This window comes from Chenopodium album, chromosome 14, assembly GCF_948465745.1.
Source record: "Chenopodium album chromosome 14, dcCheAlbu1.1, whole genome shotgun sequence".
Lineage (NCBI taxonomy): Eukaryota > Viridiplantae > Streptophyta > Magnoliopsida > Caryophyllales > Amaranthaceae > Chenopodium > Chenopodium album.
This window is the reverse complement of record NC_137847.1, coordinates 54,405,935-54,535,261: the sequence shown is the minus strand read 5'-3', so window position 1 is coordinate 54,535,261 and position 129,327 is coordinate 54,405,935. Positions and strand designations below refer to the sequence as shown.

Here is a 129,327-nt window from a genome sequence, read left to right as displayed (position 1 = left end):
TTTGCTACTTGTGTTTGCGGCCATGTCTTTTTCTTATGGTGGCCTTGCGACGATCTATTATCGAATTTGTCCTTAATGGTGAGCAGTCAAGTTGTTTAAACAGGTTGATCAAGTGATCGTAGCTAAAGGAGCTCAAGTGTTTCGATTAGTATGCTATAACGAGTTTGTAAAGTTGTATAAATAGCTCACTTAGATTTATTAGGTTGTATTATTGGGATATTGTAAGCCTTAACACTTGACAGGTTGTTGAGTGTGGCGGTAACACCTCTGATTTAGGTGTATGCTTCTGCAATTTTATTTAAAGGTGTCTATTTTTCCTTTATTTATTGTTTTTATTAGCTAGTAAATCAGGGGTGTTACATCAACATCAATCAATCAATCAATAACCATATATTAAAAGAAACACCAACAATGACATGTGTTATCTCCTGGTGTGTCCTTAGAATTTTTTTTTTGTAAAAAAAATAATAATAATTTAACTTATATATATATATATATTGACATTCAATTAACTAATAAAGAAAATATAATATTTGTATAATATTATTAAAAAGTTAAATGTTATACATAGCCCTTAGGGCTATATAAAGCATTTAAAATATTATTGAAAATTGTATAAAATTAGGAATTCATGACAAAAACACGCGAAGATCAGTGTAATTAGTGTATTTTTGTCATGATTTTCTAAATTTATACAATTTTCAAGAGTATTTTTAATACTTATATGTAGCCCTAAGGGCTATGTATAAGCATTACCCTATTAAAAAAATACTTCTACTATAAGTTTTTTTGTGGCAAGCATATTTGTTTCAAGGATACAATTGAGATAGACAAATGTTAATGACTTAAAACAAGATACTATAATATATGATCACTAATAAGTATATAGATATAGATTTTATCGTAATCCTCTCCCTTTTTTTTTATATTCTTCTTTCTATGGTTTTTTAGGAATTTATTTTATTTTTTTATTCCTATAATAAATTTTAATCTTTATTATCTTTATATATTTAGCTACTATAGATTTTCTTATGTGGTTGAAACATTAGAATGTCAATTAAGCATGATATTCCATGTTTCATTATGTCAAATACTTTGTTTTTGTCAATGATAAATTTAGACAATTTATATATTATATTCTATCAATTTAATATAACATTATTAGATAATAAATAATACGGAGTAATAATAAAAGTGCATGGCATGGGATGTAACTTAGTATTGATAAATTCTACAGTGCCTTGATTGGGACTACACTTGGTAGGGAGGACCCGTGTTCGAAACCCCGCAACAAAAATTGGGAGGGGACTGGAACCTAACCACCTAGAACTGATCCCCGAATCCGGATTAGCCCAAAGGGTGAATCGGGTGGAACACCAAAATAAAAAAAAAATTAAAAAAAATATATTTAAAAACCACCCCATTAGTGTTTTGGGTGTTTTTGTCCCTTGGGAGAGTTACAACTCGAAGACTGGTCTGGTGACGCCTGTACCTGCAAAATAACGGAGACTCCGGGTGGTTAGAGCTCCACCTCCGACGATCAAGTTAGAACGTGTTGGAGAATGTGAAAAGGTGCGGAAAGTAAAATGAGATCTTCTCGGATTCCGAGATCAGGTGTTTTCTCTGATGTGAAAGAATGTAGGGTAGTGTAATAAATGATTGAACGTGTCCCCAAAATGGGGGATATCTCCCTATTTATAGGGTCATTGGAAAATGTGCCCTCTCTTAGGTCACTCTGACCTAGATTTGGTGGGCTGCGCCGTTTTGCGGCTTTCTAGGGAATTGGGCCTTGAAGGCTGCAATTCCAGCTGATATCTGAGGCTGACACGTGTCAGCTGGTGAGTGGCCCATGTGAACCTGTCCAGGCTTGACACGTGTCCCTCTCTGATTTGTCCACGCGTTTAGGGTATTTTTACCCTAAACATTTGCCCCTCACAAGGGTGACGTGGCAGGCCACGTAGTGCCTGTGACACGTATCTTCCTGTGAGTGGTGAACAGTAAAAAGACTGTTCATCTTCTGGGGTGTGACGGGGATGCCCCCGTTTACCCCTCTATAAATAGGGATTTACCCCCCCTCTTTCCTCTCACTTGTTTGACTTATTTTACTTCTTAAAGAGAGAAAGAGGGATTTCTAGAGAGAGAGACTTTGCCCCCGCCTGTTGCTGATTTTTCAAGTTTTTCGTCTGCTCTTTAAGTGGATACAACCGGTTACCGTTTGAGGCAGCTTTCAGAGTTTTTAGAATTTTAAACAGAGGTAACCGTCTTTCCCCTTCTTAGCTCTTTCAAGCTTTTTCCGTTTGCATTTTTATTCTTTTCAATAAATGGATTCTCCATCAGCACACACGGCACAGCCTAGGACAGTAGTCAGCCGGTCTCCTGGTACAACTGAGTTTAGGACTGGGGGTGCCGTCTCTGGATGCTTGGACCTGATTTGCTCATCACCGAATCCCTCCGTCTCTGTGTCTTTGCAGGACACAATGGCTAGAACAAAGCAGAAAGCTACCAAGCTAAGGAGGAGGTGCGCTATGGAAGTGCCTGCTGATGAAGTAACCCCAAACGGGGATTACAGTGAGACGGATGAGGATGACTCGGATGAGGAAGTAAGGTCTCCTCCGCGTGCCCCCACTGAAGGATTTATGTCTTCGTCGTGTGCAATTACTAGATATATAAATGGATCAAATTATGGAGATAATTAAGTTTGGACATTTGGGTCGTCGTTTTATCATAGCTAGAGGTACTAACGATCTTTGGGCTAGTAAAATAGCCTAAAGCCCATTTGGACGGATCCTATAAGGTTACACAAAGGGTCTAGATCGGGCACGAGAGGACAAGGCCCATGATGGGCCTCATCCTCTAGTATGGCCGGCCACATGGAGTGGATTGAAGGGTTTTGGGCTTCCTAACCCTAGTCTAATTATAATGTGATTATAAATAGACTAGGTGCCTAGGGTTTGCAAAAAAAAAAAAAAAGTAGAGTGCAATTATCTGATCAGTGTGATCAAACCTTAATTAGCAAACACAAGACCAAGCCCTCTCAAACTCTTCTCTCTCTCACGACACTCTCTCCTCCCTCGACGCCATTGTGGTGGTTCGTGGTGGTGGTAGTTCGTGGTGGTCGGTTAGTCCATTAAAGGTGGTGATCGCGGTTTTCCTCAATTACTCGATCAATCTAGTATTGGTGGATGGCTCGTTCGAAGCTCGTGGACTAAGTAGAGGAGCAACGTTTGGGGCTCTATTCTCTCCCTGATTTGTCAATCAAATTGCTACGTGGAATTCATGCTTCAAAGGTATGATTATGTGTCTTGTGTGCTATGCATGTGATCTTGGGATTAGGTACTTGATTGAATATGATTCATGATTTTCCGCTGCGTAGTACCTCTAAACTCCTACAGTGGTATCAGTTTTCTTAGGACTAAGGGGCCATGCTATGTCATGTTTTATTGCATTAGTAGATTATGCATGTTAGATTTTATTTATGTTAATTGATGATCGCTAGAGTTCACTATATAATCACAACATAAATGAATCTAGGTCCGAGTAATATTGAGATTGCTTTTCCAATTAAAAACCCGACAAACCCTTGATATTTATGATAGGGCATGCCAAAGCTGGGTGTCATTTTATATCTTGGGAGACTTGGGGTAAATCAAGTTTTACAATTTTAATTGGTTATGCTCAACAAGGTTACCTAAAGAGTTTAGAACCTTGAAGCAAAGGGAAATAATTAAACATGTGATGGTTAATTATTCAACCAAGAGTTACAAGAGTTGTAATCAGTAAAGAGTTTACTCACCTTGAAAATGTAATGGTTGATGGTAGGGCCAAAGTCCGGTCAATTATTTCACGAATAAAGGGTCTTAGAATCACTTAAAATTCAATTGGGATCAATTAATTATTGAATAAAGTGTTTTAAAGTTACCTATATTATTCGTTTATGGTACTTTAAATTTTAAACTAAACATAATTATTAAACTTTGCCTTATTTTGACATAGATGGGTAGCCGTAATCACAATGACAACAACATTTATAATCTTCAACCATTCCTTGAGAAGGATAGGTTGACAGGAGAAAACTTTTCCACTTGGGAAAGAATGCTAAGGCTCATTATGAAATCTGAAGATAGAGAGGATGTCATTGACACCCCATTGCCAGGACCTCTGCCAGAAAATGCAACTACGTCAGAAGTCAAGAAGCACAAGGAAGCTCATGATAGAGTTGTGCCTATCAGTTGCTTGATGATTGCTACCATGGAACATAGTCTTCAAAAGCGTTTTGAGGATCAGGATGCGTACACAATCATGCAAGAACTCAAAGCCTTGTTTAAGAAACAAGCAAGAGTTGAAAGGTACGAGCTTCATCGTGAGATTCTGGATTGTAGGATGGAGAAGGGTGCCACAGTTCATGATCATGTTTTCAAAATGATCGGCCTTATTTAAAGTATGGAAAAACTGAGGCACCCATATAGTGATGAGATGGCAACAGACATCATTCTCCATTCACTTCCAGAAAGTTTTAACCAGTTTATCATGAATTTTAACATGACTGCGACTGCAAAGACTATGAATCAATTGCACGCAATGCTGGTTAGTGCTGAAAAGCAAATCCCTAAGGAACCTAAGAAGGAAGTTCTTATGATTCAAAAGGGAAAGGGTTTCAAGAAAAAGGGGCAAAAGGCTAGTGCCAAGAGCAAGGGCAAGCAAGTTGCCAAGGCTCTTGAGAAGCCTAAGGCGAATCCAAAACCCAAGGCTGCAAGTGAAAGTGAATGCTTTTACTGTAAGAAGAAGGGGCATTGGAAACGCAATTGCCAGAAATACCTTGACTTCCTTAAGAAGAATGGAGCATCAACCTCAGGTATTATGTTATAAACATTTTAACTTTCACTTAGGTATGTGATACCAAGTTGCAGTGTTTAACATTATTAATGTTGGACAGGAACTGCAAAGAAGTGAGGCTAGCAAGGAAGTGAAGCTTGAAGGTGCATTAGAAGTGTTCGAGTGGCCAGAGATAGCTTCATAGTTTTATTTTCTGATTAGTTTATCATGATTTTAGAACAATTTCCAGTTTTTGATGAGACAATATTTCGGTAATATGTTTGAATACTGATTTGGTTTTACTTGGCTTGGATAAGTGTTGATCCATGACCAAGGTAATAAATTGTTTTCATTTTGCTAGATATGAGTTATTTTGCTTTATGACATTGATATAAGTAGATCACAAAAGCAATTTTAGATGATTAAAGTAAACTTACTTATAACAAAGTAAGATTAGGTCACATAAACCATTTGCACATCCAAAGTTACATTGGATGGACTCTTATTCTAAATTGATTATGAATCACTTAAGAATTAGAAGTCATGCTTGATAAGGTAAGATGACCAAGTTACCTTTTAGTTGAAAGGGTAAAAGAGCTACTGACCTTTTGGAACTCATACATATGATGTGTGTGGACCATAAGTTCAAGAATTAGCAAAGAGATTTAACTATTTCATTGCTTTTACTAACGATTTAAGTAACTATATTGATCAACATAGGAAACTCCTAAGTGAAGCATAAGAGTGGCCATCTCTCAATAACAACATAGGAATCTAACCTAATCTCAAATTACAACCTTCAATACAAAATACATGACAATACTACTCCTCTTTGCATGTTTTTCATTGATCTCAATTTTTCCTTCTCTTTTTCCTTTCCTTATTTATTTATTTATTTTTTTTTTATTTTTATTTTTTTTTCATGAATAAACTTTCAAGACCTTATTTGAACCAAATTGCACAACTTCCTTGCTTAAAATCAAAACTCTCAAACTCGAACCTCACAAGCCGATGCTTCACTAACTATAAGGGTTAGTAGAACATAGGCCGCTAGGTTTGTAATTTGGTTTGACCAAGAAAAGGGAAATAAGGCTCAACATGGCTAGCAAGAAGGTGAATGTAAAATAAAAACCAAATTTGTAACAAAACACAAGGAAAACAAAGAAAAATGAGAAGAAATGCCCTCTTCCTCCTCTAGAGTTATATGATCACGATCTTGGGAGCTAGATACCAACACAAGGATTAAGACACGCATAGTTAAGGATCCAATATGCCGCTCAACAAAAGTGATGGAGGCTTGAACAATTGACGCTCACATGGGACATGAAAATAAGCAAATACCAACCAAGGGAATCATATTCACTACGGAGAGCAACACCATCTTACCACTTTCCCGTGAACTAGGGGTTCAAACGTCCTCAAGAGTTCTAAAACGGGCTACCTTAGCTTAAAATGTGTCTAGTTTAACCCTAAGCACTCTCAAACCGTGAAGACCCTCTTCAACTAGGAAGGTAAGCATTCAAAAATATGTCATCACGAAAGCATATAAGTCCACATGTCCAAATGAACGAGCAAATTCTCAACTTTCAAAAATTTTCACTTGTCATGGTCATGAATGTCACACAAAAGAAAGAAGAAAATCAACACACAAAGAAAAAGGAAGAAATCGAAAAGGTTCATAAAAGAGGCATGTAAATCACATAAATCCCAATCGACATACAATGATCGTTGAATACAACATCAACGATCCCAGGTTCCTTAGAACCAAATCAAACAACCTCGAACCATTCAACTCCTTCCTAATCTAACCTAAACTATGCAACCAATCAAATATTTAAAGAGTTGAGAAGGAGAATTTGTCACCCAAATACGCTTAGAAAACGCAAGTCCACTATCAATGAAGCTCCATTGCACGGAAAAATTTGGGGAATGCGCCAATAAGCCCTACAAAATGTCAAAATCCAAAACAACTCGGCAAATATTTGGTTAGTAGCAAGAGAAATATATACAATGAAATAAAAAGAAAGCAAAATAGAGAAAAGAAACTACTAAAGAAAAAGAACAAAGAAAAGAGGAAAAGGTTTGGATTAAAAGGGAATTTGGATTTCCGAAAACAACACAAGGTTTCATTAAAAACATCATCATCTTCATTTTGAGAAGAGGGGAAGGAAGCTTCCAAAAAGACACCTATTGGCCCAAAAATGCGCCCCATAAGAACAAAACCCTTGAATGAAACAATGAATAAGCACCCCCCCACACTTGAACGGAAAACCGTCCTCGGTTTGAACAAAGTGGAAAATGGGGTGGGAGGAAGGGCTAAACTCGGCCCGAGGGCCCTAGTCCTCCATGTGAGAACTAGAGCCCTCTCCATATGGACGCCACTCGTAGTCGACGTCGATAGGAGGGCCATGGGGGTCCCAACCACCGGTGTAACCCGGTGGAAAACCACGGTTCCGGTACAACTCTTGTTGATAGTTCGGAAGAGGGTCAAAGGGAGGGGGCATCTCAAGAGGCTTGGATGTATACATGGGGTAGTTGGGATCCCCTCGGTAATCACATCCCCCCGGTGCCTTGTAATCGTACCCCTCAGAGGTGGGGTGGTTCACACGGGGGGCCCCTTGAGATGAAGGCTCGGGCCAATAGGGACAAACCGGTTGACGGGGTGTGCCGTCAGCATGCGGTTCCTCGTGACAAGGAACCGGCCCCTGTTGGGGCGGAAAATACGGATAGTTAACCGGTGGGTCAAAATGCCCTTGGTTTACATGCCAATCATAAATGTTGGCATTGTAAACCGAGTACCCATCGGTGGCCTCCGTCAATCGGTTTACTTGCATAGACAAGTTTTGGAATGCACGCTCAAGATTGAAAGAAGAAGAGGAAGAGGCCATACCTCCCTCGCTAAAGGAGGGGACGTGCAAACCTTGTTGGGATCCCTCCCCATATTGGAATCCTTGTTGTTGAAACCCTTGTTGTTGTTGATGAAATTGTTGTTGATGAAATTGCTGCTGTTGTTGAAATTGTTGTTGTTGTTCTTGTTGTTGTTGTTGTTGGTGACGCTCGCGGACAATCATATTACGCTCACCTCCAAGAGCGTTAGGCAGGACACCATTGTCCATAGGGATCTTCCACACATTCCTAGAGTTCCGCTCCAAGGATGTGCGGCTAGGGAACGGTAAGATGCAATGGTGCACCCGCTCAACGCACCATTCGTGGAAGTTGTTCACATCGTTGGTCGGTTGGATGAAGACCGACTTCCTCATATAAGAAATGTCCACGAACATATCCTTGTCCTTTCCAACCCTCGTGCAAAAAGGGAAGAGACACTCACCCCCTAGATTCGAAGCAATCCTTGTAATCATCCCACCAAGGGCAATCTCTCCCGTCTTGTTCCCATTCTTGATTTCCTCACAACACAACACAAACCAGTACCCCATGTTGAGCCGCCCACTCAATTCCTCCTTTGTGGCGACCTAAAGTGTGAAAATCTCTTCATGAGAGAGCTTGCTCAAATCTTGTTTGCTAAACACCGCAAACCCCAAGATGCGGTGTAGGATGCGGAGTACTGGGTGGATAATTTGGCTTGCCATCGAGTACCGAGTACTAAACTCTTCCATGTCGGTAATTGCCCGCCACCAACGGAAGGCATCGTACTCGGGGAAGAGCTCGGTGGATGGGGCAAGGAGATCGGCGTCAGGGTTAAAATCCAAAAGTTCATTTAGACGCCTTAAGGAGATCACATGGCGGGCATTGAAGAGTTGGAAGGAGATTTGGAACTCGTTGTTTCCAACGGGTTCCTTCTCAAAGGAGGCTAGGAACTCGTAGGTGGGCTCCTTGAAAGTTGGGTATTGGTGCTGGATGAACTCACTCATCCCAAGGTTATTAAGAAGGGACCGAAGGTCCTCATCTATACCCAGATCACACATTGAGCGTTGGTAGTAGTGTCGAGTGGGGTTTAGTTTGCGTTTGATGAGGGTTTGATGGATGGGAGCGTGGTGTCGGTTTACAAATTTCAAGGTGGGTAGAGTTGTTTGTTCTTGGTTTAGATTTTGAGAGGAGGGTTGGGGTTCATCAATTGTTATCCTGGGCTCCTTCCTGCTCCTTCTCCTACTACTCACTTCACCAAGTTTAACTCAACAATCCCAAAAATACCGAGAACACCAAAAGAGTGATCCAACACTCAAGAATACCCAATTCTTCCCACAACAACAACAACAATTGAAGCTTTGACTTTGTTATATGAAAAGAGGTTAGGAGCAACAACTTTCCAAGATACAAATAGCACAAGAAGAACACAAGGATCGCCAACAATATTCAATGCCAAAATTTGCAATACTCAATCACGAAAGAGACAATTACTAAGCAAATTTCAATATCAAGTATCAAAAATTCTCAACATCACAAATTTTCAATTTCACATGCATCAACAATTCTCAATATCAAGCTAGTAATTACTTTCAACAATTCTCAATACCCACAATCAAGTAATTGCTAGGCAAATTGCATAAAAACAACAATTTTCAACAACAATACTCAACAAATCACTAAGAAATTCATATCAAATTCCACAATTACAAGCAAAAATACCCTAAATCACACAAAATTCTTACAAGCTCAATCTTGCTTAACAATTCTAAAACATGGTATTATCTAATGAATTAAAGCCACAAAGTAGCCGAGGTTTAGGATTATACCACAATTGAAGAGCATGAAGACCACCACGACCACTCACGCACCACCACTTCGTCCACCAACGAGCAATCCCGAATTTGGTGAAAAATGGGTGATTTTGAGAGGGGAAAGTGATGAATTTGTGAGAAAAGTGAGGGAATGTAGGGGATTTGATGAAATTTCAAGGTAATAGGTGAGATTAGAGGGGATTTGAGAGGTTAGGGTTTGTGTTCTTGAGGAGAGAGAGTGAGAATCGGTATGAGAGGCGTGAAAATGATGATGAAATCGGGGAAAAAGAGAAGCTATGCCCCGATAAACCCAGATCTGCGCGCCCGCACAAGTGTATTGCGCCCCCGCGCAGATGTCGCACACACGTCGCGCAAAACTTTCTGCCAGAATCCGAAATTTGGCCTTAATTCTGTGCGGGTTCTCCCAGGCCTGCGCGCCCGCACAACCTTCTCTTGTGCGCCCGCGCAGATGTCGCGCACAGGGCGCGCATAACCTTCTTCCAGATTCTGCCTTGCTGAGCTTCCCTGTGCGCGGGTTCTCCCAGGCCTGCGTGCCCGCGCACAGGGTCTTCATCAATATTTTTGCTTTAAATCCCCCTCACTCACTTCCAAGTCTCCAAACCCCAACTTAGCTCCATATATAACACCAAACGGCCTCCAAATTCCCTCCAAACACGCACCAAAGAGACAAGTGCCTACAAAGCAAGAGGAAAAACAAAAGCCATAAGACAAAAATCAAACAAGCAATCTACCAAAAATATGGAAAATAGAGAAGAAAAGGGTTTAAAAGCCGGGTTGCCTCCCGGGAGCGCTTCTTTATAAGATCATTAGCTTGACCATGATGAAAATCCGTTCAAAAGGGTGGCTTAGGACCCAAAGGGTCAAGCCTCAGATACTCAATCACACCAACTTCTTCCTTGCAGAAATAGTGCTTTAAACGAGAGCCGTTCACCATGAATTTGTTTCCGTCAGCATCCAACTCAAAAGAACCATAGGGAGTGGTCTTTGATACAACGAAAGGCCCCGACCACTTAGATTTGAGCTTGCCCGGAAACAAGCGAAGCCTTGAGTTGAAGAGCAAGACTTTGTCCCCAACCTTGAAACTCTTGTTCCGGGTATGTTGGTCGTGCCACTTTTTTGTCTTCTCCTTATAGACTCTTGAGTTTTCATAGGCATCATCTCTAAGCTCCTCGAGCTCGTTGAGCTTCAACAACCTCTTTTCACCCGCTAACGACAAATCCATGTTTAACTCTTTGATGGCCCACCAAGCTTTGTATTCTAGCTCGACCGGAAAGTGACAAGCCTTCCCATAGACCAACCTATAGGGGGTTGTACCTATGGGAGTCTTGTATGCTGTTCGAAGAGCCCAAAGTGTATCATCAAGCTTGAGAGACCAATCTTTCCTTGATTTGTTCACCATCCTCTCAAGTATATTCTTGATCTCACGATTCGAGACCTCCACTTGACCTTGAGTTTGAGGATGGTAAGGTAGACCAACCTTGCGATGAACGCCATATTTCTTGAGAAGAGCTTCCAATTGCTTCTTGGCAAAATGGGACCCTCCATCACTAATTAGAACTCTTGGCACCCCAAATCTAGGAAAAATGATTTTCTTGAGAAGCTTGAGCACCACCTTGTGATCAATTGTAGGAGAGGGTATAGCTTCGATCCATTTCATCACATAGTCAACCGCCACCAAGATGTATAGGTTCCCACATGAAGAAACGAACGGTCCCATGAAATCCACCCCCCAAACATCGAAGGGCTCCACCTCTGGAATACTTTGTTGGGGCATCTCGTCCCTTTTGGTAATGCCACCACTCCTTTGGCATCGATCACATTGCATAACGAATTTGTGAGTATCCTTGTGCATTGAAGGCCACCAAAGCAAAGATTGAGAGATTTTTGCTACCGTCTTGTCAACACCACCATGTCCCCCACATGGTAGTGAGTGACAATGCTCAAGGACACCCTCAATCTCATGATCGGGGACACACTTCTTAAAGAGACCATCACCACATTTCTTGAATAGGTACAGATCATTCCAAAAATACCTTCTCACTTCTTTGAAGAACTTTTTCTTTTGTTGAGAGGAGAATTCCGGAGGAACTACCCCACAAGTGATCCGCCACATAATTCTCCGCTCCCTTTTTGTCCCTCATTTCCATGTGAAAGTCTTGAAAAGAGAGAACCCAACGGATCAAGCGAGGCTTCGCTTCTTTCTTGGTCATGAGGTATCGCACCGCGATGTGATCCGTGTACACAATGACTTTTGAACATATGAAATAGGACCGGAATTTATCAAATGCAAACACCACCGCTAGCATCTCCTTTTCCGTTGTTGTATAGTTCTTTTGAGCTTCATCGAGAGTCCTACTTGCATAGTAGATGACACATGATTTCCCTTCTTTCTTTTGACCAAGGACGGAACCTACTGCAAAATCACTCGCATCGCACATTAGCTCAAAAGGCAAGCTCCAATCCGGAGCTTGCACAACAGGAGAAGAGATGAGAGCTTCCTTGAGCTTACGAAATGCCTCAAGGCAAGCCTCATCAAAGCTAAAAACAACATCTTTCTTAAGTAATTCGGTCAAAGGTTTGGCAATTGAGGAGAAATCTTTTATAAACCTCCGGTAGAAATCGGCATGCCCAAGAAAAGCTCGTACTCCCGTGACGGAAGTAGGAGGGGGCAACCTCTCAATCACCGAAACTTTGGCCGGATCAACCTCAATGCCATTTTTTGAAACTTTATGACCGAGGACAATGCCCTCCTCGACCATAAAATGGCATTTTTCCCAATTCAAAACCAAACTCGTTTCTTGACACCTTTGCAAAACTCTTTCAAGGTTAAAAAGACAAGTGTCAAAAGACGAGCCACCAACACTAAAATCATCCATGAAAACCTCAATTTCTTTTTCAAGCATTTCGGAGAAAATGGAAGTCATGCATCTTTGAAAAGTAGAGGGGGCATTGCATAATCCGAATGGCATTCTTCGGTATGAAAATGTTCCATATGGACATGTGAAAGTAGTTTTCTCTCGCTTGGATGGATAGGGATTTGGAAAAATCCGGAGTACCCATCCAAGAAACAAAAGAAAGCATGGTGAGAAAGCCTTTCAAGCATTTGGTCCATGAAAGGGAGAGGAAAATGATCTTTTTTTTGTGTTCTTGTTCAATCTTCTATAATCAATACACATTCTCCACCCGGTCACCGTCCGGGTGGAGATTTCCTCTCCCTTTTCATCCTTGACAATTTCTTGAAGGTTGGGGTTCAACCTCCTTTGAGGTTCAATGGAGGTGGAATGATCATCCTCAAGATGAATACGATGCATGCATAGAGAAGGACTAATGCCCTTGATATCATCAATGCTATACCCTATCACATCTTTGTATTTTCTCAAAACATCAAGCAATTTTTTCAAATTAAGTTCATCAAGGGTAGCATTGACAATAGTAGGGTATTTTTCCTCCTCATCAAGATAAGCATATTTCAAAGAAGGGGGGAGGGGCTTGAGTTCTACCTTGGGAGGAGGCTTGGAACTCTCCTCCGATTTTTCCTCCATTGATTCAAGCTCAATCTTGCTTTGTTGATCAACTTCCTCCTTTGAGGATTCCTCCATTGCCATGACAAATTCTTTGGCTTCTTGAGAGTGGAACTCCTCTTTGCATGTGAGAGCTTCCACAATTGGATCTTGAGGCTTCATCATGACCCTTCCCAAACGGTCTAACTCCTCATTCACAACATCAACTCGATAACACTTTTCAACCATAGGGGTCTTTAGCAACTTTGAAAACTCAAAGACTATCTTCTCATCGGCCACTTCACATGTGATGGTGTTGTTTTTGCAATTGATGACCGCCCCCAAAGTCTTAAGAGCTTCCCGACCCAAAATCAAGGGTGTGTCCACATCTTCTTCAATGTCCATCACTACAAAGTCACAAGGCACATAGATGTGTCCCACTTGAATTGGAACATCCTCAAGTTCTCCACAAGGTAACTTCACCGAGCGGTCGGCTAGTTGAATTGTCTTCCTTGTAGGGATCATCTCAATATTGAGTTTTTGAGCAATGGATAAGGGGATTAGACTAACACTTGCTCCAAGATCGGCCAATGCACCCCTAGCTTCCATATTTCCAATTTTCACCGGCAAAATGATACTCCCCGGGTCTTTCTCCTTCTTGGGCATTTTATGTTGAACAAGAGCACTCACTTGGTGTGGAAGGGTGATAAGCTCATCATTGAGCTTCCTTTTGTTGGTGAGGATGTCCTTGAGAAATTTGGAGTAAGATGGCATTTGTGTCACTACTTCAAGAAAAGGGAGATTGATGTGCAAGTTCTTCATCACACTTAGAAACTTTGCAAACTTGTCATTCAACTTCCTCTTCGCAAGCCTACATGGAAAAGGAATCGGTCCATCAAGGTTCCTAGTCTCACTAGGAATTGAAGTTGTCTTCTCGTTGTTGACCTTCTTCTTCTTCGAACTTCCTTCTACCTCATCAACTTTTTCCTCCTCACCTCTCTTATCTTCATTCACACTCTCTTCTCCTCCCTTATTTCCCTCACTATCCCCCTCATTTGGACCATCATAGGAAGTTCCCGACCTCAAAGTGATTGCCTTGCATGTATCGGGTTTTTGGTTATGAGAAGGGTTAGGTTGTGGTTGTCTGGGTAGAGTTGATGGTGAATTGAAAGGAGTCCTCTCGGCCAATTGAGCTAGTTGTGAATCAACCATCTTGTTGTGAGCCCTTATTTCTTGCATTTGTTTCCCAAAAGTTTGCATTTGTGAATGCATAGCTTGAAGGAGTTGTGTGGGTGTTGGCTCCGTTTGAGGTGCTTGTTCTTGGTTTCTTTGGGGTGCTTGGGTTTGATTGTTGTATTGGTGTTGGTTATTATATTGGTTTTGGTTGTTGTATTGGTTGTTCCTTGGGTAGGTTCCTCTTGGGTTTTGGTTTTGAGATGGAGGTGGATTTTGGTATTGGGGGTTCAAATTGTAAGAGGGTTGAGCTTGTTGGCCCCATTGTTGAGGTTGAGATGCAAACCCGGGTGGTGGTTGTCTCCAAGCCACTCCACCACCGCCTCCTCTAAAACCATCTTGCCTTGTGTTGTATGCCGCTACATGCTCGGGGCTCAAACCTCCACAATAAGATGTATCATGGTTCGTTCCTCCACAATTTTGACAAGATAAAGAGTTGACTTGAGAAGAGCTTGCTCCACCGCTTGAGCTTGCATTTACACTTGTGTTCAACTTTGAGAGCCCTTTTGTGAGTTGCTCAATTTGATGTTGCAATTGATCGACCTTCTCCAATTCATACATCCCACCTTTCTTCGGTGCACTCCTTCTCCTACCTCCCCAAGAGTAGTTCTTTACTACCTCCTCGATCGTTGCCTCCACTTGATTTTGGGGAATCTTGATCAATTGTCCACCCGCCCCCGCATCCAAGTTAGCTCTAGACATGGGCTCCAATCCATCGTAGAAAAACCTCATGAGCAAACTTTGATTGTATTCATGGTGAGGACACGCTTGTACCAACTCTTTGAACCTCTCCCAAGCTTCATTAAGGCTCTCATCCGCTTCTTGTTCAAATGATGAAATCTTCCTTCTCATCTCGGCGGTCTTTTCCTCGGAAATGAACCTCTTCAAGAATGCCTTAACTACCTCCCTCCAAGATGTGAGTGAGTTAGGCTTCACTTGCTTCAACCACTTCTTTGCTCTACCCGAAAGAGATTGTCGAAATAGGTGCATCCGGATGTATTCTTGAGAAACTTGGTTGGTTTGAATCATGGCACATAGCTCAAGGAATCTATCAAGGTGCTCTATGGGGTCTTCACTTGTAGAACCCGAAAATTGCTCCGATTGAACCATTCTTGTATATTGGGGATGAATTGTGAAGTTAGTTTCCGTGACGGGTAACAAAATCCCCCCCGTGAGCTCATAATCCTCCGAATTTCCAAACTCACGAAATAAAATATCATCCTCTTGTCCCGCCATTGATTCACTTTGCGAACTAGAAGAGTAAGAATCACTCCCACTATCAATTATAGCACCAAGTCCTCATCCTTCTTCTTGAAAAAGTCTACGGATTTGTCTTAAAGTTTGGTTGATTTCTTGGTCGATATGATGTGTAGGTGGTCCTTGAGATCTTCTAAGCATTCACCAAAGCTAAGCAAACAATTAGCAATGACAAGTATGATAAAACAAATCAAAACAAAAAAGAAAGCAATTAAAATTACCCTAACAAAAGCAAAATTAGACACTAAACAAGCCGCCTCCCCGGCAACGGCGCCAAAATTTGATCGGGCTAGGATAGGTCGTTAAACTATTAACCCTAATCAAATTAACTATTTATAAAACCTAGACTTCACACTAAACTAGTTAGTGGCAAGCAAGGGTCGATCCACTGAGGAAGCTTTCTCATTTAATATCAAAATCACCATACAAGAGTAAGAAATGGGTATATTTTGTTGGAATTTGGAATGTAAACACTAGAACTATAAATAAACAAGTAAAAGGGTGATTAAATCAAGGAATAACAACGCTAGGGATTAGGGGGTTTCAAACATGATTAGAATGAAGGAAAACAATGATAAGCATCATGATTAACATGCCAAAGAATATAAAATTCTACCTAAACAACTCATTTTCATGCAAAAGTTTAGGCAAACCAATGAAAGTGGTCTAAGCTGATTAGGATCATTTTCATGCATCCCATTAGGCACAAGCTAACCCAAGAATAAAGATGCACAATACATGGAACTCTATTTTAACAACTCATTCTCATGCAATCATTAAAATAGAGGTGATCTAAATCTAGTTCAAATCATTTTCATGCATTTAAACTAGAAGGCAATCAAATAAAGTACTACAATAATCTCAAGCCAATAAAAATCATATCTTTCATCAATTTAAGGCATGTAATCAATCCACTATCATCATTCATCCATCATTCAATACATATTTTACACCCCCTTCCCCTAGCTAAGAGATTAGCCTAGAAAAGGGGGACTAGACATGATAACAAAACTAGATGAAAACACAATAAACATGAAAGCAAACATGATCAAAAACAATGAAAATACCAAAATATATTAATCCACAAAATAGATAGAAATAAACAACTAGAGTGCAAATAAACAAGACTAAGAGAAAGGATTAGAGATTACTAAGTAGGCAATAATAGAAAGATTAAAACTTGCAAAGTTGCTTGATGGATTGAAATGAAACTTGAGCCAAAGTTGCATACATGGAAATAACTTGAGTAATAGTACACTTTCTCTCTCTAAGATTAGGGTTTAATTGTTTCTAAGATAATGCTAGATGATCCACTAATTCACCCTACGACCTATATATATAGGTCCACTAAAAAGATACAAGAATTCGAAATAAAAAAAAAAAAAACTGAAACCCAGCGGTGCGCGCCCGCGCATATACATTGCGCGCCTGACAGCTGCCATGCGTGCACCCTCTCCGATCTTGTGCGCCCGCAGATCTGTGGGTACGGAGGAATTAGACCCATGGATGCGCGCCTTCTCCCAGCTACTGCGCGCTCGCGCATGATGAGTGCGCGCCCGCACACATGTCGCACATGTGGCGCGCACAACTCTCTGTTTTGGCTCTGCTTCTACTGCTATCTCGTGCGGGTTCTCACAGGGCTGCCCGCCCGCACAGTTCAAAGGCGCGCGCCCGCGCATAAGCCGCGCACAAGGCGCACAAAAGCTTCTGTTTCTGTTCTGCTCTTGAGGCAATCCTGCGCGGGTTCTCACAGTGCTGCGCGCCCGCACACAGGGGATATGAGAATGAATTGCTCTTCTTCCAATGCCTTGATTCCTACAAAACGAAAACAAAGAAAACAAGGAGAAAGGCAAACAAAGAAAAGAAGAACAAAAAGGTGAGAGAAAAAAAAAGGGGGGGCAAACAAGCTACAAGTGGGAGGAAAAACCCGTAAAATGAGCACTAAATCGTGGCATAAGTGCCACTCATCAGATGGCTTAGATGGTGATCTAAATACATTTTGTTTTGAATGGAGAAGAATAGTAAGCTTGAAGAGTTCAAAGTAGAGCACTGTTGCATACCCAATATCAGAATATGTGTATTTAGCTACAGTAAGAGTAGTTAAGGAGGAAGTTTGGATCAAATTATCATGTGACTAAAAGGACACCTTTGCTAAAACAAAGGAGCCAGGGTCATATCACAAATCTAAACAAATAGATATGAGATATCACCTCATTTATGAGATCAATGACAAGCGGGATGTCATGTTCTGCAAAGTTTTATTATGAGTGAGAAATCACTAAACCCCTTCCAAAGACTAAGATATGAGAGTCATATTAAAGACTTGGATTGAAGCAAGTTATGTAATTCAAGTTGTATATGTTTTAAGAAAACATATTACATAAGGAATGCATATACTTGCAGAATTATGTTTAAACAGAAATTATCATTTCTCTTATTTAATTATGGTTTCGGAAATTAAATAAAATGTCCAAAATAATTATGAATTGATGGGCTCATCAGGTTGATTACCCGGTGAATGAAACCCCACAGGTGAACAAAATTCATTTATTATTTAAGTTCCTAGTTTGAAATCATTAAAGTGAACATAAATGATTTCAATAAATGGACTAGCATGTAAGATTGATTGGGTAGCGCGGTTTCATGGGCTATAGGGGCATAGTGATGCTCGGTCAGTCACTTGGATATGCATGAATGATGCATGATCGAACTATTGCCCTACTTTGAAGTTCAAGTATAGAGCTTCCGAATATATTAGTGGATTCCTTTGACATGAGTGGAACATTTATTTCATTCAATGATTGATTTAACTTTGGTACACTCAAACGTCTGCCCGTAACTGGAGATTATAAAGTGTGTTTCCCAGTTACTTCATGAGTTGAGTGGGAGCTTTGGTTGCCACAAGATTGGATTGAGTCTACCTATTAAATTAGGGAATGTGTCATGGCCGCTTGAAGAGGGAGAATTCAGAAAATACGTAGCCGCGTTCAAATGCATTACTCAGTAATCATTTGGTTTTGTAATTCTAACTCAGATTTCAAGAAACGATTTGTAGATTAATATGATCTCGACATGTGATGCAATCATATTATCAAATCGACACATATTGACTTAAGGAATTTGAATATTGCACACTTGTCTCAAATAAGTGGGAGATTGAAGGATTTATGTCTTCGTCATGTGCAATTACTAGATATATAAATGGATCAAATTATGGAGATAATTAAGTTCGGACATTTGGGTCGTCGTTTTATCATAGCGAGAGGTACTAACGATCTTTGGGCTAGTAAAATAGCCCAAAGCCCAATTGGACGGATCCTATAAGGTCACACAAAAGGGTCTAGATCGGACACGAGAGTACAAGGCCCATGATGGGCCTCATCCTCTAGTATGGCCGGCCACATGGAGTGGATTGAAGGGTTTTGGGCTTCCTAACCCTAGTCTAATTATAATGTGATTATAAATAGACTAGGTGCCTAGGGTTTGCAAAAAAAAAAAAAGTTGAATGCAATTATTTGATCAGTGTGATCAAACCCTAATTAGCAAACACGAGACCAAGCCCTCTCAAACTCTCCTCTCTCTCACGACACTCTCTCCTCCCTCGGCGCCAGTGTGGTGGTTCGTGGTGGTCGGTTAGTCCATTAAAGGTGGTGATCGCGGTTTTCCTCAATCCCTCGACCAATCTAGTATTGGTGGACGGCTCGTTCGAAGCTCGTGGACTAAGTAGAGGAGCAACGCTTGGGGCTCTATTCTCTCCCTGATTTGTCAATCAAATTGCTACGTGGAATTCACGCTTCAAAGGTATGATTATGTGTCTTGTGTGTTATGCATGTGATCTTGGGATTAGGTACTTGATTGAATATGATTCATGATTTTCCGCTGCGTAGTACCTCTAAACTCCTACACCCACAACTCTAAGTGATGGAATCTTGGAGGAGTCAGACGGCGAAGGATCCGCCTCGGCTCAAGATCAGAATAATGAGTCAGACGGCGAAGATGCCGCTGACAGATCCGGCTCAGAAGCTTCTTGCTCCGATCAGGAGGAAATCGCTTCTGAGTATCAGCTACCAAAAAAGGGGCCATCAATTTCAGACCCTACCCAGACGGGTATGTCCCCTAAGGACATTGAGACGTTGAAGGGTAGCTTCAAAGCGTTCCAAGACAAGCATCCGGTAGAGAACGAATAGGTTATTGAAGTGCCACCTGAAGAGGCAACGGTCGCCTGGGACGACGATATAGATAATGCCGACAATTACTTCGGTTGCTACAAGGTGGCATTCACAGCCGACTTACGTTTTCCCCTCCACAGAGGGATTAGGGCAATTTTGAGGGGGTATGAGCTTGGCGTTTGACAGCTCACTCCAAACTCGTGGGTGAACATTCTAAGCTATATTGCCGCCTGCGAGTTTCAGAATGTGACGCCTAGTTTTGAGGCGTTTACTCATATGCATTATACGAGCCGCTCCCCAGGAGGTTTTGGAGCATGGTATACTCTAACTACTGTAGGGAATATTTCAAGCATTACGATAACCCCAAACTTGAACCCCACTGTGATCATACACTAAAGTACGGTGGCGTTCCAAAGGGAAAGAAAAAGAGCAAAAAGAGTCGCCAACAAGTTTTAGGAACTTGTAAACCCAAAAGACAATCCAAAAGGACCATCAACTACTCCATAAGGTCTTGAACCAAACAGGGTCCGGGGATGAGGGTACGAATCCAATCTACAAAAGAAAGGACCCGCCCTATAAAATAGGCCTCTACTTTGTTCTACTCGTATTCATGTGCGCTTTTCAAATAACATACAAACATTATATTAAACCTACCCTGTTTATCTATGTTGGTTGAAATTAATGCACAAATAAAACTATTATTGGCTATCACTTGACTTAAAATCACATTAGCCTAAATCAAATTATTAATAATCTTATTAAGCGTGATTTCAAGTACAAATTCCCTTTAACAATCATAAAAGGTGTGATCAAGCAATAACAATAAAATATAAAATAAATATCAAGCAACATAACAATAAATCAATAATAATAATAACGATGATAATAACATGATAAGGCATAATAAAGCTCAAATATAATAGCAAGATCCTAGGCATGATACTAACAAGATTAATAACAAACCCTAGCATGTCACTAAACAATAAAGATCAAAGCTTTAAACCTAACATGGTACTAACATGATACTAGAAAGGATTAAAGGCACCCTAAACATGATACTAGAAAGCATAAAATAATATCCTAACATGATACTAGGAATATTAAACAATAATAAGCATGTTTTCTACATTGAAAGAGAGTAATAAGATTACATACTTTGAAGCCTCGTACCTCTTTCTAATAACAAAATACACAAGTTAGTAAACTTCAATGAAAATAATAAAGAATTATTAAAGAATTAAATTAAAATCAAATTAAAAAAGTTTTGACTAGTTTTGGACCAAACCCTCATAAATTATCAACCTTGCACATCTAGGGCGAAGGCAACTTCGAACTTGGATAAGTGTTTCAAGATCTTGTGAATGCGGAATATTGTATGTAAAAAGGTAGTTTAGAAATAGAGAGAAAAATAAGAATTAAGTAATTCTTGATGAGAGTTGATAGAGAGAATTGATGATGAGAGTTGATGAGAGATCATGAATAAAAACGGAGGTTTGAGACCCTATTTATAAGGAAAAAGTCCGGAAAATCATAGAATTTGATAAGAAATAAAACTATACGCTGTCGCTAACAAACCGACCTTGTCGCCAGAAATTTATCCTGTCGCCAGGCGACAGAGTCTGTCGCGAGGCGACAAGTCTGTCGTTTGGCGACAGAGACAGTTTTTTGCGGATTTTGTTTTTATCATATCTTTTGATCTAGAAGTCCAAATAAGTCGTATAAAATGTCGTTGGAAAGCTCTTGAAGTCTAATTTCTAATGAAATTGGAATCAGATTAAAATATTTTGTAGATAAAAAGATATGGACGAAATAGTAAAAGGGTGTCAGTTTTGGATAGAGTTTCGTATATCTTTCATATCTTTTTCGTTATAGCTCGGATTTAATATTATAATATATCATTGGAAAGGTAATTTCAAGATCTATCCAACCATATAAAATTTGGATAAAATATATGAGGCACGAAAATAATATCTGACTATCTTTGAACATCTTTAAATCCGAATAGAATTAGGAAAGTTTTTAAAGAAGGAAAGTTTTATTTAAATTCAAATTCCATGATCTTATCTTTTCAAAAAAGGATAATTAAGATATTTTAGAAACTTATAGCAGATTCTAATCAATCCTAATTAGTTTAGGAATAGGATTAAACCTTTGGACCCTCCTCATGATCATTGGGTCGTAGGTAAAATCCGGTTTGGGCCCAGTTTAGTATTTTGGCCATAACTTCCTCATTATTCATCGGAATTGGGCTTATAATATATCGTTGGAAAGGTCTTTTAAAGCCCCATCCAACTACACAATTATTGGACCCTTATCATGGACCAAAATAAACTGAATTGGACGTTTTCATAAAATAGAGTGGGTTTTTGAAAACAGAAAGAAGGATTTTAATAAAAACTAACCGCAACACTTGACTTTTCACACTTTCACCTCATTCGATTATGGTTCGATGTGAAAGGTATTCATCACTGGGTTTGGTTTTGGGGAGACACAATTTGGTGTCTACAACTACACTCCCGGAATACGTGATGACACTTGACAGGATGTCCAAATGGAGCGGCTGGAAGGGAAAGTTTTACTTAGTCTCCTCTCCAACACTCAAACACAACCGGTTCCCCCGCCGGTATAATAAGGACGCGGCTTTGCTGGGAAGGAATTGTGCCCAGCCGCATAGCCTAGAAACGGCTTGGAATGAAATAATGGAGAACCGGGTCTCTTCAGAACGACTACAATGCCGCTTGATGATGAAAGCGAAATAATTGTCCCTCAGTCCTAGATACCCCTTCCGGAGTGGCTCCAGGATGAGGAGTTTCTCTCCGCCTGTGGTCTTAGTACCATGCTTGAGAGATGTACGTCACCCCTCAGCCGGAGTTTTTATGTGTTTGCTTTTTATTACTTGTGATAATTTGTCTAATCGGTTGACTTTCCTTTTTGTAGCGGTTGCTTTGGAAATGTTGGATCCAAACAAAACGCCTGCTAAACCTGCTGCCCTTGTCCGGAAGGAACTTCTGGAGCAGAAGAAGGCTCAGGCGGCCAAGATGAGTGGGGTAAGCTCCGCCTGACCTACTAGCTTGTAAGATTTCTAATTTTTGTCTGCTGAACTAATTTAGGCCGGTTGTCCTATCTCAGGGTAGGAACAAAGTTGTGCCCTATTCAATTACCAAATTTCTCAAACGGAATCGATCGGATGACCCCAAGAAGACCCCTGCCAAGGCAGCGAAGACTCAGACTACCCAGACGACATCTGAGCAGAGGCCAACAACTGCGGGTAAAAGCCCGTCTGCGTTGAAGGCTCTTAGTGAAAGTGCTGAAATTGTCAGCAAAAAGCCGGACGTCTTTAAGACGCCGAAGGGTAGCAAGCTACCCGGTGCTGCATCCGGTTCTGCAGCGGCTGAAGGCCTTGGGAACCTTCAGTCTGGATCCCAAGGTATGAATAATCCTGAACTCCCATGGCCGTATGACTACTTAGTGCGTGTAAAATCCCAAGCTTCTCAATCTGGAGATTCGCCAGGCAGCAGGCACGATGTTGGTGCCGCCTATGCTTCTTCCTCACAAAATCGTTCTTATGGTGCAGATACGTCCCAGAAATGGCTAGACATACAGCAGTATGCCAGGCGGATGTTGAGGACTCACACCCGGTCTCATAAGGACCGGGTCCTTGGGTTGGAGCAGGTTAACTTTGACCAGATTCTTGCCCTGCTGACTGAGGTAATTAGTACACTTTTTATTTGCGTCTAACTTTACAAAGATTTTTTCTAACTCCTTTTTTCCGTCTGTGCTTTCTTAGGCGATGTTGAGAGTGGATGGCCTAAAGGCCCCTTTTAGGAGGAAGTCAGATGAGGTAAGAGACGCAAAAAACCGGGCGGCTTCTGCCTTAAATTCTGCTGAATATCGCTCTATCATGGGTGTAGTTGAGACTAAAGCCATGGAGATGCAACAGGAGGAGCTGGTGACTCAACTTACGACTGTAGTGGAGACGGCCAACAACAAAATTAACACTTTGGAGCTTGAGCTTAAAAATGCCAAGTCTGACCTCAAGCCTTTGAAGCGACTGATACAGAGAATACTAAGCTGAGGGCAGACGTCAAGTAGCTCCAAGTGGATATGGCCAACTTGCAGTCGGTGCACAGTGCTGGGCTCAAGAAGGAGCAAGACCGGCTGGTAGCTGAGAATGAGAAGGATGCTGAGGAGCGCATGAAGCTTGCTTGGAAACTCGTTGACCCTAATACTAACTTTGAGTACTTCAACTTAACGTATCAGTACGCCTCTGAGGTCTATGATAATCAGCAGCTGAATCTGCTGGCTCCTCCCTCTTTCAAAGAATGGGCCGCTGAGCAAGGCGTCAAGATTGTCTCGGACGGCGAAGATAAGGAAGGGGAGCCTCAAGAGCAAGACGCAGCCGACCTTCCGCCTAACCAGTCTGAGCCGGTGCCTCCTCCTCAGCAGTTTTAGTTTTCAGCGGCAGTATGCCAATTTATGCTTTTTTCCGACCTGTGAGCCGTGTATGCTTGTACTTTACCGACTAAGGAGTCGGGTTTACTCAACAATTTTTTCTTGTTTTCTTGCTTTTCTCCGGATATCAATCCAACTTAACAATATCTCCCGGCCTTTTGGCCGATTTGAATTAATGGAAATATGCTGACTGAGTCGGCTTTGTTCAATTTTGTTTTAATTTTTGCACTTAATTTTTTGCATACATATATACTTGAATTTTTGCCATTTTTGCCTAACTCTTTAATAGTATGCGACATTCGATAAACCGGATGCACTTGCCCCTGGGCGGCTGTGTGGTTGGTTTCAGTACTTTTCTGATTGATTGGCTTGGGAACTTTTGATACTTTAGAGAGTATGAGATGTTTTTAAGTCAATCAATCACAATAGTGATTGCCCCAAACCAAGTACCACTAGTAGAAAATACTAAATGGCAAGTGGTTCAAACCCCCTAATGGGAAGCGATTTTGAATCGCATGCCCTTAGGGGCTTGGCATTTGTAGTGAAAGGGCAGCGGTTTTGGCGCCAAACCACCGCCCATTATAGCTGTAAAAATTAAAAAAAAAAATTTGTTTTTTTCACTTAAATTGATACACAACCAAAGTATATGTAAAAACATTAATATTTTCATTAATTAATTGTTGTAATATTACATTTACATCAAAAATAACATATTAAAAAAAATTTATACAAGTACTAAAATCAGCCTTCTTTTTTTTTTAAAAAAAAAAAGAAAACAAAAAATTAAATCAGCCTTCACTTTTATCTGCACCACACACTGCCACCACCGCCACGACAATCGATGCCGCCAGCCCACCACCGTAACCGACCCTAATAACAAATTTAAAAAAAAACATAAATATTTTCATTAATAAATTATTCTAATATTACATTTTCTGATTTTCATAAAAAAAACGAAAAATACAGTAAATTAATTGATATAATGTTTGTCGCTCTCGTTCGAGTTCCACCACCAGCCGGTGCCAATTATATCACCACCACCAACAACAACCTTAACTCGTATATGTCACCACCACCACCAGCACCTTATCCCGATTCACCCCCACTACCAACCACCTTAAACCCACCTTCAAAAACAAAAATAAACCCACCTCACCCACCACGACCCCCACCCAAACCACGACCCCCACCCACCAAAACCAGATCCCCACCCACCACGACCCTCACCCAAACCACCACCCCCACCCACCAAAACTAGATCCCCACCTACCACGACTCCTACCAAAAATCAAAATCAAAAATAAAATTGAAAGGAAACCCACGAAAATCGAAATGAAACCCACAAAATCGAAATTAAAATCAAAATTATAATTATAATTTGTCACCCAAAAATCCGAAATCAAACCCACGAAAATCGAAATCAAAATTAAAATTGAAATTTTTCAAGCATAAGCCCCCTTATCCCGTATCATCACCACCACCACCACGTACCTTAGACCCACCTTAAAAAAAAACCATCTAACCTACCACGACCTCCACCCAAACCAGATCCGCGGCCATGAAAACGCCGACACACATGCATCACCGCCTCCTAGAATTGGGGTTTTTGGTTCGAATTTGCTCGAAATTTTAATTTACTGGGGGGTTTTGGTCGAGTTTGCTCCAGTTTACCTGAGATCGAGAGAGGAGAGGAGGGAGACAGAGAGTGAGAAAGAGATCGAGGATAGTGAGACTGAGAAACTAAGAAATGGAGAGACTGAGAAAGAGATCGAGGAGAGTGAGAAACTAAGACAGAGAGGAGAGGAGAGGAGATGAGAGAGAAAGGATAATAAGAGGAGAGAGAAGGAGGCATGAAAGGAGAATATAAGAGGAGGATTGAGGCCCGTATTTAGTTTTAGGGTTTTTTAGGAATGGCAAGCGGTTTTGGGTTGAACCGCTTGCCATTACATATCTGAGGTCTTTTTTTTAGTGGGTTTTTCGAAGCGGATTTTAAAAACCGCTTGCCATTTGGGGCTTCCCATTTAGTATTTTCTACTAGTGTACACAACCGTCCAAACATTCAAGCAGGTAGCCGTTGGGTGGACTTGTACAATCTCGAAAAATAATCTAAGTTAGAACTTCGCCAATCACCGGCTGATGTCCTTACACATCCGACTTTCATAGACTTGGTCGTTCTTTAGATTATCCTGGTCAGACGGCTATGAGTTGACCAATTAGGTCGTTCAATCTTTGCCGTCTGTATGAGTTGGTAGAGCACTTTGTTACCCGGATGGGAGATACTCTCTGCGATGATTCCACCCGGATGGGCGTCGCCGGACGCCTTACTCATGTTGGAGCAGACGAATTTATAAAATATGTATTATCCAGCCATTGGCCTCGTTTTTTTAACATTAATTTAGCCACTAAGTTTTTAACTTAGTTTAATTCTAATCATTGACAGTCGACCGTCTGTGCATTGAACAGACGATATTCTAACACTGCGCATGTATATATTAGAATTAAATAACAGGTTTGGAAACAAAAAGCAACTTTTTCATTGATAAGATTTTCATTTACAAAAGTTTACAAATCTCAAAAGTAGTACTTTTTCAAGTTATCTACATTCCAAGTTCTAAGCAGCCGCCTGCCGTCTGGAGTTTCCAGGCGGTAGGTGCCGTCTCTTACTTCTTCATAGATCCGGTAGGGGCCTTCCCAATTAGGAGTTAGCTTTCCATTCTCATTGGCCCTACCGCTTGCCTTCATTTTCCATAACACAAAGTCCCCAACTTTCAAAGGCCGTTTGTATACTCGTTTGTTATAGGCACGGGCCATTCTTAGACGGTAAATCTCATGATGCACGGCGGCATTGCCCCTGCGTTCCCGGAGTGAATCCAATGCAAGCCGCATGGCCTTCCAATTTGCCTCTTCATTGTATAGCATGAATCGTAGAGTCGGCTCATAATGCTCGATGGGCAAGACGGCTTCAATACCGTAAACCATGAGAAATGGGGTCTCACCGGTTGCCCCTTTTTCAGTTGTCCGTATGGCCCATAGGACATGAATTATTTCTTCAGCCCATAAACCACCGGCTCTTTCAATTTTCTTTTTGATGCCGTCTGAAATGAGGTTGTTGAAGGCTTCAACTTGGTCGTTTGCTTGGGGTCTGTAATACCCCGTATTTTCATACGTATTTTCTAATTAATTAATTAGGAATTATTTTATAAAAAGGGTATTTTAGTAAATTTATTATTTGGAGCCAAAATAATATTTGAATTTTGGCACCAAAAGTATTTTGAAAATTAATCATTATTTTGGATAAGATTTATTATCCACTTATCCTATTTAAAAAACCGGATTATTTACATATTTCGGATATTTTAATTAAAGTAAAATAATATTTTATTAATTATTATGGCCGAAATTTTCCAATAATTAGCTAGGATTTTCGGATTTTTCATGTGTGGAAAATCTGATTTTTCTTGATTATTTATTGGTAAATAATTGGTATTTAATTAATTAATTATTTATTTTTATTATTTATACAATTATTGTATTCCTTAAAAACCGAGCAAAATCTTCCTAAATATATTTATAGGAGTCTGAAAATTTGAGCTATGGTAAGCTCAATATTTTCAGCCCTATTGAATTATTTTGGGGGAATTTAATTGGTAAAATTACATTTTAATTATCTCCCAAAATCTCTTATTTTCCTTAATTCTAATTCTCCATCTTTTTAATATCTAATCATCATATTTTCTTGCCATTCATTCTTCTTAATTATTCCCCAGGTAATTCTAGATTCCTTATTATTTTTCATGACATATATACCTTCCATATTCAAGTATACACAATCACCTTGATATCCAAACTTTCCTTAATTCTTTTACTCACTTCTCCAAGTAATCCCTTAAACCCTATTTACCATAATTCTTCCCAAATTCTCTTGCCATAATTCTTGCATGAGCTAGCCTATAAATACCCCTCCATACCTCTCACATTCTTCACACCAATTCTCTACTTTTCTTCTCCACTTTTTACACAAATCATCTCGTTTATCTTTGAAACCAATTTTCGGGCACTTCTGGTCAGTTTTTTAGGATATTGACGTTTCACAGAAGATTGTTCCTCTCAAAAAATCCTTGAGGTTAGGCTCAAAAATCACCCAATTCGGAGTTATATCGAAGTAGTTATAGCCTCTGCAAGTTCTGCCTATTCTTTCCAACGCAAATCCAATTCTTCTCTTTTCCTTGGTTTCTTATTTTTTCTTCTTCTCTTCTCTTATTCAATTATTATTATTATTATTATTATTATTATTATTATTATTATTATTATTATTATTATTATTATTATTATTATTATTATTATTATTATTATTATTATTATTATTATTATTATTATTATGGGGGATTTATAAAAATTATTATGAGTAGTTTTAATTATATAAAATCAGATTTTTAATGATGTTTATGAAAATTAATTTAAAAGGTTCATGTACATATAGTTGGGGGTTTTTAATTTAATTATTGTGATTATTTGTTAACCTTATATTGATTAAGGTTATATTTATTTGTAGGGTGTGTTCGATCAAGATTCTTGAGGTTCTTTGTGTGTGATTTTGCTAAGCAAGGATCAAGGTATGTTAGGTGGCTAGATACCTTGGAAGTGATTAGTTTGAATAAGCATGTTTGAATGATTTTATGATGATTGAATTGAATTGAATTATGATTTATGAAATAAAAGCATGTTTAAATAAATTGATTTTGATAAATAAATTGGAGTATTGATTTTATATCATGTTTTAAATAATTAAAATTATTATTCATGTTTAAAAGGTTTGATTTTGAAAGCATGTGGATTTAAATAAAAAGGGAGTTTGAATTATTATTATTAAAAGTTGGAATCATTGGATTTAAAGAGGATTTATTGAATTATTATTATTAATGCTTTACAAGCATGTTGGTAATCCCACTATGCGGATTTGGTTTATTGATAAGGCCTTGGACTTTGTATGACCGGGTCTTTCCTCAAGAATAGCCTTGTAATATAAGGAGACTAGCTTGGGGGGTGTGCACACTTGGGTGAGGAATTGGATTAAAAGCAATTGGTTTTAAAGGAATTGGTTTTAAAGAGGAATTGGTTTATTGAATTGACTATTGATATTGATTATTGAAATTGGTTTTGGAATTTTGAGTTGGAATTATTGGTTAAATTATTGGAAAGGATGGAATTGATTTCAAAGGCATGTTTGCTAATAAATTGAGTTTAATTATCTTGCACTTATCGTACTTAGCATATTTTGCTAATCCGTATTTCTTGTTTTATTTTGGTTCGCCCTGTTTACCTTAATGGTAAGCAGTGTTGACTAATTTCAGGTGGAGTCAATAATTGAGCATATGGAGTCCTGGGAATGGTTTCACCTAGATTAGGAAATGTTGGTCTTGTGTTTATTTTTGAGTACTCATGACAATGGTTACTATTTTTAGTCTATTATTAAATAAAGAAGAGTTTTGAAGTTTCCATTGCAAAGTATTTGTTTGTTTTGGTAAGTTTGAGTAGCCTTGCGTAATCACGCGGCGGTAATACGCCTAAGTCTATCTCAACGGTATAATTATATGTATTATACTGGTATTTCCGTAGAGGGAGATTTGGGGGTGTTACAGGGTCGGCCGAATGATGCAAAACAATGTGAGATCCCTTGATCTCCCAACCAAGTCTTGAGCTGAGGCGTTTCAAACTGAGGGCCATTATCAAACACCATAGACATAGGTACCCCATACCGGGTGATGATGTTCTTCCAAATGAAAGAGATGACATCCTTTGTCTTGATGCTCTTGACCGCCTCTACCTCCACCCACTTAGTGAAATAATCCACAGCCACCAGAATATAGCGCTTTCCGCCTGGTGCAGGCGTATAAGGACCTAAAATGTCCATGCCCCATTTAGCAAACGGGACTGGGCTTTGGATTGCCGTTAGGTTAGTAGCCGGACGATGGATTAGCTTGCCAAATTTTTGACACTTGTCACATTTTTTGACCATCCTCCTAGCGTCTGCCCCAAGGGTAGGCCAAAAGTAACCATGCCGCCTGGCTCTTACAGCCAAAGATTTGCGGCCTATATAAGAGGCGCAACACCCGGCATGCAATTCTTCAAGAACTTCTTGCCCCTTTTCTAGGGTAACACACTTCAGCAGGGGTTTCAGAAAACCTGCTTTGAAGAGTTCTCCATTTCTCATCTCAAAGTTTGCAGCTCATTTCTTTAATACGGCTGCCTCCTGGGGTGAATCAGGAAGTGTGTCGTTTGTGAAATACGCCCGGATGTCATCCATCCAGGTAGAGCTTCGGTCAAGTACTCCAATGGGCTCTTCTTCAGGTATACTTCGTTTTTCCATAACCTCCTAGAAGACTGACCGAGGCGTATCACAGGAGGCGGAGGATGCCAATTTTGACATAGCATCCGCCTGATTGTTTTCAGACCTGGACACTTGACTTAGATGGAATTTTTCAAGTGTCCCAGCCTCAGCTTTGACCGCCTGAAGGTATTTGATCATTGCCGGATGGGTGGCTTCATATTCACCATGGTATTGGCTAACGACCAACTAAGAGTCAGAGCAGGCGTCCATTTTTGTTGCCCCTGCCGCCTTGCACATGCGGATGCCGGTTAGCAGGGCTTCATATTCTGCCTCATTGTTTGAGGCCTAGAACTTAAACCGTAGTGCATACTCATACTTTTCCCCCTTAGGAGACTAACATATTACGCCTGCACCACAGCCGTTCATGGTAGAGCTCCCGTCTACATACACTTTCTAAACCTGATCAAGATTGTCCGGAGCAATCGGTCTTGTCATTTCGACAATGAAGTCGGCAAACGCCTGACCCTTCACTACCTTTCTTGGTTAGTAGGTGATTTCAAGACTTTGCATTTCAATAGCCCATTTGAGCATTCTACCGGATGACTCTAAGGTTGTCATTGGCCGCTTGAGAGGTTGGTCTGTGTAGATCACAACCGGATGTGCCAAGAAGTAAGGTTTCAACTTCTTGACAGCCATGTAAAGGGCAAGGCCAAAAATTTTCAACCATGGGATACCGTAGTTCAGCATTTTTGAGAATCATGGCTAATGAAATAGATCGGGAGCTGAATGCCATCTCTCTCAGCAAGGAGAACGGCACTGAGGGCATGATCTGAGACGGCTAAATACATGTAAAGCGTCTCTTTGGGCAGAGGGCTAACAAGCCTTGGAAAAGAGTGTACATGTTCTTTCAATTGTTGAAAGGCCACCTCAGCATCATCCCCCTATTCAAATCTAGTCTTCTTCTTGATTGTTTGGAAGAAGTAAAGGCATTTGTCACCTGACCGGCTGAGGAATCTCCCTAACGTCGCCAGGCAGCCGGTGAGCTTCTGAACTTCCTTGACAGTGTGGGGTGACTTCATGTCAATTATCGCCTGTATCTTCTCGGGGTTAGCCTCTATCCCCCTTTGATCAATCAAAAATCCGAGAAAATTCCTAGACTCAACACCAAAAACACACTTTTTGGGATTTAACATGACCTTATGCAGCCTGAGTGTGGTGAAGGTTTATCTGAGATCAGCAAGGTGATTCGTCTGTAGCTCGGATTTGACTATCATGTCATCAATGTACGCCTCTACATTCCTCCCAATCTGATTAATGAAGATTGTATTAATCATCTGTTGAAAAGTAGTCGGCGCATTCTTCAAGCCAAACGGCATCACCGTATAACAAAATAACCCCTGATCAGTGACGAAGGCTGTCTTCTCTTAATCTTTTTTCCACAGGGGTATCTGGTGGAAGCCTAAGTAGGCATCCATAAAACTCATCAAGGCGTGCCCGGCTGTACAGTCGACCAAGCTGTCGATCTTTAGAAGCGGGTAACTGTGCTTTGGACATGCCTTATTCAAGTCAGTGTAATCTACACACATGCGCCAAGTACCATTTGACTTCTTCACAAGCACCACATTCACAACCCAAATAGAGAAGTTACATGGCCGAATGAACCCAGCGTCTAACAGCTTTTTGACCTCGGCAGCTGCCGCCTGACTTCTCTCCTTATCGTGATTTCTTTTCTTTTGCCGAATGGTCTTATTTTTAGGATCCACGACGAGTTTGTGGACAACAAAATTCGGGCTGATGCCTGGCATCTCTTCCACTTCAAAGGAAAAAATGTCTTTGAATTCTTTCAGCAGGAGGTGCAAGTCTGCACCCAACCTTTCAAAGGCAGCCGTCCCCACCTTAACAGTTCGCTCTGGACGGCCGTCGTCTAGAGGAATATCAATGTGCTCACCAGCCAGCTGGGGACGGAGCTCATCTGACCGTTCCCCGGTCAGTGATTGCTAGTTCTTCTCTTTCTTTACCTCCACCAGTTGATCAGCTTTTTTTTTTCTTTCTGCCTGCTAGTGGGGCTGGGTCAGAGTCCTTGACATCGTCAAGGTCTATTGGCTCCTTCGGCTGACCAGGTACATCAACCGTTAGTTTGAAGTCTGAGAGGTAACACTCCCTTGCCGTCTTCTGATCCCCGTTGAGGGAGCCAACAGAGCCATCATCCTTTTCATACTTGAACAGCATGAGAGTTGGGATGATGACGGCCTTGCACTCGTTCAGAGTGGGTCGGCCCAGAATGATGTTATAGGCGGTCAGCTCTTCAGCCACCAAAAACCGAACGATCATATGCCGCCCTTTCCCCTTCTGCCCCAACCGGATGGGTAGATCAATTTATCCGACTGGGTGCACGACCCCTCCCCCAAAGCCAACAAGGGGATGGGAGACGTCGCACAGGCTGTCCAGCTTATAATTCAGCTAAGACAGACACTTGTAGCTGATGAGACCAAGGGAGCTACCAGTGTCTATAAGGATCCGTCCAACCAGCTGGTAGCGACCTTACATTCAATGACGACCAGGTCATCATGCGGTCGGCGGACTTTGCCCCGATCCTTCTCAGTGATGAGGACGTCTGGGAATGTACCACTGGTAGACGCCTGTCCATCATCCACTGAGTGGATCATCTTCTTCAGATGATCCTTGGTGCCCCGGATGGTCGGGCCACCACTTTCGAATCCGCCTGCTATGGTGTAGACCAGATCCTTGTCGGTTTCCGAACTTCTAGTAGGCTGGACAGTCTTAGACGACTGCCCCGGATTCGTCTTGATAGTCGCTTTGGACTTCAAGATATAGGACTTCAGCACCCCCTTGTCAACTAGACAGTCCAACGTCCGCTTGAGACTATAGCAGTCGTTGGTGTCATGGTCGACTTCCTCATGGAAGTGACAATATTTATTCTTGTTCCGTGACTGAACGGAACTCTTCATTGGATTCGGCTTCTCAATGGTCAGCCGGTCCTTTATCTCCATGAGGATGGAGTGAAAGTCTTTATTAAACTCATACCTCGGAACGTACGGTTTGAATTCTTTCTTTTTCTTTTTAGACGGCCGATCAGGCTCATCAACCGCCCAAACCTCCTTTCTCTTTTTGCTCTCTTCAGCTTTCTGAGCCGGCTGAGCAGACCGACTCTCTTTTTGTTTGTCAGAATTCTTGGAGTCTGACTGATGGCTGGACGAGCAGAGGTCAGTAGCTTGAATAAAGCTCTCCGCCTCTATCAACGCCTCTTAGAGAGTGAAGACCGTCTTTCGAACGAGGTTAAACTTAAAGGTTGACCCATCCTTTAAACCCTTGAAGAAGTCTGTGTAGGCTACCTCATCAGACAGCCCTTGAATCTGGATTCTCACCAGATTAAACCGTCTGACATAGGAGCGAAGTCCTTCTCTCTCTCCCTGCCTGATAGCTAGTGCTTTAGTCGAGACTTGTTTTCTTGGCAGGGATGTTCATCGAGAAGTTGGAGGCAAACAGGAAGGCAAGCCTCCTGAAGCTAACAACGTACCCGGCTGGCAGGTTGCCGAACCATTGCTGGGCAATGCCCTTCAAGGTAGCCGGAAAACATCGACACCACATAGCATCCTCCAACCCTTGCATGTGCATAAGGTTGGAGTAGGCCATGAGGTGATCCTCAGGGTTGGAGGTGCCATCATAAGCACCAACCAACACATTCTTAACCTTGGCCAGCTGTGCCGCCTCGGTTATCTCCTTGGTGAACGCAGAAGTTTGTTCACCAAGTTTAAGCAGACGGAGCTTCAAGTCCAAGGGTTGGACATTATATGTCGTCTGTCCTCCAAAGAGGGTCGGCTGCATGAAATGAGGGGTGTATGGCCCGTATGCCATCTGAGGCATATACGGGGCATTCCCAATCATCTGAGGGCCAGAATGGACGAACTTGCCACCTGTATGGCTGTCATGCAAGGACTGTGTATTCCTTACAGATGTATTCTTGAAACTATCTGGAAAGGTCGACGTAGAAGCCGACTCAGACAGTTCTTGATTCTGATTTTTCTCGATCACATGTCGAGCATTGGTGAAGGTTTTCTTGCTGCCATCCGGCTAAACAGCTCGGATGACTTTCCTTTTGGCCGTCTGGGGAAGAAGGATCTTAGTCCAATCAATGGCAGGGCTAGTCTTCTCCTTTGGATGTGGAGTAGGCTGCCTGTCTCTGACTGATTTCCTCTTCGCAGCTTGAGAAGATTTTTTGGCCGACTGACCCTTGCTAGAGCCAGCCGTCCTCTTTTCGATCAGGTCCTTGATCTCACCCTTGAAACTTGTCATGAATTTCATGAGTTCGTCTCGGGCTACTGAACCTGACTCCTGCCGCCTTGGTATTACCAGGTGGTGGTCCAGCACTTGCTGGGACCAGCTTCATTGTTTACTCATTCCAACTTGTCTCTAGAACGGATGTGTTTAGCAATGAGTGACCTGTCAGTGGCCACATATGTTTTGACGTCCACATCGTGGTCGTCTTCATGGTCTATAAAGTCCTCCTCGTCAACCGTAGGACGGCTGGGGTCTGGCGGCGGTACAGACTCTTGAACCATCTTTGAGGTACTCTCCCCATAGATGGCGCCAAATGTTTTATATGTTTTTGTCCCTCGGGAAAGTTATAACTCGAAGACTGATCTGGTGACGCCTGTACCCGCAAAATAACAGAGACTGCGGGTGGTTGGAGCTCCGCCTCCGACGATCAAGTAAGAACGTGTTGGAGAATGTGAAAAGGCGCGGAAAGTAAAATGAGATCTTCTCGGATTCCTCAGGTGTTTTCTCTGATGTGAGAGAATGTAGGGTAGTGTAATAAATGATTGAACGTGTCCCCAAAATGGGGGATATCTCCCTATTTATAGGGTCATTGAAAAATGTGCCCTATCTTAGGTCACTCTGACCTAGATTTTGTAGGTTTGCGCCGTTTTGTGACTTTCTTGGGAATTGGCCTTGAAGGCCGCAATTCCAGCTGATATCTGAGGCTGACACGTGTCAGTTGGTGAGTGGCCTATATGGACCTGTCTAGGCTTAACACGTGTCCCTCTCTGATTTGTTCACGCGTTTAGGTTATTTTTACCCTAAACAATTAGCCTAAGGGTCTATTTGCTTAAACTTAATTTTGAGTTCAATTCACTTCAGCTCCAGTCAATTCAGTTTAGTTCTTGATTTCCTTCTCTCATAAAAAATTCATTTCAGCTCTATTCAATTCAATCCAATTCAGCTCCAATCAGTTCAGTTCGGTTCAGTTCAGTAAATCAGAACAGGCCTTAACCACACATCACGACAGCTCACTCTCATTAGACCGATCGCCTACTGGTCCCTCAGCACCGGAGCGTCACGCCTTCCTGCTCTAACCGCCATATCCCTCCCCTTGATATGCATAACCTTAATTACCATAGATTTCGAATTTAGATCTTCTTTTTCTCCTAGCGTTTCTCATGATTATGCTTGCTGAAGTTTATCTACTCATCCTCATCAGTTATACGGAGTTATCAATTCATCCTTATCTGTGTCAATAATATTGAGTTACACCATTTCTTTTTCGGATTCTTCGGATTCTTGGAAGGTCCGCTTCTCCATGTTATCATGTGTATAATAGTCCTCTTCCAGCGAGAAATTCGTGGTAAGGTGGTGGTGTGTAACACACCCAAATTACTCTCTAATAATAATGATTACAAAACCTGATTAAGAGGGTAATTTAGGAGCGTTACCACCACGTGGTTACGTAAGGCTTTTCAAAATAGAGACTTGCAGCGGAGAAAAATACATACTTAACTTTTATATATTGATAATAATAGTAATAATAGCTTTCAAAATTGAACCATATGAGAACTCTTCATGCAAAACGTCAACCATGAAACCTAGATTACATGATTATCGCCCTTCATCCCCAATGCCACATTTAGATCACCTCGAGTCATCATCACCTATCTACTTATCATAATGATAAGTAGGGCCAAGCCAAAACAAAAGAGAAATATGTATTAGCGAAAACGCTAAGTACATACTAATGCTATTTACGTAAAATCAAGTTATTTAATTAAACATGCTTTCGTAAGATTTAGCATTTATAAATAATAATTATTCAAACCTTCCATAAATAGAAATTTCACATTTAGAAACGTTTAGAAACATCCAAAAATTATCAACATTTCAAAACCAACAATAGAAATGGAAGATTAATGTTTTCGTAAACCATTTTTCCACCTAAGTGTGCACACCCCCCAAGCTAGTAACTCCTTACATAGTGCTATCAAGGGGAAAGACTAGGTCATACATAGCCCATAGTCTTCAATTTTATCTCCGCATAGTGGGAGTCCTAAAAATCCAATATATATCTTCGATAGATCAACTTTCCAATTCCCATGTATGGGATTTCAACAACATTTGTTTTTTAAAATGAATTTTGAATTCAAGTATGTGTATAAACAACTTTTTAGAACATTGAAATTATTTCCAAATATCAAACAATAAAACATTCCACAATATTTATTTCATAAACATTCATAAATCCTTGTTCAACATTCAAACATAATTCATCATTCAAAACACAAAACACCTTTGTATAAAGTCACATATTTAAAGATCTAGCCACGAGTACGTATTTTGATCTTTACAACTATTCTACCTAGATTTACAACCACGAACTATCTCCTAAATAAACATTATATGGAGTATTTTAAATAAGCATCAAATATGAAACCTTAAAAATCATAAATTGAAAATAGATATTAGTTTTGAAAGACTAACCGCAAAACAATATAAAATAGCAAAGCTCACGGGAAGGTTCACGTTGAAAAGAAGAAGTCAGATCTTGCAGAAGTCATATCTCATAGTATATAACTCCAAATTGGGTGATTCTTGAGCCTAACCTCAAGGATTTTTTTATAGGAACAACTTTGTGTCAAACAACAAAAGGCTAAAAATGATCAGAAGTGGTTGAAAAATGGCCTAGAACATATACGGGATAAAGTATTACGAAAATGGGAAGAAAGAAGAAAAGAAGGATGGAGCTTTAAGAGCAAGAGACTTTTGGATTAAAATGGCTGAACTTTGGTTCTATTTATAGAGTTTGAGAACTTGGGGGTCAAGTATTCAAGCTTGTAGAGGAAGTTTATGAGGTCATGTTATTGACATCATGTATAATGTCAACAACTTGGAGGTCAAATATTCAAGCTTGTAAAGGATGTTTGTGACTTTGGTCATGCTTTAGGAGTAAGAAATGGACTTATGTCCATTGACTTGGAGCAAAGAAATATTCAAAGTAGAAAAATCTTATTTTCGGCTACTAAATTCCAGGCTTACATATCAAAATCTTTTATAAAACATAATTTTAACCAAATGATTCTCGTAAAATAAAACTAAATAAAATTCTTTTGAGTCATTTTAAAACATAATAATATGGATTATTAATAAACTATGATGTAGTCAAGTCAAAACATAATTAATAGTTCATAAGACGGGTTTAAAAATATGGGGTATTACATGGTGGGGGTGGGGGGAGTAGGAAGGGGATTTCGAATTCAGATCTCGAACCCTAACTACCCTAGAGTTCGAATTCAGATCTTCTTTTTCTTCTAGAGTTTCTCATGATTATGCTTGCTGAAGTTTCTCTACTCATCCTTATCAATTATATGGAGTCATCAATTCATCCTTATTTGTGTCAATAACATTGAGGTACCCATTTCTGTTTCAGGTTTTCGGAAGGTCCGCTTCTCCATGTTATCACGTGTATAATAGTCCTCTTCCGGTAAGAAATTTTGGGTATGGTGGTGGTGGTGGAGGGTAGGAAGGGGAGGATGAAGGAAATTTAACAGCGGTTGCAATGGTGTATTTTTTTCCCTTCCCACGCCTTGATTCGGCCCCCTTCCCCTTTCTATATGCCTTGATTTCGGTAAGGGTTGTGGTGGTTAAGAGGTGATTGAAAGAGGGTAGGGGAGGGACGGCGACAGGCACGAAGGAACTACGGTTTGGGCGCGGCAGTGTTGGTGGCCAGCCTGGGCCGATGGTGGTGTGGGGAGGTGGTTGGGGCTGGTGATGGTTTTGAATGTTAAATTACTATTAATTAATTGTGCCATTTGTTAATAGGAAATGATGGCTTTTTCTTTTTTGAGGCATTAACGTAGCATTTATTTTTATTTTATTTTTTTTAAGAAAAAAAAATGAGATAACCTGTTGGTGTAGGTCACCACTAGAATTTTTATGTACAACCAAGATTTGAGTACCTTAATTGCAACTTCTGAAACTTCAGCACTCTAATTGCAACTTTTGTCAGTACTAAAGAATACTAGAGTTTGTTGTTTGAACCAAAGTGAAACTTTTGCCCAAAAAAAAAAAAAAAAAAAAATGTAAGGGGATGTTTTTTTTTCTCTCTAAAAACCACCCCAAAAATCCCAAATAATCAAATATACCACTTGTTGAATTTACCATTTTTTTTTACGAAATTAAAATATACAACCCCAAACAAACATTAAGGGGGTGTTTGGTTCATTATATTGGAATGAATTGGTATGAAATCTCTTACTAGAGTGTTATGGATTCTAAAACCCATATTATACTAAACTTGTTTGGTTTTAATGTTGGAATGAATTTAGTTTATTAATAGTATGATTGTGAATATTAGGAGGAGAGGTGGGTATGAGATTCCATATGTATAGAGTGGAGTTAGAACCCTTTGAGATTTCATAAGTTGACCCGCCGATTTATAATATTTTATTGTCAATTGGAGGCACACAAAAGTTTTTGTTTAGGGAAATCATTCCCCTAAAAATTGAGAAACCGGGGCTGCAAAAAAAAAAAAAATAAAAAATAAATAAATAATTAAAAAATATAATATGAGCGCATAATTGAGAAATTATAATCACAAAATTTATTTGAGAATAAATAAAGGATACAAAGGTGGATGAAAAATAAAAAAAATCTGAAAAGAAAGAGCAAGAAATGAGGAGCAGCAGCACCGAGGTTCTGAATGGGGAAAATGGCGCAAGTCTATTAAACTCAGTGGACGCATTCCTATTTGACTGCGATGGTATGCCTTTCATTACTCACACTTTTTATTTTTTTTTATTTTTTTTAACAGTTTTAATTTTCGTGTTTGTGTTTGGCAGGTGTAATATGGAAGGGTGACAAGCTCATTGATGGCGTTTCTGAGACGCTTCAATTTCTCAGGTCTCAGGTATTCAATTTTTTTTTTTTTTTTAAATAAAATTTCTTATTCGATTCTTGAATAATTTGACACACAATTAAGAATCTAAGATTTCATTAATGGCAGGGGAAGGCGCTGGTTTTTGTGACCAACAATTCCACCAAATCAAGAGCTCAATATGCCTCCAAATTCCTTTCTTTGGGCATTTCTGTTTCTCAGGTACTTCTTCCTCTTTTTTTATTTTTATTTAATAACTTTTTTACTTATTCGGATTTTGAACTACAACCCTTCAAATTAATACGAGTATTGTGATTATTATTTGGGCAGGATGAGATATTCAGCTCCTCATTCGTAGCTGCTATGTACTTGAAATCCATACAATTTTCTCCGGATAAAAAGGTCACACCCTATTACACTATTGTTATGCGGTTGTGTTAGTTTCTATTATTGTATATCTATGAAGTAATTATATCATAATCATCAGGTTTATGTTATTGGTGGAGAAGGCATTGTAGAGGAGCTACACCTTGCTGGCTTTACATCCCTTGGTGGCCCTGTATGAATTCTATTTTTCTATTCGCCTTGCAATTCGCATACGTATACTTTATGGATTATTCTTATGGATTGTACATTGATCTTGCCACAGGATGATGCCAATAAGAAAATTGAACTCAAACAAAATCCGTTTTTTCACCATGACAAGACTGTAATGTAACTTCATTTTGCCACTTTTTTTTATTGCTATTTCAAACACCTTCAATTCTCTTTTTATTTAGTTTTTGTGTTTTGCATTGATTTGCTTTTCAGGTTGGAGCTGTTGTGGTTGGATTGGATCAGTATATTAACTTTTACAAGCTCCAGTAATTTTTCTATGCCTTCTTTTTGCTCTTTATTATGCATTTACACAATGCCTTTCTGTTTGATGAATTAGTTGCTTGCTTTTATGATCACTTACTAATCTACTTTGATGATCACTTCTTCACTTACTCCCTTGATTTACAGTCTGTATAGGACCATCAACTCATGTTTTTTTACACAATAATATACCATCTGGTTATATTACTTCTACACGAGCTGTTCTGTTAGACACCCTAGTTTGATCTAATTGCAAATTACAGCACCTGCAGTAGATACCTATTGTTGGATGCTGACTCAAGCAGATCTTGCTATTTGTCTCACAACCTGCTTGCTGTTAATTTTAATTAGTCTACTCCTGCAATGGGCGATATTTACTGTTTTTTATCTGAAGGCTTATTTGACATTTAAAGCATCTCCTCATACTCGGTAACAGGTATAAATGGGGGGGCTCAATGTGATGGTGAAAAGTGCAATTATTTCAAAGTTTGCCAAGTTCACTGCTTGCTTTTTTCTAACCTTTTATTTGCGCTACTCTGCGTGAGATGTATTCCCTGATCTCCTTTGTTTCTTCTATTAATTGACAGGTATGCAACTCTTTGCATTCGTGAGAATCCCGGATGCCTATTTATTGCTACCAATCGTGATGCTGTGGGACATATGACTGATTTACAAGAATGGCCCGGTTTTCTTCTTTCCTTTCTATGTCTCTTTAAATTCCCACAAGAAATAATTTTATACAGACTAATTATATAATATGACATCCAGTCTTTTATTCTTCCTTAATTTTGGGTTGCAGGTGCTGGATGTATGGTTGCTGCTGTGTGTGGCACAACTCAGAAAGAGCCTGTTGTGGTCGGAAAGCCATCAACATTCATGATGGACTTCTTGCTAAAGAAGTAAGTACTTTTTGTTATTAAATGCTATAGTTTTGCATAATGCTATAGTTCTGTATGCTATAGTTCTGCATAATGAAGACATGACCTCCAGCCCCTTTCATGTTGTCCTGAATCCTGATCAGCCTAGTGTGGCTTAGTAGTACTGTTGGTAGCATTGCAATATGAATATTAGATTATTTGAATGCTGCGTTTTGTATCCAGATTCAAAGTAGACACCTCCAGAATGTGTATGGTGGGTGATAGATTGGATACTGATATTCTATTTGGACAGAGTGCTGGCTGCAAAACACTCCTTGTTCTCTCCGGTATAACAACTACTTGTTTTGATTGCAAATATTGTATCATATAAAAATTGTAGAACAAACGAATTTTACATTTGTGGTCATTTCTTATGGCACTTTTACTGCAGGTGTGACGTCACTGCCTGCTCTTCAGGACTCAGCAAACAACATCGTGCCAGATTACTACACAGACAAGGTGTCCGACTTGCTACAACTATTGGGATCGTAATTATATTACATTTCAGCGACCAGTGGACCTGCTCCTCCCAACCCATGAAGCCACTTTTCTTCCATGTTATCATGTCAATCCATGTCCCAGTTGTTAGTCTTGCTATTGGAACTCTATCAAACTAGGTTTACCAAAATTTTGCGGTAAGCCACAATATTATTTAGCCTGAAAGTATGGAGTATTTCTCTGTTGTATTTAACCAGGCCATTTGCTTTACCCCTTCTACTTTTCCTCGATATTTGGAAAATAAATTGGTGACACTGTGATGGAGTATTGACTACCTCTTGATTGCTCAATTAGCATTTGGATTGATCTGGGTCCTAATTGTCTACTTCAATGTGCTGATATCTTTCGACCTTTATTTCTTCTTTAAAGCCAACTAAATCCTCTTTTCATTCTATTACTATGATTATTTCTTCTTTAGGCACATACAAGCTAGAATGAGTTTTGCTTTTGGATTAGCACCCCAAGCAAGATATAAGAGCTTTCAAGGGGTGTAATTGCTTCAACTTTTAAAACTTCATTTTAAATAAGTTTTGACTGATTGGATTCATTAAGTTCCAATAACTAGACCCTTTCTGGTTCAGTCAGGTTGGTTTAGCTTGACTAGGGTAGGTTGGGGATATAGGCTATTCACAAGTTGGTTGGGGCCAAATTAGCTTGGTAAGGGTTGAGTGGTTCACCATTTGAAAATCAGGTTTGGACCTTTCCCTTGTATGTTTGAAAGAATGTGTGTTTGGGAAGTAGGTTTATGACTATTCACAGATTGGGTTGGGTTGAGTTCATGGCTGGTTTCATAGCGTCTTGGGCCAAAATTGGCATGTGGCCCACCCACCATGGAAGTCGGGTTAATGTTGGCTCTTATTGGGTCGGACCTTGGTAATCCATTGGTCAGGTCGATTTGGATAGATCATGGTTAATACAATCTGGTGACTATTCCAATTAGCAACAAATCAATGCAGTGGTGGATGGAAATAACCTGTACAAATTTGTAAGGACTCAGGTAACTAATTAATCTGTGTAGATGAACGGACACATAAGGCAATGGAGGACTCCATTGAGCAAATGAACAAGTAAGTAGTGTGAATCTTCCGTGAGCTTAGCGCTTTAAGTTGTATAATGGACACCCTAAGCATTTCGGCATACATCTAAAAGTTAAGTTAATTTTTATTTTATTTATTTTTTTCTGTGACTACGTGTTAAGGTGTTGTTGTTCTCCCTTTGTATGTCTATATCTTAAGTCCCATCTGTAAAATTTGATGTAGGAAAATGGATTGGATGCGGAAGATGAAAGATAGAGAAGGATAGGATATAATTATAGAGGGGGTATGGGGATTGGGGACAGAGCAAAGGAATGCCACACAAGTAAAGAATATGGTGGTTGGAGGTTTCTCTCTGGACTTTGATAGTTGCCTATTAGTAGTGTCGACTTCCTATCTACAAGTGATATTTGTCAAGTGTATCTGATTGAGGATATGTTTGCTATTTATGGATTGATATACCACAAATACAATATGGAAACTAAACAACGCTTAGTTTCTTGATATTAAGGTCTTCTTATCAAATATCAATAGGGCCCCGCTTTGCTGGCAGGTATACAAACCGTTTTTCACACTCCCACGTCCCAATAACCCAATGAATATGATAAACGAAGGTAAAATGAATTGACATGTGAGAGGTGCTGATTTCATAGAATCATTTTCTTTACCGACTTTTATTATACAATATATGAATGTACAATATTATTAAATTTGTTACTGTGATATGTAACCATACAATATCAATTATGTGTAGCCTCAAAAGCAAACATAGCCTGAGGGGTCTTCCTTCCCACTCTTGCCTCCCTTGGCATTCATTCAAGAAAATTGACCTATCATTGTCTGTTGTAACGAGAATGTTACATAAGATCGATGTGAGCAAGTTGATCTATCTTAATTTGATCTCAATGTAGTGCCTTTGCGCACACTGAATATGTATTTCTACTGTTAGTAGCACAAGCACTCGTAATTATGTGCAACATGTATTTCTATTGTGTCCATTGCACTTTGCCCGCTGAACTATAAGGTGTATAAGCCGGTAGGAAAAGGAATGCTTCTTACTTATTTATACCATGTGTTGTCGTGCTCCGAGTGACACTTCTGTCTACCCTGGTTAATTGTCTTGAACTGTAATTGTGAAGTTATAGACATGAATTGTGGGCGAACACATAAATAACACTTGAACAGTGCTGATTACTTGATTTTCTAAACCCCAAGCAGCACTCTGCTATAGCCTATAGGGAGTATTAGTGTGTCACTATCATTAATTATTCATGGTCGTCAACTGCTGCGCTTAAAGCTTGCATAAGAATAATTAGTTCATTACATAACCTTTATGATTGATTAAAAAAATACTAATACACAGACACACGAGCTCGATATAGAGGCATGCCAATGTGCTATGGGTACAAGACTAAACAATATGTTCAAATTTTGGCACAAGTTGGTAAAAGACGAGTTTACTGCTTGACTTGCATTTATTTATACTTCGTTTCAAAAAAAAATGTTAAGGGGGTCCATTGGCATAACAAGATACATGGATTTTGTGAAAGATATGCACAAGTCTAACATGATACCAAGTTACCAATTACCAAGTATAACTTTTGTGTATTCTGTTACAGGCATGATCCTCTAGCATGACACGTGAGCTAGTATAGCAGTACAATGTTGGCCTATAGCAAGCTCTAAACAAACCTAAACGACCGCTACCTAACAATTTCAATCATTCTACAATTACAAGTAGATGAGTCAAAAGTTGACTCGATCAATTGAACCAAATTTATAATCACTCAAATTTAAAATAGACCCAATCAAACCCCGACCTAACCAAACCTGACTCAATTACCCGAATTAACATTTCTAATTACAAGGGTATTGTACCCTTAAGAAGAAGAAGAAAAAAAAAAAAAAAAAAAAAAAAAAAAAAAAAGGGTACAAAATTAGGGCTTTGATTGAGTGAATGGAAAATGGATATGAGTAATCTAGTAATCTGGAGTTGCTTTCTTCCAATTTACTACGAGTAGCATTGTTTCAGTAACCTGTTGTACAGTACAGTAGCACTCCGTAGTATAATATCGGTTTGACTACCTCTTTACTTTCTTACTCTTTCTCTCTCCTCTCTCCTCTCTTCTCACTCGTTCATTCTCAGATACTCTCTGCACATCCCCACCTGAAGCATAAACCCTGAAGATTCATACTACTTTTTATCAGGTAATTTCATTTCTTTTCTTTTCTGGGATCTCTTCTTTTTCATGAATCAAAGATCTGTTCTTTTGTTTGATTAAATTTGTTAATCTCATACCCAGTAATTTTATATTTGTTAATCTGCATTTTGTTCTTAATTTGGTTTCTTCTTCAAGTTGAAGTTCCTTCACTGGATCCCTTTCTCGTTGTTCAATCTCACCTCTTCTTTTGGGTTTTCCTTTATTCCTTTCCTTTTTCTACTTTTCTGATTTGATTTGTAATTTACCTATTTGTCTCCTAATTTCTGTTGATGGGCATTGAACTTAAAATTGAATTTGACTGTTTTTTTTTTCTTCTAAATTGTGGATGAATTGAAGATGTATGTATGTATATCTATCTGTCTATGAATGTGATTATTGGTGATTTCATTCTATTACTAAAATAAAATTAAAAATTGCATTATGAATCAGTCCATGCAACACAACCTCATATAACTTTTATAGAATAAGATTAATTATGTTGTTTGATTGTGGGTTTTGTGCTTTCTTAATTTGGATAGGAGGTGGACTACAGAACATCATAATTATGGGAGCTACTACTGTCATTTTCAGAAGAATGGGTGTTATACCCAGATTCAATTGCATTTGTATACCATCACTTTGATGTTCCAACCCTTTCTTCTTTCCTAACTTCCTATGGCTTCCAATAATCCTGCTAAAGCTTCGTCTGATCGCCAACATCGACTAGGGCGTTCGGCTTTTCCTTCCCAGGTTTCCACCTCCACCAAATCTAAACCCGAATTCACTGACCACTTTGCGAACTCGCTACAGATTGCCTCCAAGCATCCTGATAAATCTAAATCCACCAACCAAAATGCATCCCTCAATTTGTTGTCCGGTGTTGAGCCCTCTTCGGCTGGCATAGATCCTGTTGAGAATGAAGCTAGGATTTTGGAGGATTTATCCACTGATCATGAGAAGAAAACATCAGAATATGGAAGTATCAAAGACAGTTCAGTGTCTGCTAAATTTAGTGATGGAACAAGCAGCCTTGCTAAGACAAGTGGAAGTGCCAAAACAAGTGGCCGGCTTGATTTTGTTGAAAGTGGCAAGAGTAGTTTGTGTAGAGGAAGCACTAGCACCGATGTTAGTGATGAGAGCAGTTGCAGCAGCTTTAGTAGCAGCATTAGCAAGCCTCACAAGGGGAATGATGTCAGATGGGAAGCTATTCAAATAGTCCGTGCGAGAGATGGAATGTTGGGGTTGAGCCACTTTAGACTGCTCAAAAGGTTGGGATGCGGGGATATTGGTAGTGTTTACCTTGCTGAGCTGAGTGGAACTAAGTGTTACTTTGCCATGAAGGTAATGGACAAAGCATCTTTGGCTAGTCGCAAGAAGTTACTACGAGCTCAGACAGAGAGAGAGATTCTTCAATCTCTGGACCACCCTTTCCTTCCTACTCTGTATACCCACTTTGAGACCGATAAATTTTCATGCTTGGTGATGGAATTCTGCCCGGGTGGAGATTTGCATACTCTTAGGCAGAGGCAGCCAGGAAAATATTTTACTGAACAAGCAGTAAAGTAAGATTACCTACAGCTCAAGTACTAATTAAACTTTATACGTGGTGTCACTTTTCTTGTTTATTGTTCTGTCCATTTATCTTTACCATTGATCTTTTGGATTTTCTTTGTGGTATATCTTTGCTAGGACAAGTTATTTTTTCTACTGATATGCTATTGTTCGGTATGTTCACTCAATATGTCTGAATTGAATCACATTCCAAGATCTTAAATTTACTCATTCCACAATCTGATATTGGCAAGCTAACTTAGTGAGCTGCCCAATTTTTCCTGTGCTGCAATGGTAGAGGACTGAGACTCCATGGTACAGTTCTGTGTTTAACCACATTTTGCGGGTAGTTGACCAATCACATCTCTGAAAGTTCAAAAAATATAATTCATAATTTTGTTAATGAGGGTTCCTTGTATGGTTTGTTTACTGGTGCTAAGCCTTGCACAACTACTTTAGATATCTCAGGCACTGAGTTTGTTCACCTGTGGCTTGTACTCTTGTAGGAACTCCTGTCACTATAAGATCCAAGCAATACCAGCATTGTATTATGTGCTTCAACTTTTGACTAGGAAAGATTAACCGCCACCATTTTGTCACATGGGCATAGACTTTTTTTTTTTTTTTTTTCCATTGTGTGATGCAACCACACTGACTTTTGTTTTGCAATCAACACTTGCAGATTTTATGTGGCAGAAGTCCTCCTGTCGCTGGAGTATCTTCACATGCTTGGGATTGTCTATCGTGATCTTAAGCCTGAGAACGTCCTTGTGAGAGATGATGGACACATTATGCTCTCAGACTTTGATCTTTCCCTTCGTTGTGCTGTGAGTCCAACACTAGTGAAGTCATCATTGAATGAGATGGAGCCATTGCGAAAAGATCAAGGTTACTGTGTTCAGCCAGCTTGTATTGAGCCTTCCTGCATTCAGCCTTCATGTGTTGCGCCGACAACATGCTTCTCGCCACGTTTTTTTACAAGTAGGTCCAAGAAAGATAAGAAGGCAAAGAATGAAATTGGAAACCAAGTGAATCCACTCCCTGAGCTTATGGCAGAGCCAACCAGTGCCAGATCAATGTCTTTTGTTGGTACCCATGAGTATTTGGCACCCGAAATCATCAAAGGGGAAGGTCATGGAAGTGCAGTCGACTGGTGGACGTTCGGGATCTTTCTTTATGAGCTCTTATTTGGTAGAACTCCTTTCAAGGGTTCAGGGAACCGTGCTACTCTGTTCAATGTTGTGGGGCAACCTCTAAGATTTCCTGAATCCCCAGCTGTAAGTTTTGCAGGCAGGGATCTCATAAAGGGGTTGCTTGTGAAAGAACCACAGCATAGGTTGGCATACAAAAGAGGGGCTACAGAGATTAAGCAACACCCATTTTTTGAAGGTGTGAACTGGGCACTAATTCGGTGTGCTACACCCCCTGAGATACCGAAGCCTGTTGTTATTGAAAAGGCAGCAGCTCCTCCTCCCTCTCATGAAAAAGCTGATCTTGCTATGAGGGCACCTGATCAAAAGGGTTCTGACAATTACCTTGAATTTGATTTCTTCTGAGGTTTCAATGTTTGTTCCAATTTTCTTCTTTTTTTTTCCTTTTTTTTCCCTATATGTTTCGCACTCTGCTGGATTAGGAGAACTGTTGCCAAAAAGATTTGATCTTTATTATTATCTAGTGAGCACAAATTGGGAGAAACGCAGTGGAGTTGGAGTGCCCTGTACTGAGGAGGGAGAAGCAGATATGGTTGCAATATGCTGATCTAGCCTGCAAGGGCCATAACTGTTTGTTGCCTGTAATGTGTTTATGTTAAAACTAATGTATTGGGTGCGGTGTGAACTCTCCAAATACTCGAAAGAGAGGTAAAATGTATATGTATCTTAAGATGTGCTCCATTTGTTTCAGAGCTTTTTAATTTTCAAAAGTATTAACCCTGTTGCTCTTCACATTTCATTGAAGTCAGATACATGTAGTCATTATCTAAAATTTGTTGGATGAAATTCTTCTCTATGCCCAGTTTTAATTATGTAAACTCTAGGTCACACTCTTTGAAAGGTGTCTTCTTTTTTTAAAAGATTAATTCATATAAAATGATCTTTATTAAGAAGAATGAATAAAAATGGCAGTGTATTTAAAAAGCTAGAATTATCTTTTACAAACAACATAATTGCACATGCTAAAGAATCAAAATTTCTGCTGGCTGTACTGCACCAAGGCAAGGGTGACTACATGTGCATGATTAAGGACTAAAGTAACATAATTCTGTATTGTTAAAGGGCTGGGAGTCATAATTAGGGTCTAAAGTCAGTAGATCAAAGTAGGATTCAGATTATTAATTAAAGACATTTAAATAGTACATATTATTTGATATGGAGTATTATTATTGCATATTTGTCGGACTAAATGTCTCCTAAATGGAATTATTGTATGTTGGACCAGATATACAATAGTACTCCTCAGCAGAGTACAGATACAGCAACTTAAAAGTGAAGTGAACTACTCAAGTGTGAGGTTTGCATATATTCTTTACAAGTCACAGCTCTCAAGGAGGAACGGCGGCCAAGTGGGGAACAGGAAGATCATATTTGTGAAAAATAATGACAAAATGCGGTGAGCGTGGATCGAACACGCGACCTTCAGATCTTCAGTCTGACGCTCTCCCAACTGAGCTATCCCCGCTTCTTGTATTTTTCCTCTTACGTAAAAATCATACTTAAGACGATATAAAGCATTAACCTTTAAAGCAACAAGAGAAGGAACCGTGGGGTGGAGGAGGCTGCTGTTGCTGCTCTTCAAATTGATTACGGTCTTCACTAGAGGCAGCTGTTGGTGAAGAAGTAGAATTTGAATGCAGATGGTCTTCAAAAGTTCGATAATGCTCAGACATAGTCAGTTTTTTGCCCTGACATACAATTGTGAGCTCGCACCCCTCATCTGCATTTTGCCTTATTTGATCTGCTACTGTCGCACTTCCTTTTCCTGCTTTCAGTTTCCTGTTACATCACACCATGCACCATTCGATCTTTACAATTTTGTGAAAAAATTATACGCCCTTGACATTTATTTCTTTAACAAAAATATAGGGAGCATTATATATTTGTCAAGGAAAACGGATTTAGTACATACATTATAGGAATTAAGAGTATATACTAAATCTGTTTTCCTTGACATATATAATGCTCCCTATATTTTTAATGTAAGCACCTCATAATCTCATATGTAGTAGGCTTCGATTATTTATGGCCAAATCTTGTAAGCTTAACTAGTTTTAATCTTGTTTTCAGGACCTGTACAGTGGATTACTACTAGCTTAATTATATGTAGTTGGTGTCTGTAATACCTCAAGTTGGACTTGGACATTCCTACAACCAACTGGCGAATGTTGAGAACAGAAATCAACTCCACGATAGCATTTGCAATGAAATCACTCTCGATCAGTATAGTCTCTACCTGTACCTGTAAATGTTCACCATTGCTTACATTAATAATTAAGCATTTCTTGCTAGACACAAGCATTACATACTACTCCCTCCGTCTCCGAAAGAATGACCCTTTTTGGGTTGATTTTGCGGGTATTAAGAAAGTTAAATAAAAAGAATTAAAAGTATATTGGAAAGATAAATTTACACGGGGTTTGTAAAAAAGTAGAGAGAGAAAGTATAAAAAATACATGAAAAAACAAAATTTTATATGGGGAAACTAATTTTGCATAAATGTTGTTGTAAATTGATGAGTATTTTAATGCATATGGGTCGATCATTTTAGGACTAGGCTAAAAGGGTCGAACTTTTGGGGACGGAGGGAGTACTAATTAGCCTAATACATAAGCTGGCTTAAGAGCACTTAACCAAATCCGAGTTTATGGGATTAACATTCATTGATTACCCGATGTGAAGTGCAGATATCAACGTACTTGTTAAGTAATTCCCGCCTCTTTCTGGTATCCTCCACCATGTAACTCTCCACAAGGTCTGGACTCACTTGAGTCTTTGGTACCACCCCTCCTCCAACTGCAATCATTCTTTAATTATCAGCAAAATGCATTTATTATCATGTACTAACTCCTAATTCCTAAAAGATAAATATAATTTATGCGACCAATTAGTTAATTACAGTCTTACAGATTCCAGATTCCCTTAAAGCAAATTATTATAACCAAGGGAGCTAAATTATCCATTAATATTAGTATATATACCAAGTATTTATTAGGAAAAATAAAAATTGGACGATATGGCAAGGCAGTTAGATGAAGAATTATTAGGAAACAAGTGTAAAAGAATAGTATTGTAGTTAATGAGATGAGGTGCTTACAAGGGCTTGGAATGAATTTGAGGTCAGAGAAGACGTGAATGAGATAAACAAGAGTAGTCCCAGGATGAACAGAATGCTTGAGGGTCCATAGAAGCGCACCATTGCTCGATTCACTCTTGCCCACCGCAACATACACCATATCATCAGATGATCTTCCACTATTATTGTGGATATCAATAGAGAACAAACTTGTGGTATTAGTTATTATGCCACCTTCACTGATAGTAGTCAACTGCTGCCCTCCTGATCTCCCAATAAAGCTAGTCTTATTTTTTTTATGTGATGATGCAATAAGATTCTCTTCATCTTCCTCCATAATCTCAATGATCTCGCTCACACCACCAAAATAACCATCCGCAGCACGCTCATAATTGCTCTTGTGTATGGAATCAATAGGAGTGTAATGATGATGGTCAACTGATACAGGGCTGGTGGTGGCTGTTGCAGTGGCATTGGCATCGCTGTCATCAGGCCTGCTAGGGGATGTGATTTCCATAGACGAGCTTGAGGTTGAAGGTGCTGACACTAGTTTGTATTTGTTTGATGAGATTGATATCTTTAATTTGTTTTTATATTCTGGCCTGACTCTAGTTTCTACCAACAAGATGTAATGATAATATACTGTATTATCTATCTATCCAAGTAAACAAGACTTATGAGGAGCAGGTATAGAAGAAGGCTAAGAAGGGATTAGTTGCTGATAACAAAATCTTATCCTATGATATGATATGCCTCTCTAATGTAGGGAAGGGCAGGGAGTTGACATTAAAATTTCCTGTGATTATATTATATGAGTATCAAAGTTTTGATATAGTCTGAATGTCTGATCAAGGAAGTTAGATGGTGCTGACTTTGTTGCTCTGTGGCCTGAAATATTTGATCAAGAGAGTACAATCAACTCTTTAAAAGTTGTTGAATGTTAAGATAATTATGTATTGAATATTCTCAATCCCTTCGTTTTATTAGCAACATAAAGGTCTCAACAAAATCTATTAACGTGGGCCTAGCTAGTATGATATTTATTTTTATTCTTAATTCTACCTTTACTTTCATTATCAGCTGCTTGTCTAGTTGTGCCTATTGCGGACTAGACTAAGGCGAGACAATATATATTGTTCTTTCCCATTCACTCGGTAACAACCAAATTATTCAAACCTGAATGCGCCATGGTACTTGTTTACTACGGTCTACATAGTACTTCCTACTGCAGTAGCGCTTATAGGTGGTGTTTTATTTATGTTACCAGTTGCATTATTACTTGAAACAGTCCAGCATAAGGTACCTGTAGTTGCATAATCTGTAGTCAAGTGTCCTGGATAGTTTTTTTTTTTTTTTTTTTTTTTTTCAGTGAGAAAAATCCCTGAAGAAAAAGTCTCAAGGCCAGAAATCTGCATGTCAATGTTCAAAAAAGGAATATGCGAATACGTGAGAGAATCACGGAGAACTATTTCCAAAGAACTCGTCATGACAGCTACATGTACTCCTAATTTAATATATTGTGTTACTACTCTGTATAATGTGCAATATTATTTTATTACAAGGGTTTATTGTTTGTCCCTTACCTTTCCTTGCCTGCCTTCCAGCCTTCCTCACTAAACTTAACTTAGAAATAGTAGGATATACATACAATTAAAAAAAAAAAAAAAAAAAAAGTCATACAACATACTTTGTGATTGAGTATATAAACTAATTTTGGGCTTCAGCCATTACCTTAAGCTTTTGGTTGAGTTGGTCCTTCAACATGGTATTAGAGTCAGTTCAAGCCCAAAATTCTCTCATATAGGGAGGTGTGACCGTGTGATAGAGTATAATTCAAGTTTTTGGTTGAGTTAGACCTTCAACACTTTGTTTCATGTGAAATAACAAGCTCATACTTCCTGCGTTCTTTGCTGAAGTATTATATACGATGATCTATAACAGCATAAAATTTGAACTGTTGTCTTAAGCAATATTTATCTCTTTTTCATGTGATTTTAACAAGCTATCCATTTGGTCTATTAATTCGTCATTGCTTCACAATTTATATTATGATTGTAGGGAAAATAAATACATGTGAATTGATGTTCATACCTTTTATTTTAAAGTGATGATACACAGTACTGGATGTAATCAGTTACCCGCATCTTATCCTTCAAAGTTAGCTTACAATTATAGCACCTTTGTGGTTATGTTTAAATTATCTTGCTGCCTAATTTTACTAAAATCATGATTCATGAATATCTTGTACTTGGACTATAGTACTGTTTTGTGTTATTGTTAAAAAAGGGATGAAATCCTCACAAGATCCTGAAAGAGCTGTAACCTTGGATTACAAATTTCATTAACGTCTCTATACTTTATAGCTACATCATCTAGCAGTCTTTACTCCAGAATTGTGATGTAAATAAACAGCAAATTTTCCATACACCTGCCTGAGGTTTCTGCAGAAGAAACTGAGATCACCCAAAACTGTTAAGAGTCCGAGTTACACAGAACTGGACCCTGACTCAACAGATGGTTCAAATGGAAATAACAATTATGGTTCATGACCACTTAATGATGACAGCTCTCAAGGGAATCATACATCAGCTCCCCAATGGTGGGATCAGGTTGCAACATTGAAGCTACAAAAACCAACATCATTGGCTCAGTTTAAGAAATAGTTACACCAATGAAAACTTAATCTGAATTGCAATATAGAGATTTTTCCCCAGCCATAAGCTACAACAATTTTTTTTATTGCTGTACAAGAACATTTTAATACAACAATGAGAAAACATGCAAATTCTATTATATTTTTGTCTGTAACATGAGCTTATGAACAGGATATTGATACTAAAGGCAATTTTCAGAATTAGGTTCCTCTGTATCACTCTGAAGTTCCAATTCAGCTTCAGTTGTTTGATTGATTTGCTCTGGTTGATGCCTCCGATGCAGCTCCACTTCCAAAGCACTCTTTGCAGCCTCTGCCATTTCAGCAGTCTTTAGAGCCTCCTCTTCCTTCATCTTTAGTTCTTCTATCTCCTTTGAAACAGCTTCATATTTTTTAGCTGCTTCCTTTTGGCTTGCCACTAGATCTTCTACCAGAGCCAAGTTTGCAGTTACTTTTATATCAGCTAACTTTTCAGATTCATCAACTTTCTCCATCAAAGAGTTGTAATCTTCATTCGATAACTTAATCTTTCCACTGCTTTCAGAAGTAGATTCCTGAGCAGCCTCAGCTTTTTCAGAAAGAGCTTTAATCTCATCTTGTGCAGCTCTTTCTGCGGCTTTGACTTCTTCTACTTCTTTGGATAAACTTGCTAGCTTATTTTCCATCTCTGCTATTGACTCTGTGAAAGTTTTGGATTCTTGCTTCCGCTCCTCTATTTCCTTCTTCATCTCTTGAGTTCCTTGCCTAGCTCTCTCAGTTTCCAGTGTCAGTTGCTCAATCAATATGGCCGTATCATCAGAGACATCCGCTGCACTTGTTTTATTTACAACACCAGCTTCAAGTACATTCTTGTTATCGTCTTCTTCGGCTTGAAGCTTGTTGACTAAAGCATCTATTTCCTTCTGCTTATGCTTCTGCTCTGCCAATTCTTTTCCAACATTTTCTAGCTCTTGCTCAAGGGATTCAACTGAATGTTGAACAGATGACTTCTCCTCTGCTATCTTCTCTAGTGATTTCTTAGCATTCTCAAGCTCAAAAGTTGTTCCTTTATGAGATTCTAAATATGCAGCTCGGGCTTTTGATAACTTTTCCTCAATGTATAAAATTTCAGCTTTAGTTTCCACAAGTTTCAATTGCAGATTTTCATCTGACAGTAGAGATTGGTGTTCATTCTTCAGAGTGAGCAATTTATGCTCCAATTCTTCCTTGGAAAGTTTATCAGAACATAGCTCCTCAAGTTTATTTGTTGAAAGCTTCTGGTGCTCCTCTTCAGTGTCTTTAGAAGAAGATTTGATCTTGGCTATTGCTTCCTGCATGCTAGAAATCTGCTTGGTGAGGTCACTGACTCTGTGCTGGTGAGCTTCTGCTGCTGCATCTGCTTTTTGTTTGTCGCGTAAAGCAGCAGCTTTGGCTTCTAAAGTCGTGTCATATTCCCTACGAACGTTGTTGAGTAGTTGTTTTGATGCATCAAGCTCCAAGATGGTAGCATTGTACTCCTCTCTGGTGGCATCCAGATCTTGTTGTACACTATCTACCATGTCTTGAGCATTAACACTAGATGATATTGCTTCTTCAAGCTCCCTAGCCCTAACATTTAGAGCTTCTGAATTTTCAAGTACAGACTTCTTGGATTCATTGATGGATTTTAGTTTTTGATTGAGTTCATCAAAAGTCCTACGAGCCTTGTCGAGTTCAGGTATGGTTTTAATTTTCTTGGATTTGGCTCCTCTCAGTTGCTCTTTCAGTCTATTCAGCTCGTTCAAGGCAATATGTAACTGTGCCTCCTTATCTAATACTACCTGCTTGGTTTCACATATGAAATAGAATTATTAGTAAACAAATTGACATCAACTTTCTAGTATGACAATATAATTTAAAAAAAAAAAACCTGTGCTTGAGGTTTGAAACTATTCTTGGTAACAAGAGGTTTGGCTTTAGGAGAGAACGATGATGCTTCAACAAAGAGACTGACAGCATCTTTGACAGATTGAAAAGGAGCTTTGGTATCAATCTCTCCTACTTCGACTGCCTTCGGGGAGCTTCCTATGGAGTTCTGTCGTGTTCTTGCTATGTTCATCATGTTAGGTAATTGAAGTACTTATTCAAGTGGTAGATCAATTAATAATGCACCCTTACTTTGTTCGCAACAACAAAAAATTGCAACCTGACATGGTTGGCAGCATCAGAATTTTGCACGCTACTCCAGATTGTATGTTTTTCTTCTATCAATTAAATCTCAGTATTCATGTGAATTTTTTTAATGAATCACTCTGTTTTCTTATGATACTTGGATCATAAAAAAAGCTTTATGTCATATTTGTATAGGAGATCCTTACAGTTAAAAAATATTATCAGGTAAATAATAATATACACGTATGAAATTACACACTAGCTATATATATATATATATATATATTTGGTTGAAAGTAAAAATTCCTTTATTGTATAAGAATTAAATCAAGGTTGTATTAGCAAGTAGCAACCAAAAAGAAATCTGAAAACAATATGTGCACGTTGATATAAATAATACTCTGATTACATCGTTGGTAGAGATGAGCATACCTGAAGAGAAAAATAGGAGTTATGTATTGGAAGGAAATTAGCTTCATTCAAGTCATCAATTTAGAAAGGGAGATAATACTATGGTAAAATTCTATGAAAAATCCTCGTAACAACGTTGCTGAATGCCCAGAATTATTATTATGAATTCAAGTTAGAAGGCAAATGACAATTAAAGCTGAAATGCAAGAAAGGAGATTAATCTGCAATAGAATGAAAATGAGAGAAAAAAAAAGTAGAAGAGAAGAGAGGACAAATAAGAGCCACACAATTAAAGAGGTTAACACGAACATTGCTCAACAAAGCCTACAATGCTGGACATTATATTACTATTTTTCGATGAGAGATGTGGTTTTGTGGATGTGTTTGATGAAACTAAATAAATTTGTGTGATATAATCTCATCCAACTTCTTACCTAGCAGGGCTAGCACTAAACTTAGTTTTTGCGCTTTGACCTTGTTTCATATTAATACAATTGTCATAGAAACATAATGTAAAAAATAACAAACTATTAACTTGGTATTACAGAACTTCTGCTGTATTTTTGTGTTCTGTCACTCGTTGCAGGTTGCTGAATGCAGATAGAAAAATCCAATTAAAAAGAAAAGAAAAATAAAGCTAGCTCTGTATCATAGTTGTTATGCATGGTAATATTTTCACCTGGAGCATACTCATGGTATACAAGCTTCGAGAATGTTTTTATTTTGTGTTAATATTAATAATCTTCCTAGAGATAGAAAGCCCGTACTCACCACAAGGGAAAACATTTACAGAGCATCATATCCTAAACATATGGAATAAAAGGCAACATACGCCAGCAAATAACCAGAAAATGGTTCCCACTCAACAGCAGGTACATAATGTGAGACAAGTTAGAACAAAAAAGCAGCTACATTATGCAATGTAGTAATTGAAAAGATAGGCAATCAGGCAGTAACTATGTATGCGGAGGTTACATCCAGCCCATAACACAAGATCCCTTCAAGTTAAAAAAATGAATGTTGGAAGGTTAAAGGACAAGCCTGAAGGTAAGGTTGATCCTGATAGCATCTAGTTTAGTACGTTTAGGCACGGAATGAATCCAATCCCTCTGAGTGTAACCTTTCATAACCAAAAGGGATCCATGTTTTAATAAAAAGGAATGCTGATCCTGATCGGCATGGCTAGTTGTCTTCAACCGCTTGCTTGCACTTGAATGCGCCTTTGACACTAGTACAGCATTGTAAAGTCAGTTAAGTACGTACGACTTATAAAGAGTAGTAGGAAAGTAGCAATACTAGCAGTACCTGATTTATTGGGTTTTTTCTTCAAGAAAAAGTGACGTTCGCAACCAAAGGAAAGGGAAGCAATTAGAGGAGTGGGACCATAAAGAGGTTCATCATCAGAATGCCAAGAAACGTAGTCATTGCCAGAATTGTATCTATTCAAAAGCAAGCTATTGAAATGACTTCCAGGAACAGCATCTTCAACCTTGAAAAAATATATATGTGTTTAACAAATAATCAAACTATATTACAGTTCTTTCAAAAAAAAAAAAAAAAAAAAAACAATATTAGAGTTAAGTAGCAGTTTTAATTAAAAGATTTCAATACCGCTCGGAGAAGATGAACAAGGGGTGGGAATTGGTGCCAAGGGTAAGCATGAGGTTGATAGCCACTATATTTCAATTTGGAAACTCCCTCGCATGCAACATAGCAGCTGTCACGGGGCTGCAACCATGTTTAAGTTACAAGTAAGTACTGTCATGAGACATGAGGTCTTGAAAATAAAAATAATTAATAAAATAAAATACCTGGAGGCATGAACGCCCGAATACATGGATGGTAGGCCGATTCCATGGAATTTGATTGTTGAGGTATTCAAAGTATTTCCAGGCATCCTCGCACTCTACAAATCTCGGGTAATATTCAACTTCACTTCCATTTCCTAATTCTATTATCTTACTTTTTATACTACCTTTCCCTATTTCTGACAACCACAATTCTCCTCCTTCTCCTTCGTCCCTTTTGCTCTTGCTTTTGTTCACATTCACTGCAATTGAATCTGATTTTTCATTTTCACTTTCTTTTGCCTTTGAGTTTTCCATTTTCTCAAACAAAGGTTTTTTCTGGGAAAATAATCAACTTTGATTTCCCAATTTTACATACCACAACTGCCGTCAACAAACATGGCTTTATGTTTTCCCTCAAAAAAAAAAAAAAAAAAAAAAAAAAAAAAAAAAAAACATGGCTTTATGTTAAGTTAAGGATGTAGACCCAATTTCAATCTACTATAAGGATACACTATTGTCTTTAGAGACCCACAGGGCGGATAATGAGAATCAATTTCATAATCTAATATATATAAATAAAGTAGGCATTTCAGGAAAGCATTCGACGCGTCACATAAGCAAAGGTATATTTTTGACCAATTAAAAATTAAATTTCTATTTTATTTTAGAATTAAAAAATTCACTTGCCACCTAAACAAAAGTGACGAATGAGATTTAAGAATTTTGTCACGTAGTAAAAAATAACGAATAATGATTTATAAGGATTTAACTTATTTAAAAAACTAAAAATTATCTTTTAAGAAAACAATTATCTTTAGATTTAGGATTTATATGATAAGAAATAAAAATTATTCCTTAATAATAATTAAATTAAAAATTTTGATGTCCACCACTATAAATTGACACATCCTACAACACCAATAAAATTTCATATCAATACAAAACCAAATCAAGCGAATTTTGTGTCAGTTTTAGGTCATCAGTGGCTGCGTAATTCTTAGTTTTATTTTTAAAATTCATGTTTAAATGTATATTTGTGATTATTGCTTACATTGTGTTTACTTGGAATGCTTAATGATTATATGTTTATGTTTTGTTTACTGAATTTTGTTTTTATATGCAAATCTAATTTAATTAATCAACGAATTAAATTTGAGCAAAAATGATTGGAAAAACAAAGTATCTATATAAATCGTTTACATTTATTAAATTTTTTTATAAACCTTTTTAGTTTTTATTAATTAATTTTATGATTAAAACAATTCTTTTGTGATATAGGTAGCTTAATCAAGTCATCAAATTAACTTAATTGAACAAATTAACGTTCATGCCTCAATAAAAGCCAACTTTGTACAGTTTTATCCAAAATTAATTGAAAGAAAAGTTTACTCCATTAGTTACTTTTCAATCGTTACAAATAAGAAGCGGCGACTGGGGACGATTATAAAATTCCAATGCATAGATTTGATTTTATACAATTACAATTTTTAGATCAATTTTACAAAAATTTTATTGATTTATTTTATAAGACTATAAAGATTAATTTTATATAAATTTTATTTTTGCTAACATGTTTTATTTATCCAGTTTTATTAGATGAAGAAATAGAAGATAAATAGTATACATGTTTTTATTATTTTTTAATATTTCTATTTTTAAAAAATCAACTAATAATGATTTAGGATTTAAATATGTAAAAAAAAATTTAAAAAAAAAAAAAAAAAAAAAAAAAAAAAAAACTTTTCACATTAAAGATTTTATCCTTATATAACCGATGAATTATCATATTTACAATTTTTTTTTTGAAAGATATCATATTTACAATTTATTTATATTTTTAAATTCAATTGTCATATAACTAACAACCACAAATAAAATACATAACAACACTAAATAAAGTTGCATTATAAATTACATTAAAAAAAATAATACTTTTGTAATAGGCAATAACACTTTAAATTAAATTATTATGTTTTTTTTTGTCTGAAATTATTAAATAGAAAAAAAAAATCAAATACGAAAATATCTTTTCTTGAGATTAATATATGGAAAACCGTGCATCGCATTGGGCTTTCATCTAGTCTCCTAAAATCGTGAGGAAAGTTCTAACCACTTGAGGTATCCCTCACTCTCACAAGGATACGTTTTATAAGTTGTATTTCGGACGAAATATTAAACTAAGATTAATTTTTCATAATAATAAGATTATTTTTATCCACAAAACCTATGTATAAAACAACATTAAAATACAAGTAATTTTTTTTAAATTTTCTTTATCAACCTTAACCATTTCGATAATTTGTACTTAATAATATACTAAGATTTTAACGATGGAAGATATACGTTAACAAGCAAGAAAGTCAAAAGGTTAAAATTAGGATTTTTAATGAAACATTAGGGTATGATTATAGTACATCTATAATTGTGAGCAATTCACATATTACTCCCAATTTAGACTCCAATATATCCTCTCACAAGCTCATGATGTTAACTATTGGTAGTTTGGTACAACACATGGGGAGGATCGGAGGAGTGTGGAAGGGCCTTAATGTTGGATGAGTATAACAGCAACAAAGAAACCTTAGCTACGAACTCACAGCTTATCACAAACATACACTGATGCACGGCATACATGTTTTGATCAACTTTTTCCAGCTGACCCCTTCACTTCTCCATTTACCTAAATTGTAAATCATACAACCCACGACAACTACAAGCTTGATCTTATACTCTAGCATACAATAATATAATATTACAGCTCCCTCACTTATCATGTAACAATCACTACTCCTAGGCTCCTAGCTCAGCAATTACGGCCATTCAAACAAAAACCCAAAGCCATACATCAAACTTCTAGCTAGAGAGGGAATCCGGATTAGGATTTTCCAACTTGAGTTTCAATTCAATTTCTCCAGATTCAACCCCACATAGCCTTAACCATAGCTCTTGAACAATTTCACCATCCACACAATTAATACAACTCTCTCTCACAAGACAGTTATCACTGTCCGGGATCACCTTTCTCAAAGTTGTTTCCCCTGAACAAACCTTCAGGATCTGCTTTAGTCTTGCTGCTGATACAAGTGGTTGTATATTTACATGAGCATATCCCATCTTGTCATCTGCCTTGAATCGATCTTTGTCAAACACTTCCTGTACAACAATAGCCAACCCAAGGAACTTTAACATGCTTACATCTGATAATATTTGACCCAAATCTAAGAGGTATATATAAGTGATTAGGCAGTCATACTGTCTTTGTCGGTCATGTATCTTACTACATTACAATAAAGAAAAATGCTCCTTTTCCTACAATATCTAACTTGAGGCTGCCATAAATCTGATTATGATAAAAGACGGTTGTATTAAGCGTGCATATACGGGTGATCTGATCAACAAGCTAAGATTGATTAGACAAAGGGAAGGACAAAAGTTTAAGAATTGTAAAGTTGTAAGCAAATCAATCAGTAAACAGCTTTTAAAAGTCATTCTTATCTCTTCATTCAACAAGTAGACTAGTCAATAATCAACAACTCCTAACTACTACATCTGTAATTCTGATGTAAACAGGAAAACCACTTCCAAGTGCAACATAAGTTACTCGCTTAATCAAGCAAACTAATGGCAAAACCACACTCAGCAAACATCAAAAGTAAAGACATAAAATGTAGAAAAAAAAAAAGAAGCAATACTTAAACTAAATTACTCACCAAATTGAGAGTTCCAACAGAATCTGTGAGGGAAAAGGTAAGCTCTTCATTCCAAACAGGGTTTAGGCAGCTGTTAATAACCTTAGTCTTTGCAACCTGAAGAAAAAGAGCAACAATCTTCAAACTACGACACAAAACTATGCAAATTCCAACAGTTAAAACAGCAACTAGTTACTTCAATTCAATGGTAACAACATAAGCCGAATCAGATTAGATAATACATAAGAACTTGATGAACTAGATGAGATATAAAGCATTATTAAACAGCTCAAAAAGGGAAACAGTAAAAAACAAAAAGAGAAACCTGATCACCAAGCTTGAATTTGACATAAGGATCACTGGTTTTGAAGTCCCTAACAACCAACCTCTTGCCTTGCACTACCACAACTTTGAGAATACCTGCAGGATTCGACATCTGCCCGAAAATACAAAGTTAGTCTAAGACAAGATATAGCAGAAATACATCCTAAATTATTCAGGAATGGAATAGATATGGCAGAAATACATCCTAAATAATTCAGGAATAGATATGGCAGAAATACATCCCAAATCATTCAGGAATAGATATGGCAGAAATACAACCTCAAATCATTTAGAGTTTAGAGGTCAAATACAAATACCAATAAGGTGAAATTAAAGAAAGAAAACCTTTACCTGGAGAAAAATCAAATTTGGTGGATTGAATGTAAATTCTTCTGTTGGCTGAGTGAAATGGATTTCCATATAAACACAAAAAAAAAAACCAACAACAGTACTATTAATTAAATGTTAATTATTAATGAAAGACATAAGTATGTTTCTCTGACCTCTTCATCATCCACTTCTTTGAGTTCCTAATTCCTACCCACCGTGTGTTGAAACCAACAAAAGTCAAGTCCACACTGCTCAAAAAATTACTGGTAAAATGGAATGTAATAATGTGTCTTTACTTCTGGTCTTAGGAAACTTTCTTCAAATGCTGTCGAACTTTGAGACTTTTCTTCTATTGTCCTTCTTCACATATTTTATACTAGTCACGTGGACGATGTGTTTATTATTGATCATACACAATAGGATATTTATAAATTACGCAGTATAAACTTTGATTTATTCTTACTCGCATAAATCTTTCATAGCGTAAATGGATATTAAGTTTTAAAACTCGCTTTTGTTAATGTACAGCTCATATTTAGTGTTAATAAAAACATTTAAAATTTTAAAATCGAAGAGTTTATTTATCAATTATATACTCCATGATTCGTATTGTATCTTGAAAGAGTCATACTACATATTATTCTTATTGAACAATTCTTCATGATAAAATAAACCATTTCTTTTCATTAATAGCAACAATGCCATCTCTATCGTTTAGAAATGAAGAATGTTGTGGAATAGTGGATATTCTTCTACATTTATCCTTGAGGTCGAGGGTTCAATGTTTTATGTTGATAACACTTTGCAATTCTTTGTATGATGTTGATATAGAATGAAAACATTGCAAGAGATATAGCGTCTCATGCGGCAAATGTACTTGCTACAGATAAAATCCATAATATAATACTTACAAGTTACAAATTAAAATTGGCCTACCAATTGGGGAGGACGTACTAATAAACAACTTTACAGTGTACACCCTCGGTGGATTTGTCAAAAAAGATAGCTGTAAAAGTTCAATTCCAAAATATGTCAACAAAGGGGATCCGAAATTGAGTAAAGCTAATTACCCTTAAGGCATGAAACTATGAATTCAACAAGTCAGTGTTTCAAGTATAATGTGGTTAATGTGGAAAACGCTTCTCTAGTACAATAATCCACAATAATCATTTCATTAAGCTAAACCATTTTGCATACCCATCTACATAATGTTACTCTACAATCTACACTACATTAGTAAATCAAACTAGGGCCAAGAACATCCCTGACATCAGTAACAAACGAGGAAAACTCATTATAGAGCAGTCCCCTAAAAATGACAATTTTTATAGTGATACCTCCTGTAAAATTATATGCAACATCTTCTGAACAAGAAATTACACTAAGAACAGATCAAGTGATTCAAGTCTGCATAAGGTTTAGGCTTGGAATGGCAGTTAGGCAGGAGAAGCGGTGGTGTTCGTCTCTGCAAAAGCAAAACAATACTTATACAATATAGTTTATGTACAAGTAAGGATAAATGCCCTGACACTGATAGGAATGCACATAAACATATCCCATGCTACATTACAGACTGATCAAGCAGCCTACGACTGTACACGTGAACCACAAATTTTCCCTACAATCAATAGTCACACCAGCACAACAATGCAAACCAGCCAGATTCACCTTGCTATCCAGGAAGCAGAGCGTCAGATAAATACTTGACAAAAGGTGTTTGGACGCCACTTGACATTTACCACAGTTGCCAGTAAGACACATGCTAATGCAAAAGCTGGAAAGAGAATTTTCCCTCCCATCTGATTTGAAGACACCAGTACCTAAAACAGACAACATCAGCATACTGCATGGTGAACTCCATCCAATTCTCCGTGAAGGTTTGCACAGCTGATACTGGTTACTACTAACTCAGTTGCGACTTGGCTACCCGCCGCTTCCATGTACTCTAAATCATAATAAGTAAATTAGAAAACAGAGGCAGGATACAAAATTTTGTAAAGTTTAAAATATATGACTAGTAGAACTACGTACAAGAGGCTTGTCATCAGCATCGTCTGTATCATCAGCATCTGAAGCGTCAGTTTTAGTTGGCGAGGGATTACTCTCAGCCCCTTCTATTTGTTTCTTTTCATCAGAATCTTCCTGTGAACTCCTACTTAGTTTCTCTATTGGTTCCTCCTCTTCATGTGACAGTGCCATTTCAAAAGTGTGAGAATCCTGCTGACTAGTCTCCCCAGCGTTTTTTTGTCCACTTGTTGGACAAAGATTTGTTTCTTCACCGGTCTCATTTGTGTCCTGAGCAGTCACTCTGTCCTCTTCCATTCCTGCATCTTTTGAAATTTCTTCCAAATCACAAGCCTGGCTTGTAAGCACGTCATCCAACTCCTCCTCAGCATCACCTAGAGAAAAGGGGGTGGAAGGGGAGGGGGAGGCGAATGGAATTCGTGGTCAAAATCAAATAGACTAAGATATTACTAAACTCAGCCATATTTTAAAACACAGAAGGAAGGGGTGGTAAAGCCCACCAATCAGATTTAGGTATACAAAATTCAAACATGAATTTTGCACAGAAATAAAACTGGCAGGTTGTACCATGTCTCCAATGTAGAATTTGAAAGTAATAAATTTTTTTTTTTTTTTGAAGAGAGAAAGTTATAAATTAATTAAGCTGCAGTAAGATGTATCTTACACCAAGCATGTAGTTGAGATCAATTAAGAAGACTTGAGATGGAATAGTTGCAATAAACGTTATCACAAACCAGATTGAGACAGAGGTGACTTGTGATTTAAGAATTAAGATGTAACAATTTTCATTGTGCTTCAGAAATCATGCTTATGAGTTATGATTGGTACCCTCAGAGGGGATTTTCCTAATTAAATTGTGTAACATCACTGTGTTTATTATAGTTTATTGTCCATCACTTTTGCTATAGATGAAGAAGTTAAAACGGGCAAAGTCAAAGGTTAGTGCATTACCAGACCGTCCATCACTTCCTGATGAAACAGTTGGCTCGGCATTTGAAATATCAGATCTGTTCTCTACATCCTCTGAGGCGCTAGCAATCTTTCCTTCTAGACCATCTCTCTGGTCATTTGTTGAAGTTTTCTTCTGAGATCTTTTTCCCTTAACACTAGGTCTGCAATTTGTAGGATGATTAAAAGACTAGACAGCAAGTCCAGAGTATGTTGCAATTAGCAGGCTACGATTCTCACCTCTTGTCAGATGTCCTCGATCTTGATTTATCTGATTTCTTACTTTTCTTCTTGGGTGACCTATCACAAGCAACACCTTGTTAATTAAAACATAGACCCTTTTACACTTCCTCCGTCCCGATTCAATTAACTAGATTGATGGAAACCCAAAAACTTCACTTATTTTATAAGTCAATGTCAATGTTGTTTTTACAATCCATTTCCATTTCTCTCCATCAAATCAGCCTGTTTTCTCTCTCTACCCTAAAACACCCTCTTGCATTTTCTTCCTCTTGCCTTCACCTCCAATCCTTTTGCGAGCTTAAGTTTGGGAGGAAATAATAAAGAAGAACAACCGGGTCAAACCCATGACACAGCCTTCTAGACTCAGACAATAATCTGGATTGCAACATTAATAAATACTTACATCTTAGCAGGACTCTTTGTAATATTTGCCTTCTGCAAGTGAAAAGAAGATTAAGGAAAAGTTTTAACTCAAGGCAAGGAGAGAATTTATAGGACTGGACAATTACAATAGGAAGGAGAGTGAGTGTCATCACAATGAAGCATACCTTCTTGGGCCTGTGGTTACCCTCAACGAGTTCCCAGCGTTCCTTATCTAGACGGAGAACTTCCACATCCCCATCACTATATAACACCTTCACCATGACATAAATATACCAAAACCCACAATGAGAGAAGCATTGTCAATAGATTGTACATAACATAAAATTCTATAAAACTCCGGATGAATGAAGAATTTCAAGGTGAAAAGATGAAGAAAATTCAACAAAAGACACAACAGAGAACCCCCCCCCCCCCCCCCCCTCTCTCCCCGCCAACCCATACACACACAAAGATGAGAGAGAAAGACACAGCAACAGCTTACCACATGTTTCTTTTTTTCAGGATCATAAGATTTTACCACACCTTCATAAAACCTGTTCAAAAGAGAACATACTGACTTTCAGCCAATTATCCACAGGGGTACCTCAAAAGTCAAAACAAATCCATAATCTTGCCAAATTACATCATCTATGCATCAAAATCTTGCCAACATCACATCATCTATGCATCAAAGTAACCTTTTGTAATTGTGTACTCCTAGGAAATTTTTGTAGTAGAGAGAGAGAGAGAATAAAGAGGCCCATGTGATAGGAGAGAGATAGAGAAAATCTATCAACTAAAAGGAAAAGTGATGCATCTAAATTGAACCTTCCGTGTTTAGAAAGTGGTGCATCTAATGAAAACAGAGGTAGTATTATACTACCTCTATATTTTTTTTAGTTGACACCTTTCTATTATCACGCTTGCCAACGCATGTTTTTAACGCTTAATATCTCTAATAATCAACATTGTAAAATTATAAAAAGTGGATATTAATAAATTATATATCGAGACAATTCAAAAAAAAATCCCACATAACTATATCTTATCGTATCTATAAATCACAAAAGCAAGTCAAAGTGTAGTGTGTGAATAGTGTAAAAGTCAAACGGTGTCAACTAAAAAAAAGGGAGGTAGTAATTCAAATCAATCTTTAAGTTTTCTATACCAACTAAATGGTCCACCTGTCCAAGGTGACCTTCTCAAAGAACAAAAGAAACTACAAGAAGGAAACTTTGCAATGATAAAGGTTTCATCAAATTCAGTAAAATGACCAGATTAACATAATGCATTTTTGTATCCTAATTCCTAAGCCAGACCGTTAGTTGGGATTTCTCCATGTATAATGCCAATGAACTGCCACTGTTAGACAGACTAATTTCAACAATCAAATGATAATATTTTGATGAGCCAAATCTGCCTTAATTGTAAAAAAAATAAATTCATTCCTTGTCCTCAGACAAGAGTCAACTACGGTTGTATACAGCTTTGACCTCATCAATAACTTGACAACACGTTAATTGCTGACCAACAAGACAGGGTCCATATGCACAGCTTCCTTTTCCAGTATGCAGTGCGATTGCAAGCAATTTTAGTACACAGAATTCTCTAAAGAGTTATAGTTCCTGAAGTTTTTACCATTATCTGTAATTTCAACTAGACACTTACCTCTTATCCATCGGCCACCAAACTTTTATTCTGCAATCAACCAAATCTGTGGTGGGACCATCACCTTCATTTGATGTGCACTGATGAAGATTTAAAAATAAAAATTAAAACAAGTTAGATTATGGAAATTTTCATGCTTAGGACATCAAATTGGTGGGAAGAAAAATGCTAAATCGCTAGTGAAAGCCGAATTTTAGTCGTAAAAGATAGAGAATATCATGTTTCTACTTGAAAGGTAAAAGAATGGACTTTAAGAGCATGAACAGGAAATGCCCATAAAATATCCTCTTGGAGAGAAAGTAGTTCCATATTAAATTTTTAAAAGCAGAAATAAGCATTTGAACCAAGTTCAACCCAAAAGAGAACGAGGAAGTCCCAATTTATCAGGTGGCAACATCGTAAATAAATCAACGATTTTGTCTAGTTAGCATGGCATTATTGTACGAGTAAATAAATCAACAACTGTAGGCCCATAATTAACAAAAGGTTGTTGAATAATTTACATTTTTGCAATATGATAAACATAGCTTGAGCCGAGCTCAATTTCTCCGACGAGCTACGAGCTCAAGCCAAGCCTAGAAACTAAAGAGGCTTAATCTCGGCTCATTAACACCCCTAGGCAAAACGAATGACACCGAGGAATATATATCATAGAGATCAACAGGAAGATACATGGGGAGAAAGAAGGGTCATATAGGAAAAAGTAACCTTTGCTAAGCCAAACACACTTCTGCTCTTTCTTTTCTTGCCAGATCCAGCAGAAGACTTAATGACATTATCACTCATTTCATTCTCTACCACCTTAGGCCTCTGCACAGATAAATAACATGTATGAACACGGGCATTTACATAATAAAGGTATTTAGTGTATTTAAGTTAAATATGATAGCAGGTCACCTTCTGATCAGAAATATCAGATTCTTCAACTTTATGACCCTCTATGTCTTTACCCTGTTTGGTGCTCATGCTGCTGCGTTTCCTTTTAATGCTTCGTTTCCTTTTGACCGGTGATGCCACCAAATCTGACTCTCCCGGGTCTCCTTTTTGGATGGAGAAAGAGCCTTTTGAGCTAGCTTTTGCAGAAGGCTTAGCAGCACTTCTAAAAGAAAAAAACTTGGAACGACTCCTTGATGATAACGATCTTTGGCGCTTGGGTGCAAGAGTGGTTTTAGTCTCGATTTCCTTCCTTTTCTTACTCGGATTTTCATCATCACTTTCTGGTTTGCAAATCAAAAGATTGTCGTGACCATTGCTTGCTTCTATCTTACTTGAGGCCGTCAGGTTATCCAAATTAATTTCCCTCACCACATTCAAAACATCATTTTTCATTTCAGTAGGTGAAGAATGGCCTTTTACCATAGCCTTTGCCTTAATTTTCTGGGATTTGATTTTTTTAATCAGTTTCCCCAGAGGGATCTCGTTTCCTTCTGTTTCATCGTCTTCCAGAACCTCATCCTGTGGAATCTCTATATGGACCTAAATTAAGCAAATTAAGAGGACAAGTGATTAAATACAAAGGTAGAACATAGCATTTAGAACAAATATAGCTTCATACTTCATAGATACATACAGTTCCATTGACTTCAAGTGTAAGTGATTCAAAGTGGGCCAGCACAGATTCATCAGCCAACCATGTGTATACATCAGCAGCCTATTCAGAAAGCAGACAGTTTTGGTAATCAAGTAACAAGAATTGAGTACAGAGTCAGCATCCAAACCACTCAAACATTGAAGTCAAACTTCAGTAACATATGAATTTGAAAAAATGTACGTAAGGACATAATGACAGCAAACTGGGAAGTTAAAATCTTTGCCTAGCAAAAAAAAAGTATCCCAAATTCCTGTTTAAGCTAAACATCTGATAAAAGCTTTGTCATGATGAATAAAAGTAGCAACAGTCCATAAATTTCAAAATTATTACCTTGGCATTAGCTTCATCTTTGGTATCACTTAGTTTATACAGCATTGACGGTAAAGAAAACAATCCATCACCAACTTGAAATTCCCCTGAATATTTAGATAAGCGTTTGATGACCAACAACCCAATTTCAGAAATTGCATGTGAATTCTGCAATTCAAAAAGTAAATGAAAAGCCTCAGGTTTCATTACATTTAGGATTAAATCAATGATCTGTTCATGTCGAACAGACTAACAGCATATATTGACAATAAAAATGATAATTGTTGCTATTGCTCATTTATGCAGAAAAATATTATCACGTTCCTTCATTTGCTTTTACTTTTCCCCATTTGATTTTAGATACATGAGTAACAAGACAACAGGCAGGTGGTCAGGAAACATACACTACATCTCTCCTCACAATTAAGTTCTCCTTAGTGTTTACAATGTCCAAAGGTTTGTCCCACATTTAGGAAAAATGCCACCTATATCTTTGGACTTTTTAAGAGCTCGTGTTCATCAAAATTTAAGAATTAACTACATATTTGCACATGATTTTCACTGGGACTTGGAAAAAGTAACAGAAAAGCAATAAATCCAAGGGGCGTTTTCCTTTCTACCTTTGACTTCAAGTGATCAACCACGTCCGCTGATTTCTTGATACATTGCAAAATAGAAATGACAGCAGGAAAAATCTCCTTTCCCTTATCAGCGCTACTAGCTTCAGGAACAATCTCTTCATCACCATGTAAAACCATTGACAGAAACAAATAGAGAACCCTAGTAAAAGAAACAAAATAATTGGGCTTAGCATACATGTTAAATTAAAGGGACAATATAATGACCTGCAGAAAGGAGTATCAAAAGGCTTTACGTGTATCAAAAGCCACGAAAAGTATTTGACAAATAAATAAACACCAAGTATAATCCTCATTAATTGTAGACAGAGGATTTCAAGTACAGTAAATTGGAGCACGGTATTCTTGGAAGAAGTTGGCAGTAAACTTTTACGAAGAAATGCAATGATCGCTTCATAGAATACAACTTAAAAATCAAATTTACATGTGGGCACATTCAAGATAATCCAAGTCAAAGAATACAGACTAGGCTGGAAGCACAATTTATGAAGTATTTTAAAATAACGCAGATAGCAATTACAACTCATGAGCCACTGATGAATGCACTTAATCTTCTCTTAACTACTGCTAGTTACAAGTTAGGTGAACAAAAGACCTTGCTTTTCAAGCCCTAGACGAGGTAGAACAAGCCAAACCCAAATAGCCAAAAGCCTGAGAAGAAAAGCCCCACAAAAGATAGGAAAAAAGCTCTACAAAGATTCAAAGTACTATATCAGGATAACTTAATGCAATTAGCCCAAAAGTTACAAAGAATGAACCTGGAATAAGGCCTTAAACTGAAAAGGCTTTCTGTATAATCATATTGTACATTTGAGCTACTTTCTCAATATTTGTAATAATAAAAAAAAATAAAAATAAAAATAAAAAGCAAATAAAATACTACGTAAAAAGAGAGAAAAAAGCAATGCTGCAAGATACTAAACACATACACACAGATCACCTTCTTCACAAACTATATGGAAGTATCTACAATAAATTTCTAGCACAAACCCGTAAATTTTAAAATTAGATGATCAAAATTGTACTGTGTGAATAACACATAAATATTGCACTAACTACAACCATACCACATGAAGGCATTATGATTTTTTTTTTCAAAATGATTTATGCTCTCCGCACGCACAGCTTTAAAGTATAGCAGAAAGAAACTATTTAAAAATACAATCACTCCTAAATATGTTTACCGATATATAGGTTCCAATGCTTTGAGATCCATGGATTTATCAAAACTAGGGCACGTCGGAAGATGGGCAAGCACGTGGACCAGGTAAGGAAGTATATATTCTGGGTAAAGCCCTAGAGAGTTTGTATCAGATTGCATAGAAAGTTGTCGGGCTTTGACCTGACGACACATCTGTATAACTTCACCAAGATTACGTTTGTCCTGCAAGTCAGGAAGCACCAAATTAAAGCTAAGTTGAGATGATGATATCAGACAAGCTAAGTAGCAATGACAATACGTACATTTAAAAAAAAAACACACACACACACACACAATTGATGGAGTATAAAACATATTCCTGGGGCTCAACCATCAGCTTAACCTTTTGGTTGAGTTGGTCCTCTAACCTGGTATCAGAGCCAACGTGACATAAAGGTAACGGGTTCGAATCTCATCCACACCCCACTTTCAAGTGGAATATTAAGCGCTGGGTATGAGGAGGGCCCATGCTGCATCCACACTTCTAGCCCAAACGGGCTCCCGTGTGACGGAGCGTGATACTATATAAAACATATTCCTTGGCCTCAACCATCAGCTTAACCTTTTGGTTGAGTTGGTCCTCTAACAACAATTACAAGTTAGGCCATGTTTCATCAACTGAATTTTACTGAATTTAAAATTTTCATATAGAAACTAATTTTTAGTGATTATTAAAACTGACTTTTGATGATTTAAACTAACTTTTATCAGCTTTGCTGTGTTAGTTTTATGAAGTTACTTGTTTTCACTATTTAAAAAAAATGTTTGTTACTGGATAACATTTTGAAAGGTAAAGATAACAAGGCCTTAGTGACTAATACCTCTTCCATTTCAGCATTCTTGGACGCGAAAATATCCAATAGAAAAGCACAAGCATATTTTGGATCCAAGATACGATCCTTTATGTACTGATGAACTTTGCTCAGAAACAGTTTCCGAGCTTGACGGAAATTTATCTGTGTAATAATAACGCAAAAGATGACAACAACAGAATTGATTAGCGAAAGCCAATGGCCAGCCTACTAATAGAATCTTATATATAGATCAGAAATTTATTTTATTTTTTTATATATAAAGATCTATATTTATCAAAAGCGCCAACCTCAACTGTCCTTAAGGCTAGATGAAAGACATCGGCTGGTATGTTATTTTCCCAAGATCTTGAAAGACGAAGAACGGCTTTGGCAGAAGCAAGCTTCAAGTGAGCCCTATCCACAGAACTGCAATAAAGCACCAATAAATATATAGTTCCAAAGATATTAAGTTTGCAACACAACGTTTGTATAAACAACAATACAGACAATCTAAAATTTCAAAGTTCCACCATACCTTGATTCTAACTCTTCAGCAAAATCTCCAAAAGACAGCATATTCCTGAGAATCTCTATGAGACTATCAATTCCACCTCTAAGATGAGCATCTTTGACGGGTAGATAGCTCTTAACCAATGTTTTAATACCAAATATCTGCCCAGAAAGATGAAAATTTAACAAATAAATGAAAAAAAAAATCTCCAAGTAAAAAGAAAAAAAATTGGTCAGGAACACATGGAACTCGCACATTAAAGAGACAAGACTAAAGATTTTCTACTGTAACCAACCTTTAGTAGACAAAGTTCACTCAGATCACGCCAACGTGCCTTTGGTTTGTTCTGTCCTTTCTGGAAGCATGCAGAAGCATTTATGAATAAATAAAATATACTGTACTCCCAGCAGACCAAGAACAAGGCTATAAAAGTCCAAAAGATGACAATGAACTTACATTACTGCATTGCAAAATTTTGCTCTTGATGAATTCTACAATTTCACTTTCTCTAGTTTCAAAAACTGCCATAGCAGTCTGTGCTATACAACCCAGTGACTGTAGTACACTAGGCAAATGTGATTTCTCATCTAACATATCAACCAGCCTCTGCACAACGAATGAGAGAGATTAGCTATCCAGCACCGTGATCCCAATGTCAAGTGCAAAGAGAGATAAATACATTAGACATGATATAAGGTAAACAACAAATTAATACCTTGTAAAGAACAGAGAGTGACCGGAGTCCATCGTCCTTTGTTATCACAGCTAGAGCATGTACAGCATACTTGGCCTGCCTCCGTGTCCCTTCTAAACATAGCTTTTCAAGTATGAGATCCACAGAGCTGCAGATAAGCAACAAACTTTTACAAAAAGATTCACCAACACATCAGGTTAATCACAAAACAAGGCGAGAATCAAACCTAGATGAGGAAGTTAGCTGTTCCCGTATGGTTCCACCAGCCCTCGCTAAGACATGCAGAATGCCTTCTTTAACTATTTCATTTTCATCTTTAAGGAGATTCAGTAAGTCCTCTTCACTGCCAATGAACAACAACGAGCTATAGCTTGCCAGGATCTGGAAAAAAGCAGAACAAGGTAAATATAGCACACCCAATACAGCTTTTTAGAGAAGAAGGAACCTCAAGCATGACAAAGATGGACAAAAGAAGCAGACACACCAACAATATATTTAGGGTCAATTGAGAAGTTTCTTTAAATGAGAAGGATTTTTTGTGCATAATTTTTTAACAAATGTGCATAATTTTCGTTTTTCCAAAAAATTACGTAGTAAAAAATTTTAGCAGTTTGAAACACAATTATGCACAATCAATATAAATAAAAATGCACATATAATATAAAATATATGAACACTTAATCCTTCTCATTTTAAGATCCTTCTCATCCTTCTCAACCCTATATATATAGGGTATAGATTTAGGGTCAAATGAGAAGGATGAGAAGAATTTTATGTGCATAAAGTTTCACTGAATGTGCATATTTTTTGAACAAAATGTGCAAAAAAAATCTGACCGAAATTAAATGTGCAAATTTTTTGTGCATAATGTGCATAAGTTTTCGTTTTCCCCGGAAATTTAAAAAAAAAATCAGGTCCAAAATCAAATATGCACATTTAGTAGAAAATATATGCACATTTAGTTCAGAATAAATGCACATTTCATCCTTCTCATTATAAGATCCTTCTCATTGGATCACAACCCTATATATATATATATATATATATATATATATAGGCGATAATTATGATGTGCAACTAAAGGTATTATTTGTGAGACAAAATATTCCTTAGTTGCACATAATAATTAATGGAGGTAGTATTTATAATAAAAATAATTATTTTTTTGTAGTTTACTTCCTCCACATACAACAAGTGAAACGTAGCAGATAGCACTGTAGCTCGAACAGTTAGGAAGCCCATGTCATGAGGAAAGAGATTGGAGAACGAAAATAAAGCACAGTTTCTAATGGCACTAGCACAGACAATGGTGAGTTTAAAGCCAAAAAAATATACCTTACAATTACATAGAGCATCTGATACATCCAATGTTGAAGGATTTTATGTGTTCCTTAGTCCACACAAAAATTACTATCATACACAACAAGCAGATACTTGGAGAACCAAGGTAACATATGGATATTCAGCTATCAAGATTAATTATAAGCAGATTTACCCTCCTCAAGCCCACACCCTCAAGCAGCCACCAAATCTTAATAGGATTTTATTTGTATAGCAATATATCATTACAGCCATAAGGGTACAAGGTCTAACATCACAACCCTCCAGTCTCATATAAGGGCAAGAAAGAATCTAACTAGCTATAAACATTAATTACCCTACTCACTGGCCTCTGAGTATGGAAAGGTTCTGCATCACAAAGACAATGGTTATAATTCTTTCAGTACATCAGCTCTATTTAGCCTCAGACCCAGAATGTAAACATGTCATGACGCAATTTTCTCACTGCTTGAGCATCTCCAAGAGATAAAACAATCATAGTTTCCTTCTTGAGTCATTTCTATTTATTTATACGCATAGAAATAATCTGTTCAACAACACATTTTAAGAAGACGACGCAGGTGCTCCCTCTGTGGGAAGGTTTGCACAGAGGTTTCAGTGATAGGTTGTAGTTGGCTTATCTGTTATATAATAATAGAATAGTAGATGTGCTAGAAGATAGTGGACGTAAATTATGGTTATTAAATTGGGATAGAGAGAAAATCAAACAAAGCACTACCTGACAAACCAGTCACATTGTAAGGAACAAAAATCAAACAAAGCACTACCTGACAAACCAGTCACATTGTAAGGAACAAAATGCAAATCAGAAAATTTCAAACTTCATCCACAGTTACACACAGTAGAGAAACCTATAAAGGCCCAGAATAAGGAGAACTTACCACCAGCATGTTGACACATGACAAACAATTCTCTGTGCTCCCTGAAGATTTATGAATTGCGAGTTCCAACAGGAATTCTTTGACATGTTCCTTGCTAAAAAGCAAATATGAGCACTTAACTGAAAGCACATTCAAGAAATCAAACAGTCGATGTTTTTCACCAAGAATCTTGAGCAGATCATCCTGCAGGATAATAGCACTTAAAAATGAATAAGCTCGTTATCAAATTAATAACCAGAATGCATTTAATGAAACTTCCCCTTATGGCAGAATAAAAAGAGTTCGACATATGCAACTTTTACCCCTGTGAGAAAGTGGCCGCAAAGAGGCTATTTCCAACTTGATTGTTATACACTTCCTCTGCTCTTTAATTGCAATGCGGGGAGATGCATGGTTTTTAAGGAGAAATAAAGATAGAGAAACATAAAAACCAGGACCCATGTAATAAGGAGAGAGATAGATAGAATTATTAGCCAAATAAAACTCCCTAAAATGGATTACATTGTGACTAAAAAAGAACTACTGTAAGTATGAACTTTGCAAAAGTGAGACCACTAGAAAGCTAAAGTACTTGGCTGGCAAAATCATTTCCTTTACCACAGGCACAAATTATAAAAAATATTCCATGCTTTGAAAAATCCAAACCTTTGTGGCTTTGCACGAATATAAAAAATGTTGTCACCTCAAAGATTAAATGCTTTTATTTTGGGAGGCAAAATGGATTCACAAAACAAAAGGCGGATGAAATCTATGCAAAAAAATTGGAGGCTTTGCAGCAAAGATGATATCAAAACACTAAACAAAATTTTTCCGAATCTTCCCCCAATGGAGAAAAAGCAACACAGGCTCAGAGTCACACAGTTTCAATCGCAACACAAATCCCGCTATGTGACTTACTGTACATCAACACATACAGACATACAGCTGAAGGAGATCTAAACCATAGTGTGCAACAGCTTGCAGAAAATAGAATTCACTTGGTAAAACATAACAATAAAGTACATGATATTAGAATACAACTTATAGATACACTCATACACCAACATAACTTCAGTTTCCCAAAAAAATCATATAAAAATTCTGAAAGCCAACAAACCTAAGCACAAAACACTACAGATCAAGCAGATCAACAAAGAACAAAATAAACGGCAGTTAATTGAGAGGAAACCTAAAGCAAAATGAAGTAATACATTAAAAGGTGACAGACTCAAGCTTACTAAACAAGTATAGTTGGAGATGGCCTTCTTTAAAACATAAGAGAGAAAGTGGAGTCCAGCATTAATTTGTTGGTTTTAAAAGAACATAAAATTGAAAGTATTTTACGATGCTTCCCAGTATGAATAGCATTTAAATCACCATATGCTCTCATGGAAACTATGATATAAGTGGTACAGCCATTACATAGAGGGTAAGGCTACTCTACTTATAAATATCATATAAGTTACTTCTACGAGTTCTGCCATAATCCCAACCATGTCTAAGTACAGAGAGATCAAGCAGAAAGACTAAAGACAGCAGGATCAACCAAAAAGACTAATGACAGCAGGATCAACCACAAAGACTAAATACGACAAAAACCTCATGATCATAAATACAGAATATACAAGCCATCAAAGGCACTGTTAACACACACAAACAATTAAGCAAAGCAGAAAGCATTCCAGATGGGCTGCTCAACTTCAGCATCCAGCGACAAGGCCTACAACCTGATTCTTAAATTGCTTACTCATCACATTACCAGCTAATGTTGAATGATGTCTAAGGAATCCCAATGGTCAGAGATCATGATTCATGCATTATGATTAAATAGATTCCAGATAAAGAAAAAGGTTTTAATCTCATAGAATAAATTTCGAAAAACATTCTCACAGCTCACCTGACTAGTACGCGCTTCATGGAAGCTAGTGTTTGGATCAAGTAAGCTAGATAAAATTTTCCAAACGTTAGTGTCTTTTAGCTGATCAAGAGTCAAAAATCCTTCCTCGGCCTTTGAAGGATCCACAAAAAACCTCGACATTACCCGGAACAAAAGGATAACCCTTTTTTGATAATCAGTCACATCAGCATCCTGCATTTAAGCAAAGACTAAGAAACAGATTACCCTAACAACATTTTGAGCCATAAGATGAGTATAAACTTCAACATTTGTCTATAATTACAAACCTTGTATGTCTGCTTAAGAGACAGATACTTCTGCATTTCTTGTTGTAACCTACATTAAAAAGTAACGAGTCAAAATCAAACACAGCCCAAACGCTTTGTACTGAAAAACCTATAGAGCACACAAACCTAGATGGTAAGCAACATGCAATAAAATGCCTACCTTTGCTTCTGTTCCAATATCTTTTCTAAAGCCTTGACCTCAACTTTGTCTAGTCCTGCAAATATCTGTATCCAATTTCCAACTATATCTTTGACAGAAAACTCAGCTGGAAATAGTGGTCCACATAGAATAGACTCAATTGCATCTGATCTGCAAGCAGATTAAACCAGCTGAGCACATAATAAAATTATACTACGAAGATGATTAAAGGACAAAGATTGCAAGAATTTTTAAGCATGCTGTAGAATTTATTAAAGGAAAATTTTTCTCCTTTATCAGCACTAGGAAACCTGGCGATATACAAATAAAGTGAAAGGCTTTCTATTGCCACACAGGTGACTTCAAAGATATAAAGCACATAACTTTAGTTTTAAACAACGGATGAGAAGTAAAATCAGAAACGTAGAGGACATGAAGTCATAAAAATCAAAGATAGAAACAAATGAATTAAACAAATTAAGGATGCCTTGTTCAAGTCTACAGAAATTGTAAGTGACACCCACTTAATTGTTTGATGCCTAAAACCTGTTGGCGCCTTTCCTTTCTTTCCTACTCCTTGTACAAGCTACAGACCCAATTGTAAACCAAAGCTTGAGCCTTGAGCTTTTTTAGTATTTTCTAATAGGACCAACACTTCCGACTGCATTATTTGGAATCCATAAATCACATTTCTTGCATCATTAACTCCTTCAGACAGAATATCACCTCACTTGAAAATGACCCAAAATCGTGGATATCGATTATCAAACTTATATTCCGTCTTTCCTTCCATGGTTTTTTGGCTTGGATAACTTCCTCTTTAACAGCCTATACAAATAGACCACCTTCATGCTGAAGCGCAAGAAGTGGTTCCATTTATTGGTCTAGGCAAGTCAATTTTATTAAGCCACAGTCAAAGCACACCCTTTCAATGCCTGATTAAATTGTAGCATAATTTATGCCATTTAAAAAATTGAAGTCACGGATCGTATATGACTCTACTCGTGATCTCTAATACTGTAAGAGGGGAAAAAACTTAATATTGAAATTCATACATTACTTTCAAAACATGTGAATCTATAGATATTCTTTTTGCATGACTGACTATAATGTAAATGGCAATGTTTACCTCACATGGCCTTGGGGTGCCATGCTCTTTGTACAGCAAGTGCATTATACATGGGTTTTGGATTACAATTCTTAGCTTATTGATTATTTGGTAAACTTGTAAAACAGGCTTCAAGCCCTAATGTTAAAATTAACCTTTTTGTTTAAATACATTGTTACTGTATTGCATAGTTTCATAAACAATAGAATGAAGTTAATCTTTGGAAATTCAAGGATGTTTCTTGGAACTCTACTTCCTTTATCTTAGCTAAAGTATTACCTTGGACTATCTTTTCCCTTTTCACTCACTGGTTCAATATCTTTAAATTATAATCCCTCATGCATAGCTTTATGATTCTTATCGTGAGTGAGTAATACCAGCCTTGCATTGAATAGGTTACCCCTATCTTATTCATCTACTAATAGTATTTGTATGAGTTTGCTTATATGGATTAGTGTAGAATCATCACTTCATTAGAATTACTCCCCCCGTCCCTATACGATCGCCCCTTAAGCATTTTTTTAATTCGTTAACTTTTGGTTGAGTGGAGTTGATAAGGGAACACAGCCTATTTTAATTGTTAGTTTAATTTATTATTCAGTTGAAAATATGCAACAATTTGTGATCATCTTTGCTAACTGTAACTAAGAGTGAACTAGTCATTGATCCCATTCTTGCTTGAAAATCGGACCCGTATTTTCCATTATTGTTCTTTGCACTGTGCACTTGCTGTATAAAACTTGCTAACACTGTTTAAGATTGTAAGATCTATTATCTGCAGAAATCAAAGCTAAAATGACATCCCAATTATGAGAGGAAAAGTATTGATAAACAACAAATTTCATAATTAACAATAGCTCCATAGATTATTAATTGATGTTCCTAGCAACTGCAACATAATGCTAATTAAACACAGCACTGTAGATTTAAATGTTCCTTACCGGAAATCTTTGTCATAGAAACACCTCAATATCTTTCCAGGTATCCAGCCATATTCATTAGCACATCCTTCTTTGCACCTTAAGCAGTAATGCCTGTATATCTCAGCAAGTCGATCAAGGGTATATTTTTTCACAAGTAACTGCAAAACCAAAAGCTGAAACATTTAGTAAACAATGCATAATCATCAACGAGTAAACGCAGAGATGAGAAATATTACAGATTTGTCACGAAGGCGTTCAGCAACTAGTTTGACAGTTTCAACTGGAATGGAATTAAGATTAAAACAGGCGACATCGCACACCACAGCAACAACTTGCTTCCGCACATTTTCATCATAGTCCAAGAGGCGATCACACAAGGCAGCTGCATAATTTTAAAGTATAAATGAACAGAATGTACCTTAATCGTAAGCATTTCATAAAATCATAGGGGCAGATGTTACCAAATATTTGAGGAGCCTCGGGTCTTAAGGGATTTGAAAGGAGACATCTTTTTACATAGTCAAGGGCAGACATCCGAACCTCGACTTCTCTATCTGTTAACCTCTTCACGAACTCCACAAATACGGATTGAAAAGCCTCAGAGATAGCAGAATCTGGAAGCGCAAAAAGCTCACCCACCAGACCAACTGCTCTAAGACGTGCTTTAGACTGGTCATTCTGTACGTAGAGGATAAACATACTTAGACAATCATTTCACAGGGTAATAGCCTCACTGGCAACATTGAACAAAACACTGGAGCTTATAGTGTTGGTTTAAAAGGGGTTGCTACATTCAGAAAAGGTAACAAAAACATGAGACATTAACATATACGCAAAGGCAGTAACGTCCAAAGTACATCAGACTCAATTGCTTGAGAAAGTGCAATAAATTACACAAAACATCAGTAAAAAAACAAAAAAAAAATCGCATTTACCAGTAGCTCTCCAGTCAGGTAAGGAACAACTCCCAGCAGAATTTGAGGTGAACAGCGGTATAAATTGTAAATAACTTCATGGTAATCAATTTCACTATTCAAGGAATTTTCCCCCGTCATTGAAGATATGAGAAATTGCTTCACATAAGGTTCAAGTTTAGTAGCAAAATGTTCAATCACGTTCATGGCAAGTTTCCTCCCAGCATCTGTAAAATCCTGAACCACCAAAACATACCACCCACAGCAATTTGTTATAAAATACTACATAAGGAAAAGTGTGTTTTCTGCCTGCAGATTATAAATATAGAGAAAACATTCCCACCTTTTTATTTTGTCCCAGTGTAGAGAGCAAAATAAGCAGCAGATCTTCATGGATATCCTCACTTTCCTCTAGAAGAACATACAAAATTGTTTTCATCGATGACAGAACATTTTCTGGGTGCTCATCCCTGCACACAGAACCATATCAAATTACAGACACAATCTTTACAGTGACTGACAACCAATGGAGTAGCTCCTTCCAAATCATTCTTGATGCTCAATAAGGTTTTTATGACAACACTTAAGTTTTGAGATAGATATAAAAAATAAAAAATAAATAAAACAAAGACCAGTAGAAGTTTACACCACAAGTCAAATATGTCTAATGATAATATCTTTTCTGATTAATCACCAAACTAAACATACCTTGCAACACAAAGAAACGTCCTGAAAAGATCATTTACAAGATCATCGCATTCAAGGTCTAACATCACAACACATGATCTATATCTGGCAAGGGTCTCCAAAATGATAACCCTCCTTCCAAATGATGGTCCACTTGTCTCACTTAGACCACTAAAAGTGCCAACTATTAAACCAAAAACATCCTACAGAATCAAAAGGAGCAGATAGATAGAGTTAGATCTAGCCAGGAAAAATAAACATTGAACTTTAATATATCATACCTTCAGAATTTCATCACTATAAGGTGCTTCAGGTGCAGTAATACGAGTGATTTCACAAAGACAAGAGGCAACTAGGAGTTTAACATCCTTATCTTGGTGTTTTAGCAGCTCTGGTCTCACAATGGCCTTCAGGAAGGGTTGCATTGACTCCAATATCGGAGCTGGTGGAGATTGCTCCAAATCAGAGAGGATTGTAATGGCTTGCTGAGAAGATAAAAACATATTGAATTACCAGGCATCAACAAAAACTTAGCTCACATGAAATGAAAAAGTATATAAGAACCAACAAACACAAGAAACAAACAACCATTACACATCTGAAGGCATGCAGTAATGCTATCAAGACAACATGTCAACAATATAAAGAGCTAAGTGTGATCCTATGTATAATCAGAGATTAGAAAGCAATTTCCATTTACCAACAATAAACGAGAGAAGATAGTAGAATTCTATCAAACTAAGAACACATACCACAAAAGACAATTTGAGTCCAAATAAATTGCGGATAGATTTAATAAGTCGCCATCATCACAGCCTAAACAAATAGACAAACACCTCTGCTGTTTTACAAAGTTGGTAACACTTACAAATGATAATTAAAATAAGCAAACATGAATTTAATGCTTTGGCTATTGCTCCTACTGTCTGATTTTGCTTGCAAAAAGAGTGAAAAAGTAGACAGGAATAAGCGGATGAATGGGTATGGGCCCCAAATTTAAAGAAAAAATAGAGGGGAAAAATAGAGAGAAAACTCTTCCCGTAAAGGGCAAGGGACATTTTTGGAGTATCCAATGAGGAACAAGTCATTTGGAACAAAGGGAGGATATTAAGCACTCATGTGCTCACATATGATATATATTTGGTTTATGTTTTGAGGCATTCTTAAGTGTATTTTGGCACAGCTCAAAACACAATATATCTCTTCCAACAGTTCTAAGTGACACGATTATCAGAAAAATCACAAGCATTCCACAATTTAATGTCACATATTAGACCCTTCTATGTCAAACTCATAATTGACTACAAGATTGCAACGCCTCGGCCTTTTATATTAAGGAATAGAAACTGGCAAGGGAATATTACTCCAGCCAATCAAAATCAAAGCTAACGTGAAGTGCTTTTCATGTAATATTTGAAGGTTCAATTCTACACATCTAAGGATGCTACATGAATCAAGTGGGCTCCTAGATCTAGTTGTATGCCCCTTACAGCCTTGCCAAAGCACTATCCGATGAATTGCCTAGACTTCCAAAACAATATCAAATTGTTTCCAAAGTTAAAAAGCTAATAAGCACTAATATGGTAAGTGTTTACAGCTAAAGGCTAGAACTTTCCTGCTGTGACTACAGGACTACAGCATGACTTACATAATTCTAAGATTTCTTTCCTAAAACTTCACAAAAATAGGCGCTTCGCTTTTCTTTTCCAGCTTCGTTCCCTACAAAATCCTATGGTTAAGTGTTTGAATACAACATTAATGAATGTAGTACAGAAATTGGCGTTAGTTTGGCTAGATTCCTTAATTTTGTAAAGCTGAATTCGTGCATGCTCTCGGAATTGCAACACAGAAAATGAAATCGGCAAATTCATTAAAACAAAAAAAAAAAAAAAAAAAAAAAAAAAAAAAAAACCCTGGAATCGATAAAAGAAAGACTGGAAACCTAAGATGAACTAGTAATGCAGGGTAAATATAACATTGAGCACAAAAACCCAGAAAACCCCAAAATTATGAAAGCAAAATAGAAGAAAGGGAGCTGAAATCGAGGGAAGATACAAACCTTAAAAAGCTTGAGCAGAGAATCTTTGGAAGAAGGAGGAGCTTCCAACTTGGATCCCAAGTCTTTGAGCTGCTGTTGCAGCAATTTATCACCCATTGAATCTCTCTCTTGAGTTCTGGTTTTCTTCTTCTTCTTCTTCCTCAAACCTCCAAGGGTTTGGTTTCGATTTCGAACAAATCTCTTTCTTTCTCTTTCTCTCTCCTATTTTGATTTTTTTTAATTGTGTGTAAAACGCAGGTTAAGGTTACAAATTGAACAAACTCACCCCGCTTTGCTCTTGACTTTGGTTCGTAATGCCGTCTTCTCTCTTTTTTCACCTTTTATCTCTCTCTTCCTTACTTCTTACCCACTTGCTTCCTCTCTCTTCCTTTTTTTCCAACTTTGCCCCTTTCATCTCTTTTTTTCCAACTTTGCCCCTTTTATCTCTTCTCTTTTTCCTTTTTCCAACTTTACCCCTTTTATTTTATTTCACATTATTTAACATACTTATAAGTTAATAAAATGGGATTGAGAGATTTTACAGGTTCACTTCACCTTATAAAAATAATACTCCCTCGTCTCAGAATATAGTTCCTGTTTTCCTATTTTGGAGAACCAAAATGTTGTTCCTGTTTTCATTTTTGGACAGCATGTAAAGATCATTATATCCTCACTTTTTTAACTTTATTCATTGTATTTCCTAATTTACTCTTCAATTTTGCACAAGCCTTGTACGAGTACTTTTTTTACTTTCTCTCTTTAACTTTTGTCTATGATAGCACTTTTCACTTCTATTAATGTATTTTATCCACTTTCTCCTCCTATTTCTTAAATACCGTGAAAAAAACACAAATAGGAACTATATTATGGGACGGAGGGAGTATTCTGTAAAAATAATTTCAATTCAATAAAAGTAATTTCAGTTTATCAAAAATAATTTCAGTTCAGTAAAAATTAATAATTGAAATATAACAGAAAATCAATAAAAAAAAAATCAGTTCAGCAAAAATAATTTCTATAGGTACCTTATTACTCATTTCATATATATCAAAAAAAAAAAAAAAAAAAAATCCTTCGCCTAGCTTATTAGGTACCGTATTACTCATTTCATATATATCAAATCAAATCAGATCATCTCTATCTTTCAAAAGTATGAGAAAACACTTACAAATAGTGTGTAAATGAACAATATTCTTAAAATATTTGTTTACCTATATATCACTATTGATATGATGTGAATTGACTCTAAGTTTTTCCTTGTGTGATTTATAAAGTAACTCTTATGAATAATATTTGGACAACTATACCCTCTAAAATATTTATTAATTCATTTTCCCTCGTTAATCTTAAATTAGTTGCTTTTTTGGAACTCTTAAGAAAAGTGTACGGAATATTATTTATACCTCTACTAGTTTTTAAAATATAATACTACGTATTAACTTTTGAATGTAATTGGTTATTTTACAAAAAAATTAAAAATCTAAAAAAAATTAATAAATATACACACTACTTTGATGTGAATTTTAATCAATAAATGAACAACTATTTTTATTATAGAGAAAAAATATGAATACTTCCTTGAAGTAGATTAACATATGTTGCAAATTATGTTAATATTTTCTACTATATTCATAAATGTTTGTGTGGAAAGATATATCAAATCTTTTTTATTTAAAGTAATTATCTTTGTTAGCTTATATAAGAAATTATTTTTGTATAAGATTTTATACTATAACTAAATTTTTTTTTTCAAAAAAAAAAAAACAAAACAAAACTAAGGACACACCAGGAGATGGCATGTGTCATTTCTGGTGTGTCTTTTAGTATATAGTTATTGATTGATTATTGATAATTGATTGGTGATTGATAAATATTTGGACAATTAATTGCTTTTTTGGAATATTTATATCCCTATAAATATTTATTTACATTTTTTTTATTAATATTGTCAACAACTGTAAGAGCTTTCCAGACACTAGCTATGGCATGTGCCCTAATATTAGGGAAAAATAATTAAAAAAAAAGTTCAAAATCATACTTTATCGTATCGCTTATTTATATAATAATAGTATAATTTTTTATAAAAATATATTTAATTTATCAAAAATGATTATTCAAATGGTATAAAATAAGATATCTATGTTATTATTGACGTGAAAATATTTTTATTGAATTTAAATTATTTTACTGAATTACCAAACTAAAATTATTTTATTGAATTGCCAAACTAAAATTATTTTTACTAATTCTCTATTCATTTTTTAAAATAAATTAAATATATTATAAATAGATTTTATTTCAAAGAAGTTTTTAAAACGAGTTTTATGGTGGAAATAAAACTGAGTTATAGGATATTTATCAAAAGTTATCATTAATTTTGTATATATGAAATATTATAAGCATATCGATAATAAAACTATATATATATACAACAATTTTACCTTGAAAATGTTATCCAAAATTCGCTTACTTAGCATCATATGTTGTAACACCCTCGATTTACTAACAAGTAATAAACACGAATTAAAGGAAAAATAAACAACCTTTAAATAAAACTGCGGAAGCATACACTTAAATTGGAGGTATTACTGCCACACTCAACGTCCTGTCAAGTTTTAAGGCTTATAAAATCCCAACAATACAACCCAATAAATCTAAGTGAGCTATCTATACAACTTTACAAACTTGTTATAGCATACTAATCGAAACACTTGAGCTCTTTTAGCTACGATCACTTGATAAACCTGCTTAAACAATCTTGACTGCTCACCATTAAGGACAAATTCCAAAATAGATCGTTGTAGGGCCACCATAAGAAAAAGACATGACTGCAAACGCAAATAGCATAACAAAATAACACACACGACAGCAAAAAGTTGAGTAGTCACTGCATATCAAAACACAAAGAAAAATAGAATAATTAATATTACTAGTTCATCAATTAATCAATATAGTTCGAAACTACATTACACATTGTACTATGAAAATAACCTTTGTCAAACCCAACCTCGAATAATAATATCAACCTTTACTCAACTCATTTATCCCATAAGTGTGCCACACTCTTTGTTTTATACCTAACCTTGGACATGGGTAATTCAAATAACAAACCAACAATTATAAAAACTTGAATACTCTCAATAACAAAAAAAAATACCTTGAACCAGACCACATACGAGCCAAATCCCACTATAGGGGACCATAGAAAAATATCAATAAAGATTGTACCTCATTCTTAACTTATGATCATTATCTCTTTACCAACATGCCAAGGACTAAGGTAATTAACATCGAGCCTCAAACCAAGAACAATATATAATGCTCAACCTTTTTGATCTCATACATCGATCAAATAATTATTCGCAAATTAATTTATAATATCTCAATAATGGCACAGGTTCCCAAATAACATAACAATTCGATAAATAAATATCTCAACTCTTATGGCAGTAAAACTAGTTCCCGAAATTAATTAACTCACAACCCAAAAATAATAATACAAGTAACCCTAAAGCCTCGAAATGATAATATTGCTGAAGTGCACTCTAATATAGCAAACAAAAAGAAACCCAACTAAAATTACCGAATATCGAATTATATTTATAACATATCTAATATACACTCTTAGGTAATACATGTTGCATCAAAAATATTGATCGTACTTAGTGGATGCACATCATTAAAGATGCATACTAAGAGCATAATTCACAATACTTGACTAATCAATAAGATACAATCAAATTATACACAAAACATCAACAACATATGAAAATTCACGAGTACAAAATTGTTAGACAAAATAAAGAATAATTATAACCCAACAACTATCAAGGGATAAGCATGATAACCATAATAAATAGTACAATCAAATTATAATCAAACGTGTGACTACATATACCGTAATGCAAACCTCTCCAAATAGGTTCGTGTGTTTCCAACGAATATAAAAACGTGTAAAAGCTTAAGATTTTCGGCCCTCTTGTATTATTTTGAGAGAAATTATTTTGGTAAATTGTATTTTTAATTATCTCCCAAAAATTTATTATTTTCCTTAATTCTATTTTTCCATGTTCTTAATATTTGATCATCATATTTTCTTACTTTTATCCCTCTTGATTATTCCCTAAGTAATTTTTCTTGCCATATTATTTTTCATGACAAACATACCTTCCATATTTTATTATACACAATCACCTTAATATCAAAACTTTCCATATTTTTTTCATTCACTTCTCCAAGTAATTTCATAAACCCTACTTGCCATAATTCTTCCCATATTATCTTGCTATAATTCTTGCATAAGCTAGCCTATAAATACCCCTCCATACCTCTCACATTCTTCACACCAATTCTCTTCTTTTCTTCTCCTCTTTTTACACAAATCATCACATTTATCTTTAAAGCCAATTTTCGTGCACTTCTGGTCAGTTTTTGGGGTATTGGCGTTTCACAAAATATTGTTCCTCTCGCAAAATCCTTGGGGTTATGCTCAAGAATCACCTAATTCGGAGTTATATCGAAGGAGTTGCAACCTCTGCAAGTTCTGCCTGTTCTTTTCAACGCAAATCCAATTCTTCTCTTTTCCTTGGTTTCTTATCTTTTTTTCTTCTCTTCTCTTATTCAATTATTATTATTATTATTATTATTATTATTATTATTATGGGGGATTTATAAAAATTATTATGAGTAGTTTTAATTATATAAAATCATATTTTTAATGATGTTTATGAGAAATTAATTTAAAAGGTTCATGTACATATAGTGGGGGGTTTTTAATTTAATTATTGTGATTATGTGTTAACCTTATATTGATTAAGGTTATATTTATTTGTAGGGTGTGTTCGATCAAGATTCTGGAGGTTCCTTTTGTGTGTTTTTGCTAAGCAAGGATCAAGGTACGTTAGGTGGGCTAGATACCTTGAAAGTGATTGGTTTGAATAAGCATGTTTGAATGATTTTATAATGATTGAATTAAATTGAATTGAATTATGATTTATGAAATAAAAGCATGTTTAAATAAATTGGTTTTGATAAATAAATTGGAGTATTGATTTTATATCATGTTTTAAATAGTTAAAATTATTATTCTTGTTTAAAAAGTTTGATTTTGAAAGCATGTGGAATTAAATAAAAAGGAGTTTGAATTATTATTATTAAAAGTTGGAATTATTGGATTTAAAGAGGATTTATTGAATTATTATTATTAATGCTTTACAAGCATGTTGATAATCCCACTATGCGGATTTGGTTTATTGATAAGGCCTTGGACTTTGTATGACCGGGTCTTTCCTCAAGGATAGCCTTGTAATATAAGGAGACTAGCTTGGGGGGTGTGCATACTTGGGTAAGGAATTGGTTTTAAAAGGAATTGGTTTTAAAGGAATTGGATTTTAAAGAGGAATTGGTTATTGAATTGACTATTGATATTGATTATTGAATTGGTTTTGGAATTTTGAGTTGGAATTGTTGGTCAAATCATTGGAAAGGATGGAATTGATTTCAAAAGCATGTTTGCTAATAAATTGAGTTTAATTATCTTGCACTTATCGTACTTAGCATATTTTGCTAATCCGTATTTCTTGTTTTGTTTTGGTTCGCCCTGTTTACCTTAATGGTAAGCAGTGTTGACTAATTTCAAGTGGAGTCAATAATTGAGCATATGGAGTCCCGGGAATGGTTTCACCTAGATTAGGAAATGTTGGTTTTTATGTTTATTTTTGAGTACTCATGACAATGGTTACTATTTATAGTCTATTATTAATAAAAGAAGAGTATTGAAGTTTTCCGCTGCAAAGTATTGGTTTTGTTTAGTAAGTTTGAGTAGCCTTGCGTAATCACGCGGTGGTAATACGCCTAAGGCTATCTCTACGGTATAATTATATGTATCATACTAGTATTTCCGTAGAGGGAGATTTGGGGGTGTTACAGTGGAAATTAGTGTGGCGAATGAAGGGACCGCCGAAGCTTCAACACTTTATTTGGAATGTTGTAAAGGGTAATTTGGTTGTGAAAGCAAGGCTTGCTCAGAGACACATTGTGAGTGAGAGTAGTTGTTAAATATGTGGGGTGGAGGAGGAGGCCATCATTCCCTCATTACTTGAGTGTGAGGCGGCACAGGCCATTTGGGAGCATAGTAAGCTGGAAATAAATCTTGTTGATGCTCCCTTGGACTCGTTTGTGGTGCTATGGGAATGGATGATATGCAAGTTTAATGTTGAAACCGTGTTTTCAATGACAGCCCTTATGTGGGCAGCTTGGAGGTGTAGGAACTTGCTGGTTTTTGACAACGAGAGACCAAATTTTGTGATGCTAGTTGTTGGGTTTTGTAAGCTTGCGAAAGATTACAACGACTATGCTCACAAGGTCTTTTCACAGCCCATAGACAATGGTATGGCCAGTAGAATCTTATCCTAACAGCCCCCAATGATGGTTGTCCCAAAATAAACATTGATGCACATATCCCCGCAAATGGCAAGGCTGGTCTGGGAGTGGTAGTGCGCAACCATGAAGGTAAAATTCTCCTGCCAGCTACTAAGAAGGTGCATTATTCAAGCCCGAAAATTGTTGAAGCAATGGCAGTGAGGTATGCTTTAAGTCTTGCAATTCGCATGGGGTACAAGAATGCTTGGGTGGAATCGGATGCTGTGAATATCATCAAGCAGGTGAATTAGAAGGATATAAGACTCTCTCTAATTTTTATGATTTTTGATGATATTTGTATCAATAGAGCTTGGTTTGATTTTTGTAAGTTCTCTCATGTTAAGCGTTCGTGTAATACCGTAACACATTTAATTGCTAGGTAGGACATGAATGATCATATGAAATATGTATGTTTGGAGTCGTTTCCCCAAAGTATCACTACTTTGGCAGAAATGGACATTACTTGACATGAATAAATTGCTCTATCGTTTCCTAAAAAAAATAAAAATTAATAATCACAGTCTTAATTTTGTATAATACGTGTATTCACATAAATCACATTGATTAAAAATTGTAAGGAAGTTTAAAACATTTAGCAGTCCAGTCCCTCGTCTAGGGTTTGTACGTCCCTCGTCTAGGGTCTGTTTACGTGTTTTTTCGATTGATTTCCTACCCAATTAGTCTCTTTAATTCCCAATTTCTCTATTTTCTTTCCTTGTTTTGTGATCTTGGCTTTCTCATGGTGGAGGATTTACTTAATGATTTTGAGAAGTTTTGTTTAACCGATGAAGAAGTGAAGGTTATTGGTGGAGGGCTTGGCGATGGGGAGGAGGAAGGAAATCTGACCAAAATCAGATTTCTTGTCTTTGATTGGGAAATTATGGACTACGAAAACCTTCAACATTAAGGCGATGAAATGTACGCTGATGAATGTGTGGAGATTACATGACAACGTGGTAAACCAAACCGTGGATACAAACCTGTTTGCTTGTCAATTCCTTTGCGAGGAGGACAAGGAGAGAGTTTGGGAGGGTTTCCCATGATTTTTCGATGAAAAATTGCTAGTAATGAAGGAAATTGTTGGAGATGAACAACCTTCGGAGATTGAATTTAAACAATCGCCTATGTGGGTTCGACTGATTAATGTTCCTTTTAACAAACGGAACATAAGAGTTATGAAGGAGATTGGTGATTATCTTGGTGGCCTTCTTGAGTTGGATAAGTTGAATCCTTTGGGTTGGGGGGAATTCATGCGCATCAAGGTTGCTATTGACATAGAAAAACCCCTTAGAAGAGCCATATTTTTGGCTATTGGAGTTTCTTCCTCAAAGTGGGTTACTTTGAAATATGAACGTCTCGCGGACTTTTGTTTCTTTTTTGGTCGTCTTGATCACACGGAAAATGGCTGCAAGTACAAAGATGAGGCTAGAGATGCAGCAAGGATGTAGTATTCCACTACGGTCCTTGGCTTAGGCCTTCCCCTAAGCGAGTTTCACGTCAGTCAATGGTAGACATTGAGAAGGAGAAGAAGATTAAAGAAGGACTGCTCTCTTCCCGAAGAATTAGAATACCAAGCTATTATGACTCTGACTCCATCAAAATGGGGCTTCCTGGAGTAGCTCAAAAATTGAACTTTTCCACTCCCTCTCCTAAAGCTCTAGACAAAACACCTCAGGCCAGGGAGGCAGTCTTAGTTAGAGTTATGGATGAGACTAACTCCAGAGAAGTTCTCCATATGAAGAGTGCAACAGGGGATGAAGGGGACGAGAGACAGAATAGGGAGAAGAGTTTGCACTCAAAGGGGGTGGAGCCGCTCCATAGGGAGGATTTTGAATTACATAATTCTGGTAGTGAGGTAGCTGACATGGAACACGATCTCATACCAGAAAATAATATAGCTGTGAAGAGCAAGAAAAGAGTAAGGAGAAAGGGTAAGGAGTTCTTAGGTGGTTTTTCAAACAATGTCAGTAAGGTTTCTTTACCTACAAGGACCACTCAGAAAAGGTCTTTTGACATAATGCATAGAGATGATAGTGTGCCTGAAGGGATATTACAGAAAAAATAAAAAATTGATCGCGAGATAAGTGCCAGAGACGGGGTAAATCAAGTAGAGGAGGTTGGAAAATACCAACCCCTCGAACAACAATGAAGCTTTTATGTTGGAACTGTCGGGGAGCTGGTAACCCCCGGACAGTGCGTGCATTTTGTTATTAGAGTCGTACTTTGAGCCCTGATATTGGTTTTCTTTCTAAAACGATGATTGATAGTAGAAGATCGGAGAATTTCAAACGGAAGTTCGGTTTTGCTATGGCAATGGGAGTAGATAATAGGGGAAAGTCTGGTGGCCCATGTGTTTATTGGAAAGAGAGTATTTATTTTTCAATGGTGTCTTTTTCGGATCACCATATTTGTGGTGACGTGACTGAAGTTGGTGGTAGGAAGTGAAGGTTCGTGGGTATCTACGGGTGGGATGATAAATCTCTCAAGGAGAACACTTGGAAGCTCATTCGTGAATTATTTGTGAACTCTCCGTATCCCATGGTTTTTGGTGGTGATTTTAACGAGATAGTTAGCGGGAATGAAAAGATTGGTGGTGTGATAAGGGAGCAAAGAGCCATAAATGCCTTCCGAATGGTGCTTGATGCTTGTGGTCTCAAGGATTTAGGCCATGATGGGTCTTGGGTGACTTGGGAAAGGGGTACTTCTCCGGAAACTTTGGTACGTGAGAGGCTGGACCGCTTTGTTGCTTGTGAAAGTTGGTGTAACACCCCAAATTTTGGAGTATTTTTAGTCAACGATTTCTTTTCAAAAATAAACTTTAAAACTAATTATTATTATTTTTAATTTGTATAATTATTATTATTATTTTCGGATTTGAAAAAAAAAAAAACTGATTTTGGATAATTTACAGAAACTAGTTTGAAAACTGATAAAAAGGAATTTTGAAAATCTGTTTACTGAGATAATGTAACAAACTCAAGATAAGTTTGACCCTTATCTTGTGAAATTTCTAGAGTCAAAGCTAAACAACTCAATTATATAAACCCCCTTAACCTCAAATTTCAATACGTACTATCTTTTCTCAAAAAAAAAAAAAAAGAAAATCGAAGCCGACGAACCGAATTAAAAAACGGAGGCTACTAGGTGAACGTTTCGGAAGATAATTACCTTGAGTTTTACGCACGATCAAGGTAATTTTCAATGTCCATCATCTCTAGAATCCCGTTAGGAAATTGTTTTAAAATATGTGTGCCAAATACGTTCTTACGTAATTATATGTGATGAGTGGGCTATCGTATGATATTATGGAACTATATTATATACGAGTTTTCTATTTTGTGTACTAGTATATGTATTTTCGAAAAAATGATTATTTGACATCGTATGAGTTATTTAAAATAAATAAATCTTTGGGAATTGGATGATTTGATTATATGTGATGATGGACTCATGTGGGATGACTATGGACTAATAATACTGAAATTGAAGTATTGTTACTTGGGATTAAATTGATTTGTGCAATACTTGTGTACAATGTAATCGGATGATTTAATCTAATAAAATGTACAGTGAAATTTAATTTAAGAAGGGAAATGAAACCCGAAAGGGTGAAGAACAGGTTGCCCACTAGTAGTTATGGTTGCTACTAGTTGGTTTAAATTATTGTATATTGCTGTTAGTCTTCCTCCTAATCACTGGGTATTAGTGAGGGGTGTGCACACTAGGGACATTTTGTTTATTTCATGGCCATTTGGGGTAACGCGCGACCCTCTGTAAAGTAGGTGGTGACAGGGACTAGTCCCGGCTTACTGGCGTTCTTTTTCCCTCTCTTAACCAAAGTAATAAATTGTTATGTGACAAGTTAATTTTGGTTGAGTATTATAATGTCTATGAGACTATATTATGTATAGAATGTTTTGAACTAAAATTATTTATTTTACGGGATGGAGTTGGAATTACTCAGTTTATCTGATTTTTGGGAATTTTCTCTCTTTTCTTGTTTCTGATTTATTTTGCAGGTTGGTAAGAGGGTACTCGGTTACGTGTGAGGAGACGTTAGAATAATCACGTAGCTAAGACATTTTAGTTTATTTCCGAATTTAATTATTTTCTTTCAACTATTGGTTTCAAAGTAATTGCAGTTTTGATGTAATGACTATTTTATTTTGCCACCAATTAGACCACTTAGTTTATTAATTATTATTTCATTTTTTGCTTTGCATTTATTTTCTACCGAAAATAGGTGTAGCAGTAACACTCCCAGAGTTCGATGGTTGGGTTTTGAAAGGTAAAAAGGTTACTCTTTTTGTTTTAAAAAAAACTCGAATTTTGGGGGTGTTATAGTTGGGCTTCTTGGTTTAAAGAGGCATTTGCTCAACATATGACTAAATATAAGTCAGACCATGTGGCCATTATGTTAAACACTGAAGCTCGGGAAAAAACAAAAAAATCAAACCGAAAGCGTAGATTTTATTTCGAGACATGTTGGATGCTTAAAGATGGAATTGAGGATGTCATTAAAGAAGCGTGGGCCAGCTCTAGACATTTGAACATGCTCCAAAAGCTGGATACAGTAGCAACAAAGCTCACATTGTGGAGTAGAGATACTTTTGAGAACTTGGGCAAACAAATAGCTGATGTTGAATGGGCTCTCAAGGTTGCTCAAAATCATAAGGGGGCTAGTCCGAATTTTTCAGAATACAAGAGGCTGGAGAGTATTTTGGATGATCTTCACGAAAAGAATGAAGCATATTGGTATCTTCGCTCTAGAGTATCGGAGATAAAAGACGGGGATCGAAATACAAAGTATTATCACCATAAAAGCCTCTCATTGGAAGAAAAGAAATTATATCAAGGGTCTTACCGATTCGGAGGGTGTATGGAGGGAAGAGACAGAGCAGGTGGAGAAGATAATTTTGAGTTATTATGGCTCGTTATTTGCGGCAGGAGATTTCAATGAAGAATTGGTGGACGAGGTACTCTATAGTGTGCCGAGTTTAGTCTCGGAAGGTATGAACATCTCTCTTTGTCGTTCTTACTCAAAAGATGAAATTTTCGCAGCTCTGTCTCAAATGAGTCCTTGTAAAGCCCCGGGACCGGATGGTTTACATGCTATTTTTTACCAGAAATATTGGCATATAGTTGGTGATGATGTGACAAATTCTGTGAACAATATTATCTCTGGTAGAATTTCTTCTGCTCATGTTAACAAGACTAATGTGGCTCTTATTCCAAAAGTGAAGGATCCTACTTGCATTTCCCAATTTAGACCCATTGCTCTTTGTAATGTCTTCTATAAACTGGCCTCTAAATCTGTTGCAAATCGCCTTAAACCTCTCCTTGAAGGGATTGTGACAGAAAATCAGAGTGCTTTTGTTCCTAAGAGATTAATTATAGATAATGCTTTAATTGCCCTCGAGCTTTTTCATTCTATGAAGAAGAGATCGTCAAGTCTTTGTGGCTCAATTGTGATGAAATTAGACATGAGTAAAGCTTATGACAGGGTGGAATGGGAATTTCTCTGGAGATTATTGACTAAATTGAGATTTGCCGGAGCTTGGGTTGATACGATTATGATATTTGTATCTACGGTTCAATATTCCTTTATTATTAATGGTGAGCCCTCGGACACTCTGACTCCAACAAGAGGACTCCGGCAAGGTGACCCCATATCTCCTTACCTTTTTATTCTATTTGCTGATGTGCTTTCTAGAATGTTGCAGTTGGCCTCGGAGAGGAAACAAATTCATGGTGCTCGGGCTAGCAGAAATGGTCCCGAAATTACTCACCTGTTTTTTTGCAGATGACAGCCTGCTCTTTACGAGAGCGACCCGACAGGAATGTTCGATCATTGTTGATATTATCAATAAATATGAAGCAACTTCCAGACAAAAAATTAATTTGGAAAAGTCGGAGGTTTCGTTTAGTAAAGGTGTCTCTTTCCCTTCGAGAGTTACTCTTAGCTCAATTCTTGGTATGGAGATGGTCGAGGATCATGTGAAATATCTTGGTTTACCAACTGTTGTGGGGAGATCGAAAAAAGCTATATTTGCCTTTGTGAAGGACCGAATTTGGAAGAAGATTCAAGGTTGGAAGGAAAACTGCTTTCGAGAGCCGGGAAAGAGGTGCTTTTGAAATCTGTGATTCAAGCGATCCCAACCTATCTTATGGGAGTCTATAAGTTCTCTTTAATTCTTATTCAAGAAATTCATGCTGCTATGGCTCGGTTTTGGTGGGGTTCTAATGTAAAAGAGAGAAAGATCCATTGGAAGAGCTGGGCTTTTTTGTCTCAACCGAAGTGGCTGGGAGGAATGGGGTTTAGGGACTTAGGTATCTTTAATGACGCTCTCTTGGGTAAGAAACTTTGGCGGCTGGCTACTAACGAGCAATCACTTCTCAGTAGAGTTTTCAAGGCGAAATATTATCCCAACAACACTGTTTTTGGGGCTGCATTGGGGTTGTGCTCAATCTATGCGTGGCAAAGTTTGTGGGGATCAAAAGCTCTAGTTCTTGAAGGAATGCTTTGGAGAGTGGGAAATGGCAGAAATATTAACATCAGGAATGATCCGTGGCTTCTTGATGAAACTGGAAGGTTTGTGTCTAGTGAAGTGATTTCGCATGAGGATACTCATGTGTTAGATTTGATTAATGCTACTGATAAGAGTTGAGATTTAGAGAAGTTGGACAGACTGTTTAATGAGCGTGACAAACGCCTTATTCTCTCTATTCCCATGAGTGTTAGGCTCCCTGAAGACTCTCTCACTTGGGCATGGTCAAAAGATGGGAACTATGAAGTAAAGTCAGCTTATATCCTTGGTCAATCCTATGAGCTAGAGAATTTTGAGCAATTCTGGTCTATAATTTGGAAGACAAATGATACTGACAGGTTAAAGTCGTATCACCTAATCAAAAGTATTACCTAAATCCTCTAACTGAAGTAGATAGGGAAGTAGGGTCGAATCCACAGGGAAACACGTTTTTCTATTCCTAATTAATTAAAGCAATCTAAATTATTAAGTAACAAATTATTATTATCGAATGGAAATAAAACTACTAAGATTAAGGGTAGAGAGAAATCAATGAATAAAAGACCTAGGGCATAGGTTCACCAATAAATAATACTCCAAGGTAAAGCATAACAATCAATCATCAATACATCAATTAATCAGATCATAAAGGGCTTTCGCTACGTATTACAATCACAGAATTAATCTACCAGTATTAAATCGCATCTCTCGAATCTTGACTTAAATTAACCTGCCTATTGAAACTAAGCCTAAACATCAATTCTCATCTCTCGAATCTCGAATCAATATTGCTAAACTCAATACATATTAAACCTGCGCAAGTCTAATTGCATAACATTAAATCAATCAATACGAAATTAATCTAGCATTGATAATCAACAACAATAAATTACCCCTTCATATTAATTATGGATCCCCACGAACCCTAGAAAGAAAACTACTCACACATAATTAAATCTAAACTAATCAAAGCAATTAAACAAGTCATGATGAGATAAAGAAATTAAATTACTGAAAATAATAGAGAAGGAATTGTTACCAAAATTAACGGAAATAATGGACTGAATTAAGAACAAAGTTGTAGAGTTGTAGATAGAGAAAAACAAGAGAGAAGTTAATCTAAAAACTAAATAGTGAGAGAAAAACTAAGAGAAGAGGTAAATTGTACCAAAAACACTAAAACGTATTTATACAAAGCCTCTAAAAATCCTAATTAGAAACTAAGTAAAATCGTCGAAAATCACTCCTCCAAAACACGTGCCCGGTCGGGCGCGTATTTTTGAACCTTGAAGCATCTCTCGTGCCCGGTCGGGCGCGAGCTCGGGCGAAGCAACGCCCTTCCTTCTTTCACCCCGCCCGGCCGGGAGCGCCTTCGGGCGGAGACCCTTGAGTCGGGCAAGGCCACTTGGGCACTTCTTGGACTCTTGATTGGGCTCCGATTTTTCGGCCCAATCCGGATTTCCTCTTTTGGGGCTTTAATACTCGATCCAACGCCTCGGTATCTCAAATGTCGAGCCCTTAATCACCAGTTCGATGACTATAACCGGCACTGGGCTACGAAAAGTGGTCGTGCTCCTCCAACGCTCGTAGTTGCTCTATAAAATCCCGGGAAAATGCTCCAAATGTGCAATTCCCTATAAAACTCAACCAAAACTACGAAAACACTAGAAAACACCAATTAGTAATAAAAGTGGCTCTAAAGAGCCAAAAACACTACTAATTATGACCAAGGGATGGGGGTAAAACACTCAATAGACATATCAGTTACTCCCAAGGTTCATCATTTTATTTGGAAGTGTTGGTCTAACTCCCTTCCAACTCGAGGAGTGCTTGAGCAGCGTCACTTGATTGACAGCTCTTTATGTCCATGGTGTAATTCGGAGAAGGAATCTATTATCCACGCCACTATCTCTTGCCCAAAGGCTCACACTTTTTGGGTTCAAAGTGGCTGTGTTGATGCCCTGCAATTTGGGACAGCAGACACCTTTGGCGAAGTGCTTCTTAAATGGTTTGAAACTCTCAACAAGGAGGTGTTCCAACGGTGCCTGTTTCTTTCTTGGTTGTTGTGGTGCAGATGAAATATGTTGGTTTTTGAGAACACTAGTGAGGCTAACAGCATAATCTTGGCAAGACTTAGCAGATTAGTAGCTGATTTTAACTTGTATACTGAAAAGATATATGGGAAAGGAGTGCAGCCCCAAACCTCTTACAGAACAGTATAGACTCCTCCTCCTACTAGTGCTATAAAAATCAATGTTGATGCTTCGACCAAGGATGAGGGTTGGATTGGTATGGGTGCTGTAGCCCGTGACAGCACTGGGAAGGTTCTATTTGCTGCTGTCAGACGCATTCAAGCAAGATGGGATCCTCTTGCTGCTGAAGGAAGAGCTACTCTTTTCGGTCTTCAGAAGGCAAAGGAGTTTGGCTTGGTGGATGTGATTATTGAGTCAGACTCTCAAATTTTAATCTCAAAGCTCAAGAAAAGCTCCCTGCATCTTTCTAATTTTGATAGTATTGTTGATGATATTTTGTTCTCTAGTTCCAATTTCTCTTCTGTTTGTTGGTCTTTTGTTAAACGTGATGGGAATTTTATTGCCCACCACTTAGTTAGGTTAGTGTTTACGGATCGTGAACAATGTTGGATAAACCACGCTCCTAGCGAGGTTTCGTCGTATGTAATTATTGACAATCTTACTATGATATTAATATGCACTAACCGTCTTTCAAAAAAAAAAAAATTTGTAAGGAAGTAAAAAAATTATATGAAATGAATTAAGACCGTTGATAATACACAGATCTGACGGTTGACAATACTCCGTAAATGCTTAAACTTGCTCATACGTTATCAGTTTAGATCTCCTTAGGAGCCTATCACTTATATCCTTCTTTCCTCTCCTCCATTAAAGCGCTTACTCTCAATTCTCCATTGAACCGCCTTCTCTGTTCTCTCTCCTCCATCGAAGCAGTTTCCGAGGTAAGATGTTTTCTTTTTATTTTCTGAATAATCGAATTTCAGTTTTACAATCTAGGGTTTATCTTGACTTGATTTTCAGTATAGCCGATTTAGGGTTCTTCTAAGGTGGGTTATTCAACTTTTGGTTGTAATTTCTGAAGTTTTGTTTTGAATTACAACGATCGATTTGTTGCTAGAATTTTGCGTTGATTGCCTTCATCAACAAGATTTTTGTGTGATTTTTGGAACTTAATTTGATACTTGAGTCAAATTTGATTGCCAATGTGTTGCAGGCTGTCAAACTATGAAAATGGACTTTTTTTTTTTTTTTTTTTTTTTTTTTTTTTTTTTTTAATATACCAGGGCACGTCTTGTCTTAGTGATAGGCCTGTTTTTCACTGTGTTGCTGTTTTAATGTTCTGCTTGCTTTGCTTTTAGGTGTTGATCTATGGCTTCGAACTCAGGGAATGATGTGCCCGCAGGTGAGCGCGGTTGTTCGATTCTTATATTATCCTTTCTTTTTTGTTTGTTTTGGATTCGATGTTCGATTGCTAACTTCATGTGCACTCTGCAACCGTTGGATCGTCAGTGAAGCTTGTTTGGAGTCTGCATGTATTCATTACCTAACATCCCATTATCATTGCTCCCTAGTTTTCACATCTTTTGTGGGCTTGGGATATGTGCTAAGTCAATACTCAATAAGTGTAATTGGTTGATGAGACCGGAGAACTTGATCATTTCTAAGGTTGTGTCAAGTTTAACGTTACAAGTCAAAGAAGTTTTCAATATTTATTTTCCTTGTTCAAGGTGTAATTTATTTGCATGCCAAAGGCTATTTCTTTTATTTCTAAACTATAATCAGTGTATTTGGATCGAAAGAAATGAAGGGAAGAAGGGGAGGGAAATGGAGGGATGGAGTATCTTTCATTTGGATAGCAAATGAAGAAGGAATGGAATTGGATGGGAAAGAAAGGGAGGGATTTAATTATAAGAAATTGATCTTTCCAACAATGGAGAGATTTGGAAGGAAACTCATTATTCTTCCCTCCTCTTCCTTTCCTTCTCCTTTCTTTATCCAAATACAGTGTAAATGCCTTTTGTATTTCACTGATTGTATTTTTTGTATAATTGAGGTTAAGCGCTGAATTGTAGAAATAGTTTTAGGAAGTTATATAATACATGATAAGACAAGCAAACCAAAGGAGGCACTGTGTGACTTCATGAGATTCAAAAGATGTCATTTTTCGTACAGCCATTGCTTAAGGGGAATATTTATCAATCATGATGTAGGCATAGAGAGTCGTCAAGGATTAGGAAATCTTCACTTAGTTATGATGGGCAGTTTGCTAGAACAGAGTTTACATTTCTTAACCAGATCCACTTTACCATGTATTTGCTGGACAAAATTATCTTCCAAGCTTCCTTATGTCCTAGGGTGGCTGATACTTGTAAGAATTACTCAATTATGGAGATTAGGAATTGTGTTTGTTATATTGTCTCTGAATGATACGAAAAAGAGCAAGATTATGAACATAAACAAGTGGGAAAGGATGTGTACGGAATTTTGAAAACTTATGACTGCTTCACATGCTTGATATACAATATTGTTTACTATGATGCCCTTTTAACTATATAGCACTAATATCATGGCATTATGCTTATATGTGATTCTTCTCTGGCATACAGGTGCTCAAGAACCCCAGAAGTCCAACCCAGAAGCATCTTCTGAGCAGTCTCAATCAGGACAGACAACATCTTCTCCTGCTCCAGGACCTGGAATGCCCCTAAATCCTTTTGATTTTTCAGCTATGTCAGGCTTGCTCAATGTACATCATCCTATCTTTTTCACAATCCTTTGTCATGTTCAATGAATAACTATAACTCATTGAATGTGATGCACGTCTGTTTTCTAAATCAAGATATTGTTTTGACCTCAACAATTGTAGCTATTGTTATTGATGTATGGGCCATTACCCTCCCCTGATTATAAAAGAGGTAGTTTTAAAATCAAGTTACCGATCTTAGTACACTATCTCATGAATGCAGGATCCAAGCATCAAGGAGCTGGCTGAGCAGATAGCTAAAGATCCTGCTTTCAATCAGATGGCTGAGCAATTGCAGCAAACCTTTCAGGGTGGTCCTGCAGTTGAGGAACCACAATTTGACCCCCAGCAGTATTATTCCACTATGCAGCAGGTGATGGAGAATCCTCAGTTTATGGCCATGGCTGAACGTCTTGGTAGCGCTTTGATGCAGGTTTGTTTTCTTTGTCTATTGGAAGTAGTTATTTTCAACGTATTCAAAATCCTGAAATCATTCTGGTTGTGATAATCGATTAGGATCCATCAATGTCTGGCATGCTTGAGAACTTGTCCAATCCAGCCCAAAAAGACCAGCTAGAAGAACGAATGGCACGTATTAAAGAAGATCCTTCTCTGAAACCCATATTGGAAGAGATAGAGACTGGTGGACCTGCTGCCATGATGAGGTTGGGTTTAAAAATTTGTTTCATCATTATAGCTCTTCAACCACCTACATTTGCTATCTTCACGCTGGCCATCTTTGGTTCATATATTTTATTAATATACTTAGGTCATTACAGGTATTGGAATGATAAAGACGTTCTTCAAAAGTTGGGCGAAGCTATGGGTCTAGCAGTCACAGGAGAAGCAGCTACATCCTCTGAGCGTGCTGTGCCTGACGAGTCAGAGGAAGGTGGTAATGAAGAAGATGAGTCTGTTGTTCATCAAACTGCTAGTATTGGCGATGTGGAGGTAAAAATAACCACCATTCTATGTTATTACATACTTGTATTGGACATGGGTATATATGTCGGAGTGTTGACTTGATTTTATTTTTTTATGGTCCAGAACTCCAAATACAGTGTTGACTTGGATTTTGTTTTTTAAGGTCCAAATACAGTGTTGGCGTAGGTACTTTAGGTACAGAGAAGAGTCCAAGTAACATTGCCACCACTTCTTGCGTAAAAGATAAGAGTCTTATTTTAGGTTCTTTATCGGAGGAAATTAACCTTTAAAATTTATAATTCTATTAAAGATTGGGGGTGTGATTGAAATATATAAAGCATGAATATGCTTTGATTACATCCAAGGCTCTAAGCTTTTGAAGAATAGATAAACCGGTAGCTTTATAGGATGAGCCATGGCATGTAGTTGTTAGCATAGAGATGCAGTGCAGTAACTAAGAGTATTTTTTCTGTATCTGTCTAATTCCTCAAATGCCTCTTAGAAGATTGAACGCTGGAATTTTGTACCATATGTTTTCAGGGGTTGAAGAAAGCTTTAGCTGCTGGTGCTGACAAAGATGAAGAGGATTCTGAAGGCAGGACAGCATTGCATTTTGCTTGTGGATATGGTGAGGTATGGTAATTCTGCAAGCAAATTTGTCTTAAATCAATTTGTGGTTCTAAATGTTAATAAGGTGAAGTGACTGCTTCTAGTTTGCGGCTTCTATCTCTGTACTGAGTTGGAAAACTTGGAACACTTTGCTGGGGTCTTTCTGATGTGCATTTTAATGGCGTCTGGCTTGCCTTGGCATTGATCTGACAGGTTTCTTCTGTTTCAGGTTAAATGTGCACAAGTTCTTCTGGAGGCAGGAGCTAAAGTGGACGCGTTGGATAAGAACAAAAATACTGCCCTTCACTATGCAGCTGGTTACGGGAGAAAAGAGTGTGTAGCACTTCTCCTGGAGAATGGCGCTGCTGTGTAAGCCCAAACTTGTCTTCTGTCCAATTATTCTATCTTGAGGCTATCTGTTTGTGCAGCTTTTAAGATTACAATTACTTTGTGCAGTACTCTCCAGAATCTTGATGGGAAGACCCCCATAGATGTTGCCAAATTGAACAATCAACATGAGGTTCTCAAATTGCTGGAGAAAGATGCATTCCTGTGAATGTGATGGCATGTTAGCTGGGGTATAAATGATGTTATGCGATTGGGGAGATTTGTGTGTTGATGAGTGGACTACGTCCCATGGCAAATGGGGTGGGGCTGTTCTACCATTGATAGAACTCCCTCAGTGCCATTGCTGCTGCTCAGCGTGCAGTTAGATGTTTTTTGGTATTTTGTTTCATGTGTTTTCATGTGTGTGCCGTAATTATAGTTCTTTTGTCTCAACTATTCAGACATTTGTTCTTGACCATATCTTATAATTGATATCGTATTAAGCTATTATGTTTCAGTCTTTCAGTGCATATATTGTTTTGCTAGCTCTTGTAGAGAATGTTGTGTACTTCGTATTTAGACAATTGATTGAGAACCCTAATGTAAGAATTTAACGCCCATTCAAGGTTTGTGCTTGATAGGGGTATGCATGTTCAGTTTTTTTTTTTTTTTTAAAAAATATATATATATATATATATATATATATTTTTTTGGGGCGGGGGGGGGGGGGGGGGGGGGTGGGGGTGGGGGGGCTACGAAGGAAAAAGTGAGATTTGTTTCGTGTTTAAAGGGATGTGGTTATCAAAATGCAATTCATAACATGTAAAATTTATCGGTGTTTTCATTATTTATCCTTAATGACCAACAAATGTTAGCTCTCTCGGTCTTTAGAGTTAATTATGCCTTGAAACCATCCTAGACTCCTTCCCCCATGCTTGAAACCAACTATCTTTCCATTCCCTACCCATAAAACCCCCCAAAACCAATCATACAGATATGATTAGGGGTTGGGGAAGACAGGGGATGATTTTGATGGTATGAGAAGGGATCTGGAGTGGTTTCATGGTATAATTAACCTGGCCAAACTCCACTTATCTTGTTGTTATTAAGGATATATGGTGCATTTTAGTGATAACTCATGGGTGTATGATGTTTTTGAAAAAATCAAGAGGTATATGATGATGAATAAACAAAAAACTTGGGGGTATATGGTGAAAAAACTGTAAATTTATTAGTAAACTATGTAACTTGAAACAAATTGAGAAAATGACTAAGAAGATTTTTGGCTAATTCTACTTTTCCTTATAATTTTTTTAATTTTATAATTGCTGTTATTGTATACTTTGTACAAAGTAATTAAGAATACTGCATTGTCAATGATCAAATATTTACGTTGACAAATGTTAAACTTAAAATTTGAAATTATAAAACCTGTTGATATGAGGTATGTTTAATTTTCCCTTAGCTTTATGTTAGGTCTTCATATTTGTATGTACATATTAGTAAAAAACAAAACTATTGTTGTTGTAAAAGTACTCACTCGACATCTAATAAGTACGAAGTTGGTTTTAGCAAATGTGAGGGAGATAAAATAACAAGTTAAAGGGAGACTAAACAAGCCTAATTAAGAAAGTCACATCGTTAACTGTTAGCATTGCAAGCTAAGTGACTACAACATATTATGGAATCAACAGATTATTATTTATGGCGACCATAAGGCTCAAAACTGGTAACAGAATTAGCAGGACCACCAGCAGCAGCAACAGCGGGAGCACCAACCGCGTCAGAAGCAGTAGCAGCTACGGAAGCATCTTTTAAGTAACCATTGACAGAGGAAGAGTCTCCAAAATAGGGATGATGATGGTGTGAAGGTGGAGGTCCAATGTGAAATACAGGCCCAAATGCGGCGTACTGATCCATGGCTGCTCTACTGAGCTTGAGGAGCGGCTCACAAGTGCGAATAGAGCCACGTTCCCCCTCCAGCTCCCTGTAACGATGCAGGTAAAGGGTGAGTGGCTCGATGTAGTCGTCGAACCCAAGCTTGCTCATGGCCCACAGTACATCTTCTGCTGTGATTGTTTTACGCTGCTCTCTTTGGCACCTCTCGTTTGCTTCTCCTGTTATAAAGCTAATGTACTCAGACACACATTCCTGCAATATATTTGATATGAGAAAACTTTGAAGAAATACGTGCATACATTATTATTCATATTGAATGGTATGTTTAAGAAATGACCTGAATGGTTTCCTTGGCATCATCAGAAATTTTGGCATGCGGTGGAAGAATCTTGCGCATGATGCGAATGACATTAGCAATGGGCATAAAGCGATCTTGTTCTCGCACGGTGCATTCGTTGGTATCTTGATCAGTTGATGATAAAGAGTGGTTACAACTATTTCCATTCAAGTTATTAAGGTGATTGGTCATGTCATGGGACAACACTTTTCCGTTGATTGTTGCGCGTATGTGATTCATCTCCCCTGGTACTGCCTCCGTAGACTGTTTGATTATTTCTGTACACATCGATCCATCATCAAATGACAGTTTGATTTCTGTGGCAAAAAAAAAAAGAAAAGAAAATGTGCACGGCCTATGGGAATGTAGGGCTGAGTATCATCAAATCACAGTACGGGCCGTGCTCAGGTCTTAACAGGTAGTTCGGGCATCAGGCATCCACTTTTATAGAGTAGTTGGAATTGAATCTACTTTTAGTTTATACTTTTATACAAGCATCTCGAGTGAATTAACAAGACCAGATCACCACATACTATACACAACCAGGCCAATCAAATATAATGTCTTCAAAAGTAGTCGCAATTGGAGAAATCAAACTACTCCGCGATTACAACTTTTAGAGATGAAGGGGTCGATCACAGATCATTTATTTTAAGACACATGCCTAACGCAGTGGGAAGATCATTATCAAACATGCAAGGGGAAAACCGACAAATCAACACAAATCCAAGAATCCTTTCTCACTTGCATTGTGTGTCAATGCCTCATTTAATGAGCTGAGTAACAAAGAAAACACAATGTCATGACACATCTATTATATATTTTAAGGACATGCCAAAGCTCCTTGCTATTTTGGGGGTATTCACTGATTAATAATGGTAACACTTTTCATCCATATAAAACAACTAGTCGTAGTTTGTTAGGATCCGAAGAGCACTGCACTTTAATTTAGAGCGAGGAGGTTCAATTTGCAATTTGCATGACGGACACGTGTGAGTAAAAAATGGTAAGAGAAAGAAAACAGTGCATGAAAGACACTTGGGATAAATGAAATGATGATTGTTCAATAACATTTCATCATCTCCATTGGCTCTATTCTTATAACATGTAAATGTTTTAACTTAATTATTATTGTACATACATGATGCATGCAATTTTATTGGCCCGCCCTATTATATGACAAACACATGATTCATCTCCGATATATGTTTCCAGTTTCCTTGCCTTTATTTGCCTCTTTTCTTGTCACTTGTCGTGGTGCTGCCGCGACAACCTCCACTTTTACGGAACTATTATTTGCTTAACTTGTCTACCTAATTAAACTTACTTCTTTGTATTCAGGGTTTACGGATCGGATTTCTTACTCCCTTCGTTTCCATATGATTTTAAAAGAGCGTTTTTCTCATTTGTTTAGTTTAAAATTTAATCAAATGAATTAAAATAAATTTAGATAAAATAGGTTTAGATAAGTTTAGAAAGAAAGAAAAAAAAAAGGGTTATTGTGGACAAAATCACACACAAACCAGACAATCCATACATAATAAGCTCTTGTTAGACATATTTAAGAACAAATCATACACAAATTAAATACTCATAAAATTATTTTAAGCCGAATGAGTTCAATAAGCTTAAAAAAAGTTCAAAACATTATTAGGGTTGTTTGACATGAGTTTTTGAGTATACTAACCTTTTTTTTTTTGAAAGAACAAGAGTATACCAACTTGTAAAGCAATATAATTTATATACTAATCAGCCAAGTATAGGTCTTGATGTCTTGTTTGACAATTAAAAGTCTAGTAAAAAAAATTGTTAGGGTTACAGTAGATTAATTTGTAATACTAGTGTACTGTGTTCAAACTAAACTTGAAGTGATCGAATCTAGAAGCAAGACACTAATGGGTCATTCCAAAATTGTTTTAAATTGTTATTTAATATTTTTGAAACTTGAAAGTCTTTACTTTTGCAAAAGCTTTATATTTTACCAAAACAATAAAAGGAATAATACTAACATAAATAATTCTAAATTGTTGAGATATATATAATTTCAAAATTCAACTAGTATGTATATATGTAAACAAATACATTAACACGTTGTGTATGAACATAACTATCAATTAAGTCAACTTGAAGGTATTGAACTTTGGCTCATTTACCAATTTTTTTTTTTTTTTTTTTTTTTTAAAAAAAAAAAAAAACAGAAAACCTTGAGTTCGAGGTTGTTGACCTAGTTAACAAAAGGAGTAGGCAAAATGGGTGATGCATGCAATGCAAATATATAAAATGGTTGGTAATTATCAATTTATAAATGCAATAATGAATAATACTGTAATATATAAAAGAAATTAAAATTTTAGTGGAGCTGTAGTAAAAAATTAGATTGTGCATGCAATGTTAAGTTGATTGTCTGAAACGTTAATTATACAACAATTAATATATAAATTCATGAAACAAAAAAAGAAGATAAATTAATAAAAGAATGAAGAACTAAAGGAAAGAAAAGGTTACCAGAAGAGGTGGTTTTAGGGAGATGATGAAGCTGTTGTTGTTTGCGGTAACCATGGAAACCTCCACGATGATCCATATTAATATGCCAAATGAATATATTTATATAAATAATTATTGGAAGGAATTGAAGTAGTCTTTATTTTCCTTAAAATGAAAAAGGCTACGATTCTACGAAGAAGCAAGTACAAGAGTATATTCGTAGACCTACGAATATTAATAATAATGCGTACATCTATCCGTACTATGTTAGGGCAGGACTTTATATATAGAGAGGGCAGAGGCCGACTCCTCAGACTACTTCCATTCTGCTACTGCTAGATAGATACTCATTACTCTGCTAGATACTACGGAATTACGGAGTACGGAATAGATTGTATATTGGAGTATATTGTACATTCTCCACGTGTTTTTCTTAATTGACATGTTTTGATTTTTAAGACTATAAATTTCATTTTAACTAGTTTTTATTAATTATAGATATGACAAAATTTAGTCCTGTGACCATAGTCAAAGATAGTCGACTACTATGATAGAAGCTTTGTGGTATCATCATTTATAATTTTCACTTATTGATGATTAAAATTATCAATTGTAAATGTGTTAAAAGAATTATATATGCCAACTTAAAAAAATGAAGACAATATCTCTAAACGGGGAAGGATGGATGAAATGTGGAGTAATGCAGTGTGCCAAGCTTAGCTTGCTATATAGTGGGGCCTTCTATCTTTTTGGGAAGGATTATTTGGCATATTTTTAGTTGGCATGCATCCTAATACTTTCAATTCAATGCCGAAAAATAAGCTATTCTCTCTTATTGCATGGTGCACTCCACGTGGTTGAAGGGCTTGAAGCCTGTTAGCTGTTACTACTCCCCTTCTATAAATATTACTAAACTAACAATCGATGGCATCATTACTGCTTACGTGTCATTTTGTTATTTTATTTTTTTCTCGCCAAAATGCAAGGATGATGTCATATTAATTTATTTTCCCTTTTTGAGTTACCCTATTCAACATTATTTTGAAAATTAAATTCAAATTGAATTTTAAATTTTAGATTTTCTACGCATATTACGCTATTTTATTATTTACAAGTAATTGTTAAAAATAGTTGATAATATAGTTTAATTGATTTTTGTAAATTGTATTTTCATATTTAATTAGAAAGTACTACAAAGAAAGTAGTTGTTTTCTCTCAACATGCGATAAACAGTCTATAATTCATTTCTTATTTTAAAACCGTGCATCACACGGGGCTAACCTAGTCTATATATTAAAAGGTTATCCAAGAGATTCGAACATACAACCTTTACTAATAAAATTAAGTGTCTTATCATCAAATTACATCACACTTTATGTCAATTTCTGTATGCAAAATATTACTCCGTAATACTTCCTCCGTTTTCTTTTAGATGCAACACACACTTTTTCACGGTATTTAAGAAATGTGGGGTTCACGTGATATAATACACTTTAAAATGGGATGAGTGGTTGTTAGGAGTGTAATTTAGTGGGCCATGTGCTTTAAATAAGGGAAATAATATAGTTTTTCTCTAAAGTAACTTTCCTTTTATAGTGTGTTGCAAGTATTATGACATTTTCTTTTTAGAAAAGTGTTGCAAGTAAAAGAAAACGGAGGAAGTATATAGTGAATGACAATGTAAATAATAATTACAAAGACTTGAGTCATATATTAAAAACATATTTTAATGCAACCCATGCAATGACGCGGGATATTGTCCAGGCTCATAATACTTATTGTTTGAACTAATTTTTTCTTTTGAAATTTAAGATTTATCATAAATTATCTTTAATATACTTTGTATAGTACTCCGTATAATTATAGAATTATACAAGTCAATAACTAAAATAAGATCTTGCTGCAATTAACATTACTCCGTAAATTTAATGATGAGTATTTGTTTAGTGTGGACTGTAGACTTGTGGAGTAGTACACAATTACATATACAGATATTAATGTTCAAACATATTGTATTGGAGACCATCACAAAGAAATAAATAGAGTAAACAATAAAAGACAGAAAATGAGAAAATTACAAACACAAATATGCTTCTTTATTCCTTGTACTCCATATTACTTGTCAACTCTAATCAATAACTATATACTAAAAGAGAGATCAGAAGTGACACATGTCATCTCCTGGTTAAAAATTTTCCCTCTAATTTTTTTTTTTTTTTTTTTTGGGGGTCAAATCTTCTCTAACAATATTATACGAAGTATCACCTAAGATATTATTTCCATGTTTAGTTAATATGTATCTTCAATATATTTTAATGTATAGTTTAGGTATAAAATTTTAAGTTATTTTATGCATATTATATTAAAATTAAGTACAAGTTTAAAATTCAAGTTATTGCCCTACAAAAAATAAAGTTATTTTGTTTATATTAAAAAAAAAAAATTAAATCTATCTCTTTTTTGTAAATAATTGTATACTTCATATGAAACTAATTAAAATTTGTGTTCTTAATAAAATTTTGTTAAATCTGTGCGTTGTACGGGACCTAAACTAGTTCTAATTCTAATTTTGACTAGGGCTATTTATTCACCCATTCACACTGTCTTATTAAACACATTACATCCCTCTATTCTTCCCCAATTACCGATACCCTAGACCCAACCTCCTGTAAAAGTTAATACTCATAAATAAAAAAATAAAGTTATTGATTTAAGTATAGCCCCCCCCCCCCCCCCCCCTTTTTTGACTCAATTGATGCAAGAATGGCTGAATGGCTACTGGTACTAATGTAGCATCTTGTCGATTATATCCTAGAACGATTTCCTTAAAAATTGCTTTAATGTAAATTAATTTCCTATTTGCTTCGGTATAAAAGCTTATTCCCACTGTATTTGTCCATGTAGGTTGGTGTAAGGTTTGCTAATTTTTTTATATTTTGGTTTAGCAAACAAACCGCACACGCAGTTAGCGGTTCTTTAAGAAATATTTAGTTTTTTTAACTTTTGACCAATTTAACAACAATGTAAAAAAATTTATTAAGAGTTTTGCTGACATGACACTATCCATCACACAACACATACGTCTAGGCGTGCACAAATTCTATTTATAAAAGATAAGCAAAAGTCTGATATGGAATGACTATATCATGAGCCTTATCATTGTAGATACGACCCACTTAATTTTAACTTTTAAGCACAAGGTAGGCTGACACAACACATGGATTTTATAGGCTTATTTTTTAAAAAATTACATTTTTTTTTAAAGAAAAAGAAGAATAGGGCCTAAAAGGTGGGAAATTAAAGGTTAAAGCAGGCCCAATGAAACTGAAATATAGCAAGTCTCTTAACCTTCGTAACGAAAAGCCAAGTAGACAGTTAATATTTTGGGAGATATTTAAAATTGATGCAACACGGATTACACAAAAACAATTCATGAATCCAAACGATGTGTCCCTTCGCCAAGGGGTGTCAAATATCAATGTATGTATCTATCTATGGCTTATATAAACTCATTTCGATTTGATTATAATATTAATATTATTAACACATTCATACATTACTACACTAATCGATCATATAGAACGAAAATAGTACGTGAATTGAATAACGTGATAAGTATTATTATTACGGCTCAAATGGATGACGGAGAATTTGGCATCGGTTTTGGTTCAGTGATTGCTATTATAGGGGTGGCATTCCTTCTGCTTGTTATTCCATTGTTTATGGGTTCAGTCGCCGCGCCTTCGTTCTCCATGCTTCTTCTCATCCCTGTCGTCCTTATCATTGTCTTCCTACTCCTTCAGTATAATACCTCTGATTAATCATTCCTGCCCATTTCTTTTTCAAATGCCCTACTTCTATTTACTTTCTTAGATTCTTATGTTTTGCTCTTTTATTGATGTTCTTTGTTTCTTGTACCGTTGCACGTAAGTTCAAATAATATTAAATTATGTTAAATTGATTTACGTATGGATTTTATCATGGTTAAATTGATTACTTGTTTTATCAAATATATATAAATTCCCAAGTAAAGTTTTATTAGATCATCCTTAATATATACATTGATTTCGCTATCATTTTCCTATTGTGCTCTAATTACATGTATTACGAGTTTCCCTCATGATGAGAGGCTCCTAATGTTTTTTGTAAAAAAAGAAATTATGTTGCCGTTTGAAACTTAACCAAAAGATTGTTATGAGTAATATATAAATTATATACCTCATAATACTAATAAGATGACATCTATAAACAAATTATATTAGGCATTGGATGTCTCGAGTATTATGTAATATGTAGTGCTCACTTCATTTCATAATGATGATCTTCATATTTGCAATCTTGACATTATTTGTAAGGTGAATTTTTTTAAATACATAATGTTTGGTTTTATTTGATTTGTCTCAATTACTCCGCAGTAGTTTATTAATATAGAATTGTTGGTAGTTTTATTTGGTTTTTTTTACTGATTTGCAGTTAAAGATATTTAATTGTCAAAGTAATGGATTGACAAATATCGTCATGTGTATGATCAAAGTGAGAAATCATTGTAAAAATGGAGTTACAAGACTATAAGTTTGTACTCCGTATGGTTTATTAACAGAAATAGTTAATATTTAAATTGATCTATTATTTGAGAATAATCATGCAATGGTTTTATAGAAAGAATACAATCATGCAAAATTGTTGAACTGTTAAAATCCATCAAACTTTGTAAAAATAAAAAAATAAAATAAAAACCATCAAATACGACAACCCGTAAGACATTCCCAAGGTAATACTCCGTAGGCCGTGCAAATTTGGTGTCAAAACTCAAAAGGAACAAAGCCTTTGACACGCATTAGTCATTAGTGAATCCAAAACGTAATTAAGGACCTTTAACTTGGCACAAATTATATTTCGTTTGAGTCTTTGACCAATTCAGTTGTTATTTGTTTGAAAAATCAGTGTCTCAAGTTGTTCCAGGTAATTTCTCAGAGTATTTACCAACGCGAGTTTGATGTTTCCACTGTCCCGGTCTGTACGCAGCGGGATTAATAGTACTAATTGAGTCATTTGTAGGAATTGTTTCGTTCAAACAAATAATCATCTCTTTAATTATGAGGATTAAGGAGTAGGAAGCAGTACGTTTACTATTATTACAGCATTCAAATGTACGTAGAAAAACATTAATTCAAGTAATACTCCGTATTAGTAAAACATGCATTGAAATCGTCCATTCAAAATCATTTCAAAGTTGCAATATATTTTAATATATATGTGGGTTGTGTTTACGTAAGTTTCCATAAGATAAGACTTACTTGAGATCAGATACATTCTTGTTATATATATATTACTCAGGTCACAGCTAATCTTGATCAATTAGCCTTTGAAGTTTATAATCCATAAGATTAAGTACATTAACCTCGCGGATGATGATGATGTCTCTTAGATCTCTTTGCACCACCCGGAAATTCTCATGTCTTCCAAGAATAATAAGTAGCACCTTCAACTATCATCACCAAAGTGTAGGTCTGATTAATCATATAAATGATAGTGGTATTATTAAGCATATTACCACAAGCAGGCAGCTTTCGAGCTTCAGGAGATTGTATCAGGTTCAGACTCGACAACTACGATTACTTTCAGCCACAGAAGATGAGCATGGAGGTGTTTTTGTTGATATGCAGGATCCCATGGACTCTCATCTCTTTGCCTCTTCCCTCAGAGCTTCTCTTTCTCACTGGACTCGACTGGTGTTTATCCTTTTCTTTAAATTGATTTTTTCTGTTTGATTATGATATTCTGAATGTCTGTTTTACACTGATTATGATTGATGCATGCAGGGGAAAAGAGGTATATGGATTAAACTTCCTATTCGACATTACAATCTTATTGAAGCTGCTGTCAAGGTACAGTATATACAATGTTGCTTCAACTTTTCTACTTTTTCCAATGTGTATAACTTCAATTCATGCATTTTTGCAGGAAGGGTTTTGGTACCACCATGCAGAACCAAGATATGTAATGTTAGCAAAGTGGCTCCCTCAAGATGAACCCTGTGCTCTTCCAGCAAATGCTTCCCATCGTGTTACTGTCGGTGCTTTTGTCATCAATGACAAGAAAGAGGTATTACATACTTTAATTTCACTCTTGGATTTCAGTATAATCATCAGTTTTTAGGTACTTCCCAAATCACTCTTTTCTTACATGTGTGCCTGTAGGTACTAGTGGTTCAAGAGAAGAACGGAATGTTAAAAGGAAAGGGTGTATGGAAGTTTCCCACCGGAACAGCCAATGAGGTTTACTCCTTACCCGTATTTGTTTGACTAGATTCTGCAGTGCAGTCCTTGTTGTTGTGTTCATGTATGAAATTTCCTTGTTAGTATATCATTGACACTTCAAATTCACAGGGGGAGGACATTTGTGCTGCGGCTGTGCGAGAAGTCAAGGAAGAGACAGGAGTAAGTAAAGTGCCCAGGTCCATATCCTCTTTGAAATGCCCTTTCTTGCCATTGTAAGCTCATATATATTTGATTTGTTTTTTGCAGATTGAAACAAAATTTGAGCAAGTGCTGACATTCAGGTACAGTACTTGCCAATTTTTTCGCATTATAATCCTCTTTCAAATCTTGGCTCCTGTTGTTGTTTATTGCTGAATGCTGATTTTCTACATTTACAGAGAACACCACAAGGCATTTTTCCAGAAGTCAGATCTATTCTTCGTCTGTTTTCTGAAACCTCTATCATATAACATCAAGGTTCAGGAATCAGAAATTGAAGCAGCTCAGGTAATTTTAGTTCTTCAGTTGTTGCTCATCCGTACACTCTATATTTATAAGATCATGCACGTTTTGCCATTCTAAAGCCATCCTAAAGCCTTTAAGGATACAAATCAGACCAAAATTTAAGCTATGAAGCAAATTCTATTGACTAACCCTTTGCCAACTCTTTCGTCACTTCCTTTTATTGATTTCAATATGCAGTGGATGCCCTTTCAAGAATACACAGCACAGTCTTTTGTTCAGAGATACGAGCTCCTTAGAAACATGGTTAAAATTTGCAAGGCCAAAATGGATGGTCGATATTCAGGGTTTCCAGCTGCACCTATCAAACCAAGCTTTAAAGAAGGAAGGGATATCATCTACTTCAATAATCAGGCTTCCAATTCAAATGACGCAAGTACTCAATAGATAACTTTGATGGAAGAAGCAGTACATGAAATATCGTATAGACCATGAAATACAGAAAATGAAATAAAATGTAACACTGAAAGTTTATTCTTTTGTAAATTATTAAGATCATGAAATAGAGAAAAGAGAAAGTTGTTAATCATCTCATAAAGTAACAAGATTTCATTTAATGTTGATTTCACAAAAAATGACCTCGTACTAACTGTGGATACATGATCCTTTCCTGTATAAAGTAATAACAAAATAGCACAAACAATTAAATGATTAATGATAAGAGGCAATTAATTAGATGAACAAGTTGCAGGATGGTGACAATGAACCTAGCTATTTACAGTTTAGACAACAAACCATTAGAAGCAAATTTATTATTATTCGCGGTGTATGTGGTACTGTGGTAGGTTAGTTTCAGATAGATAGAAGTAATTATCTCTCTTAAAATGGTAAACCTGCTTTGTAAGAGCTCACACCCTCTTCTTTAATTCTTTTCACTTTCCATTTTCCATATTTGTTGAGCAAATGGTTTTTGTTTATATACATGCACCTACCCTCCACTGAATTCAATTCCCTCTTACTAATTGATAAAGGTTAAATTTACTTTCAGCAGTGACTCAGTGAGTAAGCTGTAAAACAGAAAAATTCGATTACGAGTACATGATAATAAACAGCTGAGCACTCTATTTTCTCTCTCACCCCCCTCCCCCTCGTCTCTTTTTTCTGTCTAGTAAATTTTATCAAATGAAAGACAACGGAAGTTGTGCCAAGGTCTTGATTATATTGCTCATGGCATCATTCATCTTGAGTTTTCCTTATTATATGCAGCCAGATCCCCCTATTATACTAGCCTTTCTGCTGTCAATAATCCCCATCTCAACCCTGTTCTACTCCTTTTATTTGGTGATATATGAGGTAACCAAGTTTAATCGCTACTAGCAATGCATTGCATCCATAAGATTGATACTCACCAGTAAAAGATTCGCGTAGTGAGGGGAACATCAGGCATGGGTAGATGACCTCACCCCTTACAGAGTACCAGGAAGGCTAACATGCTGCAATGCAATTCACACACATAACGCAATCAACTCTATAGATCTTCAATGTTAATATCAACCTTAGAAGCTTTTGTATATTGTAAGCAGGTCAATGTCATTACATTAATCTAATAAAAATGCCTGTTATTTATTTATTTATTTTGAGAATAGCTAAAACATTTCAACAATGCCTGTTTTACCAATCATTAATCATGATAATCACAATGGTACCTGTGATTTTTTTTGCATCATAAGAGGGTTTTGCAAGAAATATGACCACAGATATCAATTGCAGATTATGTCACTGCAAACAATGTCTGCGTACAAAAGAAAAGCTCTGAGCTAATTGTTTCCTGATTTATGCTTAAAATAGCTTTACAATGCTTACCGGACTACTTAGCTGCTGAATGCATCAATCTAGTTCGCAGAAAAATGAACCAGATGAATACATTAAATGGTCAAAAGGACTAGCCAGCAACAAGCTGGGAAGAATTGCATTTTATCCATCCAATTTCCTCCTAGGCATGACTTGCTAATTACATCCGAGAAAAGTATCAAAGACGTACCAATAATAACATGCCAAAGAAGTAAATAACCTTGCCCGCCGGAGGATACAAGACTCAGACTGCTAGGCAGTGCTGATGGACTGTGTTAGTCTGGGTGATTCCAATGATCATCAATGAGCACAAGGCCAAAATGATTGCTTTACAGACTCTCCTCGTTCCATCTCTGTTAATGATAAAAATTGCAGCTAATAGTTGCTGAAAAAATCAACAATTGGGAACTTTTCAGACTACGAAGTTCCACTCCCGCTTCCAGCAGGAACTGCTTTCTTTTCTAGCTCAGATAATTGGACAAGCCATAATAGAATTCAAGTCCAGTGCTAATGTAAGTTGTTATACATTTGCATTCTGTTCCGAGTCTTCATTGCTAGAAGAGTTTGATTTAGCAGCAGTAATAAGTCGATTTTTGTAGAGAGTTTCAAGCTCATGGAAGTATGGGCACGATTTTGCATTCTCAGAATATTTCTTTCCATTGCCAGTTGCCTTCTTATAGTACTTGTTAACATTCTCCCACTTCTCCTTGCATTTTCTTGCACTCCGAGTGTATCCCAGTTTAGCCATTCCAGCCGCCACTTCATCCCACACAGGAGCTTTAGCGCCTATAGTATGAAACTTGTGATCGAGAGCAGCTCGTAGAGTGATGAGCGCTTGCACCTCAGACGTCGGCCACCTCTTATAATTAGGATCAAACCTATCCTGTTCGGCTTGGCCCAAGCTCTGAGTATCAGCAACATTATCCTCCCCAGAAAAAATCTGGGGCAACGATAGGAGGTCAGGAACCTGTAATTCGGAAACCCCAAGAGCGTTGCGAATGAAGGAAATAAGAGCAACATTACGAGCAGCCTCCTGAGCTCTAATCTGGTGATCTCTATTAGCACGGTCCAACTCCTGTTGGCGCCACGCTTCCTCTCGAAGAATCCGGTCTTTCTCCTTGTTTTCAATCATGTTCATCAACTGCTGGTGCATCTGTTCTTGCTTGTTAATAACTTGAGACATCAATCCTTGTAAAAATGACTCCATCTTCTTCCTCCTCTTCTTTTTTGGTTTGGTTCGCTCCTCCTCTCCCTTTTGCGCAGAATCATCACTACAATCTGAACAAGAACTGAATTCAAAACAATCAACTCAAATTCTGCAAATAATCCCCATAATCTTTACCGAGAAAAAAAAATCAAAACTTGAGGAAACAACTTAATTTACTGCCACACTTATACTGTACCTATCTTTTATACAGACAATTGCAAACTTTTTTTTTATTGCTGTATCTACCTAAAATTAGACAGTAAATACGGGTAAAAAAAAAAAAACACTGTAATTAGTGTTAATTGTTAAGTGATGATGGTGGTACCCGGATCGAAATCCTTTTCCATCACTGTCCTGCGCTGCGGCTATCTTTAATTACACCAAATTATATACAGTAGTAGTTAAAAAAAAAAAAAAAAAAAAAAAAAAGGACCTGAAGGAGGAAAAGTCGAGGTTGGAAATTTGAGACTTGAAGTTAGAAAGAAGGTGGGCATCCATGTCAGATTTGATCTTGAAGAAGTGATGAGCAGAAGCTGAGGTGTCGGTGGTGAAATGGGGGAGGAACCCAAAGTCGGAGGCGTTGGTTCTGAGGAAGGAGGAGTCGTTGGATCTGATGGGACGGAGTTTCTGGGGAACAGGAGGCGCAGGATGAGGGTAGAAGAATTGTGGCTGTGGCTGAGGGTCAGGGAAAGGGGTCAGTTCTTCCGAGAAACCGGCGCCGGATAATTCCCGGTCACTTGTAAACAGTTGATCCATATTTATCAGATCAAATTAACAGTAATAGATTATTGATTGTGGTTAAAAATAAATCTATCATTTAAACAAAGTGCGGCGGCTGGGGGAGAAAGGGTAGGGGTGAAAGTGAAACCAGAAATGAATTCAAGGGTTGTTTCTTGGTAAAACCTACATCAGTGGACAGTAATGGTAAATGAAGATCATCTTTTTCGACTCTTGTTATTGTTCTAACTTGGTATCCGTATCACTTTAGAGGATCATGGGCCTGGCTTCAATCCATTTGATTCATAAATTGTAGTCCATGTTTATGCAAATTTTTGTTAGGTGGGATTGACTATCAAAATCTAGGCTACACATCAACTAAATAAAACCGTGGATAAAACTAATGCGAAAATAAGGAAATAACGCAAGGAATTGGTGACGCGGAAAACCCAATGAAGGTAAAAACCGCGGCTAGAATGAGGATCTACCAAACTTTCACTATGAAAATATTGGAGAAATCGGATTACAGTGTATGCTTAAAGCGTTTCAATAGCTAGGTTGCAATGTGTCCTATGTTTGATGATGTCTCCTCCTTATATAGATGATGCCTAGGGTTAATCCCTAATCGTTGCAAGGTGATAGACTTGCTTCCTTGATTTCCGGAGTTAGCTTCTCATTATCTCTGTTCTGTTCAGCCCACTAACGGTAGGGTATAGCTGGGTGAAGACTTGGTCTCTTATGCTTATCTTTCCCTAGAAAATAGGAGAGTAGTTGGTGCCCCTTCCGTTCGTCGAGGTTGGCTTCTCTTCGTCAAGCCTTGGTCTTCGACGAGCTTGATCCCGTTATTGACATTAGTTGACTGCTGCTGACTTTGACTCACAGAAATTTACCCATAACAATTTGCCCCTAATTGCTAAATATGAACAGCTATGTATATTTTTTTTTCAATTACCTAAAGACAGAAACGCTTAAAGGAAAATAAATTACAAAAATAAAGAAAAACATACTTTAAGGGCAAATTCGTCCTTATACTTTGGTCAACTTCCCACCTCTTCATTAACTGTCATTTCAAAGCCTTTATTACTGCTACACGTTTCGCGCTTCTCCAAAGTCACTGTACTCTCTCTATCTCTTCTTTCTCTCTCTTGCTGAAGTTCCCTGGTGTTTTCGGAGGCGGCAAACGGCGGCGACCCTCGATTTTGCGCTCTTGTTAACTTCAATTGTCAGGTAATTACTTCAATTTCTCTCTTTCGTAGTTCAATTTAGCAGATGTGAAGTAGAATTCCCAAGAATAGGACTAGGTTTTCACTTCGAGTTGTTGAAAAAAGGGGATCGATTGTTTCAGAAAGAGGAATGGGGACTAAAGCAGAGTCATTAGTGTCGCCTGATATGAAGAATGAACTGGTGAAGATGGCTGGTTTCCTTGAGAGTGCTTTTGCTCACATTCTTGGGAAGGGAAAAAAAGTAGAGAATTGTCCTAAGGGTTTCGTGGTGTTTTTTAGGTACCCATTTTTAGAGACGAGGGCTAAATTTCCTTTCAAAACTCTGACTCGATCTTTTTTCGAGTTACTAGGGCTAAGTCCTGGGCAGCTTATGCCATCTGGGTGGAGAATTCTATCGGTCATAGAGGAGGTTACTAAAGATTGGGAGGATTCATTCACTCCGGAAGATTTGGTGGAGGCTTATGACATAAAGATGAGGAAGGACCGTTTTGTGAGTTTGTTTAAGAAGGGGGAACCTCTGGTGTTGAACACTGATTGTAATGACAGGGGTTGGGCTAATCACTTTGTTTATGTCAAAAAGACCTCACTAAGCGTTGAAGGAGCTTGGTTGACGAAAGGATGGCCGAAAGATGGTAAGTTAATTTCTCGGCGGTTTGGTTTTTTAGAGCTAAGGTTTTCTGAATGTTTGATGTTGCTTTTGATCATGTAGAGCTTTCTTTTGATTTTCTCGAGCCTTCGGAAGAATCACAAAGTAAGGTTCGGCGGTTTCTTGAAATCGACAGCAAGAAGAGGACCTTTGAGAGAACAAAACGTCCTCTAGGTGAATCTTCGAGTCAGAAGCACAAAGGTTCACCAACCATATCTCAAAGAATCGAGGATTCAGAGGAGACGATGTCTACTCGTGAGTTTTTTGATGTTTCGTTGGTTTCAATGTCGTCATTTGCTAATGTCGTTGTTTCTTTGCTCATGTATATGTTTATCACGCTGTGCTTTGTCAGAGTCTGCTGCGCAGGGAGGTCGTCGGGGACGGAGTCTATCCCAAGCAGAACAAGATGCTAGGATGAGGAGGAAACGACGTCTGCTACCTCAAGGGATACCACAACCATTAGAGGTTGATAAGACGGAGCACCTTCACGCTTCGTCGCCACAGAAGCTTGGCGACGCGTCCATGCCTGTTACGTTGTCTCCGTCTCCTCCGTGCAAGCATCAAAAGGTTGATGACGCTCCTGCATCTCCTGTGGTGGAAGCACATTTTCCTGCCGATTATCTGAGCCTTAACAAGGAGAAGCGACACTCTTTGTTCCCACAATTGAACCAGCTGTTGTTTCTTGTAGTTTAGATTGTGTCGTTATTGAATTTATAATGGGAGATGTATGGTCTTGGTGTTTGGGCAGTGCCTGCAGAGTTCTCTGGTGTTGAGGGAAAGGGTAATCGGAATGGCGATGGAGATGAAGAGGTTGGATGACGCTGCTTAAAATAGAGATGCTAAGCATAAGACCACAGTGAGAGCGTTCCAGGACATGAAAACGGAGCTCGACGAAGCAGCAAAGAAGGTGGACAAGTTGGAAAGCCGTTTGGAGGATCAGTCAAAGAAGATGGAGGAGCAAGCCCAGCAGTTGCAGGAACGAGCCGATCAGCTGAAGGAGCAGGCCCAACAATTGGAGGATAAAATTTCTATTATCAAGGCTAAGGATGAGGCTTTGTCGAAAGTGCAAGAAGAACTAACGACGACTCAGAAGGAATTGGATGATGCCTTAGACGATTTGGCAGAGTCGGAGATCAAGGTTAGGGCTAGGCTGATGAGGCAGTATTTGCAAGGAAAGGCTTCAGAGTGCGCGTCCTCAGGAAGAGATTAGCCTCTTCTTGGCCAATGGCGGGACCCTTGATGAACTTAAAGAAGATGTTGCAATGGCTTCGACTGCAGACTCAGGGCTGACTCCGTCGGTCGTTATTCCTTCGTCCGTTGCTGCTGACGAGACTCCATCGATTGTCGTCGTGGATCAGCTTGCTGAAGGTGCTAAGACGTTGCCTCAGCCGAACGAGGGCATTGACGATAACGCTCGTGCTGACGAGGTTATCAAGGATGTCGTCGACGGTCTGAACGCCGACGAAGCTGGTGCTGATGTTTGAAGGCCATCGCTTATGATGGTTTATACCTCCACTTGTGTATTTTGAACAACTCTGCTTTTGCTGGAAAACTTTGCTTTATTTTAACTTTGTATTTTGTGTTTTGTTCCACTTGAGGGCAAGTGGTTCTTTTGGACATCTTTGTAGCTTTTGACGTTGCTCTTTGCTATGGTATTCTGTTTTTTGCTCTCGTTTGCTTGTTGTATGCAACTGTTGCATCTTCTGTGATCCAAAAAATATTACTCAAGACATAGTTCAAAACTTGATTAAGTTAAAAACAAGAAAAAAGATAAGTCAAAAGGTAATAGCAAAGTGGCCAAAAATTTATAGCTAAGGTAGGTGCCAAAAATAATAAATTTTATTAATTTCGAAATACACTTAGACATTGAGACTCATTTCGAAAGAAGATTTTTTCTAACTGTTCATTTTGAATACACAATGTGTTCGTTGGAGACTTTGTTCTTTTGTTTAGGTCTTTCGTTGCGTTGTTTGCCAATGCCCCTTGCGTCCCAGCTGATGCTGAACACTGAAGACTAGTTCATGGTTCAGGTATCGGGTGTTTGGCGTCGGACGCTAAGGTCAGATTTGCCCTGGGCTTCATTTTGCTTCGATTATTTTCGTTTGAACGGCAGCTTTCCTCACCCTCTTAAAGGATGTCAGTGTAGCCGACGTCGATTGTTTTCTATTGTCATTTACTTGGGTTATGGGTCATGGCCAGAGATTTTTGTGTTCGTTGTTGTGCATTTCGTCGATCGTTGTTCTGCAAAACCAACAGGGTTAGAGTACCGTTGGCCGTTGGCCACCGTTGGCACGGCCAACGGCCCTCCGATGCTTAAGTCAGAACTCGTAATCAAAAATAATTAAACGAAAGAAATTGAATCGTAATGGTTAGAGTATTACCTTTTCGTCAACGAACACTTTTGACATTTCATTAGAAGTAATATTTTCTGAGATGGGTTGCGTTCCAACTTCGAGGAACGGGTTTACCTTGCTGGTCAGTTAGTCGGTAAGCGCCATTCCCGATGACTTGGGTTGACATTTTTGCTTTGACATTTTTGTTGAAGCTTCTTGCGACGATCTGTTGTTGCGTTGCCATCCTTATTAGTGTTGTTTTCCTTAGCTCTTCAGTTGAGTCCAGGCTATCTTCCATTTCTTCCTGATTTCTATCTTCCGTCATAAGACCAAAGCAGGACGTTGGGAAATCAACTTCTACTGGGAGGACGGCTTCGCAACCATAGACGAGGGAGAAAGGCGTCTGCCCCGTTATAAACCTTGGCGTCGTCCGATTGGCCCACAAGACTGCTGGGAGCTCGTCGGCCCATCTACCTTTCGTTGCCTTTAGCCTTTTCTTGATGGCGTTCATGACAACCTTGTTGCTAGACTCAGCTTGTCCATTGGCCTGGGGGTACCTTGACGTCGACGTCCTTAGCTCTATGAAGAATTTCCTGGGAAAATCACGAGGTTTGTCGCAATGAACTGTGATCCGTTGTCACAGATGATCACTGACGGGATGCCAAACCTGCAAATAACCTTAGTTCATATAAACGAGATAACCTCATTGTTCGTCACCTATTTCAAGGCAATTGCCTCGATCCATTTAGAAAAATAATCGGTTAGTGCTAGCATATAAACTCTTTGTCCTGGAGCAGCAGGTAACTTCCCGACGATATCCATTCCCCATCTCATGAAAGGGCATGGAGACAAGGTTTGGTGCAGAGATTCTGAAGGCTTATGGATGGTATTGGAGAATTGCTGACAGCTATCGCATTTGGCAACATATTGCATGGCGTCTTCATGGAGCGTCGGCCAAAAGTACCCTTGTCTTTTTGCGAGCTTGGCTAACCCTTTGCCTCCGATATGACTGCTGCATATGCTGTCATGTAAATGGACGAGGCTGGACTATTGCTCATGGCTTTGGATGCATCTTTGTGATAAGCCCGACGCTGATTTATGAAACAAGACCCCATTGATGATATGGTACCTGGAGGCTCTGTATCTTAGCTTTCGGGATTCTGCCTTGTCATTGGGTATCATTGGTGAGGTAATCTATGAGGGGTTTGGTCCAGTCATCGTCGTCGACGGAAGGATTGCTTTTGTGGATACGGATGGTTTTTGTAAGTGAGCTAGAGGGATATTTGTGAAGGTGGTCTTTTTGAGGGCGGAGGCTAAGTTGGCAAGTGCGCCGGCTTGGGCATTTTGGTCTCGTGGAATTTGCTAGATTGTAAATGGGTTAAAGTATTTGGCTTTTTCTTTGGCTATTTCAAGGTAGGCTGTCATTTTGGAATCTTTTGCCGCGAATTCTCCTGTTATTTGGCTGACGATAAGGAGGGAATCACTGTATACGTCTAGGGTTGTTGCTCCCAAGTCTTTGGCGACGATCATCCCTGCAATCAAAGCTTCATATTATACTTCGTTATTTGTTGCTTTGAAATCGCAAGATATGGATCGTACTATCATGTCCCCTTGTGGTGACTTTAGCACCATTCCCAGGCCAGCTCCTCGTTGATTGGACGAGCCGTCGACGAATAGGATCCATTTTCTTTCTTTGTCGACGTTATTGATTTCTTCGACCTCTTTGTTAGCTACAGCCTGTAAGTCGGGGATGAAGTCAGCCACAAAATCAACTAGAGCTTGTGACTTGATTGCTTTCTTGGGTTGGTATTCGATGTCCATTGTGCTTAAGGAGATGCTCCATTTTCCTAATCGTCCCGTTAATTCTGGCTTTCTCAAAACAGACTTGAGAGGATAGTTAGTCATCACCACTACGTGGTGGGTTTTAAAATAATGCCTTAGTTTTTTAACAGCAGTAATTAAAGCAAGAGCTAGTTTTTCCAAAGATGAGTATCTTACCTAGGCCTGGGAGCAAGGTTTTACTTACGTAGTAAACCGGTAACTGCCCAGCGTCACCATCTTCCCTGGTCAGAAACTGCGCTGACGACAATTGCACTGACGGCGATATAAAGCTGCAAAGGCTCGTTAATTTTGGGTTTCGACAGGAGGGGTGGAGTCATTAGGTATTTCTTTAAATCCTATAATGCTTTTTCATGATCGTCGGTCCATTCAAAGCCTTTATTTTTTCGTAAAACGTTATAGAAAAGGTGGCATTTGTCCGACGATAGAGAAATAAAGCGATTTAACGCTGCCACTCGTCCTGTCAATTTCTGGGTTTCTTTAACGTTTCGGGGGGATTGAATGTTTATTAAGGCCCTGACTTGGTCGGGACTGGCTTCAATTCCCCTTTGCGTTACTACATAGCCAAGAAATTTGCCAACATATACTCCAAAAGAACATTTAGTAGGGTTAAGTTTCACACCATATTTTCCTCAATACCTCAAATGTTTATCGAAGATGGTCGACGTGGTCCTCCGATTTCTTGGACTTCACTAGCATGTCGTCGATGTATACTTCCATCGTGTCCCCTAGTTGGTCCTTGAACATGCTGTTAACTAATCTTTGGTACGTCAAACCTGCATTTTTTAGTCCAAAGGGCATAACTTTATAGCAATATATACCTTTGTCGGTCATGAACGCTGTTTTCTCTTGATCGTCGGGATGCATGAAGATTTGATTGTATCCGGAGTAGGCGTCCATGAATGTCAGGAGCTCATGGCCTGTTGTTGCATCTACCATGGCATTGATGTGCGGCAACGGGAACGGATCCTTTGGGCACGCTTTGTTGAGATCGGTGAAGTCGATGCAAACTCTCCACTTGACGTTCTTCTTGATGATGACGACAACATTTGCAAGCAAATCTGGATATTTAACTTCTCTTATTTTTCCTACATCGATCAACTGCTGCACTTCGTCATTGATGATTTTATTTCGTTCCGGAGCAAACTTTCGACGCTTCTGCTTTACAGGCTTATGATTTGGGTCGACGTTCAGCCTGAGCGAGATGATGCTTGGATCTATGCCAGTCATATCTTCATGAGATCAGGCGAAACAATCTTTATTCTCTCGGAGAAAGGCTAGGATAGTGTTTTTGAGTTTAGGAGCTAAGTTGGCTTCGACACGAACGGTTTGATCTGGTTTTTCGGGATCTAATGGTATTTGGTCGATTTCGAGGTTGTTGGGATTGTCTTGTGTCGGGCCTTGCTGTAGTTGCTATGCAGTTCTCATTGTTGGTTTTAAGGTAGTTTTGTAGCAATGTTTGGCTTCACGGGGTTCTCCTTTAATCTCTTGGATTCCCCACGGGGTTGGAAATTTGATTGACTGGTGGTAGGTGGAAGGAATGGCTTTTAATTTGTGGATCCATGGTCTTCCCATGATGGCATTGTAAGCTGAAGGGAATTTTACGACATTGAACTTGGGTTGAGGGTTTAGGCCACCTGCATAGGTTGGTAGGGCTATATCTCTGAGAGTCGACATAGTCTCGCCGCTGAAACCGACCAAGGTCGTTGACCTTTTGATGACATCACTATCTTCAGCCCCATATCTTCCATAGTCCTTCGTAACAGAACATTTGTGGAGCTTCCTCCATCGACCAGCACCCTTTGAAGCAGAATTCCCAACCATCAGAGAAATCACCAAGGAATCCTCATGCTCGTTGTTGATATTATTGATGTCGTCATCGTCGAAAGTGACGGCCATAGCTTCCAGCTTCTTTTCCAAAGGATCTCTCAGCTCTTCCGGGACATTTGGATTTTCTGTTGCCAACTTTGCGATTCTTTTGGCTGCAGAATAGGTTAGTCCACAAATATCTGAACCACCAGAAATAACATTAATTACCGTCTCAGGTACGAGCGGCTTTGGGGGCCCGTTCGTCGTCACGGCTTTGTCGTTACTGGTTGCATTGCCTTTCTTCTTTCTTAGCAGATGCTTGAGGTTGCCCCTATTTAGTTGGAAGGCGACTTCTCTTCGTAGGGCATAACATTCCTCCGTCTTGTGACCATGGTCGCTATGGAACTCGCACCACTTACTCATATTCTTTTCTGAATCCAGCTTATTGCTCTTCATTGGCCATCGAACTTTGTTGCGTAGAGGCTCCAGCTCTTTCACCACGGCTACAATGTTCACGTCGAACCCATACTCGAATTCTCTGGATATTGCGGCGCATCAATGATCTGCTCTACCTGCACACTATTAACAGACCATGATCTACCGGTTGTTTCGTATGGCTGATGTCGCCATGATCCTCGCGGATTGCTTGTGGCCTTGCGATCAGTTGAGCTCTTGACGTTTTGACTGGAACTTCGGTTGGCGATGTCCTCGTCGAAACGCATGTGGGCCACAGCTCTGGTCCGGACCTCTTCAAACGTTGAGCAGGGGTATTTGACCATATCTTTGTACAGATCTGAATCTGTATGCAGTCCTCGAAGGAACGCTTCGATGGCAGTCCTGTTGTCGAAATTCTTGATCGAGACCTTTTCCTTGTTGAACCTGGACCAATACGTCCTGATGCTTTCCCTTGGCCCTTGGACGATCCGGTACAGGTCGCTTGTTTGCTTGTCGAACTGCCTGCTGCTTTCAAAATGGGAATAAAACTTGTTAATTAACATAGCAAAGCCAGTGATACTACCTGGTTCGAGCTTGCCAAGCCTTTTGAGGGCGGGACCAGTCAGCGTCGCGCCAAAGGATTGCACATGCATGCCTCCCAGCACTCGAACGGAATCGAAGCTTGCCACATTCGGTGCTTGTAGTACTCGACATGCTGCTCTGGACAGGTTGTACCATCATAGAGCGAGGTAAACGTCGGGAGAGACAACCTTCTTAGAATGTGGGCCTTGGACAACTCGTCACTGACCGGAGTTGCTACGAATCCGTCGGGAGCTTCTCTCTGGACAGGGATCGGAACACTTGGCATCTTCTTCATCATCGACACCACTCTGGAATTCTGCTTCTCTAAAGCGGCCAACCTCTGGAGCAAGATCTCAGTCTGGTTCGGCTCACGATCATTGAACTGCTGCTCGCCTCCTGGAGTCTGGAAATTCCCTTGCTACCCAATATTCCGGATCGGGGGTTCAGTCTCCATATCTCCATCAATGGACTCGACATCGGTATCATGCGGAGACTCTACCACGTCCAATTTTGGCATACGCGGCACAATGTCCAGGTTCCTTGGACGGCAACGACGGTTGCTCTGGGCAGATTCTAGCTGCCAACGAAGGGTAGCCACATCAGATTCCGACGCTTCCTTCTCCTTGCTCAAGCGCTCGTTGGATTCTTGGGCTGCCACGAGATTGGCTTGAGCTTTCTCATAAGCCTCTTTCAGCTGTTCTGGGGTCATCTTGTCGGGACTCATATTGAAGGCTGGATTAGGGAATTTAGGGTTTTACCTAGTTGTAGCCCCACGGTGGGCGCCAAATTGTTTATGCAAATTTTTGTTAGGTGGGATTGACTATCAAAATATAGGCTACGGATCAACTAAATAAAACCGTGGATAAAACTAATGCGAAAATAAGGAAATAACACAAGGAATTGGTGACGCGGAAAACCCAATGAAGGTACAAACCGCGGCTAGAATGAGGATCTACCAAACTTTCACTATGAAAATATTGGAGAAATCGGATTATAGTGTATGCTTAAAGAGTTTCAATAGCTAGGTTGCAATGTGTCCTATGTTTGATGATGTCTTCTCCTTATATAGATGATGCCTGGGGTTAATCCCTAATCGTTGCAAGGTGATAGACTTGCTTCCTTGATTTCCGGAGTTAGCTTCTCATTATCTCTGTTCTGTTCAGCCCACTAACGGTAGGGTATAGATGGGTGAAGACTTGGTCTCTTATGCTTATCTTTCCCTAGAAAATAGGAGAGTAGTTGGTGCCCATTCCGTCCGTCGAGGTTAGCTTCTCTTCGTCAAGCCTTGGTCTTCGTCAAAGCTTGATCTCGCTATTGACATTAGTTGACTGCTGCTGACTTTGAATCATAGAAATTTACCCATAACAGTCCAACAGACTTGGGCTTCATTAAACAAAACCAAAAGGAAGGCCCAAGAGTAATCATAATAAATCAATTCCTGAGGTCCAACTGTACAATCTCTCCATGGACTCACCTTATAAAAACACAATCCTATTACATAAAGTAGCCTTACATAAACGTTTTCTAGGCAGTAACATAACCTAAAACGTCTCACACTTATAATTACCCATGTCATGGGAGTGTATATAATTATAACATGGAGTGTATGTATGCGCGCTAGTCGGTGAATGTTAAGGACAACTCACTAAATAATACTCTTTCCATTTTTAAATACTTGCTTCACTTTTTATTTGCGGTCGTTTTTAAATACTTGCTCCATTTCCTTATTTGAATAGTTTTTACAGTATTTAATTCATTTCTCTCAATTAATGGATCCAACATAAATCATATATTGATTTTATATTCTTTCTCCTTTAATTCTCTCAACTACTTTTGGTTTTTACAATTTTTTATTCTTACACGGTTACACCTATCCCACTACCTCCAATTTTTTTATTAATTTCCTCAATTTCTCCTAGAACTCCGCACATGGAGAAATGAAGCAAGTATTTAAAAATGGAGGAAGTATGATACAAAAGATGATAGTGCAGGCTTCTATAATTGACAACCGAATACATTAGCATGAGAATGTAGAAGCATAGTTGAAGGTCATGATTAAACAGCATATAGTGAATATTGGCTCCTGTTCCTGTACGTGTGTTGAACATGTTCCAAAAGGCTGAATACAATCATACGTAGGTTGCCAACGTATCTGTTTCATTTCTTCAATTCTTCTACTACAAGTCTACAACTTGAT

At 37.5% G+C, this 129,327-nt stretch overlaps 13 protein-coding genes and 2 non-coding genes across 19 annotated transcripts; 7 read left to right on the top strand and 8 right to left on the bottom strand.

Annotated features, from left to right (window-relative positions):
* The first annotated feature begins 14,991 nt into the window (after positions 1-14,991).
* Positions 14,992-15,096, top strand: LOC145580322 (small nucleolar RNA R71). Its single transcript, XR_014099388.1, has one exon. It is a non-coding gene; the product is annotated as a small nucleolar RNA R71 (small nucleolar RNA).
* Positions 15,097-39,081: 23,985 nt separating this feature from the next.
* On the top strand, positions 39,082-43,411 carry LOC145579644 (phosphoglycolate phosphatase 2-like). Of its 2 annotated transcripts, XR_014099174.1 has the most exons (12): positions 39,082-39,497; positions 39,577-39,644; positions 39,741-39,833; positions 39,942-40,013; positions 40,099-40,170; positions 40,261-40,320; positions 40,422-40,474; positions 41,057-41,154; positions 41,269-41,368; positions 41,570-41,673; positions 41,778-42,021; positions 43,144-43,411. XR_014099174.1 is itself a non-coding variant. In XM_081636877.1 (11 exons), the coding sequence occupies exons 1-11, from the start codon at positions 39,410-39,412 to the stop codon at positions 41,876-41,878; spliced, it is 909 nt and encodes a 302-aa protein (XP_081493003.1). In that variant the 5' UTR covers positions 39,082-39,409; the 3' UTR covers positions 41,879-42,174. The 2 variants fall into 2 exon arrangements, 1 of the variants encoding a protein (XP_081493003.1); XM_081636877.1 differs by lacking the exon at positions 43,144-43,411 and having other exon boundaries at positions 41,778-42,174.
* Positions 43,412-44,943: 1,532 nt separating this feature from the next.
* LOC145577604 (serine/threonine-protein kinase D6PKL2-like) lies at positions 44,944-49,225 on the top strand. Of its 2 annotated transcripts, XR_014098827.1 has the most exons (4): positions 44,944-45,126; positions 45,659-46,681; positions 47,353-48,529; positions 49,107-49,225. XR_014098827.1 is itself a non-coding variant. In XM_081635096.1 (3 exons), the coding sequence occupies exons 2-3, from the start codon at positions 45,795-45,797 to the stop codon at positions 48,224-48,226; spliced, it is 1,761 nt and encodes a 586-aa protein (XP_081491222.1). In that variant the 5' UTR covers positions 44,944-45,126; positions 45,659-45,794; the 3' UTR covers positions 48,227-48,613. The 2 variants fall into 2 exon arrangements, 1 of the variants encoding a protein (XP_081491222.1); XM_081635096.1 differs by lacking the exon at positions 49,107-49,225 and having other exon boundaries at positions 47,353-48,613.
* Positions 49,226-49,273: 48 nt separating this feature from the next.
* Positions 49,274-49,346, bottom strand: TRNAF-GAA (transfer RNA phenylalanine (anticodon GAA)). Its single transcript has one exon. It is a non-coding gene; the product is annotated as a tRNA-Phe (tRNA).
* A 4,309-nt stretch (positions 49,347-53,655) lies between these two features.
* Positions 53,656-56,560, bottom strand: LOC145577603 (WEB family protein At1g12150-like). The gene is made up of 2 exons (XM_081635095.1): positions 55,499-56,560; positions 53,656-55,409 (listed from the first exon to the last, which is right to left on the bottom strand). The coding sequence occupies exons 1-2, from the start codon at positions 55,688-55,690 to the stop codon at positions 53,793-53,795; spliced, it is 1,809 nt and encodes a 602-aa protein (XP_081491221.1). The 5' UTR covers positions 55,691-56,560; the 3' UTR covers positions 53,656-53,792.
* Positions 56,561-56,773: 213 nt separating this feature from the next.
* LOC145577601 (DNA oxidative demethylase ALKBH2-like) lies at positions 56,774-58,334 on the bottom strand. Its single transcript, XM_081635090.1, has 4 exons — positions 57,963-58,334; positions 57,763-57,879; positions 57,457-57,640; positions 56,774-57,379 (listed from the first exon to the last, which is right to left on the bottom strand). Exons 1-4 carry the CDS (start codon positions 58,254-58,256, stop codon positions 57,180-57,182), a joined length of 795 nt encoding a protein of 264 aa, XP_081491216.1. The 5' UTR covers positions 58,257-58,334; the 3' UTR covers positions 56,774-57,179.
* Positions 58,335-60,321: 1,987 nt separating this feature from the next.
* On the bottom strand, positions 60,322-62,589 carry LOC145577602 (protein C2-DOMAIN ABA-RELATED 11-like). 3 transcript variants are annotated; one of them, XM_081635093.1, is made up of 5 exons: positions 62,458-62,560; positions 62,306-62,353; positions 61,956-62,066; positions 61,652-61,747; positions 60,322-61,094 (listed from the first exon to the last, which is right to left on the bottom strand). In XM_081635093.1, the coding sequence occupies exons 3-5, from the start codon at positions 62,064-62,066 to the stop codon at positions 60,795-60,797; spliced, it is 507 nt and encodes a 168-aa protein (XP_081491219.1). In that variant the 5' UTR covers positions 62,306-62,353; positions 62,458-62,560; the 3' UTR covers positions 60,322-60,794. The 3 variants fall into 3 exon arrangements, with proteins under 3 accessions (XP_081491219.1, XP_081491220.1, XP_081491217.1); XM_081635094.1 differs by lacking the exon at positions 62,306-62,353 and having other exon boundaries at positions 62,458-62,589; XM_081635091.1 differs by lacking the exon at positions 62,458-62,560 and having other exon boundaries at positions 62,306-62,451.
* A 1,029-nt stretch (positions 62,590-63,618) lies between these two features.
* On the bottom strand, positions 63,619-83,764 carry LOC145577600 (sister chromatid cohesion protein PDS5 homolog A-like). The gene is made up of 33 exons (XM_081635089.1): positions 83,485-83,764; positions 81,707-81,910; positions 81,447-81,628; positions 81,082-81,208; positions 80,760-80,975; positions 80,286-80,502; positions 80,061-80,206; positions 79,843-79,982; positions 77,815-77,964; positions 77,655-77,703; positions 77,368-77,559; positions 75,492-75,674; positions 73,496-73,650; positions 73,291-73,417; positions 73,032-73,181; positions 72,871-72,930; positions 72,600-72,736; positions 72,373-72,490; positions 72,092-72,226; positions 71,254-71,453; positions 70,052-70,211; positions 69,453-69,599; positions 69,102-69,182; positions 68,429-69,007; positions 68,240-68,341; positions 67,532-67,611; positions 66,366-66,417; positions 66,049-66,135; positions 65,904-65,935; positions 65,498-65,557; positions 65,261-65,421; positions 64,316-64,683; positions 63,619-64,229 (listed from the first exon to the last, which is right to left on the bottom strand). The coding sequence occupies exons 1-33, from the start codon at positions 83,578-83,580 to the stop codon at positions 64,188-64,190; spliced, it is 4,935 nt and encodes a 1,644-aa protein (XP_081491215.1). The 5' UTR covers positions 83,581-83,764; the 3' UTR covers positions 63,619-64,187.
* A 7,186-nt stretch (positions 83,765-90,950) lies between these two features.
* Positions 90,951-91,331, top strand: LOC145578411 (uncharacterized). The gene has a single exon (XM_081635726.1). The coding sequence runs from the start codon at positions 90,951-90,953 to the stop codon at positions 91,329-91,331; it is 381 nt and encodes a 126-aa protein (XP_081491852.1).
* Positions 91,332-95,865: 4,534 nt separating this feature from the next.
* Positions 95,866-96,551, top strand: LOC145578410 (putative mitochondrial protein AtMg00310). The gene is made up of 2 exons (XM_081635725.1): positions 95,866-95,971; positions 96,088-96,551. The coding sequence occupies exons 1-2, from the start codon at positions 95,866-95,868 to the stop codon at positions 96,549-96,551; spliced, it is 570 nt and encodes a 189-aa protein (XP_081491851.1).
* A 2,723-nt stretch (positions 96,552-99,274) lies between these two features.
* Positions 99,275-103,563, top strand: LOC145577598 (ankyrin repeat domain-containing protein 2B-like). The gene is made up of 9 exons (XM_081635088.1): positions 99,275-99,384; positions 99,802-99,845; positions 101,050-101,189; positions 101,410-101,619; positions 101,703-101,851; positions 101,966-102,137; positions 102,651-102,743; positions 102,949-103,088; positions 103,176-103,563. The coding sequence occupies exons 2-9, from the start codon at positions 99,812-99,814 to the stop codon at positions 103,273-103,275; spliced, it is 1,038 nt and encodes a 345-aa protein (XP_081491214.1). The 5' UTR covers positions 99,275-99,384; positions 99,802-99,811; the 3' UTR covers positions 103,276-103,563.
* Positions 103,564-104,744: 1,181 nt separating this feature from the next.
* Positions 104,745-107,863, bottom strand: LOC145579643 (nuclear transcription factor Y subunit B-6-like). Its single transcript, XM_081636876.1, has 3 exons — positions 107,788-107,863; positions 105,283-105,560; positions 104,745-105,197 (listed from the first exon to the last, which is right to left on the bottom strand). The coding sequence occupies exons 1-3, from the start codon at positions 107,861-107,863 to the stop codon at positions 104,745-104,747; spliced, it is 807 nt and encodes a 268-aa protein (XP_081493002.1).
* Positions 107,864-110,529: 2,666 nt separating this feature from the next.
* On the top strand, positions 110,530-114,935 carry LOC145578409 (nudix hydrolase 2-like). Its single transcript, XM_081635724.1, has 10 exons — positions 110,530-110,547; positions 110,671-110,681; positions 113,330-113,498; positions 113,589-113,654; positions 113,731-113,871; positions 113,967-114,044; positions 114,156-114,206; positions 114,294-114,328; positions 114,425-114,533; positions 114,729-114,935. The coding sequence occupies exons 1-10, from the start codon at positions 110,530-110,532 to the stop codon at positions 114,933-114,935; spliced, it is 885 nt and encodes a 294-aa protein (XP_081491850.1).
* Positions 114,936-116,246: 1,311 nt separating this feature from the next.
* LOC145579641 (trihelix transcription factor DF1-like) lies at positions 116,247-118,454 on the bottom strand. Its single transcript, XM_081636875.1, has 2 exons — positions 117,980-118,454; positions 116,247-117,628 (listed from the first exon to the last, which is right to left on the bottom strand). Exons 1-2 carry the CDS (start codon positions 118,300-118,302, stop codon positions 116,860-116,862), a joined length of 1,092 nt encoding a protein of 363 aa, XP_081493001.1. The 5' UTR covers positions 118,303-118,454; the 3' UTR covers positions 116,247-116,859.
* Positions 118,455-125,717: 7,263 nt separating this feature from the next.
* Positions 125,718-126,569, bottom strand: LOC145578408 (uncharacterized). The gene has a single exon (XM_081635723.1). The coding sequence runs from the start codon at positions 126,567-126,569 to the stop codon at positions 125,718-125,720; it is 852 nt and encodes a 283-aa protein (XP_081491849.1).
* Positions 126,570-129,327: the final 2,758 nt, after the last annotated feature.

Excerpts from the sequence above, each read along its gene's own strand:
- LOC145578410 (XM_081635725.1), top strand. The coding sequence starts at position 95,866 with ATGGTCGAGGATCATGTGAAATATCTTGGTTTACCAACTGTTGTGGGG. Across the intron at positions 95,972-96,087 it reads AATTTGGAAGAAGATTCAAG|AAATTCATGCTGCTATGGCT; the intron begins GTTGGAAGGAAA and ends TTCTTATTCAAG.
- LOC145579643 (XM_081636876.1), bottom strand. The coding sequence starts at position 107,863 with ATGGATCATCGTGGAGGTTTCCATGGTTACCGCAAACAACAACAGCTT. Across the intron at positions 105,561-107,787 it reads CCCTAAAACCACCTCTTCTG|AAATAATCAAACAGTCTACG; the intron begins GTAACCTTTTCT and ends CGATGTGTACAG. Across the intron at positions 105,198-105,282 it reads ATGCCAAGGAAACCATTCAG|GAATGTGTGTCTGAGTACAT; the intron begins GTCATTTCTTAA and ends AATATATTGCAG.
- LOC145577602 (XM_081635091.1), bottom strand. The coding sequence starts at position 62,374 with ATGGAAATCCATTTCACTCAGCCAACAGAAGAATTTACATTCAATCCA. Across the intron at positions 61,748-61,955 it reads AATTCAAGCTTGGTGATCAG|GTTGCAAAGACTAAGGTTAT; the intron begins GTTTCTCTTTTT and ends CTTTTTCTTCAG. Across the intron at positions 61,095-61,651 it reads CTGTTGGAACTCTCAATTTG|GAAGTGTTTGACAAAGATCG; the intron begins GTGAGTAATTTA and ends ATTGTTGTACAG.
- LOC145577604 (XM_081635096.1), top strand. The coding sequence starts at position 45,795 with ATGGCTTCCAATAATCCTGCTAAAGCTTCGTCTGATCGCCAACATCGA. Across the intron at positions 46,682-47,352 it reads TTTACTGAACAAGCAGTAAA|ATTTTATGTGGCAGAAGTCC; the intron begins GTAAGATTACCT and ends CAACACTTGCAG.
- LOC145577603 (XM_081635095.1), bottom strand. The coding sequence starts at position 55,690 with ATGATGAACATAGCAAGAACACGACAGAACTCCATAGGAAGCTCCCCG. Across the intron at positions 55,410-55,498 it reads GTTTCAAACCTCAAGCACAG|GTAGTATTAGATAAGGAGGC; the intron begins GTTTTTTTTTTT and ends GAAACCAAGCAG.
- LOC145577598 (XM_081635088.1), top strand. The coding sequence starts at position 99,812 with ATGGCTTCGAACTCAGGGAATGATGTGCCCGCAG. Across the intron at positions 101,190-101,409 it reads CTATGTCAGGCTTGCTCAAT|GATCCAAGCATCAAGGAGCT; the intron begins GTACATCATCCT and ends TCATGAATGCAG. Across the intron at positions 102,138-102,650 it reads CTAGTATTGGCGATGTGGAG|GGGTTGAAGAAAGCTTTAGC; the intron begins GTAAAAATAACC and ends ATATGTTTTCAG.
- LOC145579644 (XM_081636877.1), top strand. The coding sequence starts at position 39,410 with ATGAGGAGCAGCAGCACCGAGGTTCTGAATGGGGAAAATGGCGCAAGT. Across the intron at positions 39,498-39,576 it reads ATTCCTATTTGACTGCGATG|GTGTAATATGGAAGGGTGAC; the intron begins GTATGCCTTTCA and ends TGTGTTTGGCAG. Across the intron at positions 40,475-41,056 it reads ATTAACTTTTACAAGCTCCA|GTATGCAACTCTTTGCATTC; the intron begins GTAATTTTTCTA and ends ATTAATTGACAG.
- LOC145578409 (XM_081635724.1), top strand. Across the intron at positions 114,207-114,293 it reads AAGTCAAGGAAGAGACAGGA|ATTGAAACAAAATTTGAGCA; the intron begins GTAAGTAAAGTG and ends TGTTTTTTGCAG. Across the intron at positions 114,534-114,728 it reads CAGAAATTGAAGCAGCTCAG|TGGATGCCCTTTCAAGAATA; the intron begins GTAATTTTAGTT and ends TTCAATATGCAG.
- LOC145579641 (XM_081636875.1), bottom strand. The coding sequence starts at position 118,302 with ATGGATCAACTGTTTACAAGTGACCGGGAATTATCCGGCGCCGGTTTC. Across the intron at positions 117,629-117,979 it reads CTCGACTTTTCCTCCTTCAG|TTCTTGTTCAGATTGTAGTG; the intron begins GTCCTTTTTTTT and ends TTTTGAATTCAG.
- LOC145577601 (XM_081635090.1), bottom strand. The coding sequence starts at position 58,256 with ATGGAAAACTCAAAGGCAAAAGAAAGTGAAAATGAAAAATCAGATTCA. Across the intron at positions 57,880-57,962 it reads TCGGGCGTTCATGCCTCCAG|CCCCGTGACAGCTGCTATGT; the intron begins GTATTTTATTTT and ends ACATGGTTGCAG. Across the intron at positions 57,380-57,456 it reads GAAAAAACCCAATAAATCAG|TGTCAAAGGCGCATTCAAGT; the intron begins GTACTGCTAGTA and ends ATGCTGTACTAG.
- LOC145578408 (XM_081635723.1), bottom strand. The coding sequence starts at position 126,569 with ATGAAGAGCAATAAGCTGGATTCAGAAAAGAATATGAGTAAGTGGTGC.
- LOC145578411 (XM_081635726.1), top strand. The coding sequence starts at position 90,951 with ATGAAGGAAATTGTTGGAGATGAACAACCTTCGGAGATTGAATTTAAA.
- LOC145577600 (XM_081635089.1), bottom strand. The coding sequence starts at position 83,580 with ATGGGTGATAAATTGCTGCAACAGCAGCTCAAAGACTTGGGATCCAAG. Across the intron at positions 81,629-81,706 it reads ATAGTGATGAAATTCTGAAG|GATGTTTTTGGTTTAATAGT; the intron begins GTATGATATATT and ends TTGATTCTGTAG. Across the intron at positions 69,183-69,452 it reads AAGATGAAGCTAATGCCAAG|GCTGCTGATGTATACACATG; the intron begins GTAATAATTTTG and ends CTTTCTGAATAG.